Source organism: Schistocerca gregaria, chromosome X (genome assembly GCF_023897955.1).
Source record: "Schistocerca gregaria isolate iqSchGreg1 chromosome X, iqSchGreg1.2, whole genome shotgun sequence".
NCBI classification, from domain to species: domain Eukaryota; kingdom Metazoa; phylum Arthropoda; class Insecta; order Orthoptera; family Acrididae; genus Schistocerca; species Schistocerca gregaria.
Window position 1 is genome coordinate 590,378,375 of NC_064931.1, and position 138,813 is coordinate 590,517,187.

General features: G+C 40.6%; 1 protein-coding gene across 3 annotated transcripts; it reads left to right on the forward strand.

Annotated features, from left to right (window-relative positions):
* The first annotated feature begins 14,396 nt into the window (after window positions 1–14,396).
* Window positions 14,397–117,685, forward strand: LOC126298672 (phosphonopyruvate decarboxylase-like). 3 transcript variants are annotated; one of them, XM_049990102.1, is made up of 9 exons: window positions 14,397–14,520; window positions 45,111–45,239; window positions 47,990–48,137; window positions 48,241–48,371; window positions 61,900–62,059; window positions 62,537–62,699; window positions 71,980–72,196; window positions 93,720–93,917; window positions 117,272–117,685. In XM_049990102.1, exons 2-9 carry the CDS (start codon window positions 45,123–45,125, stop codon window positions 117,449–117,451), a joined length of 1,314 nt encoding a protein of 437 aa, XP_049846059.1. In that variant the 5' UTR covers window positions 14,397–14,520; window positions 45,111–45,122; the 3' UTR covers window positions 117,452–117,685. The 3 variants fall into 3 exon arrangements, with proteins under 3 accessions (XP_049846059.1, XP_049846061.1, XP_049846060.1); XM_049990104.1 differs by having other exon boundaries at window positions 14,463–14,548; XM_049990103.1 differs by having other exon boundaries at window positions 14,469–14,520; window positions 45,094–45,239.
* The last annotated feature ends 21,128 nt before the right edge of the window (window positions 117,686–138,813 follow it).

Consider the following 138,813-nt stretch of genomic DNA (forward strand, 5'->3'; position numbering starts at 1 on the left):
GAAGGCAGTAGTACCGCTTAAAGAAGGTATAAAAGGGAAGTACAATGGTACAGCTGTCATTTGTATTCAGATGATTCATGTGAAAATGTTTCCGGCGTAATTATGGCCGCACAACGGGAAATAACACACTGTGAACGCGGAATGGTAACTGGAGCTATACACATGGGACATTCCATTTCGGAAATCGTTAGGTAATTCACTATTACGAGATCCACAATGTCATGAATGTGCCGAGAATACCAAATTTCGGGTATTACCTCTCACCACGGACAAGACTGTGGCCGACGGCCTTCATTTAACGACAGAGAGCAGTGGCATTGGTGTAGAGTTGTCAGTGTTAACAGACAAGCAACACTGCGTGAAATAACCGCTGAAATCAATGTGGGACGTACAACGAACCAAATTTGGCCTTCATGGGATATGGCAAGAGACGACCGACGCGGGTGCCTTTGCTAACAGCACATCACCTGCAGCGGCTCTCCTGGGTTCGTGACCAACTGGTTTCATCCTAGATGGCTAGAAAACCGTGGCCTGGTCAGATGATTCCCGACTTCAGTTGATAAGAACTGATGGTAGGTTTCGAGTGTGGCACAGACCCCACGAAGCCATGGACCCAAATTGTCAACCAGACACTGGTGCAAGCTGGTGGTGGCTCCATAATGGTGTGGGCTGTGTTTACAAGGAATGGTCTGGGTCCTCTCGTCCAACTGAACCGATCATTGACTGGAAATGGTTATGTTCGGCTACTTGTAAACCTTTTGCAGCCATTCATTGACTTCATGTTCGCAAACAATAGTCTTACCTCACCCGGCCACAGTTGTTCGCGATTGATGTAAAGAACACTCTAGACAATTTGAGCGAATGATTTGGTCACCCAAATCGCCCGACATGAATCCCTTCGAACAAAAAAAAAAAAAAATGGTTCAGATGGCTGTAAACACTATGGGACTTAACATCTGAGGTCATCAGTCCCCTAGACTTAGAACTACTTCAACCTAACTAACCTAAGGACATTACACACATCCGTGCCCGAGACAGGATTCGAACCTGCGACCGAAGCAGGAGTGCGGTTCCGGACTGAAGCCCCTAGAATCGTTCAGCCGCAGCGGCCGGCCCCTTCCAACTTTTGTGGAGCATAATCGAGAGCCCAGTTCGTGCACAAAACTCTGTACCGGCAACACTTTCGCAATTTATGGACTGCTGTAGAGGCAGCATGGCTCAATATTTCTGCCGGAGACTTCCCAACGACTTGAGTCCATGCTACGTCGTGTTGCTGCACTACGCCGACCGAGCAAAACGAGGTCCTACACGATATTAGGAGGTATCTCATGACTTTCGTCACCTCAGGGTATGGTTTATTCGATTTGTTACAACAATTACCTTTGTTTCAGTGAAAGTACACTCACAAAAGTGAAGAAGCCTGTATTGTGCAACCATCAAAACGTGCAACACAACACAGAGTAATGCAACAACCCTCAGAGCCGAAAGTACTGTGACGTGGTCACCGTCGCTGTAGAAACAACTCAGCATAGCGTCGTTGTACGGCTCTTCCATCGCACGTAGTGAATTCTTAAACGAGGCGCATATCGACCAACTTACCATCAGTAAACCTGTCCGAACTGCTGTGTATCACTGTTGACGTGCAACTGACGCTGCCGAAAAACAAACCCGAGACAGGACCGAGCAGAACAGAATGAAACCTTGAGCACAAAGAGTGAAGGGAGCAATACTGTTGTGAACTGTAAGTACCGTGCGCAAATGGAACTCTAGATACAAAGGAATTAAGGACATTAGCTGCCAGTGGGCATTCATTTATATTAATGAAGCAACTTGAAAATTTGTGACGTACTGGGATATGAACCCAGGTCTCCTACTTAATTGGCAGATGTGCTGACCACTACGCCATCCGAACTCAGTGGTCACCGCAACTGCGCAGACTGCGCTAGCATTCCTCAAATCAGACCGAAATTCTCAACTTATATCACATATTACTGATGTTGTGCCCCTGCTCATTAGCCTCATTACCCCCGGAATCTCGCTGATACATGTGGTGTTTGTTCTTTCGTATATGTCCGGCAGAACAGACACCGCAATGCAATTACTCTGTAGCGAGACACCGGAGGCAACGGTTCCTTTATACCAAAATCCCCATAAATTATAGCTGACCTGTCTCTGGTGGAGTTCGGATTCACCTGTAGCCTATAGATTTAAAGCAGTCTTGTACTATTTGTTCACCTTTCCTCTCTTGTTACTTACTGTGTCACCTGGCAACTTAACTGATTAAATGTGAAACGTTCCCTTAGAAAAATTATAAATTACTGTGTTGGTAAACTTATACGTTATTTGATGCAGAGACAGCTGAATAAAACTGAACGTACTCAGAAATTTCTCTCTTTACATATTCTGACCATCAATAAACTGACACACAATATTTCTAGCGCAACGTAATCTGACTTTCAATAATCCCTACAAAAGAATGGCCCTGATTAACAATAACCTATACCTTTCATGAATCACCCACCTCACTAAAAATCTTCGTTACTCGAAATACTGCAATGCAACGAGCGCCAGTACTGCCAGCTAAATAAAAGGCACTACTGAAGGCACTAACTGCTGATAGGCATAGTTAGTAAATGAAAGATTTTGATAGAGAAATGGTTCAAATGGCTCTGAGCACTATGGGACTTAACATCAGAGGTCAGCAGTCCCCTAGAACTTAGAACTACTTAAACCTAACTGCCTGAGGCAGGATTCGAACCTGCGACCGTAGTGATATATATATATATATATATATATATATTATATATATATATATATATATATATATATATATATATATAAAATCAGTTCATGATATCCAGTCTTACAAATTTCCTCTTTCTGATGGACACACGTCCATATCGTCATATCGTCCGCTCTAAAAACTCTGGCATTTCTGTCCCCACATCCATCACTGCTGACGGCTCACCTCCAACTGCGCAACGCTACGTGCTGTTCACATCAAACTGCCCAACAGTACACCAGTACACAAGCAAATATTCCAACAATGAGTCCAACCAGCCACAGACTGCACGCAGCACAGTCACTGATTTTCATACAGAGCGTTACGTGGCGTTACCAACATAAAAACCTAAACATCCTACATTTTTGTGAGGTGAGTGACTCATGAAAGGTATAGGTTATTGTTAGTCAGGGCCATTTTTTTAGGGATTATTGAAAGTCAGACTGCGTTGCGCTAGAAATATTGTATGTCAGTTTATTGATGATCAGATAAGTAAAGAGAAAAATGTCTGAGTATGTTCAGTTTTACTCAGCTGTCTCTGTATCAAATAACGTAGAAGTTTACCAGCACAGTAATTTATAATTTTTCTAAGGGGACGTTTCAAACGGAATGACCGTTCCGTACTTTATACTCTAGTTGCCATCTATTGTTTCCCTTATCGTGTTTTCATTGCATCTTTTTGCAGCCTCTCGAAAACATTTCCAGATATTTTTGTTTACTGCCGTCGTCTCAGGAAATTGCAAATTGCTATGCGACCTCCGACAACCCTACCCATGGTACAGAAGCCTTCAGAGCATGAAGAGTTTGTCGAGGCACTTGAACAGTGCTAATCTTTTATGGATCAACACGATCAGCTCGCATGTTGACCAAGAGCTTGCAGAGTCTTTCAGGTTCAAATCAGTATACTCGAGATAAGTTCGGATTAATTGTAACTCTATCACAAATCAAGCTCCATGAGCAGCCCGTGGACGAAATATAGGCCAGGCATTATGTACAGTACACTGTAAAGTGCACTTTGATATGCACTTGTCAATGATTGACAAGTGCAGACATATATGCAAGAGTAAGTCTTGACGAAAGTAAGATAGCGTGCAAAATTGTTAGAGAAACTAATCAATGTACTTTGTTAACATCCTACAATTTTAGGGGGTCAAAAATATACAGAAATTAATGTACTGGAGATACCAAATCTCTTTCATTGGTGTGGGCAGGATTGAACCAGTTATTGATAACGATAATTCAGGCTGCAGACGTACTGCGGTTGTTTCTGTCTGCGATTCTGCGAGGTCGTAAGGTCGTCTGCTATCGCCAGCTATCCCTAATTCTCACACGCCTGCGTCACGTGTTTCAACTCGAATATACTCGATTCAAAAGTACTTGTAAACAATTGTCTTTAAGCAATGAACAAAAGATACCGTTTCTGCAGACAGTTACTTCATACGAGCATATCATCAGCGTATCTTCACACCCCTAATATTCCTCCCTTCAATTTTTAGTAAACAATTAAATACAAATTTCAAAAACATTGAAAGAGAAGCCATCCTTACGAAAACATAATAAATAGAAAGTGGTGGGTTTAGCTGATCCAGAATTTTATCAAGTGTTCAAAGGAAATTAAGAATGTCACTAAATGATCAAAAACTGAATAGGGTAAATCTAAACTGTTTCTCGTGATACACTTCAGTCTCTGTGATTCTCTCTGCCATTTATACTGTCTGATCGTGCTAAGTCCTGTGATTACTGATCTGACTTCTTCGACAGTGCGCAAAAGGATACCGACTATTTAAAGTATTCGTATTTATTCGTACTTATTATGAATGGGGCGTACAATACTTTTAGGTTAATTGCATTTTCTAGTCTCTGATGTTTGCTTTTCCGAAACAAAATTTTGCTTCTGATAGCCTGTTATATCTTCCGAATGTTTTCTGTAACAGTGAATTTTGTAGCCCGTTAGGATTTTTGAAATAAGTAAATATATAAATGTTCCTTTTACCAGCAGAATCGTTTACGTTTACATGGAGTGGACAAAAATATTGAGAACATAGAAAGGCATATTTGAACGTAAATGAAGATGCTATCCAAGCCTGCAGGCTGCACTGTTGTGCTTGACCATGAACAGAACCTGTCAAATAACCTCAATACGTTGTGTCAGCTGTGGCCACAAAAGTGTTCTGTGTTGTTCTGTGTGCATGAGGTCAGAGCTCTGTGCATTTGAATAACGTCAAATTGTTGATGCTTGTATTGTGGTTGCTTCCATAACCAAGGTAGCCGAAGCGTCTGGTGTCTCAAGGGACGCCGTATCGAGGATTATGACGCATACAGATAAAGCGGACTACATCTGCTAAGTTACAACGCGGACGAAAGTGTGTCGTGTGTGATCGTGAGCAACGGTCACTGAAGAGGATTGTGATGAAAAATAAGAGGACAAAAGTTGCAAAAGTCACTGAATAACTGAATGTCCCACTCGCGAACCTTGTCAGCACAAAGATAATACGAAGGGGGCTCCACAGTCAAAGATTCCAAATCCAGCAATGCAAATGTCCGTAACAGGAAACTGTGGTGCCGAAGCCATAAACCCTGGACTATGGAGCAATGGAAGGATGTTATTTGGTCAGATTAGCCTTGTCTCACACTGTTCCGAGTTTACGCCCCAAGAGTGAAATGAGGCGGAGGTTCGGTGACGATTTGGGCAGCCATATCGTGGTATCCCTGGCCGCCACAGTGACCTCATCTCAATATTATTTAGCATTTGTGATCTACTTCGTAGAGAGGGATGCGTCGTCGCTGTCAACCTCCATCATTTTTACGTGAACTTTCCACTATTCTGCAAGAAGAATGGTACAGGATTCCCTTTAAAACCATACAGAACTTGTATTTATCCATTCCGAAACGACAGGAAGTCTGTTTGAATGCCAGCGTCGTTCTTACAACGTACTAGTCAGGCTAATGTGTTATGTTTTTGGTGCTTCCATATTTTGTCCGCCCCCTGTATACTATGAAATTTACAGAAAAATGCCTCGCATAGAGTACTTTTCATTGTGTCATTTATTACGGTTTCCCCCTACTCCATTCCTAGAAAGAATGATAGCTTACATTTCTCACTAAGAGATTTTATCTTTGCTGTCTGTACTGAAGAAATCAGGATATCAAATAACTTTACACATATTTTGCACAAAATACAAATCCGTGAGGAAATTGAATCAACATTTATCCACAAAACAATAAAATATTCGTTTGCATACAGTATTACAAACAACGATTCAACTTAGCAAAATAGTCAGCTCTTTGACTCATGTTCATTTATTGTGTTGCTTACGTTGCTACTGAAATGAGTGATGATAACTCGAAGGCTGAAATACCGAAATCTCTTTCCTGGACTCTCGCCAAAAAATAAGACGTGTCTGATATGAGGTCTCTCTTACGAAGGAAACTTCTGAGGAATTCAAAGCCAAATTCTTGGCCGTTTTTAGGCTAAGGCCAGATGTAACGCGCTTTGACGCACGCTGACGCGTGATCGAATTTCAAAGTAGTTCAGATGACGAGCGGCAGAGCGCATTCATTTACTTTCTCACAGTCCTTTTCCGTTTAAGGTATCTACCAAGCGGATGTTCAGAGGTGGAGATACACTATTCACACAAAATTGGAAAATCGACCAAGCCTGTGATAATTCGTTATGTATGCTTAGTTATGTCGATGACATTAAAAGATATTCTGATGCTAACACCAAGTTAAGAAAAATTGATTGAAATATCTCAGGTATTTGAAAAGTACGCAGCTTTTCCTCATTGTATCGGTGCTCTCGATGGTAAACATATCAGAATAAAACATTAAGAACATGTAAGTTCCTTCTACTTCGCTCATAAACATTTTCTTTCTCTCTCTGTCTCTAGTACTGTCGGCGTTATGATTTTCGCGCGTGTGTGAAAGACAGCGACTCAGTAATTTTTAGAGATTCCATTCCGTATGGAAAACAGATATACGAAAAAGGTCTTTAATAGTAAACCATGACATGGCAGTTCATTATGAGATGGTATGTGAGGAAGAATTTGCGCAGATGGAAAATTTAATGGGACCCTAGGGTGGAAAGTAGCTGACTTATGAATAAAGACATAAGGAGCGGGTCCAGAATCGGTATGCCAATCCGATAAAGTCGCCTTGAGCATTGAGACAGTCATCTCACCGTCTCGCCAGGTTGAAGACACCTGTTTGGTATAACACCGTGTCCTGCTGTGTGAAGAAGTCCGTAACTGCTTGCTGCATATTCTTGTCCGACAGTAATCGTCGACCCTGTAAGGGACCAAAGGCGTGATAATCACATAGATCAGGGCTATAGGCCGGCTGCTCGAGTCTCTCTCACTCGAGTTGACATAACTTCTGAGATACGATATTTGCGATATGGGGACGTGTGTTTTCGTGTAGCAGCACGAAACTTGACGCACCATTCATCGACTGTGGTTTTCGACAGACATGCTGCCCCATACATATTCTTCATTCTTCGATGAATGTCTACCGGTGTTTGCCGTTCGGCAGCTAAGAAAAGAAAAACAGCACTTTTGTCCTGTTTGGGCGCATTTGGTAATAACTTCGCCGTAGTTCACGTGTCTGCATTTACCGCACGCCCGGTGGAAAGACACGAATGCCACCCTGACCCCTTGCCTCCGTGTCGGCGCTTATATACCCGCATTGGAGTGATGTTAAGTTGCATATACGCTGCAGCAACACCCTCAAACGGGAACTTTTCGACTGCGCCTTATATTGAACCACCGGACAGCTTTAGCGGGTAGATATGTTGAGAGTACCTTTGGCACAGCAAAATGGTTCAAATGGCTCTGAGCACTATGGGACTTAACATCTGTGGTCGTCAGTCCCCTAGAACTTAGAACTACTTAAACCTAACTAACCCAAAGACATCACACACATCCATGCCCAAGACAGGATTCGAACCTGCAACCGTAGCAGTCGCGCGGTTCCGGACTGAGCGCCTAGAACCGCTAGACCACCGCGGCCGGCTTTGGCACAGCATGTAATAATAAGTGCAGATATTAGATCGCCAGTAGATAGTATGGATTGTGCAAACACATTGTAAAAGCGATTATAGTACATCGCAAATATGTCCGAATGAGAGAGAGATTTAAACACGAAGGAACTTTAGAAGGAAATCACATCAAAAATACTACGCACGATAGACAACCCACTTCATCGACGGATAACGTTCGGTCTAGATTAACCAGCTGTTTTGTTAACGAAGGTAGACTTGAACATGCAGATCGTACGATGTGAACGAAAGTGTACTTGTTAATGATGACCGTTGTCTTGTCTATCTCTTTATTTTTTTCTTGCGTCATATACTTCACAGAGATAAGAAACCAGTTCTTTCTAAGCTCGCTGTCTGAAAATTTTATTTCTATTCCGAGTTATATTCAATAATGTTGGTTTTATCTCTACTCCGTCGATTAGTAGCTCGATGTCAATATTCTATACTTCCGTTTAACTCATTTGTCTGAATGTCCAAAAAAGAAAAGTAACTGTAACACACAGAAAATACGTCTGATCCAGAAGGAAATGCGCCGTTAACTGAACAGCACACGGGTGCCATCTATCTTTAACTGCGCTTTAAAGCTCGTTCACATGTTGTGTTTAAGATTTTTTCCGTGGACTCTATGTTAATGCGCATCAACGCAAACGAACGTGCACTCATATGTTCGGTTGTAACTTGCATGTTAGGTGTCTAAACACGCAATTTCATTGCCTCATCTGATCTGAGTTACTGGGACAAACCTCCGGCCGAGTAGCTGAAGATTTTCAAGGTGCAGTAGCAGACGCATTCGCATCAGCTCGTGTCCCTGTATGACCGACACCGAGTGGTATGGTGCTATGTCGATCTACGTCCCGCCGCACGTACTGTGTGATCGGTCAGTGGCTCGTGGAGGAAAAACACAAATTATACCAATAACGTTGCTATCCGGATTCAACATGAAGAAGAGGACAGCAGATAAACAAATACTTGTGGAACAAGAGCTGGGGAGCGACTTCTTTACTCATGCTTCCTCAGTCTAAGGTTTCGAGCAACCTAAAAAAAAATTTCCTTGATATTTTTGTTCGTTTCCGAGATACAGAGTTTCTAAGCTACCGTACTCGCACACGTAACATACGCACATAAAATCCGGTGTAAGGCGAATACAGTGACGTAGCATGGAGAAATATGCTGTAAAATATCTTCGTTATTATCAAAGGGTTCTGGGAACGCTCTGTTGTAGTACCGAAGCACAAGGAAAATTTTTGTGCACATAGTATCTGGTCTAATGTGTAAAATTATATAGTTTTGAGTCATTTCAGTTTCACATAACTAAACCATCAAAATTTTACTGTCCCATAAAGCTCTTTTCATGTGAATGACATTCTCTTCTGCAGCAATGAAAAGAATGGAACCAGCGGAAAATGCTCCTACCGGAGAACAGAAAAGGCGGCCGGCCGCTGTAACCGAGCGGTTCTAGGCGGTTCAGTTCGGTGGTGGTTAGTGTTTAACGTCGCGTCGACAACCAGGTCATTAGAGACGGAGCGCATGCTCGGGTTAGGGAAGGATTGGGAAGGAAATCGGCCGTGCCCTTTCAAAGGAACCATCCCGGCATTTGCCTGAAACGATTTAGGGAAATCACGGAAAACCTAAATCAGGATGGCCGGAGACGGGATTGAACCGTCGTCCTCCCAAATGCGAGTCCAGTGTGCTAACCACTGCGCCACCTCGCTCGGTCGGTTCAGTTCGGAACCGCGCTGCTGCTACGGTCGCAGCTTCGAATCCTGTCTCAGGCATGAATGTGTGTGAAGTCCTTAGGTTAGTTAGGTTTAAGTAGTTCTAAGTCTAGGGGACTGATGACCTCCCATAGTGCTTAGAGCCATTTTTGAAAAAGGCGAATATGCTCCTGTTTAATAAAAGAATCTGACTAAGAAGTGGGGTACCTGCTGCCTCATTCTTTCTTCCTCAGCACCTTTAAAAATTTTCCCAAAATTTTGGCACAGGAAAATATTCGCATTTTTTTAATGTTGAGAGAGAGGGGGACAGTAGCAATGGGAAAGAGACGGGAAAGTAATAAATACTGGCAGACATAGGCAGTGGCTGTAGTATATAAAGTGCGAAGGAGACAATGGCAATGTGAGAGAAAAAGAGGGACACAGTGGCAGTGGTACATAGTTGACAGTGACAGAACAGTGCTAGGAAAAGCGTGAAGGAGCCAATGCCAGTGGGAGAGGAATAAAGAGAAGAAGAAAGTGGAATGGATGAGAGTCAGTGATAATGAGATGCAGAGTCTACGACAGTGAGAGCTAGGGTCAGTGAGAAGATACAGCGGCAGTCGAGGGAATGAATGAGATTGTAGCAGGAATGAATGAGATAGTAGCAGTAAGAGAGAGCAAGAGGGAGACAGTCACTATGAGAGAAGACAGTATTAGTAGGACAGAAAGAAGGAGACTTTATCTGTGAGGCATGAGGCAATGCCAGTTAGAGAGCTACTAAGAGGTAATGGGTATGAGTTGGGCTGAAAGAGTGAGTGAGAATGGGCAAGTGGGAGCGGATGGGTTTGAGTGACTTCCAGCAATGGACTAGATGGTGTGAGCGAGCTACAGGTAGGGGAACTTATGAGAATGAGATGTGAATAGCATGTTAAAAATCGCGAATGTGTAGGCATGCCAAAACTTTTGAGGGAAGTTTTAAAGGTACTGATGTAGGTTGAACGAGGCAGCTGATACCCCATTTTTCAGTCTGAGTCTTTTAATACACAGGAGCATAATCGCATTTACTCCGATAGGAGCGTTTTTCCGCTGGTCTCGCATATAAGCAAACAGCTCTAAAGAGAAAGTTTATTGCGTAGTATCCCCCTGACACACAACTGACATTAGTTTCTGTTCTCTCTTTTTCTTTCTCTTTCTCTCTCTCTCTCTGTCTCTCTCTCTCTCTCTCTCTCTCTCACACACACACACACACACACACACTATCTCTCTCTCTCTCCGTATCCCCTGAATATCGAGTTCTGTAAGGATGGAGTTCAAAATGCCTCTAAGCACTACTGGACTTAACATCTGAGGTCATCAGTCCCCTAGACTTAGAACTACTTAAACCTAAGGACATCACACACATCCATCTCAGAGGCAGGATTCGAACCTGCAGTTCCAGGTTGAAGCGCCCAGAACCTCTCGGTCACAGCGGCCGGCTAAGGATGGAGTATTCGTAGTCTTTTTACAGTTATGTACATGTTGGTGTCGAATTAATACAAAAAATATTGGAAGTGCTTCTGGGATTTTTGAGCGATTCGGGCTGCTCCGAACGGAGGGGAGGAGGGGGGGGGGGGGGTGGAGGCACTCTCAACTTCTCAAATAGGCAACCTGTGTACAGTAGCACGCTAATACGTTGTAATAACTAGATACATGCTTGATACATGCCCCATTTTACTTTAGCATTGTTGACTGTTAGCTTCATTACTCGAAAGCGTAGCCGTCCTCCGTAATGTGAAACAAATCAAAAGTTAAACCAATAGACCATATTCACCTTTTCAGTACCTCAATGGCTACATTTTAGTCATTTACTCTGTTGCCAATTCACCTGACCGCAATGTAGACCTAAACACTCAATTAAACTTAATATCATCACTTGAATAAGTTTTCTATGTAGCAAGTGGAATTATCAAATGCATACTGGTTTAGTTATTGTTTTAAATTACTTTTATTATCTGTTAGACATTTCCGAATACTGAAGAACAAGTCAATGTTTTTTATGGTCATTTGCTTTACTCCTTTCTATACTACGCCAAGAGTTAGTAATGGATACTATACGTCATTTGTAATACGTAAGGAAAGGACAATGAGGAAGACAAAACAGTTCAACTTCTCACGAAAATGTGCAGTATGCTCCATAGAAGAAGTATTCTGCACAAGAAGCAATTCATTAGATAGTACCGGTTCTCAAGGCAAAAGCATGAAACATGGGATAATATCCTGTGGAGGATCGGAAGCAGAATTACCAAACAAGTAAATCGGACATTTCAGCAAAGCGAAATTTGTATAAGTTTTTGGCCTCTATGGGAATACACTCATAGGAATGAACTCTGGCGAACGTGTGAAGTATGTTAGCTTAAATGTAACGCCACTGGAAGAAAAACGGTTCAAATGGCTCTGAGCACTATGGGACTTAACATCTGAGGTCATCAATCCTCTAGAAGTTAGAACTACTTAAACCTAACTAACCTAAGGACATCACACACATCCATGTCCGATGCAGGATTCAAGCCTGCGACTGTAGGAGTCGCGCGGTTGCAGACTGAAGTGCCTAGAACCGCTCGGTCACAGCGGCCGGCGCTCTAGAAGAAAGATTTATAGAAATGTGATAACTACAATTTTTACTTAGCAATCAAGACACAGCAGTGTTTAAAGGCATCAGATTTAACAAAGTGAAAGCTGGTTATTAAGTGTGAGGTTTACCCCAAAGACAACACTGCTAGACGCTGATAATAATAAGAGGTGTGATCTTTTGAATGACAAATTCTCTTTAAGAGTTGAAGAGTCCCACTATCAACATGTTTGAGATGAGCGCCGGTCTAGATTGATTAATGAGAAAAAGCTTCGAAAGGGAGTGTGTGTAGTCTGGGTCTGCTGCTAGTATAAATAGCTCCCTCGGAAAGTTGCGGCGAGAGGGCTAGGGACGTGTACTATATGTTGTTGGCCAATAAATACAATTTGGCCTCTCATTCCCAACGATGCTATTAGCGTTGTTGAACTCATGCGTTTCATATCACATATAATATGTGACTCCCAGTTTCAATCCTTATAAATATTCACAATGTAAAGTCTTCTGAAGTTCATTTTATGAAATGATTTTCCTACGTGCGTAGCGTATGTGAGGTCTCGTACAGCAGAATTGAATGCGCTTTACTTCATCCAAGTTAAGGAGCAGTTCACTTGTTGGAAACCAGAAGAAATGCAGATGATAAACGGGTATTCATTGGACAAATATATTATACTAGAACTGACATGAGATTACATTTTCACGCAATTTGGGTGCATAGATCCTGAGAAATCAGTACCCAGAACAACCACCTAGGACCGTAATAACGGCCTCGATACGCCTGGGCATTCAGTCAAACAAAGCGTGGATGACGTGTACAGGTACAGCTGCCCATGCAGCTTCAACACGATACCACAGTTCATCAAGAGTAGTGACTGGCGTATTGTGACGAGCCAGTTGCTCGGCCACCATTGACCGGACGTTTTCAATTGGTGAGAGATCTGGAGAATGTGCTGGCCAGGGCAGCAGTCGAACATTTTCTGTATCAAGAAAGGTCCGTACAGGACCTGCAACATGCGGTCGTGCATTATCTTGCTGAAATGTAGGGTGATCGAATGAAGGGTAGAGCCACGGCTCGTAATACATCTGAAATGTAACGTCCACTGTTCAAAGTGCCATCAATGCGAACAAGAGGTGACCGAGACGTGTAACCAATGGCACCCCATACCATCACGCTGGGTGATACGCCAGTATGGCGATGAGGAATACACGCTTCCGATGTGCGTTCACCGAGATGTCGCCAAACACGCATGTGACCATCATGATGCTGTAAACAGAACCTGGATTCATCCGAAAAAATGTCGTTTTGTCATTCGAGCACCCAGGTTTGTCGTTGAGTACACCATAGTAGGCGCTCCTGTCTGTGATGCAGCGTCAAGGGTAACCGCAGTCATTGTCTCCGAGCTGATAGTCCATGCTTCTGCAAACGTGATCGAACTGTTCGTGCAGATGGTTGTTGTCTTGCAAACGTCCACATCTGTTGATTCAGGGAACTAGACGTGGCTGCACGATATGTTACAGCCATGGAGGCCGTTGAGATCAAGCACGGCGTTCCGTATTACCCTCCTGAACCCACCAATTTCATATTCTGCTAACAGTCATTGGATATCGACCAACGCGAGCAGCAATGTTGCGATACGATAAACGGCAATCGCGATAGGCTACAATCCGACATTTATCAAAGTCAGAAACGTGATGGTACGCATTTCTCCTCCTTACACGAGGCATCACAACAACGTTTTACCAGGCAACGCCAGTCAACTGCTGTTTGTGTGTAGGAAATCGGTGGGAAACTTTCATCATGTCAGCACGTTGTAGGTGTCGCCACCGGCGCCAATCTTGTCTGAATGCTCTGAAAAGCTAATCATTTGCATATCACAGCATCTTCTTTCTGTCGGTTAAATTTGTAGTCTGTAGCACGTCATCTTCATGGTGTAGCAATTTTAATGGCCAGTAGTGTATATTAAGTAATTCATTTAGCTTAGCTAGTGCTGACGTATCTGAATCAGCTTTAGCTGCAATTCTCGCATCATCAGCAAGATGAATTAGTTAAATTTCTTGAATATGTGATGAAAGCTCATTTACATAAAACAAGAGAAAATGTTGTTCTCTGTGGCACAAAAATGCGGTGAATGCTTGCAAACAGATGGTCGACACCCTCGCATCGCGACATTATGGTGGAGCTGTGCCCTTAGATGGAACACACGTTAGGAGCATTGCGGCTTCTATTTGACGTGTATGATCTTTGGAACGGAAATTACGAAGAGCGGCTGGGGCGCGCTTATCGCGGTGTCAGAGGGTCGCGGCGCACATTCGGGCGCAAAGTAGTCACTCCTGACTGCGCCAGTGGCAGTCCGCTGGCGACCCTCAGAGACGCAGCACGCAGCAGCACACCGCTGAGCAACCAGTAAGCCAACCCACAAGCCCCAGCCTTGGTAACAGTCGCACGTGCCCGCAACTACTAGGAGGCTTCCATGGCATATAATAATCGTGATGATTCCATTTATTAAAACATTCAAGAAACTACTCTTCGATAATAACATTTTTTGCGGCTCAGTTTGGTTGACAAATGGCATGGCTACGTTCGTGGCCTAAAATTTATTTCGTTAGACTATCCGTCAAATGCAGCCTATCTTAAATGAAAATCGATAAGGAATTCCGTTGGAAGATTTGAATTCATGTACACAGTATGACGACCAGTCTCTAAGGTATTCGTCTTATCTCCCCACTCTCTTACCACATTGTCCCAGTCCCAAAATACTGTGGAGAAGCGATAAAGCACATTCTCCGTACCCTGCAGACAGGTGTTCTCTTCTTTACTGTGCAAATTTCGGAGATTCTCGAGGTATAGGCTCAGCTATGCGAGGAACAAGACTTTCCATTCTTTAACAATAATTTGATATTCTTTTTTAAGTGATTAACGAGAAGCAGGATAAAGTTGAACGCTTTTATGCCTACTGAGATAACACGCCGCGTCGTGGCTCAATGTGGCACTCCAAGGATAACTCGCATATGCAGACCCGTCTGCTGATAACCCACAGAGGTCCCACTGATTATTTCTCTTAAGACAAATTACTGACCATCTTCACTGATTTCAGGCACTGCATGCCGGAGTCTTTCGCATATGTAGAGCTTATCTGCCGTCAGCAAACATGGAAAATTAGTTCCACTGAGATTTATCAGGAAACAAATGTTATTTTCGAATATTATTACAGCTAATAGACGAAACAAAAATGTAATTGGAGCACAGGGAGATTTATCAGGAAACAAATGTTATTTTCGAATACCATTACAGCTAATAGACGAAACAAAAATGTAATTGTAGCACAGGGAGATCATATTGTTCAATCAAAAATATTTTTAATGTTTTTCGAAACCAATAGTGCAGCTGAAATTGAGCAAAGAGCACGAAACGCTTTGGACACAAACGGAGCTTGTCCCGATGGGGACGGCAGCGCTTTTTGGCGTATCCGTTTCGTTATTTTTCATTCTAATAACTGCCTACGGTAAAAGAACAACTTCGAAGTGTTCCCCGTTGGTGCACTGATTCTCTTTATTTATTACTGTTATGAGTACTGCACAAGCAGATCGTGTGTAATGTATGTGAGTGTGAGTAATCACGAAGTATCTCTGTGTCTATGAGTGTCTTTCTTTGCTTTTGATCCGTTATGCTCTATTTACGTCGAGAGAGAGAACTGCCAATGTGTGTGTGCGTGTGTGTGTGTGTGTGTGTGTGAGAGAGAGAGAGAGAGAGAGAGTGAGAATTTTTCTGTATGTGCACGAATGTTCTGTATCCTTATTTATGGCTTATTATGTCACTTGAGATATTCGGAATCATTTTCGTTACTCGTGTGAACTGTCGTATGGGATATCATGAACGGTGGGTCAACCATCCGCTCTGAAAGGTGCATTGATATACATAGCCTGCCCTCTCGAACATCTCTAAAGCTATTAATGTTGGTCCATCTATATGTGGCAAACGGATCTCCAGCAACAGGTTCTTACATCCGTTCATCAGAAGACACTGCAGAAGATTTGGAATGTAACACAGGATACTGATATTCAGTCTGGTGACCATTACGTGTCTGTAGCCACATCTTCTCATTTGTATCATCAGATTCTGATAACGAAAATTTGTTCCGCTAGCAGAACCAAAAACAACAATCTTTGTGTCGAGTTCCGCATAATCAGTTAATCTGTAAGCTGTTGTTTGATTGCTCGGTGAATTATGAGATGGGATAATTTTGAAATGCGGGATGTTCTCAAAGCGCAGTTTGAAGCCTGAAGTTAAAAGGAGTTTAGCAAAAATAGGCATTGCCTGCAAGGGGGGCGACTGTTAAAACAAAGTTTTTGAAAACAGCAATAAGCCGCACTTAGTATTCCATATTTACCAATTTCGCTCTACGAATCAACTAGAGCATCATCAGAATATACACGGTAAAAGGTATAAATTGATATAAGACGGAAAACTTACACTGACGTTACGTAAAGAACATTTAAACGGAAGTTACCATACTGGAAATAGAATATGTACTTAACGTAACGTCACTGAAGTTTTTCGTATTATCTGAATTTGTATCTTTTTCAATGTATATTCTGATGATGCTCTTGTTCATTTGAAGAGCATATTTGAAGTCCTGTTAGATTCTAACTGGATGCCAGGAGTTTGAAATCTTTAGCTGAGAATCACCTCAGAACTTTGAAAAAAGACTAATTCGGTCATATTCGTATGTAAAGAAATGGAAAGGGGATGGACCGGTAGAGGTGCAATGTGACTTTAAAATCACGAGAGTTAAGTTGCGTGAAGGATTCTCCGTATCGAAATTAGTTGAAAAACTTGATTGGTTTCGGCGTAAATTAGAGATCATTATCGTTTATCATAGTGCAATTTTCATCGTTTTGTTAAATTTAGTATTTCATGCGTAGTTTTTTTATCAAAAAATTAGAATGTTGCTGTGTTTTTACATTAGTAACTGTGAATTAAATGAGAGAAAGAAACTTTTAATATAGCAGCACCTGTGTTCGCTGCAATAGGGGCTTGATACTTGTCTAAAGCAGTATTTAAAATTTCTGAGTTTAATATCAGACCTGGCAAGAGGCATTTCGAACATTTTGAGATTTGTGATCTCAAGTGTAATAAGAATGTTTTCTTTTCATTATGCGTCAATATTGGGCCTCTCTTCATTTCCTGAGAACGTAGAGAGGTTTTCGATATCAGGGAGCAAGGTAGGAAAATGAAGGCGGATATTAAAGCCCGATCTGACGTACAAAGCTTTAAGATTTAGTGGTATATATGCAACTTGACGCAGAGTTTGTGCCAGCACTAGTAAAAAAACCATCCAACGGTCGTGTCACGTGTGTAACGGAACTACCAGTCTTACTTACTTTCAATAATTATTAAAAAGTGGGGAAGCTAACCCTGTGTCAACGGATAGGAAGTATTACCCGTAGTCTTCGTGTAAGTATCGACACAGAGACATCAGAGCAGTTTCTCGAGAGAGAGAGCCAAACATTACATTGACTATACAATAATTGACTATACCATAATATAAGTACATAAGTAAACTAGAAAATAAAGTTTACTGTTTCTGGCAGTTCTTCAGTAGGTGTACATAACTGTGGAGCTCAGGCAGGGGCTGTTGCACATTTCTTTATTGTATATCAGAAATAATAAATACGTGTATTTGCCCTAAGTCGTTATATTAAGCACGGCGATGTTAAAAATCGTAATTCATGATATTTATGTTCATGTTAACTGCAAAGCAGCAGAGAGTTGCTACTGAAATTAAGTAAATAATTTATCTTGGTTCGGAACCTGACGCTTTCAGTGACTGCACACGAATATGGAGACTTTGCAGTGACCATTACGACTGATTCGTTACGTAAACCTCCACAGGCACCGTTTTTAATGCGTAGCCTACCGCATCCTAGTGATAGAGAGAACAAAAATACACAAAACACAACGTCCCTTCTGAAGCGTTACATGCCATTGCAACATTTCCAGTCTAGCCACCGGAAATATGTTTCCCATCATTCTGGAACGACTATTTTAGGAAGTTCACAGCTAATTATTTCTTATGCGCGTGTTTAAACCTAGGTCACTACACAGTCTTTAGTGAACCAGTATTCGATGGAACTTTAAAAACTCTAAAGGAAATAAAATGTTCCCAAAGCTCCAGGCTCAAGAAGTGGGCTACATTTACTTTTACAACTGTACTTCGCAAAAGTCCATACGATATATAGTGGATGACGATCACATAGTGTACCTGTATCATTAGAACAGACTACAGCTCTACTCTCGAATGGTACGTGCGAAGATTGGCTGGATATACAACTCTCAGTTAGGCCTAATTCGTTGAATTTTACCGTCGAGTCACTACGCGATATGTATTTGCGTCTCCCAATATAGAATACCAGAGACACTCTTATTCTCACTACGCTAAACTTTGGTAGTTCTTCTTTTATACTCTGTTAACTCCATTTGGTGGATGTCCCATGCGAAAAAACAGTAATCAATAACGAGTCGGACGTGAGGATTCTAAGAAGTCTCCACAGTAGATGAGTTACACTGTCGATGATTTCTTTCAAACAACCTTAATTTGACACCAGTATTTCCGGAAAGTACATTTATGTGTTCGCTCCATCTAAAGTCAGTGTTAGAAAAAACGCCTAAATAATTTTACGTTGTGGCCGACTCTAATGTCATTGCACATGGTGAAATTTGACCGTATTTCCGCAGGTTACATTTTTTTTCAGCTGTCGCTCGTTTTATAGTCTGCAAGGCTTCCTGTATTTATATTCTTACGGAATTCGTGACTGGACTAAAGGTTGTCGTACTGTAGCGAAATTGAGGAATCATCTTCACCAACAACAGCAACAACATCAGGAATTAGTCACTTTGAGACTGTTTTGACTTCAGGAACCCTAAAATTGGTATTTCCGTTTTTTCTGTAGTCTTACACTGTAACTATGGAGTAGTTATTACACAATGTTAATGGATATCTATTATTTATTCTTTCAACAAAATTCAGCCATTTTATCTAAGTTCCTTCAATTTCTTTCAGTATGCTCTTTACCATAACCGTTTAGAGCAGAAGGAGATGGGTTTATAACCTGAAACTTGCAGGGGACAAGGCAAACGGTAGACTCAGTTCAGTGAGGCAGTTCAGGCACTATGCTTTCCTACTTACGGAAGGAGTAACTTACTAGACATTAGCCTGAAAAGTTTTCTGAGTATTTTTCGATTGTCTGTGACCGATGCACGGTCACAGTGAAAAAAAACACAAAATCTTCAAAAAAGAGGTAAAGATATTTGCGGATGGTTTGAGCATTAACAGGTGATCAACAAACAAAAATTAATTAAACTGAGGACTACTTTTATTATTGTTGTTTTAGTCTGGAATTTCATAGTTATTGTTTGGTTATACTGTTTTGTTCTCTGAGTTAACAAGTCCTGAATATTTTCTGGCGCTTTCTGTGATACTAAGAGGGCGTGCTGAAAAGTAATCTCTCAGAATTTTTTATGTGAAACCTCATAAAGCTTCTTAAATAAAACAAAGTTGATTAACATTCTACATATTTATTCTTCACGTCTACATATTTATTTCTCAACACAGTCACCCTGGCAACGAACACATTTCTCTTCACGAGAGACCAGTTTGTTGATCCCGTCACTCCAGAGTGTTCAACATTGTTGATCAAGTCACAAACCTCACCTCTACTTGTACCGCTTCATCACTATCAAAGTGAAGTCATAGAAGGTGTTCTTTAAGTTTCGGAATCAGATAAAAATCTGATTTCACACACGTCGAGGTTAGCACCATCATTTCCTTTATTACGAGCACGAACAACCAAACGTCGCCCATTACTAATGTTGATACAATCATCACCGTACATATCCGTCATTCGTCTATGCTGGCACGTTTTTTGCAGTTAGAAACTCGATTACAGCACGTTGTTTCTCACCCACCGACATAGTTACATTATACACCACCAAGTTACATGCTACAATTCAGAGGACTCTAGCGGCAGAAGGAACCAAGTAATAAGATGTCATACCTCAACCGATATTGACAACAGAATAAAAATTTCGGAGGCATTATTTTTCGACACATATATACGGGGTGATTCAGCTGCCCCACCGCACTCGTTTTATGCACTACGCAATGTTATAACTGGCCTTCATAAACCACGAGCTCGTTAAGTGCATCACTTCCTCAGTCGGCCCTCATCGGTCACGATCTTCAGTATGTCGTTCATCGCACTCCCTCCTACAACCGTACAAAAATTTGCGCCTGCCGTAATTATATCCCATATTCGACATTTTGTTCTTCATTGACTGGCCTTTTTACGCCACCGGCCTAGTCGAGCACTCATGATTCGTAAGAGTGACGTTTGTGAAAACTTTACCTAATTTTGCGGATTTTAACAGCATAAAATAAACAATTACATCATTGTACACGTCAGGCCTTCTGATTACGAAACTACAGTGCTCGTAAGTGTTAAGCCTGGATAGAACTGTCAACGTAATTGATTTTAGCGTAATGATTACAAAAGTCATTTATGTTCCATTACTCTCAGATGCACGTTGAAATTAATATCATTAACGAAATAGCCAACTATTTTGGAGGCGTAACAACCCAATCAATTGACCCAAAAAAGATCGGATGTTGGGAATAGTTCGTGTAATCGGAAACTGTTGTACAATGGTTGGAGTGAGTGCCACAAACCACATCCGTTCTGAAAATCCTGGCTGGTGTACTACGAGTGTGGGGCTGGAGGTGGGTTTGAAAGTCTCTTTTGTGCGTTTTTCTTGAATAACTCGAAAACCGTCGCCTCCAACGGAAACGTATCACAATACAAAATTTAACTACATTAAATTTCCCACAAAAAGGTCCCGTTCATTTGTCTGTAGAACTAATAGTTTTCGTGTAGCCAGCGAGATAACATGAAAATCTCAAAATGGCTCTGAGCACTATGGGACTTAACTTCTGCGGTCATCAGTCCCCTAGAACTTAGAACTGCTTAAACCTAACTAACCTAAGGACATCACACACATCCATGCCCGAAGCAGGATTCGTACCTGCGACCGTAGCGGTAGCGTAGTTCCAGACTGAAGCACCTAGAACCGCTCGGCCGGCTGAAAATCTCACGCGTAGTTTATGAAGGAAAGGTATAACATCGTGGGTAGCATAAAATGAGAGCAGTACGGACAGCTGAATCACCTTGTACAATATACAGTATATGCCGGGTGATCAGAAACAGTCTCAAAAATAAAATGAGAGCAGTACGGACAGCTGAATCACCTTGTACAATATACAGTATATGCCGGGTGATCAGAAACAGTCTCAAAAGCTTAAAAGGGTGTTGCAGGAGAAGTTATTCTGAAAAATAATTTTTAAGAAAAAAATTCGATACGTTGCCCCTTTTCCGAGATGTTTAGCATTCAAGTTAGCCAATCAGATGGTCGCACGAACAAGAACTTGCACGCTCTAAGATGCGGTAATGCATAGACATCTGTGGTTGTTCAAATATTCATTACCAGTTAAACTATGTCTTTTCAGAAGTGATAAATTTAAGCTAGGTAAGTAAAAGGTACGTTTGTTCGGTTCGAGGAAACCAAACGAAGACAACGGTTGGCGAAACTTTTTCTGGCAGGCTGCTTGAATTTGAGCACACGACTACCTGATTGGCTAACTTCAATGCTAATTAAATCTGGAATGGCGCAACGTATAGATTTTTTTTCTTAACAATTATTTTCAGCACATCCTCCCCTGCAGCACCCTTCCAAGCCTTTCAGACTGTTTGTGTGTGTGTGTGTGTGTGTGTGTGTGTGTGTGTGTGTGTGTGTGAGTGTGTTCTCCACCTCGCTACGCGCAAACTGTAAAGGACCTTTTTAAATGAAATTTAATGTTGTTAAATTTTGTACTGAAATACCTTTTCCTTAGAGGCCGTAGTTCTTGAGTGATCTTCAAACGCACCCCGACTCATAAAAAATCGCTCCACACACCATGTCCCAGCTGAGTCCGACCTTACACCATTAATGTCTCAGCTGCGTATGGTGTCAGCGCTAACCGACACGTGGCAATTCGAGATTTCAACCAACTTTCAGTAATCTGTGCCCCAGGGTTCGTGGTGACACTGTACCTTTAACCTCTGCCCAGAATTCATCTTTTGTTATCCGTCAATTCTTCAGAGGCAGTCGCACAACGCTATGACCCAATCGAAGTGATGTCCTTCTGGTAGGTCCTGTCTTTACTCTTCTTGACTCACTGTTTTCCTGATTCCAACTTGTCGTCACTCACTCCGCAGTCATCGTACTACATCCAACTGTCTGTGCGTTCTGTCAGTACGATGCTTCCATGTCCTTCATACTAATGATTCGACAGTTCCCAAAGCGCGAAAGATGGCAATAAGCTGCTCGCCCACGTCCTCTGTGTAGAATCTGTTGCGACCTACACCTGAAAAGCTGCAGTAACATTATACAAAAGCAATGCCATCATGTACCGATACCACTCCTCATCTGTAGGTATGACTTTTTATGTACTGAAAATACGCTCAAATAAAGGTGAACCATAGACGTTGGCGTGGTGGGACGGTCGCAACGATACAAACAACAGTACCATGTGCAACCACAAACGGGGAAGGGGGGGGGGGGGAGGGGGGAGCTGTTAAGAGGCCAGACAAACGCATGGTTCCTGAATTCCTGAATATGGACAGAACCCATTTCAGTAATTGCAGGGGAAACAGTCTGGGTGATTGACTTATCTGGCCTTGTAACTTCATCCAAAATGACCGTTCTGTGCTGGTACTGCTAAAGGCTGAAAACGAATGCAAACTACAGCCGTAATTTTCCCGAAGACGTGCAGCTTTACCGTACTATTAAATGATGATGGCATCCTCTTGGACAAAATATTCCGGGGGCAAAATAATCCCCCACTCGGATCTCCTGGTGGTGACTACTCAGGAGAATGTCATCAACAGAAACAAAACTGGCGCTCTGCGGGTCGGGGATTGCCCTACATCGAGCAGATAGGTTAGAACATTTAAAAACTGAAATTGGCATGATGGAGTTAGATATAGTGAGAATTAGTGCAGGTCAGTGGCACGAGGACCAGGACTTTTGGTTGCGTGAATACAGGGTTACAAATACAAAATCAGAATGGGTAATGGTGGGTATGTTTAGTGATGAATAAAAAAATAGGAACGCGGTAAGCTAATATGAACAACATAGTGAACGTATTGTCGGAGCCAAGATAGACACTAAGCCCACACTCACCACGGTAGTACCAACTTATATGCCAGTTAGCTTCGCATAGGGGCTGGGGGACTGGAATTCTATAGTAGGAAAAGAAGGAAAAACAGTAGGTGAGTATGGACTAGGGGAAAAGAACGAAAGAGGAAGCCGCCTGGTAGAATTTTACACAGGGCGTAATTCAAACATTTCTGACATTTGGTTTGAGAATCATGAAAGAAGGTTGTTTACCTGGAAGAGACCTAAAGACACCGGAAAGTTTCAGATTGATTGTATAATGGTAAGACAGAGATTTCGGAAACATATTTTAAACTAGGAGCAGATGTGGACTCTGACCACAATTTATTGGTTGTGAACTGTCGGTTAAAACTGAAGAAATTGTAAAAAGGTAGGGAATTAAGGAGATGTAGCCTGATACATTGAAAGAACGAGAGGTTGTTGAGAGTGCCGGAGGGAGCATTAGGCAAAGAGTAACAGAAACGAGAGAAAGAAGTACAGCAGCAGACGAATGGGTAGCTTTTACAGATGAAATAATGAAGGCATCAGAAGGTCAAATAGATAAAAATATAAGGCTTAATAGAAATCCTTGGATATCATAGGAGATATTAAATTTAGTTAACGAAAGGAGAAAATATAAAAATGCAGCAGATGAAAGAGGTGAAAGGGTGTAGAAAGGTTTAAAAATGGGATTGGTAAACTGTTGCAAAATGACTGTGCATGAATGGCTAAAGGACAAATGTTAAAATACAGAAGCGTATATTACTAGGGGAAAGATAGATACCGCCTATGGGAAAATTAAAGAGGCCTTCGGAGAAAAGAGAAGCAAGATGGAAAACCTACCCTAAGCAAAGGAGGGGAAACTGAAAGCTGGAAGAGTATACTTAGGGGCTATACAAGGGAAGTAAACTTTAAGGACATACAGTAAAAATGTAAGAGGACGCCGGCCGGAGTGGCCGAGCGGTTCTAGGCGCTACAGTCTGGAAACCCCCGACCGCTACGGTCGCAGGTTCGAATCCTGCCTGGGGCATGGAGGTGTGTGGTGTCCTTAGGTTAGTTAGGTTTAAGTAGCTCTAAGTTCTAGTGGACTGATGACCTCAGAAGTTAAGTCTCATAGTGCTCTGAGCTATTTCCTTCTTTTTTTTGTGTAAGAGGTCGTAGATGAAGACGAGATGGGCGATACATTACTGTGAGAAGAATTTGGCAGAGCAGTGAAAGACCTAAATCGAAACAAAGCCCCTCGAGTAGATGACTTTCCGTTAGAACTACTGAAATCCTTGGGAGAACCAGTCGCGACAGAACTATTCCATCTGGTGTGCAAGATGGATGACACAGGCAAAATACCCTCAGACTTCAAGAAGATTGTAATAATTCCAATTCCAAAGAAAGCAGATGCTGTAAAGTGTGAATATAAGTTTAACAAGTAATGTTGCAAAACATGGAATGAATTATCTACAGAAGAATGGAAAAACTGGCAGACACCGACCTTAAAAAAGATCAGTTTGAGTTGCGGAGAAATGTAGGGAGACGTGAGGCAATAGTAACCCTAAGACTTATCTTAGAGGATTGGTTAAGGAAAGGCAAACCCACATTTACAGCATTTGTAGCCGTAGGGAAAGTCTTTGACACTGTTGACAGGAATACACTATGAAATTCTGAAGTTAGCAGGGGTAAAATACACGCAGCGACAGCCTGTTTACAAATTGTATAGAAACCAGACACGACAATTACATGAGTCGAGTAGCATGAAAGGGAGTTGGTTGAGAAAGGAATGAGACAGGGTTGTAAAATGGCTCTGAGCATTGTGGGACTTAACTTCTGAGGTCATCAGTCCCCTAGAACTTAGAACTACTTAAACCTAACTAACCTAAGGACATCACACACACCCATGCCCGAGGCAGGATTCGAACCTGGGACCGTAGCGGTTGTGCGGTTCCAGACTGTGGCGCCTAGAACCGCTCGGCCACTCCGGCCAGCCGACAGGGTTGTAGCCTATCTCCATGTTGTTCAGTCTTATTGAGCAAACAGTAAAGGTAACAAAAGAAAAATTGGAGAAGGAAATAATAAAAACTCTGAGGTTTTCCGATGATATTTCATTCTGTCATAGACAGCAAAAGACTTGGAAGAACAGTTCTATGGAATGGACAGTGTCTTGAAAGCAGGCTATGAAATGGACGCCAACGACCGCAAAACAAGAGTAATGGAGCGTAGTCGAATTAAATGAAGTATTGCTGAAGGAATTAGATTAGAAAATGAGACACTAAAGTAATGATGAAATAACTGATGATGGCCGAAGTATAGAGGATATAAAATGTAGACTGGCAAGAAAAGCGTTTCTGAAGAGGAGAAATTTGTTTCCATCGAATACAGATTTATGTATTAGAAATACTTTTTTGAAGGTATTTATTTGGTGTCTAGTCTTGTGTGGAAGTGAAACACAGACGATAAAAAGCTCAGGCGCGAAGAAGTTAAAAGCTTATGAAATGTAGTGCTACATAAGAATACTGAAGATGCTATCCCCAATGTTATTCAATCTGTATTGAGCAAGCAGTAAAGGAAACAAAAGAAAAATTCGAGGTAGGAATTAAAATCCATGGAGATGAAACAAAAAATTTGAGATTTGTCGATGACATTGTAATTCTGTCAGAGACGGCAAAGGACCTGGAAGAGCAGCTGAACGGAATGGACAGTGTCTTAAAAGGGGGATATAAGATGAACATCAACAAAAGGAAAACGAGGATGATGGAATGTATTCGAATTAAATCGGGTGATCTGAGGGAATTAGGTTAGGAAATGAGACGCTTAAAGTAGTAAATGAGTTTTGCTATATGGGGAGAAAAATAGCTGAAGATGGTCTACTTAGAGAGGATTTAAAATGTAGACTGCCAATGGCAAGGGAAGCGTTTCTCAAGAAGAGAAATTTGTTAACATCGGGTATAGATTTAAGTGTCAGAAAGTCCTTTCTGAAAGTATTTGTGTGGAGTGTAACCATATATGGAAGTGAAACGCGGACGATAAATAGTTTAAACAAGAAGAGAATAGAAGCTTTCGAAATGTGGTGCTACAGAAGAATGCTGAAGATTAGATGGGTAGATTACATTACTAATGAGGAGGTATTGAACACAATTGGGGAGAAGAGAAATTTGTGGCACAACTTGACTAGCCGGGATGGTTCCTTTGAAAGGGCACGGCCGATTTCCTTCCCCATCCTTGCCTCACCCGAGCTTGCGCTCCGTCTCTAATGACCTCGTTGTCGACGGGACGTTAAAAACTAATTTCCTCCCTCCTCCTCCTCCTCCTCCTCCTCCTCCACAATTTGACTAGAAGAAGGGGTCGGTTGGTAGGACATATTCTGAGGAATCAAGGGATCACCAATTTAATATTTGAGGGCAGCGTGGAGCGTAAAAATCGTAGAGGGAGACCAAGAGATGAATACAATAAACAGATTCAGAAGGATGTAGGTTGCAGTAGGTACTGGGAGATGAAGAAGCTTGCACAGGATAGAGTAGCATGGGGAGATGCATCAAACCAGTCTCTGGACTGAAGACCACAACAACAACAGGTTGGTAGATCATAAAACTAATAAGCTGGCACTGAAAGGAACTGAGGAGAAAATAAATTTGTAGCACAACTTGAGTAAAAGTAGGGATCGGTTGATAGAACATGGTTCAAATGGCTCTAAGCACTATGGGACTTAACATCTGAGGTCATCAGTCCCCTGGACTTAGAACTACTTAAATCTAACTAACCTAAGGACATCACACACATCCATGCCCGAAGCAGGATTCGAACCTGCGACCGTAGCAGCAGCACGGTTCCGGACTGAAGCGCCTAGAACCGCTCGGCCACAGCTGCCGGCTGATGATAGAACATGTTCTGAGACATCAAGGGATAACTAGTTTGATGTTGGAGGGAAGCGCGGAGGGTGAAAACTGCAGAGGGAAATCAAGAGGTGAATACAGCAAGAAGATTCAGATAGACGTAGGTTGCAGTAGTTATTCGGAGTTTAAGAGGCTTCTTGTACAGGACAAAGTACCATGGAGATCTGCATCAAATTAGTCTTCGGACTGAGACCACAACAATAAGGATAAATTTAAATCAATGTATCCCATAGGCATGTAAATACAGAGTGTCATTTTAATAGCGTTCGGCCAAGATAAGCATGGTGTAACATTTTCTGTGACTGCAATGTTAAGTTACCTGGGCTGTGCAATCAAGGAATGTATCGAGATACGAACCAGGAACCAACTAATCAACCATGCCGCCTACTGCAACCTTAGCAAAGCTTCATATTCCGCACAGGGTTTATTTATAACACACTACGACACTTTCAGCAAACGTAGGGAACTGACTCCTGGAAACGGTTTGCAATCATGCCTATGTGGGCAGAACACTGAATGCTGCTGCCTTCAAACCACCAGATGGTCAATTCATCATCGCACCTGATGATGGCTACAGGATAGATCGCCGAAATATTGTGTCCTTTGGACACTAACAGCCGACAGTGGACGCGGAAATTATTCTGAGATGCTAAAGTTCTTTCCTCACGTCCTGCGTGAGATGGTGCTCAGATGTGTGAAAAACTGAAATTTTTATAATTTTTTTCGTTTACATTTTAATTAATTAATACTTAAAAGTATTACAGTGCACATTGCTATTCCTAGGGTATTGTAGCTAAGCCTTGTCAGAACATAAGCCGTTTACAAGGCATAGTTAGCATTACTGCACTCAAACTCCACAGAAGTCAGGTATTAAAAATTATTCATGTTCTTCTGTGATATCCATCAATGGAGTGGGAGGAGTTAGCCACGAGTAAATCCTTTAGAACTATTTTAAACTGTGCTTTACTAGTGACTGAACTTTTTATGGTAACTGGGAACCTACTGAAGATGTGTGTTGCTGAGTACTGGACATCTTTCTGGACCAAACTGAGTGATATAATCTCTTAATGAAGGTTGTTCTTATTCCTTGCACTCATTCCGTAAATTGGGATGTTGCTTTGACAAAGTGTTACCAACATGAAGCAATGGAGACTTGGTTGATGACCTATTATAAAATTCTTATGTAAAATGGTAAACAACAGTCTTCTAAAATTATGTACATTTATAAACAAAAGACAGGAGTGCTGTAACGAAGACGAAAAGTTTCGTAAGTCTGGGAATTATTTCATCACGGCTATCATATTATCCCCTTGCATTGTCTCTCCGATATAGAAAAAAATCAATTCTTTCATAATTACTCTTTAGAATCAACTGTTTTTGTATAGAAACACCTGTATGATTTCACTTACTTCGCCATTATATAACCAATAACTTAGTCCCAACCTAGTAAATATTCTTGTGATTTAATCGATTGACTTCATTTACTGTAGGATGTATGCCCCAACAAGTGTGTCCACTTCTACAGCATGAAACTCTTCATCAGTCACTGATCTGAGCTTTACAATAACATTTAATCCTGTGAGGTATGCTAGCGAACACCACATGTACTCTCGCATATGAAAGAACCTGATGGGCTTAAACTACCATATAACGAACTATTAAACTACGTTAATTTATGCAGTTATGCTCTATGGCTATTACTGTACTGGTATGGAATTAAAATCACAAAAAAGTTCAGCTTTTTAAGATTGTCAATGTCGTTGTAGTACTTGTAATTAAGTATATTTATATTCCTCTGGGATTTCAATGTTCCATCTCCAACCTAATGCATGTTGTAACTGAGAACTCCCATCCGTTTAGTTTTGTCGTTCTATAGCTGACAGATGGCGGTTTCTTCAGCTTTGACAGATTCTTTAATCTACGGAAATCGGTACATTTATGGAAACGGATTTTGAGGTACATTCCTTTTGTTCAGTGCAGACATTATTGTTTCGACTGCATGTGACCTTGAATGTACATCACATGTCAAGTTTCCTTGGTAGTCCTTTATATTGCGTTCTAATTTTACCTTTATACAAATTTGATCTTGATTTTGGTATTTCGGAAGATTCTATGTAATTTACGGAATACAGTTCTCCAATGTGGTGTGTTTTATTGCGTTGGAACAGAACAATAAATTCAGGTGTAGGCTTATTCGTAAACCAGAAAATTAAATATCACTGAAGAAACAGCAGCAGTTGTTTGAAATATAAATAAAAGATGCATCATGGAAATCAGTCAGTTTTAAAAGCAAATTCCAGTATTAGATAATAGTAGGAGACTTCAATGCAAAAGTAGAAAAAAGAAAACATTATTCCTTATTGGTAAATTTTTGTTACAACAGCAGTATTGGTCTAGGTATTCAACATTTGCTTCCAGAAGAAATAAGTATAAGATAATCTTGATAAACTTTAAACAGGACTAAAAATGAAACTGAATTAAGAAATTGTATACAGTGCTACGGTCCTAAGCCCATTTAGAATTATGCACGATTATACACTATTAAAATGTTCAGTTACATATGAATGAAACTCATAGGGAGTGCGAAGAAGTTACAGCGAAATGATTGCTGGGAAAATGTGAAGAAATATAAAAGGAAAAGATAGTTGTCAGGACAGATTCAGCATACTGAAAAGTAGAAGGAACACTCGAAGAAACAGATATCAAAGGGCTGACATGAAGATTGGAAAAGTAATTCCACTGTTAAACGCGGAGGAGAGGGCGATGAGTGAATAAAGATCTTTACATGTGGGAGGAACTTTCTGCTAGAGTGATAGAAAAAATTCGAGTCTATTTTAAGGACATAGCAGATCTAATATTAGAGTCAGAGTTCCACAGAACCTTGCTGCACTTACACGATCAAACAAATCTCAGAAAAATCAGAATATGCTACAGGGAATATACCGTATCTACAACAACTAGAGGAAGTTGGTGAAGATTAACTGGGAGCCATGATACTGTGAGAGGAAGTTGACAGAGACCTAAAGATCAGACGCGTACTTCGCTATCGACCAACGGTGGATCGGATTTGTGATGAATGGTTTAAATGGCTCTGAGCACTATGGGACTTAACTTCTCAGGTCATCAGTCCCCTAGAACTTAGATCTACTTAAACCTAACTAACCTAAGGACATCACACACATCTATGGCCGAGGGAGGATTCGAACCTGCAACCGGGGCGATCGCGCGGTTCAAGACTGTAGCGCCTAGAACCGCTTGGCCACTCCGGCCGGCATTTGTGATGAGAATAATGAGGTGGTACCTATGTCTTCGGTCTGTTTGCCTTGCGCAGGTAAAACTTTCAAAAGGATTAGTCGTACTCTGCTGAAACACGATGTGAACATGTTTTTCAATCACCAGCTAAGATTAAGACCCTTTTAACGTCTGTAAAGGATGATCTTGTTTTGCGTAAGGCCAGAGTCTAGCGTGTCCCATGCAGCTTTGGCATGTCACACATTGTTCAGACCGTACAGAACCGGTGTATAGAGGATAAGCATCATAGGCTCACAACAGCAATCACAGAACAGTGCTGTGATAGCAACTATGGCAACAGGTTTAACAAGGAATGTTAAGAAAGGAAGGAAAATATTTTTCTTCGCAAGAGTGACGCGACACAAATTGCACACCACCACTCAGGAATTATCTGAATGGGACGGAAATCGGTAAATGTGATGTACATCTACAGAAAAACAACTATTACAACTACAGAACAACTGGATGATTTATTCAAGAGAAAGAGCTTCAGAAATTAAGCAAGTCAATGGCGCGTTGGTCCACCTCTGGCGAAGATGTGTCTGGAGGCGTCTCGGACAGCTGTGGGATACCGATCTCTGTCGTCCGCCATACGGCTCGACAACCAGAAGTGATGGTTTGGGTTGCCTTCTCTTTTTATACAGGATCCCTTTGGTTGTCATCCGCTGCACCCTTACAGCACAGCGGTATGTAGACCGTATTTTACACCCCGCTTCGTAGACCTTCAAGGCAAGCTATCCTGGGCTTACATTGTAGCAAGATATTGTCGGCCACACACTGCGACCGTTTCTACTGCTTGTCCGCGTGTTTGCCAAAACGTACTTTGTCCAGCAAGATCGCCTGATCTGTACCCAGTTGAGAACGCTTCGAGCATTATGAGCACGGCTCTCCATCTAGCACGGGATTTTGACGATTCAATGTGCCAGTCGGACAGAATTTGGCACGATATCCCTCCGGAGGAGATCCAACAACTCTGTCAATCAATGCCGAACTGAATAACTGCTTGCGTAAGGGCCAGGAGTGGGTCAACGTGTTATTGATTTATTCAGTTTGTGAAGCTTTTTCTCTTGAATAAATCAACGAATTTTCTGGAATTGTTATCCTTCGTTTGTCTGTATATGTACATCACACCTACCATTTTCCCTCTCATTCGGATAATACATTCGTGATGCATTTCTTCTTTTTTGTGTTAGAGTGTATTTCGTTGCCATTTTGGTACTCTGCTTTGACTATTTCAATGTTGAAATCTTTAGCATGTTGTTGTTGTTGTTGTGGTCTTCAGTCCTGAGACTGGTTTGATGCAGCTCTCCATGCTACTCTATACTGTGCAAGCTTCTTCATCTCCCAGTACCTACTGAAACCTACATCCTTCTGAATCTGCTTAGTGTATTCATCTCTTGGTCTCCCTCTACGATTTCTACCCTCCACGCTGCCCTCCAATACTAAATTGGTGATCCCTTGATGCCTCAGAACATGTCCTACCAACCGATCCCTTCTTCTAGTCAAGTTGTGCCACAAACTTCTCTTCTCCCCAATCCTATTCAGTACTTCCTCATTAGTTATGTGTTCTACCCATTTAATCTTCAGCATTCTTCTGTAGCACCACATTTCGAAAGCTTCTATTCTCTTCTTGTCCAGACTATTTATCGTCCATGTTTCACTTCCATACATGGCTACACTCCATACAAATACTTTCAGAAATGACTTCCTGACACTTAATTCTATACTCGATGTTAACAAATTTCTCTTCTTCAGAAACGCTTTCCTTGCCATTGCCAGTCTACATTTTATATCCTCTCTACTTCGACCATCATCAGTTATTTTGCTCCCCAAATAGCAAAACTCATCCACTACTTTAAGTGTCTCATTTCCTAATCTAATTCCTTCAGCATCACCCGACTTAATTCGACTACAGTCCATTATGCTCGTGTTGCTTTTGTTGATGTTCATCTTATATCCTCCTTTCAAGACACTGTCCATTCCGTTCAACTGCTCTTCCAAGTCCTTTGCTGTCTCTGACAGAATTACGATGTCATCGGCGAACCTCAAAGTTTTTATTTCTTCTCCATGGATTTTAATACCTACTCCAAATTTTTCTTTTGTTTCCTTTACTGCTTGCTCAATATACAGATTGAATAACATCGGGGAGAGACTACAACCCTGTCTCACTCCCTTCCCAACCACTGCTTCCCTTTCATGTCCGTCGACTCTTATAACTGCCATCTGGTTTCTGTACAAATTGTAAATAGCCTTTCGATCCCTGTATTTTACCCCTGCCACCTTCAGAATTTGAAAGAGAGTATTCCAGTCAACATTGTCAAAAGCTTTCGCTAAATCTACAAATGCTAGAAACGTAGGTTTGCCCTTCCTTAATCTTTCTTCTAAGATAAGTCATAGGGTCAGTATTGCCTCACGTGTTCCAACATTTCTACGGAAACCAAACTGATCTTCCCCGAGGTCGGCTTCTACTAGTTTTTCCATTCGTCTATAAAGAATTCGTGTTAGTATTTTGCAGCTGTGACTTATTAAACTGATAGTTCGGTAATTTTCATATCCGTCAACACCTGCTTTCTTTGGGATTGGAATTATGATATTCTTCTTGAAGTCTGAGGGTATTTCGCCTGTCTCATACATCTTGCTCACCAGATGGTAGAGTTTTGTCAGGACTGGCTCTCCCGAGGCCGTCAGTAGTTCCAATGGAATGTTGTCTACTCCGGGGGCCTTGTTTCAGGTCTTTCAGTTCTCTGTCAAACTCTACACGCAGTATCGTATCTCCCATTTCATCTTCATCTACATCCTCTTCCAATTCCATAATATTGTCCTCAAGTACATCGCCCTTGTATAGACCCTCTATATACTCCTTCCACCTTTCTGCTTTCTCTTCTTTGCTTAGAACTGGGTTTCCATCTGAGCTCTTGATGTCACTACAAGTGGTTCTCTTATCTCCAAAGGTCTCTTTAATTTTCCTGTAGGCACTATCTATCTTACAACTAGTGAGATGAGCCTCTACATCCTTACATTTGTCCTCTAGCCATCCCTGCTTAGCCATTTTGCACTTCCTGTTGATCTCATTTTTGAGACGTCTGTATTCCTTTTTGCCTGCTTCATTTACTGCATTTTTATATTTTCTCCTTTCATCAATTAAATTCAATATTTCTTCTGTTACCCAAGGATTTCTACTAGCCCTTGTCTTTTTACCTACTTTATCCTCTGCTGCCGTCACTACTTCATCCCTCAAAGCTACCCATTCTTCTTCTACTGTATTTCTCTCCCCCATTCCTGTCAATTGCTCCCTTATGCTCTCCCTGAAACTCTGTACAACCTCTGGTTCTTTTAGTTTATCCATGTCCCATCTCCTTAAATTTCCACCTTTTTGCAGTTTCTTCAGTTTTAATCTACAGGTCATAACCAATAGATTGTGGTCAGAGTCCACATCTGCCCCTGGAAATGTCTTACAATTTAAAACCTGGTTCCTAAATCTCTGTCTTACCATTAAATAATCTATCTGATACCTTTTAGTATCTCCAGGCTTCTTCCATGTATACACCCTTCTTTTATGATTCTTGAACCAAGTGTTACCTATGATTAAGTTGTGCTCTGTGCAAAATTCTACCAGGCGGCTCCCTCTTTCATTTCTTTGCACCAGTCCATATTCACCAATTACGTTTCCTTCTCTTCCTTTTCCTACTACCGAATTCCAGTCACCCAAGACTATTAAATTTTCATCTCCCTTCACTATCTGAATAATTTATTTTATTTGAGCATATATTTCTTCAATTTCTTCGTCATCTGCAGAGCTAGTTGGCATATAAACTTGTACTACTGTAGTAGGTGTGGGCTTCGTATCTATCTTTGCCACAATAATGCGTTCACTATGCTGTTTGTAGTAGCTTACCCGCATTCCTATTTTCCTATTCATTATTAAAGCTACTCCTGCATTACTCCTATTTGATTTTGTGTTTATAACCCTGTAGTCACCTGACCAGAAGTCTTGTTCCTCCTGCCACCGAACTTCACTAATTCCCACTATATCTAACTTTAACCTTTCCATTTCCCTTTTTAAATTTTCTAACCTATCTGCACGATTAAGGGGTCTGACATTCCACGCTCCGATCTGTAGAACGCCAGTTTTCTTTCTCCTGATAACGACATCCTCTTGAGTAGTCCCCGCCCGGAGATCCGAATGGGGGACTATTTTACCTCCGGAATATTTTACCCAAGAGGACGCCATCATCATTTAATCATACAGCAAAGCTGCATGCCCTCGGGAAAGATTACGACCGTAGTTTCCCCTTGCTTTCAGCCGTTCGCAGTACCAGCACAGCAAGGCCGTTTTGGTAATTGTTACAAGGCCAGATCAGTCAATCATCCAGACTGTTGCCCCTTCAACTACTGAAAAGACTGCTGCACCTCTTCAGGAACCACACGTTTGTCTGGCCTCTCAACAGATACCCCTCCGTTGTGGTTGTACCTACGGTACGGCTATCTGTATCGCTGAGGCACGCAAGCCTCCCCACCAACGGCAAGGTCCATGGTTCATGGTGTTCTATTTATTCATTCGTTCAACATAATCGTAAATTTTTATATTTCGCGTATCTGTTATAAAGCACTGTTTTAGTCACATAAATTATTCTTCGAGATGATGCAAAAAATACTTGTTTTCAGACAAGTGAGGGGACTTCCCATAGCTAATACAAAATATTCTTGAAGACTCTCCAATAAGAGATGACGTATTATTGCCTCAAGATAATGCAGACGAAGTTCTACGACTTCTGCACGGGACAAAATGAGATTAAATACGCTTAAAATTTTTTAATGCAAGTTTCTTGTTCAATAGTACTGTGACAACGGAATACAGTGTGGCATTTACTGATATTTGTATTTCGTTAATGCCATCGATAACATCATAACTGCCTTTTGCATCTCCATTTATTTAAGAATTTGTGATCTGGGCTGCTTAGTATCTACAGTAAGTTTCTGTATTTCTGTTAGGATCGTTTGAAGTCTCAATGGTAGAAGTTGGGTTTAGTCCTGAATTTGCATCTTTTAACAAGTCACTCGGTATAGTTAGGTCTTTCTTTAGCTGATTTTGAAATTTAGAAGATTAACATGCATTTTTCCACGTAGATGTTCCGTGCTATATCATCAACCCGTGCCTTCCAAATGGTCTCTTGCATTAATTTACGCAGTGTGTATTTCATAACGGCATTTTACACGCAGCTGTAACCTGGAGTGAGGTTTGTATACCGAAACAAAATGCGTTTATTATATTTATAGTAAGCCCATCAAAATTGAGTAGGAGTCCTTTATTGAAAGGTGTGAAAATGTTTACATAGGCGATGAAACGCGTAAACGGCGAATGCGCTGTTGGTTAACGATTTTAATAATTTATTACGCCCCTTACTTTTTTTACCGTGCAACAAGACGCTGACAAAATTGGAGAATTATAATATATAAGGGACAATACCATCCACCATTCAGTGCACAGAATCTTGTGAAGTACAAAGTTCGTTTTTGTATGTTTGCCAAATGGTTTAATTTAATATTTTTTCTATTTTTTAAGATTATCCTGCTAAGCGTTGCCAATCAAATAAAATTTGATTTATCGCGCTTTTCTTTCTCGGCTACCCTATTATCATTACCACAATATTGTTCACGTGTGGTTTTATGACACGCGCAAAACGTACTAAAGATACAAAAACCAATGAGACGATGCCGAAAGACATTCACATCATCTTCGTGACGACCAACAAATTTCATCGTTCCGGTGTCTTTTCCTAGTTTGCAAGTGAATGTCGTGTAATCGTAACGAACGACAAATGCAGATTCTTGTATGCACTGCAGAGTTTTATATCACCGACTTCTTCCTAGTTCATATACTGAACATTAATCCATTAAAAATCTTATTTTCTAGAACAGTTCTGAAAAAAATAATTACCCACTAATGTTCTCGGAGTTAACAAATATTCGATAGTAATCTTTAATACTAAGTAACTAGGTGTAGTAACAGTAGTTTCGAACAGAAATAACTTACATTTTAAAGCGAATTTCAGTCGTACTGTGTCCGGAAAGACTGAGTGTTCCTTTGGTAGCTCAGAGCGTTCCCCAAACGCGTTAGACACAACTGAAATATCATCGCCACCGATACTGGCCTCCAGGCGTTGCTTATCGCTCAGAACTTGACCCTGGAGCATGAGGCCCATAGCATGGGCGTGAAGGCTACACGGAGGGATCATTGCACGCTGCCAACACACGAGTCCCCAGGGACGTCAACAGTTAGAAACTACGACGCTCACTAATTCATGCTGACAACCGACGTGGGGGAGATAGGATCGAATCCTGCCGGAGGAATAAATGCGTAACGCCAGAATTCTGGTAGCTAGAGGACGACATATTGTGGCACACATTGCTCGAGTATTATAAGTTGCGCCAGAATAGCAGCAGTTTGTATTACAAACCTATCTGCACCGAGTTATGCAGAGGAATGAAATGATACCGTTGATGGCAGTTTGTTCTCCGTAATGTGAGTTGAAGTTCGATTGCTTCTTTGAACCTTCCGTGTAGAGTATGCGGGTATGCTGTGCGTCTCGGCTTCCAGTTTCACCGTCTCCAGATCTCTACATCCACGGCTAGATGCATACTCCACACGCCACTGCAAGATGTGTGCCGGAGGTTACTTCGGGTACCGCTAACATTTTTCCCATTTCCTGTTCCACTCGCGAGAGAAGCACAACTGTCGGCAAGCCTCCACATGAGCCCAAATTTCTCTGATTTTACCCTCATAGTCATTATGGGAGATTTATTCAGGAGGCAAAATCTGGCAGAAACATTGCGCTAAGTGTGTTGATGATACGATCCAATCCTAAATCTGTGTATCCAGCAATATCAGCGATTGCTTCGTTCAAATTTAGCCCACTAGGACTCAGAGATTCCTATGGGGAAATTTTCAGAATCTGCTTTTCTTTAAGTCTTTGACACTGTTCACGAATAATCAGTACTAACATAAAAACGGACAATCCAACAGCTGGCATTTCCTTAATTTCCACAGCTGTCGAAGCCTCGAGCATGAAAATCTCAACCGATCAATTTTTATGGCCTTCAACGGGCCAAGACAGTGAAAGATCTCACACAGTCCCCTTTCCCTGCAGGTTTTCAGAGAGGTCACTTCTTTGGACATATAAAACTACAACGGAAATTTTCCACTCGTCCACTGTACAGGATTTCCCTTGTCTTCCATAGCTACTATAATTTGCTCACACGAGGAGTTCCACTCTGCTGCTAGCAACAGTGATCACATCTTCAGCACTTTACATGGAAAAATCTGGTAAAATCACCACTAGTGGCATCTCCAAAATTAGGCACAGACATTTTCGCTGTTTCATACAAACTTCTCTGTAAGCCTCGTAGCAAATACATTTGCTTTTAATTGGATGACTATGGATGTTCACATAGTCATACACAGAATTCCCTCAAAGGAATTATTATCCTTCATTTTATTCGTCTAACGATTACCAACGACAAATGTATATCTACCATGACATAAAAATCCAATCTTTTAACAGAATGTATGTTTTTGTTGGAGGTGAATAACCTCAGTCCACCACTGTCAAGCTAAATATTGTATTGATGATGTCCTATATTTCATTGGACCAAATTCAGATAATAAAACCACATATGAATATAGAGATCAATATTCGATCACAAGAACAGAAATTTGCCATATGCACACATCAAAAAACGCTTTGTATCACCTCGGTTCCTGGAGTTTCGCAACCTGTACGTAAAATTGGAATAAAGATCAACATAAACATCATTTCCGCCCTTTTTACTGCTCATGAAAACCACACATTGCATGTTGTACCACCATATAGCGAGACCTTCAGAGGTGGTTGTCCAGGCTGCTGTCCACACTGGTACCTCTAATACCCAATACCACGTCTTCTTGGATTGATGCGTACCTGTATTCCTAGTGGCATACTATCCACAAGTTCATCAAGGCACTCCTCAATGGCGATTCGGCGTAGATCCCTCAGAGTGGTTGGTTGGTCACATCGTCCATAAACAGCCATTTTCAATCTATCCCAGGCATGTTCGATAGGGTTCATGTCTGGGGAACATGCTGGCCACTCTAGTCGAGCGATACCGTTATCCTGAAGGAAGTGATTCACAAGATGTGCACGATGGGGGCGCGAATTGTCGTCCATGAAGACGAATGCCTCGCTAATATGCTGCCGGTATGGTTGCACTATCGGTCGGAGGATGGCATTCACGTATCGCGCAGCCGTTACGACACCTTCCATGACCACCAGTGGTGTACGTCGGTTCCATATAATGCCACCCCAAAACAGCAGGGAAACTCCACCTTGCTGCACCCGCTGGACAGTGTGTCTAAGGCGTTCAGCCTGACCAGATTGCTTCCAAACACGTCTCTGACGATTTTCTAGTTGAAAGAATATGCGACACTCTTCGGTGGAGAGAACGTGATGCCAATCCTGAGCGGTCCATTCGGCGTGTTGTTGGGCCCATCTGTACCGCGCTGCATGGTGTCGTGGTTGCAAAGATGGACCTCGCCATGGACGTCGGGAGTCAAGTTGCGCATCATGCAACCTAATACGCACAATTTGAGTCGTAACACGACGTCCTGTGGCTGCACGAAAAGCATTATTCAACATGGTGACGTTGCTGTCACGTTTCCTCCGCGCCATAATCCGTAAGTAACGGTCATCCACTGCAGTAGTAGCCCTTGGACGGCCTGAGTAAGGCATGTCATTCACAGTTCCTCCCTGTATGAATCTCCTCCATGATCCGAACAACATCGCTTTTGTTCACTCCGAGACGACTGGATACTTCCCTTGTTGAGAGCCTTCCTGGCACAAAGTAACAATGCGGACGCGATCAAACCGCGGTATTGACTGTCTAGGCATGGTTGAACTACAGACAACACGAGCCGTGTACCTCCTTCCTGGTGGAATGACTGGAACTGATCTGCTGTCGGACACCCTCCGTCTAATAGGCGCTGCTCATGGGTGGTTGTTTACATCTTTGGGCGGGTTTAGTGACACCTCTGAACAGTCAAAGGGACTGTGTCTGTGATACAGTATCCACAGTAAACGTCTATCTTCAGGAGTTCTAGGAACTGGCGTGATGCAAAACTTTTTTGATGTGTGTATGATGCTCTGAATTTCAGATAGTGGTGGACATTCACAACAAACTCTATTTGTAGGATTGTTCCAGACAGATTAGATCACAATAGGCATTACGTTATTCGTGCAATCCATCAATCACTATTGTTTGAAAGAAGTGCCTACACCTAGAAATACATAAATCATAAAATACTCACTAAATCTTCAGTATAAAGGGTTTGCACAGGGTATTTTATCAGATTACACGAGAAATGATGCGTCAAAACTTGTTAGTCACCATAAATCATTTTATTCTTACATATTCACAAGGGATAAAATATATGACGTTCACATACGAATAAACATAGTTTCAAACCCAAATAACCCGCGTATCCATGTTCTATCGCACTTAACAAACAGTAAATCCACCTTCTCAACAGGTAAAATTAGTTCATGGATTAATTGATATAATGACGCCAGCATTTATCAGTATACAAAACTCTTACGATTGTGTTGCATTTTCGTCTCTCCAACCCAACTACTATATACTACTTATTTACGTTTAGAATCTGAAATAACCCCTATGAATATGAAACTGGATGAAACAAGTGGTCTGAAGGAGACAAAAAGTAGCAAGTATTCTTCCTGAGTTTATCAATCATCATATAAACAAATCTAGGTCTTAGATATTTTTCACAAGGAAAGAAAGTGACTGACCGTGTGTGACCAATGCGTCTCTCCACTCATTTATCTATGATACCATTTGCATATGTATAAAACCATGTATGTTGCAAAATAACTTCAACTTACGCGTCAGCTTACCCCTATGTAAGGCCTTGTTGATACAGTTCACTATTTGCTTGCCGAGCGCGCAGCCGTCGGTGTTTGGTTGGCCATTCGCCAGCCACATGGTCATGTCGAGTACCTTACTTATACGCTGCAAGGACACGTGCACAGAGCTCTCTTTTTGTCCTCTACCTCGAATAAAATAACTTTGTGATTGACAGATTGCAGTGGCGGGAGGGCAGTGGTGCCTGGGTGCAGCCAGCCACACCTGGAGGGTGGAGGTGAATAACACAGGCACTGCAATAGGGTATCGTATTTTCTGTGCGTCTGTGTGTTTTGGTTTGAATGTTTTATTTCTTTTCTCTCTCTCTCTCTCTCTCTCTCTCTCTCTCTCTCTCTCTCTCTCTCTCTCTCTCTCTACCTGACTGTGAAAGAAAACCAGAACGTCGCCTTTACCTGTCCACAGAACACTGAAGACTAAAACCATGTGCTTCATACTAGTAAATTATTTTATAGCCCACAATACCCATCCCATAAATATATGAAAAGGATTCCAGATATCCAGCTTTTTCAGTTGCTCCATATACCGGCGCACAGCCAGGATCATTTAATGACAACAGAAGAAAGCTAATAGTATCAGAAACAATTACAAAAAAAGTGGTTCAAATGGCTCTCAGCACTATGGGACTTAACATCTGAGGTCTTCAGTCCCCTAGACTTAGAACTAATTAAATCTAACTAACTTAAGGACATCACAAACATCCATGCCCGAGGTAGGATTCGAACCTGCGACCATAGCAGCAGCACGGTTCCGGACTGAAGCGCCTAGAACCGCTCGGCTACAATGGCCAGCGATTACAAAAAAAAAGAAGAAGAAACACCCTGAAATGAAAGCCAGTTCAACGCTCGAAAAGGCAAGTTTCGAATCTAGCGCCTTATCATCATTAAAGACAGAGCGTAAGCTTATAAAGGATAAGAATTAAAGAGAAAATTGCTCATGGCCTTTTTTTAAGATCAAATGATGCAGCGAAATCACTTGATACCTAAATTACGATGCCCTGGCAGTGGCAGGAGAGTCCATCATGCCATCATGTTAATCACTACGCTAGAGGGAGACTATGGAGCCGCTTTCAGGACGACAGTTCAAATCAGTGTCCACTCATTCAAATTGAGGTTTTCCGTGATTTTCCTAAATCGCTCCAGACAAATACCGAGAGGATTCTTTTGAAAGGGCACAGGCGATTTCCTTCCCTATCCTTGAAACATTCCGAGCTTGTGCACCGTCTCTACTGGCCTCGAAGTCGACAGGACGTTAAACCCACTTTTGCTCTCTTCCTTCTCTACACCTACTCATTCCGCATTTCAAGCAAAACGCGAAAAATGAACAACGAATATATGAATGTTCATACACAGCCACGATCAAAAGTCCTTCATCACACACACACACACACACACACACACACACACACACACACACACACACACGCACGCGCGCGTTCAATAAAGAGCAAGTCGTGACACGCGATAAAAGGTTTGAATTCTGCACTCGACGCGCGCAAACAATATGGCGAAACAAATGAGCGCGTAACACGCAGCAGCAGTACGAAGAGTTCACTGAATTACAAGCAGGATCGGTAAGGACAACAGAAGGTGAGTGAATACTTCAACATTGCTGCTGTAAAACACCATTGTGAAACGGTTGTCCTCAACAAACAATGAAATAGAAAGAGTAATATAAAACGTGACCTTCCTAGTGAAATCGTGCTACAAACATGAAGCGAATATTAGTTCCAGTGTTTTGTTTGAATACTAACAAGAAAAATATTTCATTTTTAAGAGTGCATCAGTTCTGTTTACTTGTTTAGCTAGCACAAAAATTTGATGGATCATATTTATATCGCGAATACTACAGATAAAAGCATATTGTTAATTACACGCTCGTTTGCGTAGCATTTCCCACCGTCAGGTGACTTGCGGAGTATGGATGTAGATGTAGTTAGGTGTCCAATGTTGATAACCAGAACTAGTTAGGAAATACTACAGGCATTCATGGCATACAGGACACCACCTTCAACGTAAACAATAATAATTACACATTTCCAGCGTTCAGTGAGAATAAATTTCCGTAAAGGAGTCACAAACTTTTTATCTCAATTACGTCTTATGATGCTAAGTTCCGGCCCTCAGCGAATATTATGGAGACCGAATTAAATGTTTGTAAATACGCGATTCATCAGCGATATTATACTAAAGATAATGCTACGGGTTAAGTCATAAATATTACATCATGACTAATAGTGAACGTCCATCAGTACGTAGCGAGATGTCCGAGGTCAGCCTTATCTGTGTTAATGACCCTCGGCTCAGAATGACGCACTGCTTTCTGCTTCTCAGTACATTGCGAGTGTATTCAGAACTATGTCACTGTCAGATATTTTATTTACGTTGTTGCAGTATAATGGTGAATGAAATACTTTCGAAATAATCATGGACTTAAGTACGTACATCCATTACTGCTATAATTAAATTCGTTGTGGATGTGAATTGTGCCTCTTATGAGCAATGCCTTCTGAATCCGTGTTGATTGTCTCATTAAGAAAAATTGTGTCCACCGTATTTCGTGAAACAAGTACCCGAAAGCACAAAATTCTAAATTGGGTAAGTAGCAGTGATGTTGTTGTTGTCCGAAGACTGGTTTGATGCAGATCTTCACGTTACTCTATCATCTCCCGAGCAACAAATGCAATCCACATGCATTCGAAGCTGTTTAATGTAGCCATCCCTTGGTCTTCCTCGACAATTTATTTGCCCCCTCATTTCCCTCCAATACCAAATTGACGATTCGTTGATGCCTCAGAATGTTTTGTATCAAATTAACCCTGCCTTAAGTCAAATTCTGTCACAATAATTTTGTCTCATTTTGATTCACTACCTCCTCGTACCTCCTAATTGCTTACGCTACCTACCTATTTATTCTTCAGCATTCTTCTGTATCGCCACATTTCAAAAGGTTCTATTCTCTTGTGGTCTAAACTGTTTATCGTGCTTGTTTCACTTCCGTACATGTCTACACTTCATTCAAGTATCTTGATAAAATATTTCCTAATGCCTGAATTTATCTTCGTATTAACAAAGAGTGCGTTTTATTGGAAGAACACTCGAATACTTAGAAGATGCAACAGGTCTACTAATGAGACTGCCTACACTATGTTTGTCCGTACTGTGCTAGAGTATTACTGTGCTGTATAGGATCCTTGTCAGATAGAAATGACGGAGGACATCGAAAAAGTTCAAAGAAGTCCAGCTTGTTTTGTATCATAGCGAAATACGAGAGAGATTGTCAGGGATGTGATACACGGATTGGGTTGGTTATCATAAAACAAAGGCGTTCTGCGTTGAGCCGAGATCTTTTCACAAAATTTCATAACCACTCACAATTTAATGTGTTAATTTTGTATATCGCGTTTTGGGGTTACTACCTAATATCACATACATGTCTTCAACAATATAAAGGTTGCGGATTCATCTAACTTATTATTCGTCAGATGGCAGTTTTAGTTCTAGGCGCGCAGTCCGGAACCGTGCAACTGCTATGGTCGCAGGTTCGAATCCTGCCTCGGGCATGGATGTGTGTGATGTCCTTAGGTTAGTTAGGTTTAAGTGGTTCTAAGTTCTAGGGGACTGATGACCACGGCAGTTGAGTCCCATAGTGCTCATAGCCATTTGAACCATTTTTTGGCAGTTTTAGAAGACATGAACTTGAAGATAAGTGTCGAAACGTTTTTAAAAATTAGAACATTAAATCTTGACTGATTACGACGTGCAGTTTATCGTCTTCGAACAAATACTTTCATAGTAACTCAGGTTTTACCCCAAATGGCTTGTTGTTTTATGCAGGTGTAACGACGGTTATCGCTCGGGTTCAAAACCGAAATGTTCTGTGTGGATGCGTAATATCAGCCAATGCGCAGAGTTGTAGCTGAACATGCTATGTGAAATTCATAACTAAACGATTTTAACGCTCTTACTTCAACAGTTTATAAATATATGTGGCTGCAGTACGTTCAAATGGTTCAAATGGCTCTGAGCACTATGGGACTTACCAGCTATGGTCATCAGTCCCCTAGAACTTACAACTACTTAAACCTAACTAACCCAAGGACACCACACAACACCCAGTCATCACGAGGCAGAGAAAATCCCTGACCCCGCCGGGAATCGAACCCCGGAACCCGGGCGTGGGAAGCGAGAACGCTACCGTACGACCACGAGCTGCGGACAGTTGCAGTACGTCCGTGAGATTTTCATGGAACGTTATAGTTAGTCATAGAAATGGTCTTCTCCACTAACCTGCCTCCATTCATCTTTATGAGATCAGAACTTATGCTTAGCGGAAACCATTTCACTGCCGACAGCGAAACTTCACTATGTTAAAGTTATGCTTTTTGTAGAGCATGTTTATAGAGGCCATTTCATCAAGGTGATATCTTACGCCGCTGTAATACACAGATACCATAATTTATGTAAAATTTGAAAACAACTTCCAATTGCCAGAGTAATCTCTGGGTAAACTTCTTTTTAATTTAACTTATCTTGATGAAATTCTGTTTGATCGAAAACAAGTTCCATCATATGCTATGTAATATTAGGTTTCCTGTTGTTTCAGATCTCAACAACAATGAGTGCATTAAGGAAATGTGTGCTCCCCGTGACATCCAAACTCCTGAACCAATTAGAAGTCAGATGTTTCAGTGCGTCATCGGCTTTAAAGACTGATACGACCACTCAGGATTTGGTAAGAAGAGTGAGATAATTGTCCTCTCTAAGCATAGTATGTTGAAATTGATAAAAAATGTAACAGTTGGTTAAGTCCAATCCTAGAAATATTTAGACTAGAAAAACGCATTTTATTCTTCTTGATACAAGATCCTCATATCACAAAATTAATACTGAATCCGTTTCTTAATGTAATATGATGCTCACAACGGAAAATAAAACTCTTTCAAAGAAATATGTGCAATACATTAATCTTAATCAACAATATTTTGCGTAGACCATGTCTGTGTCAGGTACTTTTAATTATTAAATACGATCAAAAACTAGAATGTTAGCAGCTACGTATATACTGATTTTTATTTCGCTGTGTTATCCTTAAGTTTAAAGTCCAGTCCCCATCTTCCAGACATACTTATATTTCAATACACCTTACTCACCTTTTGAAAGATGTTCATACTCATCGCTAGGAAAATCTGAATGTCACTTCATTAATGGCACTGTAAATGTTTTAATATTGTGCACAATCTATCAACAATTACTTAATGCGAAAGGAGGGCAAAAACAACAGAACAGTTATTCACTGGGAAACTTGTGGAATGGCACCAGAAACAGCAGAGATCATACATTAGTATAATTTACCGATAAGAACAACATGTTCACGCTTATTGAATACTTCTAGAAGAAAAACAAATGTAAAATGGATTTCTCTAGGATTAATGAAACTAAAAATGGGGCTCTAATCTAACGAACAGCAAAGACATTGCAGAAGATGTATATGTTACTGTCCCAAACCTCTCTAGAGTTGCTAGTGATTAGGGACTAGTAGGATATAGAGTAGAAAACGTGCAAAACTAGAAAGAAACAGACTCACGGCCGGAAAGTGTATATAATGAGAATTTATTTAAAAATAGAGTACTAAACTAAATTAAATTAAATAACAAGTGCAGCATCTTAAAAAATGAAGATGTTACAGACATTGACGAAAGGGGAAATTATTTAATAAAATTGCTTCTGCAAACAGCGAAAAACGTTGCAGGTACGAAGGCAGCAAAAGAAAGGAACATCTGAAATGGGACAGAGCAGCTATTAAAGCGAAGATCACAGTTTCAAACGAACAATAACAGTAAAATTAGAATAAGCAAAATAAAAACAGAAATATTTGAAAATGTCTTCAGTAGAATGTGAGAAGAAATCATGAAAACGTATTCACAGAAACAACTGAAAACAAAAAGAATGTAGAAAAGGCAAAACAGAAACTCATCTTCAGCGTACACCACTACTGAAAAGTTCTGATGGCAGGCAGCACATTAACTGATAATAGGGTGGCAATTGTACGATAATTCGAAGCTGTTTATTTAGTTCAGGAGATGAATCAGGAGCACAGATACTTCATGATGAAAATAATGACATTCCGGAAGTAATGCCAGCCTTTAGAGATATCAAGAAAAGAGAGATACCTGCAGATGATGATGATTCAGAAGAAACGGTTAAAGCTGGACGAAAACTGAGCAAAAGGAATTTGCTAAATCGTTCACACAATATCTCCAGGGGAAGGCAATTCCCCAAAACCAGAAAATGCTGTAATTATTATATTTCACAAGACATCAGATTGACTAGACATAATACCTGCTATACTATTAGCCTCCCATCCGTAATGTATAGGATAATCACTGCATCTATAACTTACTCCATAGAAAACAAAACATTAGATTTTAATCAGCCAAAGGTAGAAGATGGCTTTAGAAGTGAATATATCACAATGGTCTATACGCAAACCTTGAAGAGAACTATAGAATGGAGAACAAAGTGTGAATGATCACTTTCTTTGGGACTCGTAAATTTTGAGAAAAGCAAGACATTGATTCAGTCTATCTCAAAGCACTGAGGCATTATACGTCAATTTTAGTACTTCCATTACTTTTCACCAAGACAACGAGAAATTTTGAATCGGATGGGGAGTCAGGAAATTAGCTTCCATATTATCGGAAGTATTCTCAGTAGCCCTACAGGAAAAACTGCGAACACCAAGACAATCACATGAAAACAATAATTAAAAGTTGAGTCTTGTTATCAAATATATTATTCTGATCTAAACTGGAGAATCTCCAGACGGAAGCCTGCACAAATTCACGAGAAAGTTATACCTGTGAGGGAGATAGTTGGATTGATTGAGAATATTCTAGTCAGTAGGTAGACTGCTACATATTTGGGCCAGTGAAGTTTCATGAATGTGTATAATTAATGAACACAAGCAATATTTTTGTATTCATTTGTAGCAGTCTTTTGAGACAGATTAATTATCATTCCTATTTTTCAGTATCCAGTATTTATAAGGTAATGAGTATTCATATTTCCTGTATTACTCTAAAAATCAACCTAGACTGTTGCTGATGTGATTTTTCCAATAAACCGGTGGCTCATTTCTTTCTCTAACCTTGATAGAACTGAGCTGGAACGTCTGTAATTTCCCCTTGCAAATGTTTGTGTGGTTGACTCAATATGCACACGGCGAACTGCTCCTGCTATGCTTCCCCATCTCAGTTAGAGGTCCCGCTTTAATAAGATCGATGTCTACGAGAAGCCAAACTCAAACTCCCATCCTCCTCTCCCTGTGACTAACGATCTCGTCGTCGCTTGCAGATCTAAAATCTAACTGAAGCCAGTCTATGTAATTCCCGGTAACTAAACAGCATAGTAAAACGTGTATACAATAACTACAACATATTGCTGTTCAGTTATTTATAATATCGTATGTTTCATTTATTTCAGCAAGTTAACGAGCAAACTAGACGAAATGTTGAAGTAGGACAGTTGACTGAACTAGTACGAGATTTCTTGCATCCTTCAGAGTTCTACGACGCTGTTAGAGGTATTGGCATCGATTTTTTCTGCGGCGTTCCAGATTCACTCCTCAAAGGCAAGTCACAATAAAATGGCAGAAAATCTTAATACTTTCTTAACACATAATAATTGTCTGTCATATCTGCATTTCATTAATTTTTAATGGCTTTACTTGGCAGATTTTTGTGCATTCGTATCGAACCGTGTGGCGCCAGAGAAGCACGTCATTGCAGCAAATGAAGGCAACGCGATTAGCATAGCGTCCGGATACCATCTGGCCACTGGTAAAGCCAGTCTTGTCTACTTACAGGTTTGTAGTGATTCACTCAGTATCATCTTTGTTAACTGAGACTAACAAAACGTAACTTTTTTTTTAAACCATTGGATAGTACATGAAATCCATGATCAATGAAAACACTATCAAGTACGTGTCTGTGCACTGTACAAGCCGTTAAAATAGAAAGTAGACAGGTTTATGGCTATATTGCATAAAAACCTCTACGAACGTCTAAATAGCTCGGTTAAAGGAATAATATCTAAATTGAAAGGCGTGTTAGGAATGAGTGCATGCACTGAGTGTAAGGAGAAGCGCTAGTTCTCAGTGAACACAATAAGCTTAAGTAGGCTTGTCCGCTGGTATCAGTCGAATATACAAAGTGCGAGGTTTAATGTAGTAGCGAAGATTAAATTTTAAGTTCCGTTACATCTTTAGAAAAAACAATAAAAGGTACGCATGTGATGTTGGTACAGCCGAAAACGTGAGCAGAAGATGCGTTTATGACCTGTTCAAACTTTTCTGGTATAGAAATTTCCTGTTCATTCCTGGTAGGTAGAACACAGTTTATGATAACTAACACTGACAGCGACGTGAAGACCAGTTGGCACAACAGGCGGTTCCTGTGGTCGATAGCGGCTAATCGGAAGCAAAGTCCGGAGAGTAGGATAAGTCATCGTAAGCGTGCGCAAAACAGCGGGGAGCGATTTAAATCAGAAACGTAAACATTGGCAAGGTCAGTCACCTTGCTATCAATGGCACGTACCGAAGGCTTCAGAGAATAACGAGGAATTGAGGGACCAAGTATGAGGCCGCGACATTATTCTCTCGTCAGCGTACGGCACTACGTGACATACTTGCGGTGGCGGCGCCCTCCTTGGTAGCGAGCTGGGACTGTGCTACGAAGCCTGATTATCTCTGACTTTTCCTCCAAATCGATACTCAGGGTAGGCGGGAAATCCGAATCGCTGTCGGATACTAGGCCTCTCCCCTCCTTCAATCACCAAATTAGGCCGGAAAGGCCGTGGTCGTCGTGACGAGCCAGAACGGATGTCGGAGGTGATTCTGGAATTGTTTGGTCCTGTCTGAGGGCAGCGGGTGCCTGCCGTGGTCCATATAGAGATAATGGTCCGGCCGCCATGGGTGTTGCATTCCGGCTACGCTCAACCTCTGCCGCCTGCTTGGTGACGGAGTCTCTGGTGTAGGTGGAAGCCGCAAGTGGCTTGTTGGATGAAAGTCGTTCAACCTCTACCGGCTCCTACTGCTAGTCATTGCCGACACTCTGTTACACCTAAAGCGAGAGTGGAGATTATGGTTGTGGCAGACAGGCTGTTGGGCAGGATTTTCCTGACCGTTATTGCGTGAGTCGTGACCGGATGTTTGAGAATGGTGTGGGCGCTACGTCTCGTTGCGGGTGGAACTTGTTTCGATATCTGACGATTTGCTCCTAGCCCGTGGTAAATTCAAACATTCGTCGCCCATTACTGCGAACGAAGACGCTTTGTCTCCACCGTGGGTTCCGGCCCAAAGTGCGCTCCATACGTTGAAGCACTTGCGGTAAAAGACTGTGCCCACGGGTCTACATCTACATCCATACTCAGCAAGCCACCCGACGGTGTGTGGCGGAGGGTACCCTGAGTACCTCTATCGGTTCTCCCTTCTATTCCAGTCTCGTATTGTACGTGGAAAGAAGGATTGTCGGTATGCTTCTGTGTGGGCTCTAATCTCTCTGATTTTATCCTCATGGACTCTTCGCGAGATATACGTAGGAGGGAGCAATATACTGCTTGACTCTTCGGTGAAGGTATGTTCTCGAAACTTTAACAAAAGCCCGTACCGAGCTACTGAGCGTCTCTCCTGCAGAGTCTTCCACTGGAGTTTATCTATCATCTCCGTAACGCTTTCGCAATTACTAAATGATCCTGTAACGAAGCGCGCTGCTCTCCGTTGGATATTCTCTATCTCTTCTATCAACCCTACCTGGTGCGGATCCCACACTGCTGAGCAGTATTCGAGCATTGGGCGAACAAGCGTACTGTAACCTACTTCCTTTGTTGTCGGATTGCATTTCCTTAGGATTCTTCCAATGAATCTCAGTCTGGCATCTGCTTTACCAACGATCAACTTTATATGATCATTCCATTTTAAATCACTCCTAATGAGTACTCCCAGATAATTTATGGAATTAACTGCTTCCAGTTGCTGACCTGCTATTTTGTAGCTAAATGATAAGGGACCTATCGAGAGCTCACTGAGCCGAGCGCATGAGGAATAAAAGGGTGCAGGTTCAGCGTGCGTGTAAAATCTCAGTATGATTAAGTCCATTTACAGGGGTGGACCAGTATCATGCGAGGAGGCCGGGGATTGCTTCCCAGGAGTCGACTGTCACCATCATCTTGCGCCCCTGCATTTAAAGGACGTGACCGTTCAGTCCGCTTCAGAATACGACGCTGGATAGAACAGGGAGTAGTTAGGTGCTCATTATCGTTGCGTTTACAGAAACTCTTCAACGCAGATGCCATGAACTGAGGGTCATTGTCGGAAACCAGGGTGTAACGTGGCCTTTATTGCAAATATGATGGATAGTGTACGGATGGTGGTAGCCATCTGTGCTACATATGGAAACATAGAAGGGGTATTAACAACTAGCAACCACATTGCTCCTTGGGACTGTCTCGCGATATTAGTAAACTTCTGGGTACCATTTACTTTTGTGGCTGTTTTGTCTGATCCGTACCTGAGCGATGCGCTATAAATTGCCAAGGATCAGTAAGTAACAGCTCAGCACAAGCTGTTTTTAACAATTCTGCTGGCGTCGACTTCCTTTATAGTAGCTGCCACCGTTGTGCTATATAATCAACTGGTAATGACAAATCAACTTTATTATCCGATCTACCGAGCACCCTTCGTTCGGTAGTACGGCGATGCGAATTCAGTAGTTAGCGATCTACCGTCCTCGTCATTGGTAGACGTTCATAAATAGAAGCAAACCAAGCGGTAGCTCATAGAAAACTAACTTCCACGTCGTTGTTCAAGATTTCCAGAAAAGTTAGTGCAATCAAATCGTGCTAGATTGAGCACCAACATATAAACGATGTCACTGCTCGTTCTGTAACATCAGCAGGTTTACATACCGCAAAGGGGAGCATCTAGAAAGTGTCTGCCTTGGCCAGCCGGCGACGACAGCCACCGCCACCGTGTTGCATTTTTGTCTTGCCGGTGCCAGTAGCAACAGCAGACTGGCTGCAAAAGCTCATGCTGCTACTGGAAATTAATGGAGTAACGAACGGCGGAATGACAGTTGGAGACAGGTGCCACCGTGTCTCTGGTTAATGTAGACGTATACCGGTCAGTCAGCTCACCACAGTGGTATCCTCAGCGCAGAGTGGTGATGTACAATGGACAGTCGATCCCGTTGCGGGGTCACATCATAGTCCAAGCTGGGTATAAAAATGTATCTCGGCAACTAGCCCTTACGGTAGTAAAATCTTGGATAACAATTTTGCGCTTTTTAGTTTCCAAAGTCAAGACCAAGTGAATCTAGTTTTAACAGTGATTCCATTGAAAGTACTTGATACGTTATGTGCGCGATATAAGCAACTGTTTTAACCTACATTAGATTGTACAACAGGGTTTCAAGCTCACGTATCTTTAAAAAGGCATCATTGCCTAAGTTTTGTACAGCACTTACGGTGCCGTCCAGCCAGTGGGCAACACCCTTGGTACCGATAGTAGTAAAAAAAGCCAAATGGATGAATTATGACGACTTTAAGTTCGCTGTTAATCGTGAAGCTAACATAGGCCAGAGGAACTGTTTGTAAAATTGGGCTAGGGGCATTAATATTCGAAAACAGATCTCATTGATGTCTGTTTTCAATTACATGTAGATGGTAAGACGAAACAGTTTTTAGTGAGTAACATGCCATTCGGCGTGTATCGTTGTAATAGATTAACATTTGGGTTTGCAGCAGCTCCTGTCATTTTGCAATTCAGGCGAGGTATCCTCAGTTGTATTAATTATTTAGAGGACTTATTAATTACCTGGTGCGCGTGGGATAAACACCTGGAACATCTACAGGCGTCGTTTGCGTAGCTTCAAGCCCATGGTATACATTGTCAGCTTCACAAATGTAGTTTATCTCAGCCAAGTGTAAAGTACCTGAGAAAAATGGTTCAAATGGCTCTGAGCACTATGGGACTTAACATCTGAAGTCATCAGTCCCCTAGAACTTAGAACTATTTAAACCTAACTAAAATAAGGACATCACACACATCCATGCCCGAGGCACGATTCGAACCTGTGACCGTAGCAATCGCGTGGTTCCGGACTGAAGCGCCTAGAACCGCTCTGTCACAGCGGCCGGCTAAAGTACTTGAGAGACATATTAAGTAAACAAGGGCTTAGGTCCACATAGAATCATGTGGACACAATAGTGACTTACTGGCTCCCAAGAACCTCAAGGAACTGCAGTCGTCTTTATTCAAAGTTAATTATTATGCGAAATTAATTCCAAACAGACCAAATTTCCTACCTAAATAATCAATTGCATAAAAAAGAGTTAAATTTTTGTGGTCAGAGCATGCCAGGAGGATTTCTGGCATCTTAGAAAGCTGCGTCTTGGTTAGCAATGTTCAACGCATGTTAATGCTTCACGCTAGCCACCTATGCCTCAGGTTCCGGCACTGGTCCAATGCTGCCCCATAGAAACGTCTACGGCATTTGTGTCTAAAGCATTAAATGTGACCCAACGAAATTACTCGCAAGCTATCGTAAACGACGTCAAGAAGTTTCATGTATATCTTTATGGTATGAAGTTTCAACTGATCACTGATCACAAGCCTCTCATTTCGCTATTCGGTCCCCACTCACAATGTGCTGGTAAGACAGTGCCGTGACTGCAACGGTGGGCAAAGTTTCTTAGTAACTATAACTAATAGAGCCGTTATGGCAGTACTCAAATGCGGATGCACTTTCCCACTTGCCTTGCGGCCCAGATACAATTTGACAGGCACCAACCTCTGTGTTTTACCGTGGACACCAATCAGGAACACACCGTTGACGAGTTCCCAATTACAGTACATGATGTAGCAGCAGACAAATGCCGCCATCTGTTACTCAGTAGGGTGTTTTCTGCAGTGCAACTGGGTTGCAGATTCCAAGGAAGCCAATCAGCAACACATCCACACAAATTCCCAATTACAGCCTATGAAGTGGCTGTCATCTGCTACTCTGCAGGGTGGTAGGGCGTTGTATGGTGTGCAGCGGGGCCCACCTCTGTAAATGTACGTAATCCAACCGAAATTTTGCACGTGCGTAGAACCTGCATGCGGTTCGACGTGCTTAACGCAACTAATGCTGTCTTATTATCAGTCACGAACGAATCGATATACAGTGTGCCCAAATTCTGTCCGCGCATATTGCAGCTGGTCCCCATTGGGCAACGGCTTGGCGTCATTTGTACTGCCTCGGTGTTTCATCTGTTGTTGGTTGTATCTCCAAATTGAACTGTTTCTTAGGTCTCAAATATACTTCATCATCAAAGGCAACTATATTGCATTAAATATTTCCATTTCTCTTAACGCGTCATGCATTTTGCAGGAAAAATGAAACTTGAATGAGATTTTCACTCTGCAGCGGAGTGTGCGCTGATATGAAACTTCCTGGCACACTGTTTTCATCTGCCTGGAAGTTTAAAAATGAAACTTGCTTACTAAGCCTTGCAAGTCAGCAGCTCATGCTGCATACGCTTGTTTACGTTGCTTAACACATTGATTAAATTTGAACCTAGTTGCTTCTACGTGGCTTCGGTAAGCATAATAGTCAGTCAGCAAATCACAAACATCACCAAAGCTCAAACTGCAAGAGTCTAAGAGTGGGTGTATTTTTTGCACCACGTGGTAAATTTATTACCAGTAAGCAGTAAAAGCGCACTCTGACGTTCGAAGCCAATTATTTGATTTGCCTTGCAGTGAAGACCAAAACGACATAAACACAACTTCCAGTTCCCGTTTGACTCGTCGAAGCAAGCAGATGGCTGAGGGAAGGCGAAGACGCTGCAGCTGCAAACTGTTGTTGGTTTTGCAGTAGTGCAATTTCTGCTGTTGCTGTTGGACCTCCCACAGCTTTTCTTGCTGTTGCGTTGTTGTTATTGCAGCTGTAATTGCTGCTGCCACAACTTTCGAAATTCAGGGCCCATTCTTCATACTGAATAGTTGCATGGGGAAAAAGTACTCGAAGCCACTTTTCTATCCTAGTCTGCATAGGTAAAACAGAGTTTATGGTCATCTGCACCGAGGGTGACACAGAGACCAGTGGGGATAAAAGCGTTTCCTGTAGAGTGGCGTCGGCAAAGTTCTCGAAGTGAACAGGCAGCCAGAAGCAAACTCCGGAGGATAGCGAAAGTCGACGTAAGCGTGCGCAAAGCAGTCCAGGGAGAGATTGTAGTCGTAAACATAAACACAGTGAAGATCAATCATTCAACTATCAATGGTGCATACCGAAGGCTACAGAGAATAGCAAGCAATTGAGGAACAACTGCAGGGTTGTGGTATTTACTGGAAGCCCCAGCTGTGAATATGGGCCCACGTGACACGCTGGCAGTGGTGGCACCCTCCATAGACCGAGCTGCAATGCCTAAGTATCTCCGACTTTTCTTCTAAATCGATACTTGACTTGGCGGAGAATCCGAATCACTGTTAGATACTAAAGAAAGGAAGCTATTGACCCACCATGTGGGGACTGACCGTCAATAACCATAACAATAGACAAGGTATAGCGCAGTAGACACTGGCCCAAAATCTTGGATTTGTGTAATAAGGATACACAGCATTATGTAATTTTGTCAAACATCAAGAAAAAAGCGTTTTCTTTCGCCACTCACAATGGCCCCCATCCTGACGATCTACAAGAGCTGGGTCTTAAGTGTGTCTGTTGTTTGTAAGTGAATGTAATGGGTGTGTGTATAGTTTGTTGTCACGTTTGTGTTGTGGGACAATCAGAGCATGGAGAGAGGGAATCCTGGTACCCACAGATAATCTAAACCCTCTCTAATAGCACCAAAACGATCGCTGATGTTGATGTGCCCAACCGACTAACCACCATCAACTGTGTCACATGCCATCTCTTCATGAGACGCTTTGGAGAAGTATGATATTTAATCCATGACATTGGCACAAAGTTTGGTGATCAAGAACTTGCCAGACAAATGTTGACGATGAAAATTTCTTCGACCAAGAGGATTCGAACTGGCTACCTCCAAATCGAGAGCCTCCACTCAGGCGTGCGTTAGTGATCACGGCTATGGAACAATGTACATGTTTTACCCATCTCAAGACGTTGTCCAGTTGCTGATTTTGCGTGGCCCGTGTGGTGGTTACAGCAATGCAGTTGGGTAGCACATGCAATAGAAAAATTTTGTAAATTTAGATGAAGATTTAGTATAGAACAAAAACAAAACAAACTCAAAATGTGTATTAAATTATTGGAGTCTTTTAAATAGTAACTTTCAATTTTTGTTCTAGAAATGGAGCACTTAAATGATTAAACAAATAAATAATGCGAACGACCATTATCCTAAGTATCTCTTCAGAGTCCAGCGCCTACAGGCAGCAATATGTGATTCCGAAATGGATTGTTGTCCGGATCGCGCAGTATTCCACTGTCAGATAAAATAATACATACATGGGACAGTACAAAAATATCCATTAAGGATGATAGTTACATGACTAGGGATTGCGCATTCTGAGCAACATATTGGAGGTCGTTTGCACTAGTAAACCGATTACTTTTAAGGCTCAGGACGATCGCAAAATAGACTCCAAGGACATGACACTCACAGTGAAAATGAAAGAGTGAGCGATGCCAGTGGTGACGTAATTAGTGAAGAGGTACGTAGAATAACGGCAAAGGACGCACCACATCATTCTGAAATGTTACCTTCACCTGCATCGCCTGCTGTCGCAAGGATGCTATCGTGGGCTACGGTGATGGTAAGAGCTGCAGGAAGTTTTTAGCAAACAGAACACTGCATGTTGCTCTCAATGGAGAGACGTCTACGGACGTTAAATTAACCTCGAGCATGCCACAGGGGAGTGTTATGGGACCATTGCTTTTCACAATATATATAAATGAACTAGTAGATAGTGTCGGAAGTTCCATGCGGCTTTTCGCGGAAGATTCTATAGTATACAGAGAAGTTGCAACATTAGAAAATTGAAGCGAAATGCAGGAAGATCTGCAGCGGATAGGCACTTGGTGCAGGGAGTGGCAACTGACCCTTAGCATAGACAAATGTAATGTGTTGCGAATACATAGAAAGAAGGATCCTTTATTGTATGATTATATGATAGCGGAACAAACACTGGTAGCAGTTACTTCTGTAAAATATCTGGGAGTATGCGTACGGAACGATTTGAAGTGGAATGATCATATAAAATTAATTGTTGTTAAGGGGGGAACCAGGTTGAGATTCATTGGGAGAGTCCTTAGAAAATGTAGTCCACCAACAAAGGAGGTGGCTTACAAAACACTCGTTCGACCTACACCTGAGAATTGCTCATCAGTGTGGGATCCATACCAGGTCGGGTTGACGGAGGAGATAGAGAAGATCCAAAGAAGAGCGGCGCGTTTCGTCACAGGGTTATTTGGTTAGCGTGATAGAGTTACGGAGATGTTTAGCAAACTCAAGTGGCAGACTCTGCAAGAGAGGCGCTCTGCATCGCGGTGTAGCTTGCCGTCCAGGTTTCGAGAGGGTGCGTTTCTGGATGAGGTATGGAATACATTGCTTCCCCCTACTTGTACCTCCCGAGGAGATCACGAATGTAAAATTAGAGAGATTCGAGAGTGCACGGAGGCTTTCCGGCAGTCGTTCTTCCCGCGAACCATACGCGACTGGAACAGGAAAGGATGGTAATGAAAGTGGCACGTAAAGTGCCTTCCGCAAACACCGTTGGGGGGCTTGCGGAGTATAAATGTAGATGTAGATGTAGAAGCGCAACTAACAGCACCTGCATGCTTACATCAATGTTAAGTAGTAGACAGTATAGTACTTTCTAATATATTTAAAAGTTTTGTATATCTATCAAATAATATGGCTGTGTCACAACGCATCATCCGAATCATTGCGGAAATTACATGGATTTGCTAGAATATACCGGTGGTAATACCGGGTGATCAAAAAGTCAGTATAAATTTGAAAACTTAACAAACCACGGAAAAATGTAGATAGAGAGGTAAAAATTGACACACATGCTTGGAATGACATGGGGTTTTATGCGAACGACCCCATATTGCTAGACGCGTGAAAGATCTCTTGCGCGCATCGTTTGGTGATGATCGTGTGCTCAGCCGCCACTTTCGTCATGCTTTGCCTCCCAGGTTCCCAGACCTCAGTCAATGCGATTATTGGCTTTGGGGTTACCTGAAGTCGCAACTGTATCGTGATCGACCGACACCTCTATGGATGCTGAAAGACAACATCCGACGCCAATGGCTCACCATAACTCCGGAAATGCTTTGCAGTGCTGTTTGCAACATTATTCCTCGACTACAGCTATTGTTGAGGAATGATGGTGGACATATTGAGCATTTCCTGTAAAGACCATCATCTTTGCTTTGTCTTACTTTGTTATGCTAATTATTGCTATTCTGATCAGATGAAGCGCCATCTGTCGAACATTTTTTGAACTTTTTTTTTTTTTTGTTCTAATAAAACCCCATGTCATTCCAAGCATGTGTGTCAATTTGTACCTTCTGTCTACATCATTCCGTGATTTATTCAGTTTTCAAATTCATACTGACTTTTTGATCACCTGGTACTTCCAGTTCCCACTAACAATAGATGTGGTGGCGCCAGAAATCATGGGTAACGCCCGAGACACTAGAGATGCTACGAAGACTGAAAGAATCCCTGCGCATGTCAACTGCGATCAACACTATTTCTAGATGTTTGTGCACTATGGTCAACTCTTGACGCTCCCGGCAAAACTGACGTAGTCGCAAGCAGACCGTCGCTGCTACATAAAAGTAATTAAGCACGTGAAAGAATCTAAAGATCTGACAGTATGGAATAAAGTAAACTAAACGCTTTGCACAAGTCACGTACAATGACAAGTTTCTGTTCGGCTGATGTATTCCCTAACGTGTAAGTCAGGCGACAGTGGAGCTCATGCCAGCATGAAGCTACGCAACAAAATTCTTACATGCAAGCCGAGCTCTCATGAGCACACAGACAAGCAAAGAAATTAAGAATGAAGCATTTATGCAGAGATATAAAAGCTAGCAATTGTTCGTTTCCATTGGCAAAACTTCAATAAAATAATCAGCCTAACGTTTTACGCAGCTGCCAGTACAAATGTTGACTCACTAGGAGCATATTATTGTAACATATAATTTTGTTTTCAGTATCTTTGTGTATTAAAGTTTAGTATTCTAAGATTCGAAAGTACACTGAGGTGAGAAGTCATTGGATAACGATATGAAAATATACAGATGGCGGTAGTATGGCATAAACAAGGTATAAAAGGGCAATGCATTGGGGTAAATGTCATTTGCACTCAGGTAATTCATGTGAAAAGTTTCCGACGTGATTATGGCCGCAAGCCAGGAATTAACAGAACACGGAATGGTAGTTGAAGCTAGACACATGGGACATTCCGTTTCAGAAATCGTTAGAAAATTCAATATTCCGCGATCCACAGTGGCAATAGTGTGCCGAGAATACTAAATTTCAGGTATTACTTGTCACCACGGACAATGCAGTGGCCGACGGCCTTCACTTAACGACCGAGAGCAACGGCGTTTGTATAGAGTTGTCAGTGCTAACAGACAAGAAACACTGCATGAAATAAACACAGAAGTCAATGTGGCTCGTACGACGAAGGCATCCGTTACGACAGTGCGGTGAAATCTGGCGTTAACGGGCTAGAGCAACTGACAATCGACACGAGTGCCTTTGCTAACAGCACATCGTCTGCAGCGCCTCTCCTTGGCTCTTGACCATGTCGGATGGACTCTAGACGATTGGAAAACCGTGTTCTAGTCAGATGAATCCCGATTTCAGTCGGTAAGAGGTGATGGTGGGGTTCGAGTGTGGAGCAGATCCCACGAGGCCATGGATCTAAGTTGTCAAGAAGACATCATGCATGCTGGTGGTGGTTCCATAATGGTGTGGGCTGGTTTACATGGAATGGACGGAGTTCTCTGGTCCACCTGAACCGATCACTGACTGGAAATGGTTATGTTCGACTACCTGGAAACTATTCACAGCCGTTCATGGACTTCATGTTCCCAAACAACGGCAAAAATTTTGTGGATGACAGTGCGCCATGTCGTCAGGCTACAGGTGTTCGCCATTGGTTTGAAGAACATTCTGGACAATTCTGGCGAATGATTTGGCCATCCACATGATCCGAAATGAATCTCGTCGAACATTTATGGGACATAGTCGAGAGTTCACTTCGTGCACAAAATCCTGCACTGGAAATAATACAGAGACAGTATGGCTCAGTATTTCTGCAGGGAACTTTCAATAACTTGTTGAGTCCATGCCACGTGCTGCACTAAGCTGGGCAAAAGGAGTTCCGGCACGATATTTGAGGGTATCCCATGACTTTTGTCACCTCAGTGTATAATTATCTGTAGATTATTTCAGGTCTGAAACAGTCTCTATCACATAACTTCTGGAACTCAATATGTGTAATACAACCTACTTTAGGATGGAAGGGAAAGAGCTCAATAAAATTAGAAGTAAAAATAATTAGAGTTTATCCCAAAAAATGATCGTAACTGTAAAATTACTTAACCAGATGAGTACAACGGGACTAACTAGCACCCTCTACATGTTTCTTTCTAAGCATTTGCTAGCTAAGAACGATAAATATTTTACTGCCGTAGATTCTGATAAAGGAAATGTTCCTCTACTTACGTTACTAAATTCTCATTGCGAGTCACGGTAAACTAGATAATAATGTGATGTACCATTTCACGCTAATGAATAAGCAGACAAATATTTATGGGCGAAGTCCTCTCCCATACGCATACGGGATAGTTAGAAATTCTTAGACAGTTAATTGTACACTATGTGATCAAATGTATCCGGACACCTGGCTGAAAATGAGTTACAAGTTCGTGGCGCCCTCCACTGGTAATGCTGGAATTCAATATGGTATTGGCCCACCCCCAGCCTTTAGGCATATGCTCAATCAGATGATGGAAGGTTTCTTGGGGAATGGCAGCCCATTCTTTAGGAAGTGCTGCACTGAGGAGAGGTATCGATGTCGGTCGGTGAGGCCTGGCACGAAATCGACGTTCCAAGATATCCCGAAGGTGTTCTATAGGGTTCAGGTCAGGACTTTGTGCAGGCCAGTCCATAACAGAGATGTTATTGTCGTGTAACCACTCCGCCACAGGCCGTGCGTTATGAACAGTTGCTCGATCGTGTTCAAAGATGCAGTCGCCATCCCCCAATTGCTCTTTGACAGTGGGAAGCAGGAAGGTGGTTAAAACATCAGTGTAGGCCAGTGCTGTGATAGTGCCTCGCAAAACAACATCTCCATGAAAAACACGATCACACCATAACACCACCGCATCCGAATTTTACTGTTAGCACTGCACACGCTGGCATATGACATTCAGCGGGCATTCGCCGTTCCCACACCCTCCCATCGGATCACCACATTAGGTACCGTGATTCGTCACTCCACACAACGTTTTTCCACTGTTCAATCGTCCAATGTTTGCGCTATTTACACGAAGGGAGGCGTCATTAGGCATTTACCGTCGTGATGTGTGGCTTATGACCAGCTGCTCGACCATGAAACCCAAGTTTTCTCCCTCCCGCCTAACTGTCCTAGTTCTTGCAGTGGATGCTGATGCAGTTTGGAATTCCTCTGTGATGATCTGGATAGATATCTGCCTATTACACATTACGACCCTCTTCAACTGTAGGCGGTCTCTGTCACTCGACAGACGAGGCTGGCCTGTACGCTTTTGTTCTGTACGTGTCTCTTCACGTTTCCACTTCACTATCACATCGGAAACAGTGGACATAGGGATGTTTAGGAGTGTGGAACTCTCGCGTACATGCGTATAACGCAAGCGACACCCAATCACCTGCCACGTTTTAAATCCGTGAGTTCCGAGGAGCGCCCCATTCTGTTCTCTCACGATGTCTAATGACTACTGAGACCGCTCATATGGAATACCTGGCAGTAGGTGGCAGGACAATGCACCTAATATGAAAAACGTATGTTTTTGGTGGTGTCCGGGTACTTTTGATCACATAGTGTATATACTGTATAATCGAATCCTAATATTTGGGATAAGTTCTCAGGAGAATTGCTAGACTGTTATGCCAGACACACAATATTTCGTCAACTGTCAAAATTGTTGCCATCAAGTACACTTATGGACTTCATAAACGGCTGGAAAAGATGAAGAATTAAATCTGCTTCCAGTGCCTTATGAGTATGGTCAGATAATGCATGTCATGTTCTACGGCACTTGTTTCCTACAGCAATACCTTGTAAACTAATAGCACAATACACATCTTGCCTGTTCCAACAGAACTCTGGACTCGGCAATACTGTGAACCCACTAGTATCTCTAGCATCTGGAGAAGTGTATTCCATACCAATGTTGCTGCTTATCGGTTGGCGTGGTGAACCTGGGAAGCGCGATGAGCCACAGCATTTGCTGCAGGGACACATAACACCAAGGATACTAGGTAAGTAGAGACAACCGTAACTTCCTTCTCGACGTAGGACGCGACTTAGAATTTTAGGGTTGTTTAACAGAAAACTTCCCACAGATCTGATGCATTCACACATAACGTAATCGTGGAGATGTTACTCCGTGATGCAGAAAGGGATCTAAGAAAGTCTTCCATAAGGAAAATCCCACACAGTTCTTTAGGAGAAAAGCATTATGCTGGATATTCTCTGGATTAGTCGCAGGTATGTGACAAATACACGAGCACAGCAAAGCATAATTATCAAATGTAATAAATAATTCTGTGAATTCGCTGAAAGTATCTCGTTGCGTATTTGGATACTAGCAGACATATAGTCTTCTGTAAACACGAAATTGTCGATAGAGGTCAAATTTTTATAAATGTTTATTTGGTCATCATCAACTATATAATTAGATAAACATATAGACATCTGTAACAAGAAATTATTTGCTACTTCATCATGTTTTACAGAGGCTGTGGGTATTGAATACACTACACTACCCGATTACATCGAGGGAGCTAAAAGAACTTTGAATAAAGCCAAGCGGTATATGGAAGCGAACAGTTGCCCTTACGCTTTACTCGTCAGGAGGCAGACATTTCTTCCTTGTAAACTACAGATAACGCCATCAAGGTATGTATTTTGTGTGTGCGAGAGCGTACGTGACTGCTTGCATGTTTCTCCAACTGAACCTCGTTTCTAATAACCTCGCTGTGGACAGGTCGTTAACATTAACTCTCAATCACTTTTCTCTTTATAAATACATCACAGGAAAGAATACTTCACAAGCCATTTTAGTGCTACTATCGTATTTATTTATTTATTTTTGATTCGCTAACAAGTGCGTCGTCTTTGCAGTATTAAGTGAACATTGGTATTAGGTGAAATCACACAGTACCGAAAACGTAGCTTTTTATTAATTGCGAAAACTATTTTCCAGAGTGTACTGTCCATGAGTAGGTCTATGTATGTATATCTATTCGTATCCTTCTTAATTCAGGGTACAGCAGGGATGACACTTGCTCATTGGAGATAATAAGACTAAAAATTTCATATCGTAGACCACATATCAGTCGTTGAACTCTGAAATACGTCATCCTAATTGTCGCATAGTCTCACGTTGTGATAATGAATTAAAATTTGTACCCAAGGGTATGAGGCACAGAATCTCCAACATTAGAATAGCACCTTAGAACTGAACGAAATGAGGATAATCCTACCTGTACCCCAGACGTAGGTCATACATTAATCAAATGAAATTATATCTTCCAGGGACATATTAAGTCTCAACTTTATCTATGATAACGAATACAGGTCTGTATACCTTATCATAGATACAGGCCTGTATTCGTTATCATAGATAGATTTGAGATTTTATACAGGGTGTTACAAAAAGGTACGGCCAAACTTTCAGGAAACATTCCTCACACACAAAGAAAGAAAATATGTTATGTGGACATGTGTCCGGAAACGCTTACTTTCCATGTTAGAGCTCATTTTATTACTTCTCTTCAAATCACATTAATCATGGAATGGAAACACACAGCAACAGAACGTACCAGCGTGACTTCAAACACTTTGTTACAGGAAATGTTCAAAATGTCCTCCGTTAGCGAGGATACATGCATCCACCCTCCGTCGCGTGGAATTCCTGATGCGCTGATGCAGCCCTGGAGAATGGCGTATTGTATCACAGCCGTCCACAATACGAGCACGAAGAGTCTCTACATTTGCTACCGGGGTTGCGTAGACAAGAGCTTTCAAATGCCCCCATAAATGAAAGTGAAGAGGGTTGAGGTCAGGAGAGCGTGGAGGCCTTGCAATTGGTCCGCCTCTACCAATCCCTCGGTCACCGAATCTGTTGTTGAGAAGCGTACGAACACTTCGACTGAAATGTGCAGGAGCTCCATCGTGCATGAACCACATGTTCTAGCAGCACAGGTAGAGTATCGCATATGAAATCATGATAACGTGCTCCATTGAGCGTAGGTGGAAGAACATAGGGCCCAATCAAGACATCGCCAACAATGCCTGCCCAAACGTTCACAGAAAATCTGTGTTGATGACGTGATTGCACAATTGCAACATTACCTTCCTTCAATTGGACCAACTGGCGGTGAATCGAGGAAGTACAGTACATACTGACGAAACTAAAATGAGCTCTAACATGGAAATTAAGCGTTTCCGGACACATGTCCACATAACATCTTTTCTTTATTTGTGTGTGAGGAATGTTTCCTGAAAGTTTTGCCGTACCTTCTTGTAGCACCCTGTGTGTCTCTGTAACATATAACTTCATATGATTAATATCTCACATAATGTTTACTGCCTCCCTGAAACCAGTTCCGTTGTTTTTGATAGCCATTCATTTTTCAGTTATATTTCATTTAACAGTAACCAACAATTAACTTTTTGTTTCGAATGCTCACATAACACCTCATGATAACAAGCTTGAACCGGAACTGTCATTAGTGTAACCACCATGATAGATTAATGTTAGAGTCATAACTGACATGCTCCAAAATAACGAAAATTGAGATGGCGACATATTCTCATATAGCTTTATACATAGAACATAATTCACGTAACAGTTATTCACATTTGGCACAAGATCCTTGAGAAAACCAGTGTTAAACTTCATGGTTGGTTTCAAAAGTCTCATTATCCGCGGGATCTTGTGAGTTTTGTTCCGTACCTCATCTTCACAAATCAGCGATTAGCTCACTTGGCGCCATTTTCTTGTGTAGTAGTAAATATTGATGCCAGTGGAGTGTGTTTTCTGTTCTGTTCAGATATTTTGGGGAATATAATTTAATATAGTGGTTGGAATAAAACTGATTTGAAGCACAAATCATGGAAGAAAACGTTTCACCCGTTGGAGAAAGAGGAAGGCCAAGGAAACGTTCACAGCATCCAGAAATGTGGAAAAGTCAGGAAGTCAAATGAATGAGGTTAGAATATCCTGTTTTCTTCATTGTTTTCAAATTAAACTGGTTCTTGTTATTGGCTTGATTTGTTCCTCTACGCAAGAATGTATAGGACCATTCTTTGGAGATTAACAGTGAGGAATCGCAAATTCAATATTTCAAGTCCATTTTTGAAAAATAAACAGAACCTCACAGTTTAGTTTGTTGTATCATTATAGGTACAAATCTTCAGTGCTGCCCCAGTATCCAACATGTCAACACCGTGGAGGAGCATTTAATTGCTGTTCACTTTCTATGAACGATATTAAAAACTTTCATGATTTGTTTTATAAAACACCGGAAAGATATTATCAGAATCAGTTCATATTAAGGTATGTGGAAATTCACAACGTCATCAGACGTAGACCTAGAAAAGACAAATCAAGTCAAAACCAATAGTCGCAGCTGCTTAGAACGACGAAATATTTTATACGAAGCACACAGGAAAATAAAGTTCCAGTTTGCATGTCAACCTTTATAAATGTATTGGGAGTGTCACGATTCAGAATAAATAATATTACTAAACAGTTTCATCAGCAAGGTTTTGTACACGACCGGAGAGGTGGCTTCAGGAGGGCTGCAGAATATGAGAGACTGTGTCATGAAGTTTATCAATAGTCTAAAGTATGTAGAGACACATTACTGTAGAGGACGAACAGAAAGACGGCATCTGCCTGCGAATATGAACTGTAAAATGTTATGGAAAATTTATTCTTCCAACCCCGAAAACATCCCTGTGAAGGTATCTTACTTCAGGTACATCTTTAACACAAAATACAACGTAGGCTTTGGTACACTGAGAACTGATGTGTGTTCTACATGCTTAAGCCTAGTTGAAAAGTTAAAACATGAGAGAGACCCTAACAAGAAAACTCAATTAATTACTGAAAAAAGGGTTCACAAGTTAAAGAATATGGCATTTTTTAACACCCCGAAGGACAAAGATGTTTAACGTTAATTCTTTCATTTGATTGTGAGGAGAATATTCCATTGCCCAAAGTTCCAGATCATTCATGCTATTATAGCAGACAAATTTATGTCCAGTATTTTACCATTGTTAAAGGTCGCAGTAAATCTGAGTTAAACCGTTCCACTGTCACTTCTTATTGTTGGACAGAAAATGAATTCAGTCGAGATTCAAACACTATAGCCTCATGTGTGTTTGATACATTAAACTCCCTAGACACGTCCCATTACAAACAAATTCGATTGGTATGTGATGGGTGTGTTGCTGCACAAAATAAGAATTCTACTTTGGTTGCGATGTGTATGTTTTGGCTTTCCGTAAAGTCTCCGCCACATATTGATGGAAATGAAATGATTTTTTTCAGTCACCGGTCATAGTTACATTCCTCCAGACCGTGTGTTTGGAAATGCAGAAAGGAAAATGAAAACAATGGAAGTAATAGTAGAGCCTGAACAAGTGTATGAGATAATTTCGAGTCAGTCAACATTGAAATTGGTAGCAAGAGACTCTAGTGTTGCCAACTTCAAGAATTGTGTGAAAATTGCATTACGAAATCCAGGATCATGGCATTTTTCAATTTCAAAATGTAAGGTCATCTACATAAAGCGAGGAGTGGGAAATAAAAATTCTTGTGCGTGGTGAACAAACGTACAGAAATGACTCTGGAGTGTTTATATCTGTGTTTAAATCTGGAGTAAAGGCACTTACACATCCCGAACTCATCCATCCAAAGAATTCAATCTCTTTAGAGAAAAGGAGGGATGTTGAAAAACTTCTGACTGCACATTATGGGGAAACTGGAGAGAAATTGAGGAGCTCAAGTTCTATAAGCATGTCATTGATGAGAATACGTCGGATCAAACTGATCATGAGTGTATGTGTGACATGATTCAAGAGGAACTTAATGTTGTGATGAAGACATAGAAGAGTAAGATTATTTTCAGTTTTAGAAGTGAATCTCCTTCAAATCTTCAGTTTTATTTTAGTAGCTTATCTTCTTTTGGTATCTGATAGTTTCTTTCTTCTCAAAGAATGCTTAACAAGTTTGAATTATTTTCCTGATTATAATATTCTACTTTTCTTTGTGATCAATAATTAGTTCTCATGAATGGAAAATTTGTAAATTCCTTTGATCATTAAACTGAAGAAATGTGCACGGTAGACATTTCTTTTATGAAATTGCAATCGGTATTCCAAACTAGAGAATATCTTTTGTAAACTAACAAAGTAAAGTCCATAAAAGATGAATAATTGGTATGTATCACGATTAACATCGGAATGTAATATTATATATACACTGTAGAAGAGAAAGTGGCTTGCACTCGGAACCAAAAAGTGTTGCATATCGAGTCGCAATACGATAGTTTCCGCGAAAGCAACATCGTCCAAACAGCTCAGTACCAAAACTCACAAGATCCAAAATGGATATTGACAAAACTTTCATCTTCCATAGCTCATTAACAAAACTCACATGATCCATAATATAACCTTAAATAATTATAATTTCTCAATAATCAAACATAATCAGAAATGTACATAATGATTTATAGCCACTGTTCTTGCACATACTGATGTCAATATATGGGACATGCGCACGACGCATGTAACACACGTTTTTAGTCATTTGTGAAAATTTATGTTTTTGGAGCATGTGAGTTATGCTTTTATACCATGACAAATTAGTAGAGACGCAGCATTTACGAGACAGTACACAGAATTGTAGAAGCTAGAAACATTTAAAACTTTAAAAAATCACGTACGTTCGGAAATTAAAATCCGTTTCGACATATAAAAAGAGAGATATAAAGAAAGTAAGGGAGAAATATTTAATACAGTACAACGTCGAATAACATTTAGTTTCACTGACAAGATATCGAAGCAGACGAGAGAAGAGTAAGAAGGAAAAGTATTCATCTTCATTTCCCGTAGCTCCGGTTAGTGTTACATGCAGTGAGTAAGGAATGTACACTCCTGGAAATTGAAATAAGAACACCGTGAATTCATTGTCCCAGGAAGGGGAAACTTTATTGACACATTCCTGGGGTCAGATACATCACATGATCACACTGACAGAACCACAGGCACATAGACACAGGCAACAGAGCATGCACAATGTCGGCACTAGTACAGTGTATATCCACCTTTCGCAGCAATGCAGGCTGCTATTCTCCCATGGAGACGATCGTAGAGATGCTAGATGTAGTCCTGTGGAACGGCTTGCCATGCCATTTCCACCTGGCGCCTCAGATAGACCAGCGTTCGTGCTGGACGTGCAGACCGCGTGAGACGACGCTTCATCCAGTCCCAAACATGCTCAATGGGGGACAGATCCGGAGAGCTTGCTGGCCAGGGTAGTTGACTTACACCTTCTAGAGCACGTTGGGTGGCACGGGATACATGCGGACGTGCATTGTCCTGTTGGAACAGCAAGTTCCCTTGCCGGTCTAGGAATGGTAGAACGATGGGTTCGATGACGGTTTGGATGTACCGTGCACTATTCAGTGTCCCCTCGACGATCACCAGAGGTGTACGGCCAGTGTAGGAGATCGCTCCCCACACCATGATGCCGGGTGTTGGCCCTGTGTGCCTCGGTCGTGTGCAGTCCTGATTGTGGCGCTCACCTGCACGGCGCCAAACACGCATACGACCATCATTGGCACCAAGGCAGAAGCGACTCTCATCGCTGAAGACGACACGTCTCCATTCGTCCCTCCATTCACGCCTGTCGCGACACCACTGGAGGCGGGCTGCACGATGTTGGGGCGTGAGCGGAAGACGGCCTAACGGTGTGCGGGACCGTAGCCCAGCTTCATGGAGACGGTTGCGAATGGTCCTCGCCGATACCCCAGGAGCAACAGTGTCCCTAATTTGCTGGGAAGTGGCGGTGCGGTCCCCTACGGCACTGCGTAGGATCCTACGGTCTTGGCGTGCATCCGTGCGTCGCTGCGGTCCGGTCCCAGGTCGACGGGCACGTGCACCTTCCGCCGACCACTGGCGACAACATCGATGTACTGTGGAGACCTCACGCCCCACGTGTTGAGCAATTCGGCGGTATATCCACCCGGCCTCGCGCATGCCCACTATACGCCCTCGCTCAATGTCCGTCAACTGTACATACGGTTCACGTCCACGCTGTCGCGGCATGCTACCAGTGTTAAAGAGTGCGATGGAGCTCCGTATGCCACGGCAAACTGGCTGACACTGACGGCGGCGGTGCACAAATGCTGCGCAGCTAGCGCCATTCGACGGCCAACACCGCGGTTCCTGCTGTGTTCGCTGTGCCGTGCGTGTGATCATTGCTTGTACAGCCCTCTCGCAGTGTCCGGAGCAAGTATGGTGGGTCTGACACACCGGTGTCAATGTGTTCTTTTTTCCATTTCCAGGAGTGTATTTGGACTTCTAAATATTCAAATTTTGGAATTTGTTTGTACTCACATCTTTGTGCTGGCGAACGCCTATATTGGTAACTGTTATAGACCTAGTATGATTTCACTTTATGTGAAACAACAGAATTGTAAATGTACACTTACAATACTTGTTCACGGATACAGAAATTTTGTTCCGTTCGCAACGTGGGGCTGAATTGTTCTGTTGCCACAAATTCACAAGTAAGAATGGAAGATTATTAACATTTGTTACCAGAAAACACTACATAGTCACCAAAGGTCGTTACTGTTTGTCTACCCAACTGTCCATATTTGCTAATACCTGCGGAGAGTGGGATATGAAAACAAACATGAAATTATGTACGGCAGGAGAGTACATGTCGTCTTGATTTATTTCCGATCTTGAATTTTTAAGTACCATTTCTGTGTGCTTCATAGTTTCATCTTCGGCTTTTCTCTATAAATTCTGTACACGACTCGTTGTTGGTATTTCTTAATCACATCACATAGTCAAACAACGCGTTAACGTTTATCTTCCCTATTCTTACTTCTTTGACGTTGGCAGAGCCCTCTGCCTCGCCTAGACGATAGTCATTATATTTGCATCTGCAGGTATACTTTCATTTATAATAACTGTCCTCCACAAGTATTACCAAATATTTTTCTCTGCGTAACACAGATATTTTGGTTATTAATTACTTATATGGGTATCTGAGAATGACATATTTCAAAAATGTAAGGTGCTTGTCACTTTCGTTTTCGACCATATTCTATGCCCTGACGAAGCATCTCAGGGATTGAAACGAATTCTAAACAAGCAGTTTCTTCAAATATTTCTAAAAATATATGCCTTCCAGACTAGGGTCTAGCAATGTATTAACACAGGAACGAAGCTGCGTACGTTATACGGGTCTGTTAGGAAATATTCATTCCCAGAAATTTTCGGTTATTTCACTACAACGACTGTGTTATTCTACAAGACGACGACTGCATGATTGCATTCAATCCTAAAATGATCATTTTGAGCATATACTGTATCGACAAGGGAGATTCCACTATTACAGTAGAACTAGAACGATAATTAGGAAATTTATAAATGGTAAACCCACTTTCGTATAGATTTTTCTTTCCGGTCTGTTGACTCTTGTTTCCAGATGACTTGAGTAACAAATATTAAAAATCATATCGAATACAGGGTGATTCAATAGGTTGCGCATAAACTGAAGGAGCTGATAGAGCAGTCGAAATACAACTTAGGAATAGGGGACATATGGTCTTGGAAGTTATCGTGAGTAGGTGAAAACTTTTGAATGTCAGTGACAATAAGGACTATCAATGCATTTGCACCTTAATTTCAGCGAAAACAGTTAACTGTTTACTCAACAATGGTTTAAATTACAGAATGTGTTCAAAATGGCGATCACTATATTCAATACAGGCGTAACATCCTATTAGAAAATTCTGGTGCACTATACCATGTACACCAGGCATCACACGAGCGCCATCAGACGCTGCAATTATCCTGGCTAGAAATTCTTCTTCGTCGGGAGCTGGCACCAAGTGCATAAGGCTCCTGATATGTCACACACACACACACACACACACACACACACACACACACACACACAAAGAAGGTCAAGAAGCGTGAGATCAGGGGAGAGAGGTGGTCATGCAATTGGATCTGCCCTTCCGAGTCAGCGCCTAGGACAGGGCCAACGAGACATGCGGGCCCTGTAGCGTGCGTCATAGCGCCTAAAAACTACGGTTCTTCGAGTTGCAGCGACTGTTTCCTGCAGGGAGCCACTTACTATTTAAGACCAGATTAATACCTCGTAGCTGGGCATGTAAATACAGTCAAGCTCTCTTTGTGGTAAGGTCTTATGGGACCAAACTGCTGAGGTCATCGGTCCCTAAGCTTATGAACTACTCAGTCTAACTTAAACTTACTTACGCTAAGGATAGGTAGCCCACGATTAGTTCCAGGGGACCACGCGAAACCGAACAGCCAGCCGGATGGAGTCATTTGGATGCGACTGGGATTAGCACATCTCGATCTTGGCCGCTTTCGGCCTTCTAGATACTTCTAGACAATTGATGCGCGCCCGCATCTCGTGGTCGTGCGGTAGCGTTCTCGCTTCCCACGCCCGGGTTCCGGGGTTCCCGAGTTCGATTCCGGGTCAGGGATTTTCTCTGCCTCGTGATGGCTGGGTGTTGTGTGCTGTCCGTAGGTTAGTTAGGTTTAAGTAGTTCTAAGTTCTAGGGGACTGATGACCACAGCTGTTAAGTCCCATAGTGCTCAGAGCCATTTTTGAATTGATGCGCTGCTTTTCATACATGCAGTTTCTCAGTTGGCCTCATGAAACTGAGTGCTCCCTATTCCAGCCCTGACACTCCCTTGAGTTAAACCCGGATCAATCACCTTGCACTGTGACCGATCTGCACGGAGGTGGATTAGATGAAACAGCAACAGTGTTTCCCTCCAAAATTTATTCCAGCAAGGAAATTTTGCTTAATACAACTTAAATGGCCAGAAATAGTTTTCTTTTGTTTCAATGCAACTCGCAGACACCAAAGTTTTTCCTGTATTCTTCCAGGTACTCGATGACAAGGGAAATGGCACTGCAGATTATTGTGGATACAATAATGGATAATTCGATTATTGTAAGCACAACAGGAATGCTTTCCAGAGAACTCTTCGAATATCGAGTTTCGAGAGAACAAGGACACGAAAAGGATTTTTTGACAGTGGGATCCATGGGCCATGCCTCTACAATCGCCCTGGGAATCGCGTTGCAGAAGCCAAGTAGACAGGTAATGCTTTCATTATTTCTTTAAATTTTAATTTAAACACTTCATTTGTTCAAAATTTCGATTTAATTCTTCTTTGGTTCATCCTGCAGGCCTAAGTACAATTTAGAAGCTATGAAAAAATAAAAGATTGTAACGATGATATCTAAAATCTTTTTGTTTGATATATTTCCTTAGTAGGTCATAAAATATTTTTTACTATTACTTCATTGATTTTTTAACAGCAGATCTTGGGTTAATTTCTAGATAGAGAACTATTTACTAGTGTGTAAATGTTAACTCCATTCACGACTATGATGAGTGGAATATGATTCAGTTGTGTTCGCTTTGACGTGCTAACTCAGATATTGTTGAAAGGGACTGTGTTCTTCAAGAATTTAATAGATTTCGTAATTCATCGGATCCAGAGGCCCTATATGCCAAACTGTAATTATTAACGATTATTTGTATGGTAGTAATTTAGGTCTGCTGATGTAATTGAGTGGAACCTATCGCGAGAGGTTTCGCTTCAGTGTGCAGTAATCAGTTGGCTTCCGAAGTGGTTAGTTTAAACATGATGTACCTCTTCCTCAGTAGCCTAATTTTGCTGATAAAATTTTTCATCTGTTATGTGAATAGATGGTACTGAGTAAGAATTTATAATACTTCATTTGGTCTGGTTAAATCACTGATCACTTCGTGAAATATCTGAAAACGGGGTCTTCTGACAGAGAAGTCAGCACATTCACTCACAAAGAAGTGTTACAGAGGGCGATGAACCAATATCCGCCACCCATTCCGCCACAGTGCAGTTCGCCGAAGGCAGAACACTAGACTGTATGGATCGTAAGCTACGAAGAACCATATAACAGCACCAAGTCCGTCACCTACACCATCAGTAAACAAAATCCAGTATGAATCCAGAATCAAATCCTAGGTCCAACTACCGTATGGTGCACAATTTGTGAGTGATGAATACGCAGCTGAGATAAAAACAATAGTAAAGTGTGTTAGCTGTGGGCCGCGTTACGCCACTGTCGTGAGATCTGCGATAGGCGCAGCCTCGATACCAACCGGATATCTCTTGCCTCCGCGAGAAACTTGTTGCTCATGCTCCCCGTCTAGGACACTATTTCCAGTTTTGCATCCTCACGTGGCCAGGATATTAAACAGGGTGCATGCAATGGACAAGATCGATATCTTTTTTACGAAGGCCGCTTCGCATGCAAACTGTACACCTTCTAACAGAAATTTTATTTATTATGCTCGATATAATGATGTCTGGTTGCAGGACAATCACTTCAGGTGTTTTTAATAGACAATGAATACATAACAGATGAGATTGGATCTGCCATTGAACTAAGCAATGTCCATTCAGTAACACAGTATGATCATCAGGTTGCAGCTCGTCGCTCCTATTAACTACAAAATAAAGCGGGCTAATGCATTCTTCATGCTCATTACGGATAAACCACGACACAGTACCGATATATCCAAGCTAAAGTTGCAATATCAGTTGTCAGTACTTATAAGCAATTAGATTACGTGTACTGTTCAACATAGAACAGAGTGCTAAAGTATTTCTGCTCATAGAAAGAGATTTTAGAACTTGACGTCTAGATTACTAAAAAGGAATCAAAAATTTGGAACAGTAAAGGATGGAGAATCAAATATACTGTGGTTCAACAAATGGTTCAAATGGCTCTGAGCACTATGGGACTTAACTTCTGAGGTCATCAGTCCCTTAGAACTTAGAACTACTTAAACCTTATTAACCTAAGGACATCACACACATCCATGCCAGAGGCAGGATTCGAACCTGCGACCGTAGCGGTCGCGCAGTTCCAGACTGAAGCGCCTAGAACCGCTCGGCCACTCCGGCCGGCCTCTACTGTGGTCTTGTTCAAAAAGCTACCCCATCATTCGCCATTAAGTGATTTACGGAAACCACGGAAAATATAAATGACGATGGTCGCATGGGATATGAACTCCTCTCCTCCCGAATATGAGTCCAGTGTCTCATTCATGGCGAAAGTTCATTCGCTCGACTCTGTGTTTGCGACAAAGTTACAGATGGTTAATATGGATTCCGAAGGCACCGATGGTGTAAAACTCAGGATGCTCTATTCGCTTACGAGATCCAGCAGGCTGTAGATAGCGGAGCCGAGTATGACGCTGTGTATACTTCCGGAAAAGCCTTCGATACATTTCTGTACTGTAGGCCAGTGAACAAAATAAGTTCTTACGGAATATCGGAACAGGTATCAGAATGGACTGAATGTTTCCTCGCTAAGAGAACCCATTACGTCGTTCTTTTAGAGGATACACGGTAAGAGCGAAAGTATCGTTTAGTGTACATCATGGGAGTGTGATAGCATCGTTACTGCAAACGGCCTGATAGATAACATTAATAGCTCTCTAGGACTGTTTGCAAACATTGCAGTGGTATCTATATTGGGAGGTCATATGTGTAGGAAGATTTGATAATATGTAGGACACTTGAAGACGGTTAATTCCTAGTGCGAAGTTTGGCAGCGGATCCTCGACATAAATAAGTGTGCTGTTAAGCATATACAAGGCGTGTTTTTTAAGTAAGTACCGTTTTGAAATTAAGAAACGACGTGCTAAGATATATCAATAATTTTATTTTTACGTTAAAGCCTGTACCTTAATCTACGCACTGACGCCATTACAGTCTGATTACTTCCTTGTTTACGTTGTGTACTGAGTGTTTAATATGCCTCCGATAATCGTGAGTCCCGCCGACTGTGAAGTACGGGCTATTATAAGATTTCTTAGTGTTAAAGGTCTAAAAACGATCGATATTCATCATGAGATCTGTGCAGTTTACGGAGGAAACATTATGAGTGATGGAATGGTAAGAAAGTGGGTGAGAGCATTTAAAGATGGCCGCACAAATGTGCATGATGAACAACGGAGTGGGCGTCCTTCGGTCGTTAATGACAGTTTGGTGCAGGAAGTGGACAATGAGGTGAGAGAAAACAGACGCTTTACGATTTCCTCCTTGCGGGATGACTTTCCTAATGTTTCTCGTAGTGTTTTGCATGGCATTGTGTCCGAGCACTTGTATTACCGAAAATTGTGCACACGTTAGGTACCAAAAATGTTGACGGATGTGCACAAAACCAAACGTTTAGACAGTGCATTGACTTTCCTTGAGCGTTACCACAACGACGGTGATGATTTCTTAAGCAAAATTATTACGGGCGATGAAACATGGGTGGCCTACGTCACACCAGAATCAAAGCAACAGTCCATGGAAGTTGAGCAAGGGCATCGTTTTGCCGCAAGACAATGCCCGTCCGCACGTGGTGAATCAGACCGAAGATCTCCTCGCATCTTTTCGATGGGAAACTCAAGATCGTCCTCCATACAGCCCCGGTCTTGCGCCCAGTGACTACCATCTGTTCCTGCACTTGAAGAAACACCTGGGCGGTCGGCGTCTTCAAGACGATGATGAAGTCAACAGTGGTGATGCAGTGGTTAACAAGTCAGGCGGCAGTCTTCTATGAGGAGGGTATTCAAAAACTGGTACAACGTTATGACAAGTGCCTCAATGTTGACGGAAATTATGCAGAAAAGTAGATTAAGGTACAGGCTTTCATGTAAAAATAAAATTATTGAGATATCTTAGCAAGTCTTTTTTTAATTTCAAAACGGCTTTTACTTAAAAAAAAAACACGCCTCGTGAGTAGACGAAACGGTTCGCTGTCGCTCGCTTACACGATCGTACATCAATCACTGGAATTATCAGAACTGTCAAACATCTAGGATTATCTATTTCAAGTGATTTAACGTGGAACAGCCACATAAATCTAGCAGTGGAGAAGAGAAATGTCAGACAGACGTATCGCAAGAATCTGAAGAAAGCGTAATTCAGCAACGAAGATGATAACTGGGAAACCCTCGTTGGAACAGTTCTTGTGTATAGCAAGTATGTCTGAGTCCTTTTCCAACGGGAAACAAACAGAAAATTAAAATAATAGATGTGTGATTAGTTACGGGTTTGTTTGGTAAGAATGACAGTTTCACAGAAATGCTCAACCACCTACAATGGGATACGCCAAAAAAAAAAAAAAAAAAAAAAAAAAAAAAAAACGCAGTTTAACACGTAGAGCCATACTCTAAATCTTCTGAGAGTCAACATTGATAATTAAAAAAATATATTGCTGCCTACAGCTTATACCTCGCGTGAGGATCAAGAGGTCAAAATTAGAGAAATTCTGGCGAATACAGATGGTAACGGCTATACTTCCCCTGTCACATCCACGCATGAGGCAGGAAGGATGAAAATGATTCTTGTACATCATTTATCCCTTCGCTGTGCATCCTGTGGTAACTTGAAGAGCACAAATTTAGATCGTCAAACGGTGAAGGATTTTTTTTCTGTTTGACCAGCAAATAGTTCAGACATGCTGTCGCTGGGTGTCCTGAAATGCGAGTTGTAGACATCATTAGCCTAATGTGTGTCAGATACATCAACTTATGCATCCTTATTTTGCCTTTTAAGTATTATGGAACCTTTTTTGAGTCTGACGCCGATTCTTGGTAACTTGTGATCATCTCCTCCCTCCCAAATGAGGTTCAGTCCAACTGCAACTCGAGACGCTGAATGTGAGTAATGATATCATTGTGTAGTCGTTTTAGTTTGCACGTACACAGGAGCCCCCAGCACTGTTGGTTCTAGCACGCCACTGCTTCAAGCAATGCTCGAGAGGCCTGAGTGCTGTCTGCTCACTGCATTAATGTGCCAGGACCATCATCGATTTCTGTGTAGGCTGGAAGGTTATTAATACATAATATAAACAGTAGAAGTCCCCGAAGTACTTCCTTGTGACCTTATTGTCGTAACAACAGGTAAGCCGCACGGGGTAGCAGCGCGTCTAGGGGGTCTTCTCATGGTCTGAGCGTCTGACCCCGTCGGAGGTTCGAGTCCTCCCTCGGGCATGGTTGTGTGTGTTATCCTTAACGTAAGTTAGATTAAGTAGTGCGTAAGCTTACGGACCGGTGACCTCCGCAGTTTCGTCCCATAAGACCTTACCACAAATTTCCAATTTCCAACAACAGGTAATGCAGACAGTTTTCCCTAAATGCTCTATATTGAGATTTGGGGTCTTGAAATATACAATGCACTTGGGAATCCAACACTGTTTAGCTTGTGAATAAGGATGCCGTGCCAAATATAATAAATACTTTCTTATTAACCAAGATTATAAACCATTTGAATTTGTACACATTGGTCCTAATCTACACGAAGTGATTACTGTCTCGATAGATGGAGTTTCCTGAATACGATTTGTTGCAAACTGCTGTTGTCAAAAATCACCGTTTCTATCTAGAACAGGAGCTTTGCTGTGGGCAATTTGTGTAAAACCCCATGTGATTTTATGTTAGTGTTCGTCTAATATTTTCGCAGGTTCCTGATGTAAAATGCCTGGGACTTTCTAGTTAATTGTAATGTGTAAGTACTTAGTCAAATGAGTCTTCCAGCACGAATGGTTCTGAAAGTGCAGTGACCATTAGTTTTGCCATCTCAGTATATAGACATCGTAAAAATGCAGTCACTTTGGATTCTGCTTTAAAAAAGTAAAGTCGTGTAGCTTTGCTGGCTGAGAGACCCTGAAGGGTAGGCTCAGCCTCCTAATTGGAAGGGTTTTTCCGTCATTCACTCACAATGGGACCTTCCCTACGCGAATGGTGAGAGTTGTGTGTTAAAGTGTATCTGATAAATGTAGGTGTAGTTAGTCTGGTGTCGTGTTTGTGTCGGATGACGATGAGAGAAGAGAAAGAGTGGCATCATATGCCGGCACATAGCATACTCCTCACGATTAGCACCAAGAGACCCTCGAGCTTAATATCCCCATTCGACAGACGGATCACTATCAACGGTGTCATATGCCCTCACTTCAAGAGACACTACGCAGAGGTCTGGAATTTGATTACGGCATTGGCGCAAAATCTAGTGAGCAAGAACCTTGCACCACCAGCCTCCTTCCCCTCTGCCAAAAAGGCAAAGGGAAAGCAACCGACAAGAACTTGGCGTACCCAGGATGTTATCCATCCAAGTTCTGGCCGTGTCCGACGTTGCGTAACTTCGGTGATCTGATGAGAACCAGTGTATTCAACGAGGCAAACCATTGTCTTGTTTTCTGGAGAACCGACAAGATGATATATACAAGCCACAGCGGGAGGTACATAGTTCTATGAGTTTGGTTAATCCTATGTGTTTGTATCTTTCTCCACATTACGCTCTATAGTAAGTTAATTTTTTGATTGTGTAGTGGGTGTGTAATGGACTGCCAGCTGCTTTAGAGGCCCATCGTTTTGAATAGTATCCTTTAGAGTTGATGTTGTTTACAACTCAAACAAAATGTTCAAATGTGTGTGAAATCTTATGGGACTTAACTGCTAAGGTCATCAGTCCCTAAGCTTACACACTACTTAACCTAAATTATCCTAAGGACAAACACACACACCCGTGCCCGAGGGAGGACTCAAACCTCCGCCAGGACCAGCCGCACAGTACAACCCAAACGGCATCGACTATAGCGTCTTGGTAGGCATCTGTATGTCGTGTGTTTCGTCGTTTCATCAGTTCCTGATATTTGGCGTGTCACTTCGTCTACAAGAGTCTGACTTGAAATAGTTTTCAACTGATATTGGTAGTCATTGCGATACTCTTTTAAGAAGCTAACCTATCCATAGTAGTATGTAGTTCTTCTACATCTACATGACTATGCTGCAGTTCACACTTAACGTGCCTAGCAGAGGGTTTTCTGAATCACTTTCAAGCTATTTCTCTATCGTTCCACTCTATAACAGCGCCTGGGGAAAGTGAACACGTAAATCTTTCTGTACGAGCTCTGATTTCACTTATTTTATTATGATGACCATTTCTCCCTATCTACTTGGAAGACAATAAACTATTTTTACATTCAAGTCTCTTATCGTGTCCGTGACGTTCTCCCACCTGTTACGCGATAAAAAAATGAGCTGCCCTTCTTTGGACTTCTTTTTATATCCATAGTCAGTCCTGTCTGGTAAGAATCCCATACCGCACAACAATAGTCTAGCAGAGGACGGACAAGTGTAGTGTGGGTAGTCTCTTTAGTAGGCCTGTTGCATCTTCTAAGTATTCTCCTAATAAAACGCAGTCTTTGGTTTGCCTTCCGCGCAACATTATCTGTGGGACCGTTGCAATTTAAGTTTCTAGTAATTGTAATGCCTAGGTGTTTAGTTACATTGACAGACTTAGATTTACGTGATTTATGGTGTAACCGACATTTAATGGATCTTTCTCGTTCTCGTGGTGATAACTTTCCCGTACTCACAGACAGTTGCCACTTTTCGTACCGCACATATATTGTCTCTAAGTCATTTTGAAATTGGTTTTGATCTTCTGATGAGTTTACTAGACGGTAAATGACAGCATCTTGTGTAAAAAATCTAACAGGGCGGCTCTGATTGTCTCCTAAATCGGATATATAGGGGAACGCCAAATATCGCTTCCGTTTTGCGCGAAGATTTTCCGTCGACTGATATGTACTGTGACCTTTCTGAAAGGAAATCACGTATCTAGTCACACAACTGAAGCAATACTCCATAGGCACTTAATTTGATTAAAAGTCTCTTGTGAAGTACAGTGTCAAAAACCTTCCGGAAATCTAGAAACATGGAATCAGTTGGAGATCCCCTGTTAATAGCATTCATTACTTCGTGAGAATAAAGAGCTATCTGTCTTTTACAAGAAAGATATTTTCTGAATCCGTACAGACTTACCTCCGAGGTAATTCATAATGTTCTAACATAATATATGTTCCAAAATCCTACTGCAAATCGACGTCAGTGATATGTGTCTGTAATTCAACGGATTACTCCTATTTCCTTTCTTGAGTATTGGTGTGAGTTGTGCCGCTTTCCAGTTTTTTTGTATACATCTTTCGTCTTGAGAGCGATTGTATATGACTGCTAAGTATGGGGCTATTGAGCCCGCCCGGCTAGCCGCTTGGTCTATCGCGCTGCTTCCTGAGCGGGAAGGCATTCTGGTCCCCGGCACGAATCCGCCTGGTGGAATTAGTGTGTGCCGGCCAGCCTGTGGCTGGTTTTTAAGGCGGTTTTCCATGTGCCTCGGTCTCATCTGGTATGAGACGTCAAGCGAATTTTTGTCTGCTTTTTTTTTAAATAGATTTATTCTGCATTTGCTTTTGGTGGATTTCGATGATGCGGTGGTCAGTCTCGTTACAGCGAACATTCTGCCACTTATCACCGCATCCCTCATGATGCTCCGTACTTGCTCAGGATTATTTGTTGCTAAGAGGTCAAGCATGTTTTTGCAGCCATTTACACTTCAAGTGGGCTTCTGAACTAACTGCTAAAAAATAAATTTCGGGGAAAGCATTTTAGTACAGTTTCTGACCATGTTTTATACCTACCAGCTGCTTTGAACATGTATTTTCACTAACAACCGAGGGTAGATTGAAGCCACCCCCAACTGCAATTGTATGGGGGGGGGGGGGGGGGGGGGGGGTACCAATTAATATTATACTCAAGTTTTTTTAACTGTTCAGCAACTGAATCATCTCGGTCGGGGTGTCGGTAAAAGGAATCAATTATTAATATATTCCGGTCGACAAGTATAACTCTAACCATACCATCACCTCAACTTTGCTACTTCTAACCAGAACAAACCCGGCGCCACCAGCAGTATTTAAAATATCTTTTCTGACCACAGTTAGATCTTTTGTTAACATTTCGGGTGAATTTATCTCCAGCTTTAGCCAGCTTTGGATACCTGTAACCATTTGAGCTTCAGTGCTTTCTATTAGCGCTTGGAGCTCTGGTTGTTTCCCAACACGGCTACGACAATTTACAGTTGAACCACTGATGGTTGCTATGTCTACCCTCTTCTTCTGCTTGTCATGCACCCATTGAAACTGAGGCCCTTTCTAGTCTTTCCCGACAGCCTCTAACCTTTTTAAAAGAAGAAGAAAAAAAAAACTCCCACTCCACACTGCTCGTGTAGATACTTCATGTGTGTAGTAGACTCCTGAGAGACTAAGCTGAACCCGAAACCCCGCCATGCTATGGCATAAGTCGAAAAATCTGCAATCTACACGGTCGCAGAATCGTCTAAGCGTCTAATTCAGAGTCTTTCACTCGACTCTGAACCAAAGGTCCGCAATTGGTCGTGTCGACGATGCTACAAATGGTGAGCTCTGCCTTCATCTCACAAGCAAAACTTGCACTCTTTACCACTTCAGAAAGCTGCCTGAAAACAGACAGAATCTCTTACGATCCAAAGTGACACACATCATTAGTATCGACATGAGCCAACACCTGCAGTTGGCTGCACTCGGTGCTCTTCGGGGCACCTGCAAGCACTTATTCCACATCTGAATGGACACCTCCCAGTATCCACACATAGTGCTCACTGGATTTCTTCCCCTCCTTAGCAGCCGTATATCTAAGAGGACACATTACGTGTCTGACATTGGAGCTCTCAGTAACTAGTAATGCCACTCTCTGTGGCTGCCCAGATCCTGCGGGCCAGAGACTTCCTCTGGAACGGGTACTCAGCTGCATCTGGCTCAGGGTCTTTCTTTACAGGTGTACTGCTGATAATGTTACACATTTTTTTTACAGGTTTACTGTAGACGGTGTTACATATTTTGTGTTTTAACTGAAGAATTTTTCCAAAATGGTTAACATGACTCTAAGCACTATGAGACTTAGCATCTGAGGTCATCAGTCCCCTAGACTTAGAACTACTTAAACCTAACTAACCTAAGGACATCACACACACCCATGCCCGAGGCAGGATTCGAACCTGCGACTGTAGCAGCCACGTGGTTCCAGACTGAAGTGCCTAGAACCACTCAGCCACAGTGGCCAGCAGGTATTTTTCGCTCATGTTTCAAGTGATATTAATGATATTCTTGAAAGTGTTTTCAGACAGAAGTATTCTGTGATTTTTATGATGTATTGATCTACCACGTGTCAGACAGTATGGTCTTCCTTTAAAAGCTTCTTCCTGGTGTTAACTGGCACAGCTGTCTCAACAGTCAAGATTTTGATAGGAATTAATCATGACAGAGTTGAAGAGAAATTTTCTTCTGCAAGATAAAGTAGTACAAGCAATACTAGAGTGACTGACAGGGACAGGAGGTCCTTAAAGAGGGTTATCATTTCAGATAAGAAGACTGCTGGCACCAAAGCATGATAGAGAGTTTGAAGTTCTTAGGTGTGCATATTAATGAAATTTTAAACTGGAGAATTATATAGCACAGCTTCTAAAAGTTTAGGGTGAGCTACTTTTGCCATAAGAATAATTGCCAACTTTTGGAGACATAGAATTCAGTAAATTAAATTATTTTGCATATTTTCATTCATGGATGTCTTACAGACTGATATTCTCACTTAGGTAAAAATATTCATTGCACAGATAAGTACTTATAATTTTGTGTGGCATTCATACACCTACATCTTGTAGGCATTTGTTCTATTGACGTGTTCCACATCATACCCTCTTTGACAAATATGATCTGTGCAACAAGTAACTAACTAACTGAACCCAGGACCACAGTATACTGTAGGTCAGTGAGTAATATGTAGACAACAATGTTTCATTATTTTATTACTTCTTAAGCATTCTTAAGATGTAACACCATGCAGTAATTTTGTGTTTAGTGTTTCTACATAACTTTCCCATTGAAAATAACTGTCTATCCATACTCATAATAATTTTTTGTGGGAGGCCTTCTGAAGCCTAAAATTTCCAAATTCCATTACTATGCCAGATTCTTCTTTGCTTCTTAAGTGGCTGAAGCTCATTCACACTTCTGTTTGCCATTAACTACCAAACAGTTATGACAAAACCATTTTCCTACCTCTTCTGCTATTACTACTATTTTCTACTGTAGGTTGGGTACATTTTGTTACTTAATAAAAATAATGGTGCTGTCTACAAAATACACAGCATTTTCTGCATATAACTGTAGCAGTAAATCATTTAAAACTACTGATAACAACAAAGAGCCTAGAGGTACTTTATTTAACTTTTCTGACTGTTGAGACTGAAGTTCTGCCATCATGAAAAACTTATTCCCTCTGATACCTGTCTGACAGACAGGAGTTGAACTAGTCATTGGTCATAAACAGGATACCATAACAATATAATTTACTCAGCAAAAGGTTCAGAAACAGCCCACAGTTTGATTCATCACTGTGTATGAGACTAAGGTTCACTTTCTAAAAACAAAGACTGTGGTTTCAGTAGGTTTGATTTTTCTAATGACATGCTGGGTACTGGACAGTATTTTACTTTTATTCAGCAAATCTGATAGTCCTCCATATATTATTCTTATGATATTTTTTGAGAATCTGTGTAATAATAACACTGGTCTGTAATTGGTTACATCATATCCACCATCGTTTTGAAGGAAAAATAAATAAATAAATAAAAATAAAAAATAAGGCTTTTGCTATCAACTTCAAAAACTCTATACAACATTTTGTTTTTCAGTCTGCTAATGCAACTAGTGTCTTTAACTTCTGATGGTGTTCCTCAATGTGGAGAAATAGATTTTCTTCACTCATAGGAACTTAAGAGTTTGAAATGTTATTGTTGGGTTCATTCAAATACACTTCACTACATGGGTGTACAGTTTCGAATAATACAAGTAGTCATAATTCACTTGAAACATATACTCTCTGTTCCTCTGTAAATCTGGAATGAAGTATTTCATTGTGCAGCTCTCCTTACATTGCAGTCTTCATTGTAGGTATTCTGTGGAAATTTCTGTCTGACTTTAACAAACACTTAAACACACTATGGTACTCAATTGGCCAGCTAAACACCCAATCTTAATCTCATAGAAAATGTCTGATGCTAATAATGAGTAGACTAAAGGTATTTTCAGAAATGTTTTGTAGAGAACAACAGAATAGGTTTCAGATCAGAAAATCTTGGTTAGAAGTGTTTCTCCAGTCTACCAAATTGTTGAAAAACATAGAGGCTACATCTATCCCAGTACATACTCCCTTTCAAGTACGATAATTTTTTGATAAAGTTAGCAGAGTTACATTATGGGAAATTTTAGGAAATAATGGTGTACTTCAGCATGTAACGCATATTATTCAAATTACATACAAACACAGCAAAATCAAAGTACAATATGGAATGCCATTTGCAAGAACCTTCTCTCAAAGAGTGAGACAATGGTGTCCTTTACCACACACATTCTCATACACATGTATAAAAACAGATGTATGAATCAGTTGCAGCTCATGCCCATTTTCTTTGGTGGAGTCCAGATAAAAAGGCAATAAACTTCATAAAGGAACCATTTGTAACTGTTGTTATATAACATTCATGTACATCATTTATGTTAGAGGAAAGGAACCTTTCAACAGGCTTCTTTCCCATGATGTACCTCAGTATAATGACAAACTGACTTTTGCATGTAATATGTGTTATTCCAGCTGCCTGCACAGAAAGAAAAGTGGCAGCATTAATGTCTTTAAGCAGTTCTTCAATGTAAATGTGATACTTACAGCCTGAAAGTTCATTTTGTATAATTTGTCACACATATTTACAAGTATAAGTATTACAGCCATCTAATTCATCAACTAACACACTGTCAAGATTTTCATGAAGAGATAATAAATCTAAGAAATTACCACAGTTAGCTGAACCCTTAGTGCTAACTCACAAGTTGTATGAAACATTAAGCACTCAACTACTTGTTTAATATGTGTCTGTCCTTTGTAACTAATTAATCATGTTTCTGAATGGACATTTTATACACTAAATCAATCTGAGAAGCACTGTGAAAGGTGCCAAAAATTTTATATTTACAAGCATCCTCTAAATGTAATACACTTTCCTCGTGTGTGTTAAGGGGTTCTCTTAAATATGAGGGCTGTTCAGAAAGTAAGGTCCAATCAGTTGTGAAATGAAAAACAAATGAAAATCAAAAAAAATTTATTCCCAACAGTTAGCCACACCTTCCAGCTACCTCTCTAAATAGTTGCTACTCCAACTTAGACATTTGTCGTGGTGTTGTACAAACTTTCCAGTACCCTCATCACAGAAAGTAGCTGCCAGAGCTTTCCACCAATTCTCTACACTGGTCTGCCTTTCCTTGTTTGTGCCAAAATGTTCTCTTCATAACTAGTGGTTCATGTGAACAGAGATGACAATGGAGGGAGCCAATTAAGGGCTGTATTGTGGGTGATGAAACACTTCTCATCGAAAAAGCTTCATTACCCCTGCAGAATGCGGATGAAAATTGTCTTGAAAAAAGAAATTCATGACATCTATGTTATATGGGTTGCATAGCTTCAGGTGAAATCTCTCACGAGATCCACATACTTGGCAGGAGACACTGTTGTCTTAGGCATTTCTACTTGATCATTTTGCACTCTGGACAGACAAGGGTGACATGAAGTGAATGACAGATACACTAAAGACACTGCCCAACACATCTGTGCAAAGTTGCATTGGATTTTCACAGTGGTTTCCATTTCATGCCTAATCAGACCTTACTTTATGAATACACCTCATACTTTAAATCCTTAGAGCTGATTGTTGTCCACAATCTTTCACCACCAAATAACATGCAATAGAAACAAACTTTTGTTTCTCTTCACTCACTGTTAAATACAACTATGTACTGCAGAAAGTTATTTTCTTCTTTCCATCAGGTTGAGACATTATGAATCCTTCTGGATGATTTGGGAATGACTGCTTAGTTTCTAGGTACTCTTTCATATACAGAAAATTGTAGAATTTTGTAGCAAGCAATCCGCTTTATTGATTTTAAGATCACTGTAAGAATTCTTGAGTTTCAGCCAAAAAGCTCCAGAGTGCAAAACACTACTGAAAGATGGCCACACATACTATTTGCGACATTTTGCGTTGGCCTACAGGAAGGTGTTTTAAGTGATGTAGATGAAAATTTGGGTTACAGGCTTAAGCCAATTGGCCCCAGGCACTGTGTATAGGTGCAGATGGGTCGAGAGTGGTAAAGTGACAGACAACAGAGCTCGCTCAGGTGCAGGGAATGAGGGGTATGCATAAGCCAGTCCATCGAGTGGGACCATCCAAAGTAGCTCCAAGCTGTGCTATGGACAGGGTTGAGGTGGAGGAAGGGAAACAACTTGATCATGTCACTACAACTGTAGTTTGCTGAGCTGAGGGTATGGAGGCAGTATGGGCCTTGAAGTGCTGGCCCTCGGCTGAATAGGGTGGGGAAAGGAGAAGAGGTCCATCACTGTGGAACGATGGGTTGAGAGGAGGGGTGATGGAGAGTAGCAGCAAGATTTGGCCCCACTACTGGCAGCTTAGAGTAACATTGTGTGTTTCTGTAATGGAACTATGGAAACTGCACCTGATTACTGATAGTTACCCATACTATGCCAAAATCATTTCATACTACTACACCAAAATCATGTCATACTCAAACTGTTTCATATAAAACTGAAAAAAAATATGCAGAATGAAATTATATCACAAAATTCTTCAAGATCTGGCTCACACATGTTCAGTCCTTAGATCCAAAGTGAAATTGTCCTCAAGAATGTGGAAAAAGTAATAAATTTGAAACATATTTTCATTTTGAAGTTAAAAACAAACTACTGGATTGATTTCAAGCAAACTTGTTACATGTACTGCTTAATGTCTGAAAAGAAGTACTGTGAGGGTACGAACCAGCTATCTCCCCTTGCAGTGGGGGTGGCATAGGGTGCAGCCATAGAAAGAGGAGGGAGGTGGAGACGGGCAGTGAAACGGATGAGGAGGAGATAGACAGACAGAGAGAGGAGAGGAGGAGATGAACAGATAGAGGGGAAGGAGGAGATGAACTGAGAGAGGGATGGGAGGAGATGGACAGAGAGTGGGAGAACAGGGGTAGAGAGGCAGGGAGGAGAGACGTACAGATAGAGGAGGTAGGAGGATATTGACAGAGAGAGGTGGGAGGAGGAGGAAGTGTGTGCAATACATGTGGCATACATCTGTGCAGGCAAAACCAATCCTAAAAAGCTAGTTTAATCCCCTGATATTCTGATGTGGTGTACTAACATTATTTTTCACTGTGCTTTTATGGGAATCTTGTGACATATTAACATTATTTTTCACTGTACTTTTATGAGAATCGTGTGATATATTAATATCTCTAGTACCTACCTGTCTGAGCTTCTGATTAAGCTTAATTTCATTCTATTTTGAATCACTGGACACTGAGCCTAAAAAAGAAGAACTTCCATAAGTTTCAGTGCCCCTCCCCCTAAAGATTTGTTATCATCCCAACCAATTTACCCTTCCCTTTGCAACTGAGATCCAGGCCACGTCTTGTGAAGTCTCACCTACAAATACCATCAACAGGAACCAAACCTATGCCTGACAAGGTAGCCACCCAGAGCAGCTGATCTAACTCCTTATTGACCCTCCTGACAGAGATGTTCAATTGGGGCCAATCATACTGCATGAAAGCAGGAACTGAGCCAACATTTGTATGGTTTGTTGCAGATGCTATCATTAACAGGACACACAATATTGTATCCCTGATCCCTATCAATACCGTTTTCTGCTCCTCCCACTTCCACAACATGATCCATCTTTGTAAAAACCTTGCGTAATGATGCTACATCATCTATCACTTGGCTAGGACATTAACTGGACTTGAAAAAACTTGTGACCTTGAACCTGTCACCTAATTTTTCTTCAAGATCTGCCTCACACATGTTCAGTCCTTAGATCCAAAGTGAAATTGTCCTCAAGAATGTGGAAAAAGTAATAAATTTGAAACATACTTTCATTTTGAAGTTAAAAACAAATTTCTAAACTTGTCACAGATTTTTAAATTTATATTCACTAAATGTTTGCATGAAATCATTACAGTTTTGGCTGTTAAAACAAACTGCAATAAATAATGTTTTAACAGCCAGAAACAGAATGATTTCATTTAAAAATTTCACAAATGCTGTGGACCAGTTATCACCAGACTTCTATATTCACAAAAGTACAGAAGAAAATACTTATGCTATTGTAGCCATATATCATCACACAAGTACAGAAGTGGGATTTTATGAAAACTCATGTTATTTGATATTAATAACAGTATACATGTTAACTGGTTCTACTAAAAACTTCAGTTATGTAGGAAAGTTAACCAACAACAAATCCTTTAGGCTCCTTTACAATTGCATTTTATTGGTGACTAAACATTTGATAACTGCTGAAAAGTTATTGGAAATGAGTGTTACTGATTAATGGACCTCTCTGGGTCAAAGTGTGTGAATATAAATCTTTAGGCAGCTTATTCTAATTTCTTTTATTGATTTCATGAACTGAGCTGTTTGTTCAAAATTCCTTGTAGAGGACTCTGCAAGACATTCTTAAATTCAAACCATGAATAATTCATATTACATGCTTTTGGAGTCAGAGAACTTCATCTTGGCTTGATGAGTTGCATTAAAATATGACCCTGTATGAGATTATAGAATGAAAGTAAGTCACATATGTCTTTTTTTAAATTTTGTATCACATATGTCTAACAACATTCCTATAACAAATAAAGATTTGTTCAAATGTTTCAGCAATTCTGTGATGTCTTCCTCTCAGCTGAAATTAGTATGAAATTGTAAACCCAAAATTAGATCTGTATAGCAAAAACATACAATTTCAAGTCACTGACATAATGTACAGCAGACTTGTGAAAACACAACAATGCATTTACAGTTTTTAAAATGTCATTAATATAATATATTGTACTGAACACATAACTGATACACAACTGATATTTTTTAAATAACAAACTATAAAATCCTGTGTGTTTCCTTCTGCTCATATTTTCAGATCCTTCATAAACTCTTCAGCTGAATAGTAAAATTTCTGCACCTGTCTGCCTTATAAGATTTTTCACTGTTTCTAAATTAATGCTTAGCAATTTTTTTTTCCTTTTGCTTCCTTTTAAGTTTTTGTGCCCATATACTGTGGAGTGTGAGCATAATGTTTTAAACGGTGAGCTGGCAGTCTAAAATTATTTTAATTCCTGGTTTGGAGTGATGTTGAGATTGAACTGCTACAAACAAATCAGACTTTTATGTACAAAGATAATCAGTTCATAGTTTTGCAGTGAGGGAACACTTTATATACTTGTATTTTTCAGGAGTGGGTCACATGATTTTCTTCACTTTATATTTTGCATATTTCTAATGATACTTTTTCAACAAACCAATGCTGTTTATTGCCTTGTTACACAGTTTTCTTATTAATGTTTTATTATTAATGTTACTGCACAACCTAGGTTTCGGGTTATAAGCCCATTTTCACTTTCATTACTGATTCCAAAAGATGATAATGCACAGATAAACATGATAGCAATCAAAGATAATCATTTTTAAGATATTGATCCATAGCTGAATGTACAATTATGTCAATGACATAATTGTAACTTTTTAAGATATCTATCCATAGCTTAATGTACAATTACTTCAATGACATAATTGTATATTAAGCTATGGATAGTTATATTTGCCCTGCCATCCTGTTTATCTGTACATTAATATCTTTGGGAATCACTAATGTACTTGAAAATGGGGTTACAACCCAAAACCTAGGTTGTGCAGTAACGTTAATAATAAAATTGTGAAGCAAGGGGAAAAACAGTGCTTGTTTAGTTAATTTACTATGTTTCACCAAGAAACCACAGTTAATTCAATTAAGATACTTTTTTAAGTTTAAATATTCAAGAAATATGCTCCAAGCTGCCCCAAAATATAAGTCCATACTCCATTACCGATTTGAGGTAGCTGTGATAGACTACTTTCCTTATACACATGCTGTCCTTTCCTTTCAAGAACTGATTGTGATATCTTCGTATTGCAGACATACTCAGCTGGAAAAACTTGTTGCAAAAGTTCCTTTCTGGTAAGTGGCACAAACTTTTTATTGTTGTGGAGGAGGGTTTAGCATTCTGGACACATTGCCATGTACACTCCTGGAAATGGAAAAAAGAACACATTGACACCGGTGTGTCAGACCCACCATACTTGCTCCGGACACTGCGAGAGGGCTGTAAAAGCAATGATCACATGCACGGCACAGCGGACACACCAGAAACCGCGGTGTTGGCCGTCAAATGGCGCTAGCTGCGCAGCATTTTTGCACCGCCGCCGTCAGTGTCAGCCAGTTTGCCATGGCATACGGAGCTCCATCGCAGTCTTTAACACTGGTAGCATGCCGCGACAGCGTGGACGTGAACCGTATGTGCAGTTGACGGACTTTGAGCGAGGGCATATAGTGGGCATGCGGGAGGCCGGGTGGACGTACCTCCGAATTGCTCAACACGTGGGGCGTGAGGTCTCCACAGTACATCGATGTTGTCGCCAGTGGTCGGCGGAAGGTGCACGTGCCCGTCGACCTGGGACCGGACCGCAGCGATGCACGGATGCATGCCAAGACCGTAGGATCCTACGCAGTGCCGTAGGGGACCACACCGCCACTTCCCAACGAATTAGGGACACTGTTGCTCCTGGGGTATCGGCGAGGACCATTCGCAACCGTCTCCATGAAGCTGGGCTACGGTCCCGCACACCGTTAGGCCATCTTCCACTCATGCCCCAACATCGTGCAGCCCGCCTCCAGTGGTGTCGCGACAGGCATGAATGGAGGGACGAATGGAGACGTGTCGTCTTCAGCGATGAGAGTCGCTTCTGCCTTGGTGCCAATGATGGTCGTATGCATGTTTGGCGCCGTGCAGGTGAGCGCCACAATCAGGACTGCATACGACCGAGGCACACAGGGCCAACACCCGGCATCATGGTGTGGGGAGCGATCTCCTACACTGGCCGTACACCTCTGGTGATCGTCGAGGGGACACTGAATAGTGCACGGTACATTCAAACCGTCATCGAACCCATCGTTCTACCATTCCTAGACCGGCAAGCGAACTTGCTGTTCCAACAGGACAATGCACGTCCGCATGTATCCCGTGCCACCCAATGTGCTCTAGAAGGTGTAAGTCAACTACCCTGGCCAGCAAGATCTCCGGATCCGTCCCCCATTGAGCATGTTTGGGACTGGATGAAGCCTCGTCTCACGCGGTCTGCACGTCCAGCACGAACGGTGGTCCAACTGAGGTGCCAGGTGGAAATGGCATGGCAAGCCATTCCACAGGACTACATCCAGCATCTCTACAATCGTCTCCATGGGAGAATAGCAGCCTGCATTGCTGCGAAAGGTGGATATACACTGTACTAGTGCCGACATTGTGCATGCTCTGTTGCCTGTGTCTATGTGCCTGTGATTCTGTCAGTGTGATCATGTGATGTATCTGACCCCAGGAATGTGTCAATAAAGTTTCCCCTTCCTGGGACAATGAATTCACGGTATTCTTATTTCAATTTCCAGGAGTGTAGATAGCCATACCGTAGGTGCAACCACAACGGAGTTTCCCCTTCCTGGGACAATGAATTCACGGTGTTCTTATTTCAATTTCCAGGAGTGTATTTCCAGAGGGAGGGGGAGGGACTGAAAGAAAAGCACCGCTTTGTGTCTTACTGTTCCAATACATTTTCACTTGCTCTTGATTGTTGAAATAGTTATTACTATCCCAGATTCTCATTGTAACCCAGTTTTGTCATGTAAGTCATTTCCCTAATTTTCCTTCAGGCTATGTGCTGGAATATGGCTCTCATCAGAATATCAATTAATTAACTCTCAAACCCAAAGAAAGCTATGAATGATGCCCTATTTTCTGTTTCTTCTCTCACAAAATTATAAAAATTAGTTGACAAAATAAGTGGATGTTTATGTAAAAAGAACATGTTTATCGAATGCTCCATTCAGGAATTCCACACTGGAAATTATCTTTGCCATATAATTCTAGGTGATGTATTTTAAGAGTGCAGATGTACTGTCTGTTCCATTATGATGTGTAGTCAGCATACTAATCACTTGTGAAGAGAATCTGCAGGAATGTACACTCAAGCACTCAGCCAAGTCTGAAGCATTAGTGGTTAAGTATTGTATCTTGACAAGCAATTTACAGCACTGAAATGACAAAGAACAGTTATGATTTTTACATCATAGTATAGCACACAAGACTGCAATTATTATAGAACTCATAAACTTTTAGCACAGCTGTTAAGCAGGGATGTGATGTGGGCAGTATGGGCAGTTCAACACCTTCCATATGAAGATAGTATCAAACTTCATGTTACCTATAATTTCCACACCTTCTTCACATGACACCACAGCATGCAGCTCACTAATCCAATATGAACTCAGTAACACAATAGTGTCCTTCATCAGTCCATGGTAATGCAGTATGGTGTCTGATAGAGGCAGCCTGAGAGACAATGTTGTCTTAGATGTGATAGTAATACTAAAGCAGTCATAATCCCACTTTTAGTGGCTTTCCAGACTAATAGTACAGTGTCAGTAATGTAGTTAGTTAGTTCTAGGTTCTGTCCATCATGTAGGCCTACGTAATACATCATGTTGATAAAATATGATGGGTACCATCCATGCACACTTTTCATTTATTTATGCATCTAAAGACATATCTTCCAGAAACTTTATGCTTTTCTGATATGTGTTTCACAATGTGTCACTGTTTTCTGTAAGACACAATTTGATAACAACACAAATGACAATGTCGGTAATTGCATAAGAAGATGGAAGAAAACAGTTTTAGTATTTATTATTATAGGAATAATGCGGAGACATGTTATTAATAACATTTTCTTTGTGACAGAATGTATTGATTTTAATTTTCTGGAAAATTACAATGGTCCTAATAAACAGTTCAAAGTAATTTCAGCATATTGTTGTTTAGAATGTTGAGTGGAACTCAGTACATAATTTACTTGTGTGATATTCAAGACTAGTTTGTGTGCTATGTGCATGAATTTCTTAGTGAATTATTTTAAAGTTTCATCACTTTGATCTAAATTGTACTCTCAATGTTTGTGAAGTGTGTAGTTTGTGGCCACAGAACTTACCTCTTCAGAGTGTTTATAATATTTTGTGAAACTGTATTACAAAAATCTTACCAAAAAATAATACTGTGGCATATTATTTGCACAGTGAAGTGACAAAACTGATATTGAAATCAGAGCTTCAGAAATGTCTTGTGATTTGCTTCCCCAACTAGGAGAATTACTTTTAGGTATTTTATAATGTAATAAATCTGCGGCCCTTATTTTCAAAATATGAGCTGTTTAATTACAGGTCATAATTTCTAAGTCCTTTCTATATAATAACAAAAGAAATTTTACTCTCAATGCTTGTGAAGTGTGCAAATCATACAATATTCCAGAAAATCAATTGACTTATTCAAATTGAACATCAAATCCATTAACACCTTAAATACTTTTTCTGGTTTTTATACCCAAAATACAATGTTTAGAATAAAATTAGAAATCATGACAATATGGCATTAAATTATTACCTTTAGAATAAGCAACAGGACATTGTTAAGGCATTAATCATACAAACCTGAGCAATAATTTTCTTCATCAGGTATACTGCCTAGATGGTGATGGAGCAATGATAATGCATATGGGTGCCCTTGCTACAATAGGACAGACAAGTCCAAAGAATATGAAACACATCATTTTTAATAATGGTGCACATGATTCTGTGGGAGGACAACAAACAGCTGCTAGAAATCCACAATTTGACATAATTAAAATATGCAAAGGAAATGGATATACACAAGTAAGTTGCGTACAAAATTATCATAATATACACAACAATTACTAACTTGCATGTCTGAATTGTAGCATAATTTGGGGAGTAAAGAAGCTTCTTATTTGTTGAAATTACTGTAACGTCAACAAAGAAATATAAAATTCTTTAAGAAGTTTTACTCATCTCACAGTGTTTTCAAATATAGACCTACTCTCAGAAGTTTTATGATTCCCAAAACTGCTTTTACGTCAAACTTCAATTGCAACCTATCTCTTTACACTGGATATATAGCAAGATACAGAGATTAAAGGATAAAATTATCTATACAGTAGTAGATATTTGTGGTGTAATGGATGTTAAATGCCTGAGACTATAGAAGAGATTGTTAATGCCTACACGTAAGTATAAGGATTAATTTCTTATAGCAAAATAATGAATAACGAGATGGGTATTAACCACCAAAAATCAGATTATGTCTTTTAAAAATGCAGTATGGATGAAGGGAACATTTGCTTTCACTTTTCAAAAGCTATCAACAATTAATGTCATTTACATGCCATAAATTTCAGTGATGTGGCAGGTTTTAATTTTATCGAACAGTGTACACATGAGACCTAGGCCATTTTCATTTAAGTGCATATTTCAGTGAAGAATCCTTACATTTTATGAAAGAAGAGAATAAATAAGTTTGTGAATTGAGAGATCATGTCACTAGTATTTCGAAGCTTCAGCAAATGCTCTGTGAGCTATTGTTTAAGTAGTAAAACCATCAAATTTGTGCATTCACCATTTAACACAGTTTCAGTTTTTGTTTGAAAGACTAGAATATCATGTATCAGAGAAGGGCAGATTGTTCCATTCCCCCACAACCTTTCCTGTAAATGTGGAGATCCCACTATCCTATTGCAATGAACCATGCTCATTTTAAAATTATAATCTAGTCTTTCACCATTTTTCAGTTTTGTGCTTTCTTCTGTCTGATTGTGCAATGTAGCCACACAGTGTAATGTATACATTGGCTAAAATATAACAAATCCTTTTTCAGATGCTTGATTATTCCAGTGCCACTTCACTTGTACACAAAATTTTGCAGGTTTTCACTGCATTCTTCAAAATTAACTATCATCTGCAGTTCATCACTTGAAGTAGAGTGTTACTTTTCCTATAGATTACACTTTTTACACTAAGATTCTAATGCATTTCTTTCCTTTTTGAGGAATGGGGAAGAGCGGGTGTATCCCAAGTATTTTAATTTCTCAGTCTGCATGAATAAATAAAGAGCTCCCTATAAAACATAGTTCAACATTGGCTTATGCATTTTTCTACATCACCTCATCTGTTGACTCTCATTTATATTGATGTCATACTGTTCACCCAGTTCTGTATTGTGCAAATATTCTCCTGAAGAGTCTCTCTCTTAATTCTTTTCTGCCATGGTAATTGAATGACCAAAACTCTAATAATTACCAGTGACCTGTGCCTGAATCATTCACATGTATTTTAAATGATAGTGGTGCCCATACAAGACCTTGTGAGAAATGTAATAAGGTTGTCAATTACTTTGGTCTTATTCTCTGGGATCTGTGTTTTTTAAAGAACTTATACCCAGATCACCACTTTTTCACTAACCTCAGCAGTATTTAGTTTATGAATGAGCTAATCTATAAAAGGTTCCTGCCAAATCCAATAAAACACTGTGTAATTAATTTCCTCACCTAATGTGTCTGATATGTGCCAGACTTTTCATAAATATAGCTAAGGGCTCTTCATTATTGTCCATGGTGGCTATAGCTGCTAGCTGGCAATGTGCAAGTCACTGGTTTTATACCTGCCTCCCGCAGTAACAAGGGGATTGTCATCATAGATACAAAGGTAACAGCCACGGCACCTTCGCTAACTATGAAAGCTGTGCTAAAGGAGTAGTCCAAAACAAATTATGTACTCCAACAGCTTCAAGAACCAATGCAGTACAGCTCAATCCTGCTGGAACAAGCACACAGAAGTCTGAAAGCAAGATCAATAATTCAGGGAAACACTCCACTATTCCAAGTAGTTGCAAGAATAATGGAAAAACAAGATCAGTTCAGCCTACAGTGAGAACCGACACACCGAAGAATGGAAAAATGATCTTAACACCAAAACAACCTTCAAGAATGAACCAGGATTTTTTCTACCCCAGAACAGGAAAAGTTGCAGTATAGAACTTTCAACAAATGTGCAGACAACCAACTTCTCTATGATCAGTTCGATAAAACAAACTGTAAGTATAACTAAATCTAGGCTCCCATCAAATTCTTTTCAAGTTATCAATCTAAATATTCAGTCTCTAAGAAATAAATACTTTGAAGTAGAAGTTGCTTTAGATGAGTTTAACATTGAGTGCTTGTGTCTTTCGGAGAATTGGTGTAGGGAATATGAATTAAACATCATTATACATCCTTGTAGACTAGCTAGCTCTTACTCTAGGGAAAATGCCAGAAGTGGTGGTGTCTGTATTTATACAAAAACAGGGATAAAATTCAAAAGGAGATGTGATATTGAAAAGTTAAGTGTAGAAATGCATTTTGAAGCTGCTGCTGTTGAGTTTTATGGTAAGCAAAGGAAAATGATAGTAATGATTGTGTACAGGTCACCATGTGGAGATGTAGACTTTTTTTTTTCAAAACTAGAAATTACGTTAAACATTGGGTACAATGAAAAAGCTACTGTGCTTCTTTGTGGGGATTTTAACATAAATCTTATGTGCAATAATACGGTTAAAGATAAATTTCTGAATCTTTTACAGAGTTTTAACATGTTACCCCACGTAATAGGTCCTACCCGAATAACACACACATCACAGGTCCTCATAGATAATATATTCTCAAACATAGATTCCAATGAAGTGGAGGTAAATATAACACTGACCTTGGTTTATCTGATCACAATGCTCTTGTGCTTACTGTTTCCCCAATGCATGGGAAAAAAACATCTTGCCACACTTATAAAAGAATTTTTTCTAAAGAAAAGTGCACACATTTTGTTAACTGTCTAACCAATGAAAGCTGGACAGATGTGAGATCAGAATCAAGTGCAAATAATGCATATAATACCTTTTCTTCTATATTCATGTCACAATTTGAAATGTGTTTCCCTACGAAGTTAGAGAGGTCCAAGTCTTCAGAACAAAAGCACACAAACCTTGGATTACTACAGGCATTAGGATTTCCAGTGTAACCATGAAAAGACTGAACCAAGAAATTAATACTTGTTCAAATCCACAGTTTGTAGAATATGTAAAAACATACAGAAAAATATACTGACAGGCAATAGCAAAGACAAAGTTGCTATACAATGACAATTTAATCAGTAAATCAGACAACAAACCACAAACTATATAGGACATTGTGACGAATGAAACAACTACCTTGGGAGAAGAGGAAGAAATAATACCCAAAAGCAGTGAAAATTGCAATATAGAAAAGAAGGAAATGGCAAACTACATTAATAATTATATTTTAAATGTACCACATTCACTAAACTTAAACTTCACAAAACAAAAATTAATACATGCTCCAAGGGTTGCCTGCAGAATGAATATTCCTTCAACAAATGAACAGGAAGTAATTAGAGTGATTAGAAGCTTAAAACCAAAAATGGCAGTAGGTGTTGATGACGTACCAGTTTCAATCATAATAAGAACTGCAGTACAGGTTGCAAAACCTTTAGCACATATTGCAAATTTATCCTTTAGTGAAAGTGTGTTTCCTCAGTGACTGAAGCTCTCAAAAGTGAGGCCACTATTTAAAAATGGAGACAGACATTAAATAGAAAACTGCCATCCAATATCACTTCTTCCTGCTTCCTACAAAATATTAGAGAAACTGATGAAATTGAGAGTCACTAGTTACCTAGACAATAATAGAGTTTGGAATAGTAATCATCATGGTTTTCATGCAAAATGAAGCACAGAAACTGCAGCTAATTATTTGCATATCACAGCATCTTCTTCCTGTCGGTTAAATTTTGAATCTGTAGCATGTCATCTTCATGGTGTAGCAATTTTAATGGCCAGTAGTGTATTTCTTGGTTGTAGTCTATCTACAGCTAATTACAATCTACAACCAAGAAATACACTACTGGCCATTGAAATTGCTACACCATGAAGATGACATGCTACAGATTCAAAATTTAACCGACAGGAAGAAGATGCTGTGATATGCAAATAATTAGCTTTTTTCAGAGCATTCACACAATGTTGGTGCTGGTGGCGACACCTACAACGTGCTGACATGAGGAAAGTTTCCAACTGATTTCTCATACACAAACAGCAGTTGACCGGAGTTGCCTAGTGAAACACTGTTGTGATGCCTCGTGTAAGGAGGAGAAATGCATACTATCATGTTTCCGACTTAACGCCATGCTGGATCCCAATGGCCTTGTATCACTATCAGTTGAGATGACAGGCATCTTATCCACATGGCTGTAACAGATCGTACAGCCACGTCTCGATCCCTGAGTCAACAGATGGGGACGTCTGCAAGACAACAACCATCTGCACGAACTGTTCGACGACATTTGCAGCAGCATGGGCTATCAGCTCAGAGACCATGGCTGCGGTTACCCTTGATGCTACATCACAGACAGGAGTGCATGTGATGGTGTACTCAACGACGAGCCTGGGTGCACTAATGGCAAAACGTCAGTTTTTCGGATGAATCCAGGTTCTGTTTACAGCATCATGATAGTCGCATCCATGTTTGGCGACATCACGGTGAATGGACATTGGAAGCATGTATTCATCATCTCCATACTGGCGTATCACCTGGCATGATGGTATGCGGTACCATTGGTTACACGTTTCGGTCAACTCTTGTTTGCATTGACGGCACTTTGAGCAGTGGACGTTACATTTTAGATGTTTTATGACCCATGGCTCTACCCCTCATTCGATCCCTGTGAAACCCCACATTTCAGCAGGATAATGCATGTCCTGTACGGGCCTTTCTGAATACAGAAAATGTTCGACTGCTGCCCTGGCCAGCACATTCTCCAGATCTCTCACCATTTGAAAACATCTGGTCAATGGTGGCCGAGCAACTGGCTCATCACAATATGCCAGTCACTACTCTTAATGAACTGTGGTATCGTGTTGAAGCTGCATGGGCAGCTGTACCTGTACACGCCATCCAAGCTCTGTTTCACCCAATGCCCAGGTGTGTCAAGGCCGTTATTACAGCCAGAGGTGGTTCTTCTTGGTACTGATTTCTCAGGATCTATGCACCCAAATTGCGTAAAAATGTAATCTCATGTCAGTTCTAGTATAATATATTTGTCCAGTGACTACCTGTTTATCATCTGCATTACTTCTTGGTGTAGCAATTTTAATGGCCAGTAGTGTACTGCTAAATCACAGTAAGACTCAGTTTTTGCAGTTTCTAACACACAATACAACTAAACGTAATGTTTTAATTTTACAGAAAGGGCATATGATTAGTGAAACTGAGCAGTTCAAATTTCTAGGCATTCAGATAGATAATAAGCTGTTGTGGAAAGTCCAAGTTCAGGATCTTGTTCAAAGACTTAATACTGTCATTTTTACTACTTGAACGGTATCAGAAGTGAGTGTTTGTTCGACATTGAAATTAGTCTCTTTTGCTTGTTTTCATTCGCTTACGTAATATGGTATTATATTTTGGGGTAACTCTTCCCATTCTAAAAGGATATTTTTGGCAGTTCGGGCAATAAGTGGTGCAAGTTCACGAACCTCTTGTCGACCCCTGTTCATGAGTCTGGGTATTTTGACATTGGCCTCTCAAAATATATATATATATATATATATATATATATATATATATATATATTCCTTAGTGCCATTTCTTGTTAACAATATCAGCTTATTGCCAAGAATAAGGAGCTTTCACTCTGTTAATACTTGGCAGAAATCAAACCTGCATTTGGATCGGACTTCCTTAACTCTTGTGCAGAAAGGTGTGCAGTATACTGCTGCATCCATTTTCAATAAGCTACCACTCAAACTCAAAAATCTTAGTAGTAATCTATGTGCTTTCAAACCAACACTGAAGAATTTCCTCATGTGTCACTGCTTCTATTCTGTCAAGGAGTTCCTTGAAACATTAAGCTGATTTTTATTATATTGTTGATTTTGTTTACTTAAACTTATGGATTGACTTTTTTTGGGTTCATAAACATTTATTTTTATCTGTTATTACTTTTATGTTGTAATATCATGTACTGACATGTTCCATGACCTTGGAGATTTGCTCCATAATTTGGTCCCACGAAACTTGATATGTAAATAAATTTTAAAAAATCATAGAGCCATCAAACAAAAAACTGTGCCCAGTTCTTGCAAAAAAGCACAGCTCACTCCTTCCTACAAGAAGGGTAGTAGAAGTGATCCACAAAACTACTGTCCAATATCCTTGACATCAATTTGTTGTAGAATACAATGATGTAACTTGAACAGAATGACCTCCTCAATGCCAAGCAGCATGGATTGTGAAAACATTAATCATGAAAAACTGAACTTGCACTTTTCTCACATGACATACTGAAAGTTTTCGATTAAGGCAGTCAGGTAGATGCAGTATTTCTCGGTTTCTGAGAAGTATTTCACTCCATAGCATACCTATGCTTATTGTCAAAAGTTCAAAAGTGTGATCATATGTTGTAGTAAGCAAAATTTATGACTGAATTTATGAGTTGTTGGTAGAGAGGATGCAGCATGTTATCTTGGATGGAGAGTCATCATCAGATGTATAAGTAACTTCAGGTGTGGCCCAGGAAAGTACTTGGGGACCCTTGCTGTTCATGAGTATTTTAATGACCTTGCAGACAATATTAATAGTAACCTCAGACTTTTTGCAGATTATGCAGTTATCTATAATGAAACACTATCCGAGAGAAGCTGGACAAATATTCAGTCAGCTCTTTGTGAGATTTCAAAGTGGTGCAAAGCTTTGCAACTTGCTTTAAATGTTCATAAATGTAAAACTGTGCATGTCACAAAATGAAAAAATGTGGTACTCTATGACTGTAATATCAGTGAGTAAACTGTTGGAATTGGCTAACTCATACAAATACCTGGGTGCAACGCCTCATAGTATATGAAATGGAATGATCACATAGGCTCAGTCCTGGGTAAAGCAGGTGGTAGACTTCAGCTTATTGCTAGAATAATGGGGAAGTACAGTCAGTCTACAAAGGAGATTGTTTACACATCACTCATGCTACCAGTTCTAGGATATTGCTCAAGTGTGTGAAACACATACCAAATTGGACTCACAGTGGATATTGAACACATACAAAGAAGGGCAGCTTGAATAGTCACAGATTTTTTTGGTCCATTGGAGGATGTCACTGAAGAAAATGAACTGGTAGACTTTTGAAGATAGACATAAACTATCCTGAAAAAGTCTATTAATGAAGTTTCAAGAACCGGGTTTAAAAGATGATTCTAGGGATGTGCTACACTCCCTTACACATTGCTCACATAGGAATCATGATGATAAAATTAGAATAATTACTGCGTGCACAGAGACATTCAAACAATCACTCTTCCCATGCTACCTACATCAATGGAATGGGGAAAACCCTAACGACTGGTACAGTAGGATTCACCCTCTGCCATGCGCCTCATGATGATTTGCAGAGTATAGATGTAGATGTATTTACAGGGTACAGTCATGGTTCCCATAGGTTTAAACAACTCAGTGCAGTGAGTTGTCTTGCAATTTTTTGTCATAACTGGTAGAGCCTTTTTTGTAGCTTAAAGATGGTTTGTAGATTCTGCTCATTTGTTCTCCAGAACATTATTACATAACTAATTACAGAATGAACATATGCAAAATATGTTGTTCTGGTTCATAAGCTACTACATACAGAATTTATTACTCTAAGCACAAAAACATGCTTAAGTTACCTGAAGTTGCTTCACAAGGGCACTTATATGCTCAGTCCACTTTAACTGTGTGTCAGCATGCATCCATAGAAATGTTTTTCATACACATTGTGTGAGCTCATCTTACACTTTTAAAGAGTTATTTTTGGATTTTCTGCATATGTGGAAGCTAATGTTGTTGGGGTTTTTACATTCAAGGTTAATTTGTTGTTGCCTACCCACCTGCATACATGCAACAGTGCTTCTTCAGCTTTGTCATTTAGTATACTTGGTGAAGCATCACTGATTATAATGTAATGTTACTGTCATCAGCAAAGAATAGTGTTCACTGTGTCTGACACTCTGGGGAAAATCATTGACATACGCTCCAAGGAAGGAAAAAAAGAGAAAAGAAAAAAGAAAAATAAATAAATAAATAAAATGAAAAAACATACACCATGAAAGAATTACCCAAATTGGATGGAAATTAGTGGATGTGACATACATGTACAGACAAACAAATTATCACTGTTTCAGAAAAATTGGATGATTTATTCAAGATAAAGATCCTCACAAACTGAGCAAGTCAGTAATGTGTTGGTCCACCTCTGGCCTTGATGCAAGCAGTTATCTGGTTTGGCACTGATTCATATAGTTGTTGGATGTCCTCTTGAGAAATATCATACCAAATTCTGTCCAATTGGCATGTTAGATTGTCAAAAGAGTGAGCTGGTTGGAGGACCCCACCCATAATGCTCCAAACATTTTCAATTGTGAAGAGATCTGGCAATCTTGTTAGTCAAGATAGAGTTTGGCAAGCATGAAGATAAGCAGCAGAAACTCTCACCATGTGTGAATAGCTATTATCTTGCTGAAATGTAAGCCCAGGAGGGTTTGCCATGAAGAGCAACAAAATGGGCATAGAATAAGATTGACATACTGCTGTGCTGTAAGGGTGCCACAGATGGCAACCAGAGGAATCCTGCTATAAAATGAAATGGCACCCCAGCCCATCACTCCTGGTTGCCAGTCCGTATAGCAGATGACAGTCAGGTTGGTATCCCACTGCTGTTTGGGGTGTCTGCAGACATGTCCTGGTTGGTCATTGGGGACTGGAATTTCACTAACTGGAGTAGAATTGTCTTCAGAGAAGAGTCTCACTTCAAAACAAGCCATGATGACCAGAAAACACATGTCTGGAGATGCCCCAAGCAGCTAGAGGATACCAACCTGACTGTCACCCACCATACAGCCCGGTAACCCAGAGTGATGTTCTGAGGTGTCATTTCTTTTCATAGGTAGTCCCATTTGATTGTCATCTGCAGCACTATTACATCACAGCCATATGTCAATGATATTCTACACCCTGTTTTGTTGCCCTTCATGAAAAACCATCTTGGGGTTACATTTCAGCAGAATAGTGGCTACCCACACATGGCAAGAGTTCCTACTGCTTGTCTTTATTCTTGCCAAACCATACCTTGGCCAGCAAGGTAGCCAGGTCCCTTTCCAAATGAGAACATTTTGAGCACTATGTGCAGGGTTCTCCAACTAGCTTGGGATTTTGATAATCTAAGGTACCAATTGGACAGAATTTTGCCATGTTGAACAACTGCTTGTGTGAGAGACAGAGATGGTCGAATGTCTTATTGTCTTGCTCAGTTTTTGAAGTTCTTTCTTTTGGATAAATAATTCACTTTTTCTGAAACTGCAATTATTCATTTGGCTGTACATGTATATCACATCAATTGATTTCTGCCCCACTCAGATAATTCCTTTTAAGTGTGTATATCAAGAAGAGCATTAGGCCAAGTGCACTTCCTTGGGGAACTTCAGTATTAACATATCTAACTTAGAAAGGTGTTTTATGATATAGTTGGAGTTTGTTTGAGAGATATCTACCCATTGCACTCTGTTTTCCAGGTATGAACAAAATCACTTTTTTGCTATCCACCCTATATCTTGAGAATCCAGTTTATTTAACAGGATTGTGTGGTCTGCTGTATCACAGGCTTTGCTAAAGTCAAGCAAGCCTGTTACATGGTTTTCCTTGTCTAGTGTTTCCATAACAACATTTTTTTTAATGAGCTATAGCTGATTGTGTGCATTTACTACGCCTCAAACCAATGTGTTCTTTACACAGAAGATTGTACTTTGTTAGGTATCTCATGAGTCTAACCTTCATTGTGGTTTCTATTACTTTTGAAATTGATGACAGTAAAGAGATAGGCCTATACATTTCTATATTTTAAGGGCCATCTTTCTTATACAGCAACAGGACCGTCGCATACTCTAGTGTCTCTAGGAAGCAGCCTGTGGCAAATCGTCCATGTACTACAATATGTGCTAAGGGGTCTTTGATACTGTCTATACAGTCTTCAGCAAGCACACATGCACTTCATCTATACTGTGGAGATTTTATTTTTTAGGTTCTGAATAATATTGCTTAGTTCTTCTGCAGTGGTGGGTTTCAGCATCTTTGTGTTTGGAACATATTTCAGTGTTTGTGCAATCTGTATTTTGTTAAACTTCTGTTGTATTACATTGGTGCATAAGTTCATAGCATTTTTGTTTTGAATGTTGGTATTCTAGTTGGTATGAGTATCTTTATCAATTGTCATTTTTTATTTGTAGTTCACTGTTGTTATTTGAATTTACATGTTGTCATTTTGTCATCTGAGGACAGTGAATGGAGCTGTGGACACTAGAAAATGAAGAGCAAAGTGGAGAAATCAGAACATTTCCAACATATTCTTCTGTTTGAATTAAATAGAGGGGTGATAGCAGCAGAGGCAGCCAGAAACATTTGTATCATGTATGGGAATGATGCCATTTGATAGAGCACAGCAAGAAAATGGTTTTCTCATTAAGGAGGATCATTTTGACATTAGTGGCTCTCCACACTCAGGGAGGCCTTCAGGATTTGATGAGAGTGGTTTAAATGCATTAATCCACAATGATCCATGGATGCGTGCTTGAGAACTGACAAACGTGATGAACTGTGATGATTCCACCATTGCGCAACAGTTGCATGCAATGGGGAAGGTTCACAAATTGGATGTATGGGTACTGCATGACTAAGCCAAAGCCACAAAAATCATCAGGTGCCCATATGTACATCTCTACTTGCTCATCATCATTTGGCTCATGAACAACAGACTATTGCTATCCCGTATTGTTATTGGTGACAAGAAATGGTGCCATGAGAAAAAGATAGGGCTGGTTGATGCCAAACAAGGCAGCAACTCCCCACACAAAGACCTGCAGACATCTACAAAAGACAATTTTACACATCTGGTGGAATAGTGACCACGTGGTGTCCTACGAATTGCTTCCCCAAGTTGTTAACATCATTGCTGATATTTATTGCCTACAACTGAGATGTGCTACAGACACAATTAAAGAACGACAATTGGGAAGACTGCGTGAAATGATGCTACTCCACAATTATACCCACCCACATTCTGCTAAACTGGAAAAAAAAAAAAAAACACTGTACAGGAATCAGGTTGGAAAGTCATTCCACACCAATGTTACAGAATTGAACAACCTTCAAGGAACTTTCTTCCAAGATGAAAATGTGCTAAAACATGGCTTGATGAGTTCTTTGCTTCAAAACCACATGTTTTCTACAGTCACAGAATTGAAAAGTTACTCTAGTGTTGCCAGACTGTTGTAGAAGTGAAGGAGAATATGTTATTGATGACTAAAGTCTCTGTCACATGTATCTGTTGTGTTTATTAAACTTATGGAAAAATGCTATGAACTTATGCACCAATTTTATATGAGGGGCATTTGAAAAGTCCGTGCAAAAATAAAAACTACTAACGTGTTTGGGGTAAACCTTTTTTTATTTTTCAACATAGTCGCCTTTTAGACTTATAAACTTTATCCAATGCTCTTAAAATTTGTTGATCCTTTCCAAATAATAGGAATTGTCCAAGTCTGCAAAATAGCTATTAGTTGCTGCAATCACCTCCTCGTTTGAATAAAATCTTCATCCCGCCAGCCATTTATTCAAATTGGGGAACAAAGAGAAGTCCAAGGGAGCCAAGTCTGGAGAATAGGGGGGATGTGAAACGAGTTGGAATCCTATTTCCATTAATTTTGTGACCGCAACTGCTGTGATGTGTGCTGGTGCAGTGTCGTGATGGAAAGGGACATTTTTGGGGTCCAATCGCCAGTGTTTTTCTTGCAGCTCGGTTTTCAAACAGTCCAATAACAATGAATAATATGCACCTGTAATAATTTTGCCCTTTTCTAGATAGTCAATGAGGATTATTCCTTGCAGATCCCAAAAGACAGTCGTCATAACCTTTCCGGCCGAAGGGATGGTCTTCGCCTTTTTTGGCGCAGATTCTCCCATGTTAACCCATTGTTTAGATTGTTGTTTGGTCTCAGGAGTATAGTAAAGTATCCATGTTTCATCCACAGTGATGAAATGACACTTAAAGTCCTGCAGATTCTTCTTGAACAGCTGCAAAAAATCCTTGCAACACTTCACGCAATTCCATTTTTGGTCAAGTGTGAGCAATAGCAGAACCCATCTTGCAGATAGCTTTCGCATGTCCAAATGTTTATGCAAAATTTGATGTACCCATTCATTTGAGATGCCCACAGCACTAGCAATCTCACGCATCTTAACTCTTCTGTCATCCATCACCATATCATGGATTTTATCAATGATTTCTGGAGTCGTAACCTCCACAGGGCATCCGGAACATTCAGCATCACTTGTTCCAATATGGCCACTCCAAAAATTTTGAAACCACTTATAAACTGTTCTAATCGAAGGTGCAGAGTCACTGTAATGTTTATCAAGCTTCTCTTTAGTCTCCTGAGGTGTTTTGTCTTTCATAAAGTAATGTTTAATCACCACACGAAATTCTTTTTTGTCCATTTTTTGACAATCACTCGACTTCATTGATTCACACGAATGCCAAACACAAAGAAATAGACCAATATGGCTGAAACTTGGTGTGTATTCTTTCCAAAGATGCTACTAACTAAACATGACCTCAATATGTGCTGGTGGTTCCATCTCTGGGACTTTGCATGGAATTTTCAAACACCCCTGGTATCTTGGTAGGTATGGTGCTGAAATATTGATTTGCAAAGTTCTTTAGTTTTTTGGAATCATGTATTGTGCTGAAATTGTGTGTTTACCTGCCGTGTAAAAAGAAAAAAAAGAAAGAAAAAAAATAGAAGAAAAGAGTTTCTGGTACTGTGGCCTTTCAGAGGGTGTTTTTTTTTTTTTTTTTTTAAACATCTTAAAATGGTGCTTTAATGCGTTTTTTCGTCAGAGGTACAGTGTACCATCACAAATCAAGCACTGGTCTCCTGTTTTGGTACATTACAGGCTGCTTTTATTTTATTTTCTGTCTTCTATAAATTTTCCATTTTGAGACCTTTTTGCTATTAGTAAAACTTCTCTAGACTAGTGTATGTTTTTGCATGTTATTTTTTTAAATTCAGGCTCATTATTGTTGATTTTTGCTTCCAAGATGCTTGATGGTTACAGAGGATTATCCCATTGGTCTCCCCAGTTGCTCTTGTTTTGTGCTTTAATGGCTCTTAGTGCTTTTGGGAACCCTTCTTCAAATTTGAATTTAAATATCAATATAAACTTTTAAAACTTCCAATCCATATGAGTCTCTGTGTACAGCTTTTTCAATGTTTCACTCTTCATTTTCATGGAAAATTCAACCCTTTTTGGCTCCAAGAAAATACTTCTATATATGAGTATTTTGGTTTTGTTTTTTACAGCCATGTTTAAGAACTGACTAGAATGATCTAAAAGGTCAAAGTTATCTACAACATCACAACTTTCTTTCTCCAAGTCGATTAGTATATGGTCAATGATCGATACTGAATGCTTGGTTACCCCTCTGGCTGTGTTAATCATGGTGATGTTCTATAGCTGTTCAAAATGTTCATGAATATGTTGTAGAACTCATCTAGCTTATATCTCTATGACTCTTAGAGTCCAGTGATGCTAACCACAATGTCATACTACGTGCACCACTTCTTGCATCAATGTTATGGTTATGTTGGTTTTGATCAAATAGAGTTAAACATAATTTCAAATTATTCTGCAGAATATGTAAATTTCTGCAATAGTGATATCTTAAAAAGGGCGATAACACACTAAGCAAAATTCAGATTACATTTTTCATACTCTGTGTTATAAATAGACCTGCTACACTGCTTTGGATTAGATTAGATATACTCTTGGTTCCATAGATCTATTGTCAGGAGATCCTCAAGGATGTAAAATATGTGATAAAATGAGAATAAAAAACATAAAGTTCTGTGTTCTGGACCCAGAAGGATCAGTCGGGCCTGGTCAACTGCTGTGTCATCCTCTGCCAATGGTGTCATTAGATACGGAATGAAGAGGCATGTACACTCCTGGAAATTGAAATAAGAACACCGTGAATTCATGGTCTCAGGAAGGGGAAACTTTATTGACACATTCCTGGGGTCAGATACATCACATGATCACACTGACAGAACCACAGGCACATAGACACAGGCAACAGAGCATGCACAATGTCGGCACTAGTACAGTGTATATCCACCTTTCGCAGCAATGCAGGCTGCTATTCTCCCATGGAGACGATCGTAGAGATGCTGGATGTAGTCCTGTGGAACGGCTTGCCATGCCATTTCCACCTGGCGCCTCAGTTGGACCAGCGTTCGTGCTGGACGTGCAGATCGCGTGGGACGACGCTTCATCCAGTCCCAAACATGCTCAATGGGGGACAGATCCGGAGACATTGCTGGCCAGGATAGTTGACTTACACCTTCTAGAGCACGTTGGGTGGCACGGGATACATGCGGACGTGCATTGTCCTGTTGGAACAGCAAGTTCCTGTGCCGGTCTAGGAATGGTAGAACGATGGGTTCGATGACGATTTGGATGTACCATGCACTATTCAGTGTCCTCTCGACAATCACCAGAGGTGTACGGCCAGTGTAGGAGATCGCTCCCCACACCATGATGCCGGGTGTTGGCCCTGTGTGCCTCGGTCGTATGCAGTCCTGATTGTGGCGCTCACCTGCACGGCGCCAAACACGCATACGACCATCATTGGCACCAAGGCAGAAGCGACTCTCATCGCTGAAGACGACACGTCTCCATTCGTCCCTCCATTCACGCCTGTCGCGACACCACTGGAGGCGGGCTGCACGATGTTGGGGCGTGAGCGGAAGACGGCCTAACGATGTGCGGGACCGTAGCCCAGCTTCATGGAGACGGTTGCGAATGGTCCTCGCCAATACCCCAGGAGCAACAGTGTCCCTAATTTGCTGGGAAGTGGCGGTGCGGTCCCCTACGGCACTGCGTAGGATCCTACGGTCTTAGCGTGCATCCGTGCGTCGCTGCGGTCCGGTCCCAGGTCGACGGGCACGTGCACCTTCCGCCGACCACTGGCGACAACATCGATGTACTGTGGAGACCTCACGCCCCACGTGTTGAGCAATTCGGCGGTATGTCCACCCGGCCTCCCACATGCCCACTATACGCCCTCACTCAAAGTCCGTCAGCTGCACATACGGTTCATGTCTACGCTGTCGCGGCATGCTACCAGTGTTAAAGACTGAGAGGGAGCTCCGTATGCCACGGCAAACTGGCTGACACTGACGGCGGCGGTGCACAAATGCTGCGCAGCTAGCGCCATTCGACGGCCAACACCGCGGTTCCTGGTGTGTCCGCTGTGCCATGCGTGTGATCATTGCTTGTACAGCCCTCTCGCAGTGTCCGGAGCAAGTATGGTGGGTCTGACACACCGGTGACAATGTGTTCTTTTTTCCATTTCCAGGAGTGTATATTGTATCAATACTTGGGATCACACCATCTATCAGCATGCATATAATGTGTCTCCAGCTGGACAACAGGTACTTCAGAATGAAGTGGAGAAGATGCTGCAAGATGACATCATTCATTACAGAGTTTCTTGGTCTTCCCTGTAGTCCTTGTGAAGAAGAAAGATGTCACATGGCATTTCTGTGTCGTTATTGGTGGCTCAACAAAATCGCCAAAAATGATATATGGTCTCAAGGTTGACAAGGCTTACTAGGATAAGATTGCTTTCATATCACCAGATGATCTCTGTGAGTTCAAAGTTATGTTGTCTGGTCCAGGAAATTCTCCAGTCACATCTAGTGCACAAATAAACAATCTTATTTGACATTTTATATGGATGATCTATGCTTGGCAGATGGATAAAACTGTTGTTTTCTCAAAGACATTTTCAGAACGTCTAAACTGCTAGACAACAGTGCAGAAGTGTGTTCATGATATAAGTCTTCATAAAAATAAAATAAAATGTATCTGTGGCACCCAAGAAACAAAAATCTTGGGGTACCTAGTTAAAACATACAGATTTTGTTCTGATCCAGGAAAAGTAAGAGCAATAACTGATTTTCTAGCTTTTTGGCACAGTCATAGCCTAAAACACTATCTCAGAATGTCTTTCTACTACAGATGTTTCTTAAAAGATTTCAGTTTCAAGGCATGATCAACATAAGAACTGCTGTATTGAGATGCCAAATTTTCTTGGAGCAAGGAGCAAGAGAGTTCATTTTTATTGTTAAGGAGCCACTGACATCTTTACCAGTCTCAGCACTTTTTGACAATAATTCCAAGACAGAACTACACACTGATGCTAGTGGTTGTGGAATATGTGCAGTTGTAATTACTCTATGTCTGAGGAAGGGTGTCTTGGAGTTGTTTGGACAATCAGTATATTATTACCGTATTAATATGGCAGGCTTTTTGCTATTGTGAATGACCACTATTTTTTGAGCTGACTGATAAGAATTAAGAATTCATCAAGATGACTGGCAAGGTGGACACTGAAGATTCAGAAATACAGCACTGAAGTAATATACAGATATGGAGAGTGATGCCGAGGATGCCAACTATCTTTCCTTGGATCCACTGGAGCAGCATTATAGCACTGGTGATATCCCAATCACCACTGCACTAATTGAGACTGAAATTGAAAAAAGGGAAGATCAGACATTACTGAACAAAATGGAGGCCGTAGAGGAGGATTAACTTATTGAAGGAGAATTCAGATTAATAGATGGAACATTGTATAAAAGGAATTACGACCCATTGGGACAGAAATTGTTGCTTGGCACTGCAGAACATTTACAGCCAGCCACATTGAAGTATTTTCTATTTTCATGATGCTCTATCCTCAGATCATCAGGGGTTTGTGGATATGACTGACCCAATCAGGAGCAGGTATGATTAGCCAGGTTTCTACAGATCTGCCAGGCATTATGTAAGTCACTATAGGGAATGTCAACAACATAAGCCTATGCCTATGCTCCAAGACACGTGGCATCAATCTCTCCTGCAGTTTCTCCATTACACAAGATTAAAATTGGTTCTTGAGTTGGTTTCTCAAGTCAACAATGGGAATAAATGGATAACAGCATGCACTGATTACTGTACCCTATAGACTGTCACCAAGGCTGTACAAACTGCCACAGTTTTGGAGATTGACTGGTTTTTTGCAGAAGACATAATTTTGAAGCATATAGCACCATGCTTATTGATCTCTGAACATGAAAAATTGTTTCAGTCATGCCTGGCATCAGAAGTTATTTCATGATGCAACATCGTCCACAGGATAACAATTGCCTACCATCCACAGGCAAATGTCCTCCTATAACATTTTAATAAGAGGCTAACAGTCATATCCTTATGTATGTTAATGACATATGAAAGCCTGGGATATAATACTATCTGTTGTGATATTTGAATGCAATACAACAAAGCAAGACACTACAGATTTCATGAGGTTTTTCTAGATCCTTGGTCAAGAGTGTGTAACCGCAACTTCTTTGTATGCTCAATATACATGTTTTCAGTGTAAAGTGATAGTTCTGTGCTCTTGAAACTGCTATTAGATTCCAGATTCTACACAGCAATAGGAGCAGTTGTTCACCTGTATGTTGCACCATAAAGCTAAAGTACTTTAACTGATTCACTCTTTTCCCAAGTTTTGTGATCTTCTTTGCTGAATTATTTTCATTTTCCATGTGTGTCTCATTCGCTAACACCTACCTTAGTCAGATTTCTGTGAAATTCTGTTGATCACTGCACTCTGAAATACTGTGAAAGCAGACTAAATGTTCTCAGACCTCATACTCTATCGAGTCGTCATATATCTGTGAGGTTTGGTGAAATGCTCTGCAGTGGCCAAATAGTAACTGACTGTCATATGGTTAGTGAATAAAAGAAGCTATAGAGCTCAAAATATCTAATATCTTCAACAAAATGGCAGCTTGCAGCTTAGTACATTGTAGAATTCGTTTATTGTGAAGTTATTGTGAGCACGGCAGACATAGGATGAAAAAATTGCTATACAGCTGTGGACTAAGTACCCATGATGTCTCAGCCGGTACCATAGCTACATAAATATGAGCCCAGCAAGCACGTGGCAGTCAATTACCACTTGATGATGGCCACAGCATACTTGGTGGAAAGTTGATGGGTACATAACCATTTGATGACGTTGGAAGCTTGAGAGGATTTTATTCTGTCATATAACCATAAGACCATGCATTAACGAACAGTTAAACACATTTAATATCTTCTGACTTCTTTCACTTTCATAAGAACCATTTTATGTAGGACCTGTGCAAGAAGCAGTAACCTAACTCCTTTTTTCTTGTAAATATTCATTCTGTATTCTTACCTCCTTCCATAACTGAGTGGTCAGTGCAGCTAACTGCCATGTGAGGAGCCAAGGTCCATTTCCTGGTCCTGCCAGGGAATTTTCTTTGGTAGGAGGTGGTACAGGGTGCACTCAGACTCATGACACCAACTGAGGAGCTACTTGACCAAATAGTACCGGTTCCAGGGTCAAGAAACATGGCAATGACTGGGAGAGCAGTGCATTGACCACATGCCTCTTCATTCCGTATCTGATGACACCATTGGCAGAAGATGACACAGCAGTTGGCCAGGCCCGACTGATCCTTCTGGGTCCAGAACACAGGACTTTATGTTTTTTATTTATTATGTATTCTCATTTTATAACATATTTTACATCCTTGAGGATCTCCTGACAATAGATCTATGGAACCAAGAGTATATCTAATCTAATCCAAAGCAATGTAGCAGGTCTATTTATAACACAGAGTATGAAAAATGTAATCTGAATTTTTCTTAGTGTGTTATGGCCCTTTTTAAGATATCACTATTGCAGAAATTTACATATTCTGCAGAATAATTTGAAATTATGTTGAACTCTATTTGATCAAAACCAATATAACCATAACATTGATGCAAGAAGTGGTGCATGTAGTATATCATTGTGGTTAGCGTCACTGGACTCTAAGAGTCCAAAGTTGTGCTGTTTGGACTGTGTCACTCTCCAGCCACTTTAGAGTATATGATGAACAATCTGATTTGACATCTTAAATTAACAATGTGTCTTTAGTATCTCAATAACGTTTTCATTGTTCTGAAAACATTTGAAAAGCTTCTAAGGCACCTGACAAGTCTGTTGAAGTGTGTTCAGACTGCAGGCCTCTGCCTATATCCAAAAAATTAATAAATAAATAAATAATGGCAAAGGAGTCCATTCTGAGCCAGAGAAAATAGTCACAGACTTTGTGACGCTTTGGGAGTTTCATCATATTGGAAGTTTTCTATGAATGTGCTCATACTACTGGCAAATCCATAAAGAACTTCAATACCATGGCACATCCCTTACAAGAACTACTGAACTCTGAACTACTGCAGGGAGACGTGAAATTTGCCAGGAGTGTGGTGCAAGGAAGATTTTTCCTTCTCCTTACAGAAGTGCTAACATCATCTCCATTTTTTGCATTGTATGATGAGAATGATGAGGCAGAACTTCACATCAACACTAGCTGTTATGGGATACGTACTGTTCTGGTGCAAATTCAGAAAGGTGATGCAAAAATGTTCTCATTATCCAGACTGAGATTTTCACTCTGCAGCAGAGTGTGTACTGATACGAAACTTCCTGGAGATTGAAACTGTGTTCCAGATGGAGACTTGAACTCGGGCCCTTTGCCATTCATGGGCAAGTGCCCGTGAAAGGCAAAGGTCCCGAGTTCGAGTCTCAGCCCAGCACACAGTTTTAATCTGCCAGGAAGTTTCATGTTCTCATTATGCTTTGAGAATATTCTCCAAGTATGAGATGAACTACACTACAACTGAGAAAGAGTGCCTTGCAGTAGTTTGGGCCATCAACAAGTTCCAGCCTTATTTATTTGGAAAACCATTCACTGTTGTGATAGACCACCACTCTCTATGCTGGCTGATTACCCTGAAGAGCTTTTCACGTCAATTGGCAAGATGGGCACTAAGGCTTCAGCAGTATGTCATCACAGTAGTATACAAAAGCAGATGAACACAAGGATACTGACTGCCTTTGAAGGAGTCCTATGAAAGAACTCAGCAACATGGATGAAGTTTGTCATCACTACATTAAATAACATTGCTGCTAAACAGAGGGAAAATCTAGCACTGTTGAAAACCACAGATGCCTTGAAAAAGGAGGAACTGACTGAAGGAAAACTCCAATTAATAAAAAAAACATTATATAAGAAGAACTGTGATCCAATGGGGCAGAAATGGTTGCTCATCAACCCAGCTCATCTATGGGCAGCTATCCTGAAGTATTTCCACAATGTTCCAATATCTAATCATTTGGTATTCAAGAAGACTCTAGGCAGAACCAGATGCAGGTATCATTTGCCAGGTCTCCACTGATCTGTTAGGCACTATATGAATCACTCTAAGGAATGCCAACTGTGGAAGTATGTGCTGCAGTTACCTTCATGGCATCTGGTACCAACCCAGCCTGCATCAGTGCCATACCACTGAATTGGAAACAATCTCTCGGGGAGATTCCCAAAATCAACAAACAGGAATCAATAGATAATACTCTGCACTGACTACCTCTCTTGCTGTGTTGTTACCAAATCTGTGCCCACTGCCAAAGCTCTGTAAATTGCAAATTTTCTTTGTGGAACACAACAGTGTGAAGCACAGAGCACCTTGTGTGATGATCTCTGACTGTGGAAAAGATTTCCAGTTGAGGCTGATATTGGAGGTAATTTCACATTGCAGTGTCACCCACAGGATGACAACTGCCTGCCACCCATAGACAAACTGTCTCACAGAACGTTTTAATAAGACATTGGCACATATGTTCTCAATTTACATTGATGTCAGACAGATTGATAGGGGTACAATACTGCCTGTCATGACACTTACACACAACACAGCAAAGCAAGACATATGTTAGTGACCCTGTTTTTCCTGCTCCACAGTTCCATAGTCAAAATGACAATGGATTGACTGTTCCTGTTTCAACCGGATGAAACTCAGAATGACTACATGAAACCCCTCATCACAAGGACCAAAGAATCAAGACAACTGGCTCACATATGAGCCCTGGATGCTGAAGAAAGACCAAGGGTGCTGTGATGACAAGCACCAGCTGGTGAAATATAGCCCAGGAGAGACAGTAAGGATTTTTATGACTGTGCAGGAAGTAGGACTCTCAGGAAAATTAGCGAAGTCCTACTTTAGAACTATCATATCCTTCATGACAAATGAATCTGAGTATTATGACCCTTCATCTAGAAGACAAAAGCACAGAGATATCACCTATGTCTTCTGTATGAAGACCTACTACAGTCCTGAGATGCAGATTGCTGATGGCACCTTCTCGTTCAGAGAAATCTAAGACTCACTCGATGAGCATAACGCTTTGATGGGAGGGGTATCTTCAATGCTCTTCATGGTGAAAAGGATATGACAATATTGCCAGAATGCAAGGCTGTGTCAGTGCTGCCATACAGAGAACCATTGACAACACCTAGATTCAGGGTACTGTAGTCATCTCCAGTGCAAACTTCTGAAACTTCAGGGCACTGTTTCTCCAGGAGAGGTAGCACTGCCATGAGCTGTGATGCATGGAGTGTGGCACAGTGATTAGCACCATTGGCTGGTGTGCTGTGAGTTACCACATCAAACCTGACCACCAGCAGTTATTTCTTATTTAGTATTTGTCATTTCTGGAAGCTTTTCAAAATGTCTTATGTTTGTAATGCTTGTATATTTCTGGAATGTTTGCTTTTTGTGTAAATAGCTGCACTCTCCATCTGGGAGTTCAGTTCTGTTCTGGGTGTACAATAGTGTTAGTAATAAACATGCTTTCAGTACTAAGTATCAAATTTCACTGATAACCCTGCCTTCAGATTTGAGCTCTATTGTGATTTAGACATGACCATATCACCAAAGTATTCCATTCTCTATTCTGTTTCTGTAACCACCATAATGGTTCCTGCTTTCTTTCTTCTTGTGCAGTATTATGTGTGTTCTGTCTTTCATATAGTTGTGCCTACCTGACAGATACAATTTCTGTGCTATAACTTGTTGAGATATCACATTCAACACTTTTTATGATACTCTACCACTGACTGTATTTAATACACTTTTATCCTACCACATGTACCATTCTTCTTCTGTTACATATCCATGCATTATATGCTCATCACATACATCACTGTTTCATTTCTTCAATCCTTTCAGGCACACTGACTATGGTCCATGCCCAAACATAAAGTGTAGCACTCCCCAAGAGTGACAGATATCTCCCGTCAGCAATCTTTTCTCTATACTGGGAAACTTTTATAAATGTCACTCACTGCTGCTTCTTTCCCATGTTTTCTGCCATGCTCTCATTAATTTATTTCTAATTTGCAATCAACATAATCACCTACAATTTTGCAGAACTTCTCTCTGAAGCCAGTACTATATTCCTCTATATCTTACAAATTGATCAATGGCAACAGCTCCAATCTTCTTGTGTTGGAGTGTAAGTCTTAGCAAGACTTCTCCCTATGTGAGGCACAGCACATCTGTCAATGTTACCACCCTCAACCTATGAGCCCAATGTCATAATGTACTGTGATATCTGATTAAATGGCTTTCAAAATCCTTTTTGGCCTATATTTTCAATTCTTTGCAGAAAGTGACATCACCTCATAGGGTACTGTATCTGTCAGTAAAACAGCTTAGATTTTTAACATGAGATAGGTAGTTCTGTTTTCATCTGACATGTCGCCTAAGTACCTACACGTCTTTTATTCTTTGTAAGGTCGCTCACCCAGTCCTGACTATATGATTATTGTCATTGAAAGATACTGTCAATAATTTATTGACCATTCTTTTTAGCAACAACTTTCAGTTTATTTTGCAGACACCATTTATTCAGTATCTCTTTTTTACCCTTTAATATGTTCTTGGCAGTTGTATGACCACACAAGCTGTTACTTCGCATGCTATTGTCTTTTTTTAACATGGGCTTTGTGCCTACCCCACAGCACTTGTTGCCTGGCAGGTAATGATATGTGTACTAAATTCACCCGCACATGCGCCTCTTTTTATAATATGTATGAATTACCATTTAAAGAAGAATTCTTATTTCAGGGTAAAGTGGCAACAAATGAATGTGAATTAGCAGAAGCTGTCCACTGGATTCAAAATATTGAAGGTCCTGCAGTTCTGGAAGTGAAAATCTGCCAAGGCAGCCGAAAGGAGCTGGGAAGGCCAAACAGAACACCTTTACAAAATAAATCTGATTTCATGAATTTCCTAGCATTTTCCTGAGTAACAAATGTAATCCAGCACCGACACTGTGATCTCTGTGTTGCATTAACTCAGTTGTATTAACACTCTGACAGTGACTCAATCACTTATGAAAGAACAATTATTTAAAGTAACGGAGCAGAATTCTTCTTTAAATGTATTGATCCTGCTCTGAATATATATGTTCATTAACTGTTTCACCCAATGTGTTCTGTAAACTGTATTTGTAATAAAAATAATTATTTGTAATCTGAATTGTTTTTTAATTGTTTGAGTTTGAGTGAAATGCTTACATCACTGAAAATTGCAGTGAGGCAGACGAAGATAGAATGAAAGTATTGCCACTTCCAGCCTACCTTTTTCTTTCCTAAAGCCTGTTAATTATTACCTTTCTATGACAGGAAATGTTAGGAAGAAGAATTGAAGATTAAACTAATGTAATTTATTTACTCAGTCAGTCACGCCACATGCACGTATAGCACTTCAATTTTAACTGTTCATTGACTAAAGAGACACCATAAAATTATCAGCGATTAAAAATTACCAATTCTTCTGAAGTATTAAAAGTGCTATGGAAGACAATATCCCCTGCTGATAAGATCCACATTTTTTGCAATCAGTCAAATACTTTTTGTGTGTTTGCTGATAGACTTAATTATATAGTGTGTAGCTAAATTGCCTATCCAGGCTTTGAGGACAGGTTCCTTACACCAAAACAAGAAAATATATTTAGTAATCATGGGATCAAAATGCTAGGAGCACTTGACCATCTTGGACACTGTGAACCACATCTCTTATACTGCAAACTCTTTTGAGTTCAATGTTTCGGGAGGAGGTAGTATGGATCATAAAATGTCCAGTAAATGTAGGCTCTAAAATGTGTAACCTGTCCACAATGTCTGTGAAGCGAACTCAGTTACATCCTGTATAGAAACATTGTAGATCTACAAGTGTAGTAAGAAGTATCTGAATTTCAATTATAGACATGTTTCACGTCTGTAGCCTTTGGGTACACAGCATTTGATTGTTCATATCATAAAAGTTTACTAGGGAAGTTCATAATTAAATGACTTTGTTCTCATTCCAGCAACAGAAAGCACAGAAATAAAAATTAAGCTCAGAAGTGGAGGCAAAATACTCCACAAACACACACACACACACACACACACACACACACACACACACACACACACACACACACACACACACACACACACACCATTTGTCTCCTTGACCCAATTCCAACAATTATCTAATGATGTAAATAAAAACATCTAGTTCACAATGTATAGAAATCATTACTGTTTCATCACTGCATCACTAAAAATGTTTTATTATTATATTTATTTGCTAACACAAATGGTTTTAATACAATTAATTTCATACAATGTAACACTTATTCCAGTTTTCTGTAGTACTATTAGGTCTACAACTTTGCTTCCACCGTTTTTTCTCAAAGTTCGGGGCTTTATTGTGAAAAACTTACAAGAAATTTATGATTCATAGTATTGCCCATCACAGGCCACTACATTCTCCCATCTTTCAGATAGCATACGAATCCCATGGCGGAAGAACTGGGCGTCTTTTGTGGGGATCCATGAATAGATTCAATTTTACACTTGTTCATATGATCGGAAGTGCTGGTCAGCAAGACTGTACAACACTGACCGAAAAAGGTGGTTGTCAGAGAGAGCAATGTTTGGAGAATATAGCGGGAGGGATAGGACTTCTTATTTCAATGTTTCCATGTATATTTTGACAGGTTTTGCAATATGGGGTCGAGCACTGACCTGCTGCAGTATTATCTTTATGTGTCTATTGCTGTATTGTGATCGTTTGTGTTTCACTGCTGGGCTCAAATGCATCAATTGCTTTTGATAATGATGTTGTGTGATTGTCTTCAACTGTTTCAGTAGCTATGAAAATGTTCTGCCTTCCACCACCATGCCAATCTTTGACATCAAAATCACCATTCTTAAGGCGTTGGAAACATTCTCTGCACATTCTTCCACTAATAGTTCCCTCACCACTGGTATTACCCAGTATTTTAAGAGCCACAGCCACAGATTTCTTCATGTTAAAACAGAAAATTAATACTTCTCACAAATGGCGAGAAATGGGTATGTAAGTTGACGTACTTAGTCAAGAATAACCTTACGATGCAATTACAAATCGACTAATATTTTTATGGCATTGTGTTTATAGATGCCTAAGCTTATATTGTATTACACCTATGACCAACCGCCTGAACCCCACTTGCTGCTACTGCCGTCTATTGCAAAATGGTGGAAGCAAAGTTGTTGACCTAATAGTATCAGGTTCTTTCTTTGCATGTGAGTATATCAATCAGAGCTGTCTTGAGAGGTGGATAACAGGAGGAAGCCTGCTGCTAGTCCAGAATATTCCCCTGAACGACTGAACTGGAATTCACCTATTTTATTTTATTTTTTTTCTATTTGTTCGGCTAAAACGTTTCCTATGAGAAACATGTACTGTGTGAAGGAGAATTCCTGGCACCAATTGCCTTTACTTGTGGTCTCTTACAGGTGATACTAGGCATGTTAGTAAAGATGTCTCATAACCTACTGTAATGCTCTCATGATAGCATCAAAGCAATTGCGGGCAGTGGGTCAAATTCAGAAGAAACTACTATTATCTGCTGACTGACACTACTTTTTGACTTGTACTGGAAAAGAGGAAGTTCTGGGTTTCATGTACAATCAGACAAAGTGGCAATTTGAGGTAGATTTTTGCTTATAACTATCACTGGTGTGTTTTGTAGACTGTTGTTCCTTTCATTGTATTACTATTTTTTCCATTCATCCCTGCACTTTTCATTTATCAGTGTAGAAATACCCTATGCATTCAATTTTAGGGTCAATTATGGTTTAACATTCCATTAATGAGGAGCTCATTAGATGTAGGTCACACGCTCAGACTGGGGAAAGATGAGGAAAGAAAACAGTCATTTCCTGGCACTGTCAAATCTTGATTTTGTGACTGGTATGTGAACCACAATGCTCCTGAATGTGAGTCCAGTTTCTTACCACTGAACCACCTTATTTGGTTATTATAAATACTAAATTTGGAGAATACCATCACATCCACCAGCAATTATACCAAAAAGTGATTCAATACACAAAAGGAAACTGTAGTTCTTGCAAAGCCTGCACCACTGGTCAACAGACTAAGTTCATTGATTATCCAGTTCTCTCAGACAGCATGGATTTTCAACTGACCAGTAATGCATATTGTGAATATAGTGCATATTATTTGTAAATTATGCTTCATCAACAAATAAAATGTTGTAGTTTCCACAAGAAACAGAAATGTTTCTTTTCAACCATGCCTAAGAGATAGCGTGGCATTATGCATTGTCCCAGTTGTGATCGCAGCCAGATTCCATACTCTCTTACTAATGTGTGGTGCTAAAGACAAATTATGTGATGTATTGCTCCACAAATTTATACAGAAACATTTATTCGTGTACTCGCGTTAATCCTGAGCACTACTACACTACGCCATCAATCTAAATAAGCTAGTCTCAATTTGACCCACAAGATGGGTTTAAGATTTTGACTACTCCACTATTTAGTTACTGTCAGGAAGACTCCAAAATCTGAAAACTGGACTGAATATGCACGCTGCTAAAAGTTCATACACTACTTCCAACTGGCTTGTAGTAGCTTCTACTGATAATTTGCACCATAATAAAACAGGAATACAGTTCAAAGTCAATAGTGAGAAAGTCACATAAAAACAAAACACTCAAATTTCCATGGAAACAAATGTAATTTGTTGGCTCCAATTAAACCTCACCAAGTATTCTTTTTCCATTGAACACCACTTCCAGTTAGCTTCTGGATCCACAATCTGATGCAGTGCCTCTGCCTACTGAGCGACATGCATGCTCACAAAATCACAACATTCATCTAGAAAACCAGAAAGCACCTATGCAGAATTCTACAGCCACATCTGGGATCACCCTTTCAGAAGCTTATAAGCAACTGGAAAACTACCCTCACTGATCATAGAGAATCACTAACTCTCAGTTTTGTACAAGCAAGACATAAAATATCATCTGCGCCCCACAGGGTCTATGGCTCACTTCTTACCCTTATTACAGCCACAGGCTGAATCAAATTTTACAAGTTTCAAAAACACTTCTTGAAACTTTTTTTAACATTTAGCACTTTTAGACAATCAGCCTCAGTTACAGAATTAAGATATTACCATTGGCCATTTCCTGCACCTGGTAATAAAACATCTCTTGAAGGTTCTGCTACTACCAAGACCCATAGAATTTTTTCCACCATGTGTTGGAAAACACCCTCCTTTATGTAAAAATTTTAAATCAGCCCAGTGGTACCAGGCCACAACCCAGTTAGACCAACCAATCATCTCCAGAATGAGCAAGCAAACATCTTGTATATAATACCAGCAGGTATCGATATCTGCATTTACATAAAAAAATCCATATAAAAGCTGTGTTCACAAAAATTAATAATTTCACTCCTAAATATTTATATTTTATTATTTGCAATAATGTTGAAGTTTTGACACAAAGTTTTGTAAATTCATTTCTATCAGTTTTACTAAATATTGAGCCATAATTGTCTCTGTCAAAGAGTTAAACTCTTAAGAAAACCTATGGATTTTTATCATGTCTCCAAAGAAGAAAACAAAGCCAACATCAAGATTATCAGCTCAGTAAACCTCCATATTTTCATATATGGATATACCCTTCAATTCAACTCACTTCACAATAATGAATAACATCTGGTCTGAGGACAAGTCATTGAATATGCAGCACTGAAGAGGAACATTACGATCTCCTTCACTTAGACACCAGAAATTGGCCCTTGTAGCCACCTCCAAAATAGAGCACACAAATGCAGAGTTGAAACTACCACGTATACATGAATATTCTGCGTGGTTGAATGATATAAGTACCTCCATTAGGAAAAAAAAGAAACAAAGAAAAGAGAAATATTGCCTTTAATTTGTGTTGGTGAGTGAACATCATCTAGCCATCCATTTCATATATCAGTGTTTAAGAGCAGCTTTGCATGGTTGATTTATACACACATGTAATGGTTGCAGGATGGATGTTAGGTCTCCAAGGATAATGACCCAATGAGTTCTCCTCTTTCGTTACTTGTCTCACACTTCCTCAGCTGTATGTATGTCTGCTGAAACTTTCCAGGACTGATGTGTTACATAAATTCAGTGATGCGCCAAGGTGATATTGCCAAACATGCATCGACCAGTCAACCAGAAGGTCATTGCCCATCCAGCCTTTTGTAACTGTTCTTTCCAATATGTCTTTCACTGCTATTTTTGGAATATTTTTCCTTTTAAATGTCACATGAGATGGTAGCTTTCATCAGTCCCCAGTTATGTGCAGCAATGTTCACCTTCGCTTCTCATTGCTGTCAGTTCCTATCATGATGACGGATTCCCCTTTTGACCTGCATTACCAATTTCCAATAATATATATGAATGTGCAAATTTATTATTTAGTGATGTAAATTAAGTACTTTTTTCTCAAAATTGCCTGGAAGCCTGGTAGTTTTCCTCTGGAAGCCTAATACACTTCAATTGAAAAATCTCTATAGCCAGCCCTGGCTAGCTTCGAAGCTGGTGATGTCTAGTTCTTTGTCTGAAGCCAATGTTTTAAGTTGACACATTTCACTAGTCACCGTGCAGTCATATTCTCACTTCTCATCTACATAATTGCATAGCCTTTCTTTGAGGTCCAGATGCTTCACTTTTTGACTGAAAAATGTCCAGCAAGTATTGTTCATTTCTTGACTCTTCATTTATTTTTTTATGCCATTCATAAGAAGTAATGAGAACTTGTAGCCATTATTAACCAGTTACATAAGGATAATAATTCATTTCTAATGTTCCACTGTTGTGTCACAGACTGGGACTGCAACAGTGCTATAGCATAATGGAATCTACTGTTGGAGGCAGAGCAGTACCAACCTTATTGCAATTAATCCACGCACCCCAGTTTTTCATCCTTAAAGTCAGGAAAAAATAAGTGTGGGTTATTTGCTTATATATGGTATATGTTACTATGTCACTCACATAATTTTAAGCAACTTTGAAATTCATTGTCATGAAGTTGCTGTTTGTGCTAAATGGGGGAAGGATGACATGAATTCGAATATCATATTCACAGAATGTTCCTTTGGTCAATTCCACTTGCACATTCAAGGTGCTTCATATCAACATGTGGATTGTGTGTCATCATTTCTAAAACATAGCTGTGTTTCTTTCATGAATTGCTGCTATTTTTTAGCATATTTTAGTCTTCACACTTGAAGTTTCTTTAAATTTTTTAAATAATTTTTACAAAGACAGATCATGAGGGATTGGTATGACCATAGTACCTTTCATTATACAACCACATTGCTGCAGATTGGTGACATTTGTGACAGCTGAAAACAACATCCACTTTATTGGCTGCCATGTGCATAATGAGAATCTGAATAGTTTCATGAATAAGTTGTCTGGGCACAATAGCAGCAGACCATAGACTGAAGGGTTTAAAGTGCATAGGTAAACACACAGGTCGTACTTGAGTTCATTTTTGCTTCCATTCCCCCAAACAAATATAACACTAAATAACGTTGCATAAATACAGTGATGTTATTTCCAACCACAGAGAATGAAATCAGTAAAGCAATTCCAAAATTAAAAAATAATAAGTCAGTAGGCTTAGATGAAGTACCGATGTGTGTACTGAAACAGTGCATAGGGATTATACAAGGTTCCTTAACAAATATAATAAATGAATCCTTCACATCAGGGACATTTCCAGAGCAGTTGAAACAGGCAAGAGTTGTATCTTTGCTTCTGAAAGGTGATGCAGAAGACATAGAAAATTACCAGCCCATTTCCCTGCTGTTAGCATTCTCAAAAATAATAGAAGCAATTATGAAAGACAGATTAATGAATTAGTTGAATAAGTACAATCTTTTAAGTGAATCTCAGTTTGGGTTCTGAAGTGGCAAAAATACGGACTCAACCATAGTAGAATTCACAAAAGTTGTGCTTGATGTTCTTGATAAAGATGAGTGTGTCACAGGCATATTTCTGGATCTTTCTAAGGCGTTTGATACAGTCAACCACAAGATTCTACTAAATAAATTAGAAGCATTAGGAATAAGAGGGGTGGCTAACAACTGGTTTCAGTCATGCCTAACACATAGGGTACAAAGAGTAGAGATAATACATAATTCAAATAGATCTAAACATTTAGTAAAACACTTATCAGAACTAAAATTACATTAATATAGGGGTTCTGCAAGGTAGCATATTAGGACCAATACTGTTCCTTATATACATCAATGACTTTCCCAGTATTGTTACTCATGGTGAAAACATCCTTTTCACTGATGGCAGCAATATTATAGTCACTGAGAAAACAAGAGAACTCCTTGCTGAGAAAGCAAATGAAACTCTCAAGTAAGTTTATGATTGGTCAATAAGCAATAAAGTGACATTGAATATAAAAAAAACTAATGCCATGAATTTCAGTTCGCAGCAGAAAAATGACAATGTTAAATTAAATGTAGATGGCACCTCTATAGACAGTGTAATAAATGCAGAATTTCTAGGAATGAATATTGATTCTCAGTTGAAGTGGTGTGAACACACAGAATGTTACCATCATGTTATGCCCTTAGAATCCTATCATCAGTGTGTAAGATGCAGTGTCTTTTAGTTACATATTATTCATATGTACACTCAGTTCTTAGCTATGGCATTCTTTTTTTGGGAACAAATGCACAAAATATGAACATAATTTTCAAACTCCAGAAAAGAGCCATAAGAATAATAACCAAAAATACTAGTCGAGCTCATTGTAAAGATCTGTTCACAACACTGAGGATTTTAAATGCTCCATGTCAATACATTTACCAGTCAGTTGTACACATCAAGAATAACATTGGTAATTACTGCACAAACAGCTCTGTCCGTGACCCTTCAACAAGAGATAGGTTCAACTTACATTTACCAACAAAAAATAAACATAAAACTCAAAACATCATTTTCTACCAAAGAATAAAACTGTACAATAAATTACCAGAAGAAATTAAAGAAATTGCAAAAACACACTAGACATACTTACCTTCAAGCTATGCATAGCACAATACTAACACCTCTTCCTCTTTCTGAGGTCAACATCTCACTCATTATGGAGGGATGCTGACTCATTTTTTCAGGATAGCAAATGGGAAGTTGCAGTACAGAAAATGGCACTGAGATACCAGTGTGTGTGTGTGTGTGTGTGTGTGTGTGTCTGTGTGTGTGTGTGTGTGTGTGTGTGTGTGTGTGTGTGTGTGTGTGTGTGTGTGTCTGTGTGTGTGTGTGTGTGAGTGTGTAATGAATGAGGTGTTATGAAGCAATGTGTGTATAGTGTGTCCAATGACTGATAGTGAGATATGAGTGAACAATGTGGCATTACACTATTTAATAAGTTATTCACAAAAGAAGTATTGTATACCAGGAGTAAATCTAAGGATTGTTTCAAACTAGAGGTCTGTAAATACACTACTGGCCATTAAAATTGCTACACCACAAAGATGACATGCTACAGATGTGAAATATAACTGACAGGAAGCAGATGCTGTGATATGCAAATGATTAGCTTTTCAGAGCATTCAAACAAGGTTGGCGCCGGGGGCCACACCTACAACATGCTGACATCAGGAAAGTTTCCACTGATTTCTCATACACAAACAGCAGTTGACCAGTTTTGCCTGGTGAAACATTGTTGTGCTGCCTTGTGTAAAGAGGAGAAATGCGTATCATCACGTTTCCAACTTTGATAAAGGTCCGATTATAGCCTATCATGATTGCGGTTCATTGTATCATGACATGGCTGCTCGCGTTGGTTGAGATACAATGACTGTTAGCAGAATATGGAATCAGTGGGTTCAGGAGGGTAATACTGAATGCCGTGCTAGATCCCAACAGCTTCGTATCACTAGCAGTCGAGATGACAGGCATCTTATCCGCATGGCTGTAACAGGCTGGGACAATGTGGTAAGAGAGTGGGGAGATAAGTCGAATACCTTAGAGACTGGTCATCATAGTGTGTACATGAATTCAAATCTTCCAACAGAATTCCTTATCGATTTTCATTTAAGATAGGCCGCATTTGACGGATAGTCTGACGAAATAAATTTTAGGCCACGAAAGTAGTCATGCCATTTGTCAGCCAAACTGAGGTGCAAAAAATGATATTATCAAAGAATAGTTTCTTGAATGTTTTAATAAATGGAAGCATGATGATTATTATATGTCATGGAAGCCTGCTAGTAGTTGCGGGCACGTGAAACTGTTACCTAGGCTGAGGCTTGTGGGTTGGCTTACTGGTTGCTCAGCGGTGTGCTGCTGCATGCTGTGTGTCTGAGGGTCACCAGAGGACTGCCACTGGCGCAGTCAGGAGTGGCTACTTTGCGCCCGAATGTGCGCCGTGACCCTCTGACACCGCAATAAGCATGCCCCAGCCGCTCTTCGTAATTTCCGTTCCAAAGATCATACACGTCAAATAGAAGCTGCAATGCTCCTAACGTGTGTTCCATCTAAGGGCACAGCTCCACCATAATGTCGCGATGCGAGGGTGTCAACCATCTGTTTGAAAGCATTCGCTGGATTTTTGTGCCACAGAGAACAAGATTTTCTCTTGTTTTATATAAGTGAGCTTTGATCACATATTCAAGAAATTTAAGTAATTCATCTTGCCGATGATGCAAGAATTGCAGCTAAAGCTGATTCAGATACGTCAACACTAGCTAAGCTAAATGAATTACCTAATATACATTACTGACCATTAAAATTGCTACACCACGAAGATGATGTGCTACAGATCCGAAATTTAATCGACAGGAAGCAGATGCTGTGATATGCAAATGATTGGCTTTTCAGAGCATTCAGACAAGGTTGGCACTGGTGGCGACACCTATAATGTGCTGACATGAGGAAAGTTTCCACCGATTTCTCATACACAAACAGCAGTTGACCGGCATTGACTGGTGAAACGTTGTTGTGATGCCTCGTGTAAAGAGGAGAAATGCGTACCATCATGTTTCAGACTTTGATAAAGGTCCAATTGTTGCCTATCATGATTGTGGTTCATTGTATCATGACATTGCTGCTCGCGTTGGTTGAGATACAATGACTGTTAGCAGAATATGGAATCAGTGGGTTCAGGAGGGTAATACTGAATGCCATGCTAGATACCAATAGCCTCATATCACTAGAAGTCGAGATGACAGGCATCTTATCCACATGGCTGTAACAGATCATGCAGCCATGTCTCGATCCCTGAGTCAACAGGTGGGGATGTTTGCAAGACAACAACCATCTGCACAAACAGTTCGATGATGTTTGCAGCAGCATGGCCTATCAGCTTGGAGACCATGGCTGCAGTTACCCTTGATGCTGCATCACAGACAGGAGCGCCTGCGATGGTGTACTCAATGATGAACCTGGGTGCACGAATGGCAAAACGTCATTTTTTTGGATGAATCGAGGTTCTGTTTACAGCATCATGATGGTCGCATCCATGTTTGGCGATATCGCAGTGACTGCACATTGGAAGTGTGTATTTGTCATCGCCATATTGGCGTATCACCCGGCATGATGGTTTGGGGTGCCATTGGTTACACGTCTCGGTTACCTCTTGTTCACATTGACGGCACTTTGAACATTTCCGATGTGTTATGACCCCTGGCTCTACCCTTCATTCAATCCCTGCAAAACCCTACATTTCAGCAGGATAATGTACGACTGCATGTTGCAGGTCCTGTACGGGCCTTTCTGGATACAGAAAATGTTCGACTGCTGCCCTGGCCAGCACATTCTCCAGATCCCTCACCAATTGAAAATGTCTGGTCAATGTTGGCTGAGCAACTGGTTTGTCACCATACAAACAGTTACTACTCTTGATGAACTGTGGTATTGTGATGAAGCTGCATGGGCAGCTGTACCTGTACACGCTATCCAAGCTCTGGTTGACTCAATGCCCAGGTGTACCAATGCCGTTATTATGGCCAGAAGTGTTTGTTCTGGGTACTGATTTCTCAGGATCTATGCACCCAAATTGTGTGAAAATGTAATCACATGTCAGTTCTAGTATAATATATTTGTCCAATGAATACCCATTTATCATCTGCATTTCTTTTTGGTGTAGCAATTTTAATGGCCAGTAGTGTATGTGTGTATACGAATTAGCTTATTTTAAATTGATCTAAATTTGTAAATACTTTGACATGTCCTATATCCCTGTAAAAGAAAATCTACAGATGAATAAAGCTACTACTAGTACTACTACATTTGATGCCATAGTGCAGACATTTGTTGGATGTTATCTCCTGAAGGATACAATATCATTAATAACTTTTCAAAAAGGAGATCACATTTAAAACAGGGTTTTGAAGGATGTTATCCTCTTGTGTAAAATGATCTGATAGTACCTTACCAATTCTATAACTAAAACAACATGGGGAGAGGAAGGACTTTAATAAAACTGGAAAACTTGTTTGAGTACATTATGCCTTCAAGGTAGTGTCATAGGTCTTATAAGTGTATAAAAAAGTACATTTTAGATGATACCTGGATAGGAAATCTTGTTGCATAGCTTCTTCCAGCTGTCATATTATTAATGGTAGAGTGATGTCTCCTGAACCCTTACTGAAAGTGACTCAGGAGCTCTCTGGCTTCTAAGCTCCAAACAACATAGTAGTTAATCATATGTTCCAAAATCTTTCCCATGAAGATGGTGAGGGATACACAGCGGTAGCTACTTAGGCTCGTATGACCTTCCCAGGCTTGATGAGGGGAAATGAAACAGTTTCATTTCATGAGAGGGGGAATTATTCTTGAGATGGGGAATTATTCAGATTCAGAATTAAAATCAAACAGATCAACGAGGGTTGTTTTAGTATTTTTGCTGAGGTACCGTATCATGCTATAATGAATGCTGTTGTGATTTGATGACATATCACATACCAGAGACAATGCTGTCTCCGGCTCCCATTTTGGGAAATAGCAGTTGTAAAGTTCATTGGTAGAAATGACATCAAAACCATCCCCGAGGCAGACTCCCGTGCCCCAGGCCACTCTCCTACAGAAAGGCGGTGACATAACTCTCCACAAATAAGGCCACCTCGTGCAGTGCTGCTGGCTGCCTTCTTGGGTTGCAGTCTACAACATCAACAAGAATGTCCTAGGACTCTGTTGAGAAGAGCTGCAGGCCAATGAGCAACACTAGCTGCGTTTGGAGAGCTATCTGGTCAGCAACCACCCCTGATGTAGCAGCCACTATGTGAGATGTTCTACGGACATGCTGACAGAGGGACATGAGTACATCAGCAAATTCTGGCTGCAAGTGCTCTGCTGGCTTGTCTGGCTAGCGGTGATGTGGGGTAAGCAATGCTATACTTGTTGTTAAGAAATGTATAAACTGAAAGAAATGTCTCCTTAATGCTTTTCAGCCTTCGACAGACCCTCACTACAACATTCTGCATCATTTAATCCTGACAACTGCAGAGGCCAAGGCCCCAGCCCTTTATATGAGAGTTTCCCAGAAAGTAATGCACCACTTTTTTTTTCTTCAACAACTCTTTATTAAACATAATGAGAATTACACACATGAAAGAATGGTATTTTCTCTACGCACCCTATTTTTCCACATAATCTCCATGCCATTCTATGGCATCACTCCAGTGTGAAACAAGGATGCGTACGCTCTGTCAGTACCAATCCTTGTCTTGGTGGCAGAGCCAGTGCTTCACTGTGTGAATCACCTCCTCATTTTCCTCAAAATATCTGTATCTTCCACGAATGGGAACTTTAAAGGCCCAAACAAGTGGAAGCCTGAGGGCACTAGCTCAGGACTGTAGGATGGATAGGGTAACACTGTCCTCACCTGTTTTTTGATGTGTTCAGAAGTCCTCCGACTTGTGTGGGGCCAAGCATTATCGTGTTGCGGCAAAACATCTACAGGGTTGCTGTGGGCCAAAGTCGCCAGAAGCACATCCCAAGTTTTGTTAAAGTGTTAACATATGCTTCTGAATTAATGGTACTGCCTCTTGGCATCACATCAATGAGAATCACATCTTCACAGTCTCAGAACATGGTTATTGTGACCTTACAGGTGGAAGCAGTTGCTTTGAATTTTTTCTTCTGTGGGGATTGGGAATGATGCCATTCCACTGACTGTCATTTTGTCTTCTGCTCAAAATGGTGAACCCAGGTTTCATCACCTGTCACAATCCAGGACAAGATGGCCTCTCCCTGAGCTTCAAAATGTTCAACAAATCAAGACAAATGTTTTTTCTGTGTGATTTGTTATCCATTGTTAAAAACCGCAGGACCTATTGTCCCCACACTTTTCAATATCCAACAGTGCAGATAATTGCATCCACACTTCATTTGCTGACTGACAGATGCAGTGCCAGCTACCAAGTTGTAATGCATCTGGCCTCGCAAATGAAAACATTAGCTCACAGCAACATGTCAGGTGTGACAGCTGTGGATGGTCTCACCGACTGCTGCAAATCATGGAGCTTCATCAAACTGCATTCTGATGACCTCATCCTACATGCCCAGTTACTAACTATACTTCTGTCAACAGAAGATGCTCCATAGACTTTGCACAAGATCTGTGAATATTCCTCACAGTTTGTTTCTCTGCAGTGAGAAATTCAATCACAACACATTTATTATAATGTACGTCACCTACAGATGCCATTTTGAAACTGTCCTGCAGCTACACTGTCTGCCAGAAGTGACGGAAACTTGGCGTGCTCACTCAGAACACTCCAAATAATACATATGCAATGTTTTGCATTTGTAGCAATGTTTTTGGCTCAGAAAAAATATGTGGTGCATTACTTTCAGGGCAACTCTCATAAATGACGCCAGCAAGTGGCTGCCAGTGGTAGAGATATCCATGTCTGATACCACAATCGCACGTCTGCACCATCAGTAGACGACATTGTCTGTCTAGCTCTTCTATGAGGTCAACAGCTACAGTCTGCAGTTTGTTGCTACATAGTGAAGTAAGTAACTGTCTTTTGTTGGCCTTTTTTGTTTCTTTTGTTTATGGCCATGTTTAACATTTTAAATGTTCGCATAATAAGTTGCCGTCTCTTTAATCTAATAATAGATTGTCAATGCAACTAGCCGCTATCTCTGTGTAATGTCTTGTCTGTATAGACATGTATGTGTTGTCTTTAAGATCCCTTCACCTTCACACATAAGTCTATACAGTAAAGTAAGGCCCTCCCAGTTCTTGGCTGATCCGTGATAAGACAGGCGAAAAATTTGACTGATGGAGGATTATTAGTATTATCTCTATTTTCATTCGCTCTCTCTCTTCCTCTCCTTTATCTATGTATATCTTTTAATATAAGATTTCATTACGTGATATGGTGATAAAAAGAATCAGCCAAATAGAATCTTTGGTGGAGTCCTTCATCTTGGTAATCAGCGGCTGGCTTGCTGTAAGAGATCTTTACATTTATTATTACTGTTAAACACTGCAGTCAGTCGGGAGAATCAGTCGTTTGGACATGATCAAAAAATGATTCAGAAAAAACTCATTTGTTCATTCACTCCAGAACAAAAAAGTCACAAACTTTATTTATAGAGGAAATCATGTATTAAATCCATTTCCATTACATGTCCAGATCTCCGGTGATTCCACGCCTTAATTATTTTCCTTTTACAATCTCTTTCTCTTCAAAACAAACCGCTAGTGACACAAATGTTAATTGACTAACTTTAGCGAGAAGAAAAGTCAAATATGTATCTCTCAGAAACACATCAATCCCTCAACAGATACTCCAGAACCTGTCCTAGTTACCCCTCTAACAACCATGGAGAATGTTATTTCAAAGAATAAATGCACTAGAAAATACTTTGGCGTCGACAAGTTGTCGCCGCATATATTATGATAAAATCAGATCAGATAACTTTTCCAGACTGAATGAATGTGGATGGTTTGGTTGAAAATGATTAATTGCTGTGTGATAGAGGGTATTTGCTGTGGGGACATTACACATGGTGGGGCATCATGTGTCACATGAACTTGAGGGTGTCATTTGTTAAACCACAGGAGCCTATGGACCTGCAAATTAATGGAAGTTTATCTGGGCTAGAGAGATGCCACTAAGGTAATTCGTCTAGACATGAGTTGCCATTTATTCAGGTCATGTCAACTATATATAGCACATATGGAAGGTTTGACAACAAGGCATAGCAGTGCACAGAATCCTATTGGGCAATGATATGACACAAGGTTTAATACAGACTGTCTCTTATTTGTGTATTGTCGGTGCAGTTTCCCTATTCTTTCTTGTATAATGGCAGATAGACATTATAAAAATGCCAGAAGCACATGTGTTAACCTTATATGATAAGGTGGAAGCCTTTAAATGACAGACAGCCACATTTTTGGAAACCACAGCTGAACAGAAGAAGCTGAATGATGCATTACTAATGTAAGTATCAATATTGGAAGCCATTAGTGGGTAACCACAAACTGATTTGGGAGGGGCATAAGCCTTTTTAAAGATACCCATTCGTTTCATTATCCTGTATCAGTTAACTTGGTAGCTCCCGTTTTTGGGGAAACTACCAAGGACATATATGTTTTTATTAGTTATGTGAATGCTGGTCTGATGAAACTTCCTTAAATATGATTAGGTTACAGTTAGTGGTTGATGCAAATATGTACATTTTGTGTTGTGTATCGACCATAGTCCGACTGCATTCACTGCTAGTACAATGACTTCACCCTGAGGGTTGAGGATACTGCAGGTATCTCTCCTCCAGAAACTATTTACTAATACCACAAGGGCATTGCATGTTATGAATACAATACTGTACACAGTCTGTTGATACACTGCTTGTTACACGCTCCAACAGAGAGCACCAGCCACACTTCTAAGCAGCACATACATCAGGAAATCAGTGACACTGCTATCAAGGAAAAAAAGTATAATCTACACATTATGTTGTTGCAGACATACTTCTGCCTGCAGGATACTTAAGGTGAAGGGGAGCCTTCGGAGATGATATCCAGTTGCTCACCTAGTTCCAGGCTAGGAACTGGCTACACTTGTAGTTCATCAGTCAGAACTCAGTGAGATCTGCCACAACACTCTGCTCTATACTGCACAGTCTACATGCTGCTTCACATTACTGGGGGTGCAGCCCCCATCGACACCACTCTACAGCCCACTCAGAGCAAAACTTCCTTTGGAACTGCTGTCACATCAGTCAGCTTTGTTTCTGTTATGCTCAAGTGATCATGAATGATCTTTCAGCTGTTACTGACACTAACTTATTTATGAATTAGTCCCATGAATAAAGTGCTATTTGCTTCAACCTGAGAATCATCATTTAATTTGGTGTCCATCTCATAAAACAGGATATAAAATTATGTACCATGAGACTTTGAGTAAGGCTCAAACATCTGGTGAGATAACTAATGGACACACCTCAGCACTATCATAAACAAAACAGCACCATATTTTTTTTAGGGAGAAACTCACTGGGTTGTCTCAGAAGCACTGCAAATCAGTGGAGACTTTCTAGCACAGGGTTAGGAAGATTAATGCACAAACTGATGAATTGATGCAGAATGCAGAGACTGACAGAATCACCCTGCATGAGGCATAGAATAGGGCTTTATATGTATTTGTGAGGGGTATTTATGCTGACATACAGACAAGATTCATGATGGAGAACCCAAATGATTTTTTTGCTGCTATTAAGATCACCACACAGCTGGAAGAAATGGACAGAGTGATCATAGTGTTTTCTCCTCAGAATTATAGTGTTATAGGTGCAGCCATATGGGCCACATCAGAAAGCAGTCCTGCCAGGTGCCATGTTACAAGGGTGGAGAAGTATGGCTAAAGGAGTCTGATTGCTGGAGCAAAAATTGGGACTGAAATGTCCGCCACTGGTGCCAGAACCTCTTTTATTGTAGTGTCATCTTTGCCATCAATTTTACTTTGGCAGGCCGCGAGTCGGCTGTTCACAGTGTGTTCAGCTATTTAACTCTGCAGCGTCAAGGCAGCAGGGCTCACTGTGTGGTCTGTCGGTTGCAGTTACAGCACAGTCGGGAGTTTGGCTCTTACTTGGTACATGTGCTCATTAAGCGTGGTATTACTGGAGTGCTGCAGCCAGAGACAGTGGAAGTTTTTAGGTTTCAGCGCAAGGTATGGTATTTGGCTTTTCTTGCCATGCAGTGCATGTTGAGAAGAGCTTGCCAGAGCATCGTCTGACATTAACCATTTGCCTGTGAATATAGTGTGTGTTTGATATAAACAGGTCCAATTGAGTATATATACATATGTTAAGTGTCAACTAATGTTGTCTTGAGTGACGAGTCTGATATGTCAAAGTTATGTCACATGTGGCATGATAACGGGGCTTGGGCTTTCCACCTTAGTCTCCGACCACTTGAGGAAGGATTTGTTGATATATGTAAGGAAACCCAGTGAGCTCCTTATTATTGGGTGATGGTAGATCTAAAATTGTTTTAACCTTGGTGATTAAGTACCAAAATTTGCACCTTAATTAACAAGAAACGAAATACTATGTTGTTTCATAAAGCTACATCAGATTCCATAAAGGTGTAGTTCTGGTGGGCTCTTGTCCATTTTGGGGTCTGGGATTTTCACCTGTCTCAAGATGACTGGGTGTTTGTGTTGTCCTCATCATTTCATCATCATTCATGGAAATGGCATGTTTGGACTGAGCAAAGTTGGGGAATTTGTACGGGCGTTGATAACCATGCAGTTGAGTGCCCCACAAACCAAAACATCATCATCATCTTTGTTTAAAGTAATACTCAGCTGTTGTTATTATGTTTCAGGGAACCATCTTATTTACACATGTATTGCAGTCTTTAAATAAATTCGTGAACATTGAGTTTTTAAAAAAAAAAAAAAAAAAAAAAAAAAATGTCGAGCCTTCCGGTTTAAGTGTTATGTTTTATTCTTTTATGTAATCTGAATGTGAAATTGCAAGTGTGCTGTCATAGTTGATTTATTTTTCAGTTGTGTGGAGCATAGTGAAGTTCCTCCAGTATGGTGGGACGTGGCACTGGGGCTTGATGACTTGGCCATTGCCAGAGGAACTGTGTTTCATTAGAATGGCCTTCTGTCTTGATCTTGTCCTTAAGTTGAGAATTGCTGTTCTCTTTGTTCCTGGCTCTGACAGGTTATTAAGCATTGTAGTTTGTTCCTCAGCCGCCTTGGCGGATGCACCTTTCACTCGAAATATGAATTTAAATCTGTAAAACTGGGTCACACCGTAATTAGTGCCCAGTCAAATTGCTGGAGACTCTGCCTTATTAATTCTGTATTCCCTTATCAGCCATTTGTATCATAGTAGTACCCTGTATGCTGATTGTGAAGTTTAATTTTATAAAGGAGTATTTCATGTGCGTATGTTCTCAGGGAATGTTTAGGTGCCAAGGTGCTGTTTTCTTTATTAATTATTTGTTATTTAGTTAATGCCTACCTGTACAGGCATCAACTAGATTATTCTACAGTCAGAAGTTCTTGTCTTCATTGCCAGAAGTTCAGGTTTTATAAGTTGCCTTATTGTTACTTGTGTGCATTATGTTGTGCATTAATGTTATACCTTGGTGTGAAGTTATATTACAAGAGAGGAGTCATTGTACAAGTTAGTCTTACATGTTCAGAGTTTGGCAGGTTTTGATTTTATTAATTATTTACATCAACAGAAATTTTGTTAATGTTTTATGCATTTGTTATGCAGATTTCAGTAAGGATTTAAGAAAAAAATTTATTGTGCTGGTTAAATTGATCAATTTTATTGTATTTAAATTGTGCAAGCTAATAAACATTGTTTAAACACAAGCTGTGTATGTTTGGTAATTATGGCCCTGCTGCTTCCTGTCGTACTATTGGGTGCAAATTGCACATCCCAAATGGTAGCAGAGCCTTCGCCTCCTTAAAACAGTGGGGGGTTTCCGTACATAGCTTATGTTGTCGACTTTTTTGTGCTATTGATTGTAGCCTCGTATATCTTCATTTGTACTAATTCTGTTGTTTTGCAGCTACCGCGGCCATGGTTCATGCATGTACTGTTCCCAGCATTGCTCATTTATGTAAAGGACATCTCATGTATGAACTCCAAATCAGAGGATTATCTATCAAAGGAGGAGTGTCTGATATTGTCACCTGTGTCTGCGCTGCAGTACAAACATCAATTTCCTTCCCTCCAGAAAATTTTGCTGCTCTTGGTGAGTGCCTTTCCCATGTCTCAGTAGCAGTTCAGGAACTAACACAAACCGTAGAATTTTTAGAATCGTCTCAAGCTACCAGTGTCAGGTGTATAGAGTACAGGCACATTTGGGCCATTACAGTAACTATTTGTTGATATAGCAATCGTTAATCCTTCACTTGCTGGCTGTTGGTATAGAGAGGGGATGTTTTGGGTCTGAACCTGAGGCCATGATACAACCTTTAGTCAGCACCAGGTAGTTTAGCTGATCAATTTGCTCATTTGCCTAACCCGATATTGTTACTTATTAAGGATATTAATGAACTGTCCTTGGATTCTGTGACTGCAGTTCAGCAGCTTTTATGGTTGCTTGTATACCTTCAGGTTCATGCGGATGCCTCACAGGTTCATCACTCCATTTTGCTAGCCTTACTTTATCCAGTAACTAAAGGCAGGTTGTGCATACTTTGGGTGGAAGTCTTTCAGGAACATGGGTCATTAGGACAGCTTAGGCAATATGTGTTAAAGCAAAAACTGTAAGCATGTATTCATGTTAATTTAGAGCAAGAATATTATTGGAAAGTGCAGGTACAGCAGGAAACCTTAGGACAATATTTTCACCAAGTATGCATTGCTGTCGACGTATTAGACATGCGCATCCCGGAAGCACAGAGCATTGACCATCTCATTGAGGGGCTGTGGCTCCAAGACCGTTCGTGTTTTACCTTTGTGAATAAGCCTTCCTCATGGAGTGAGTTGCAAGATTTTGTAGATACAACGGAAGCTCTCACGTTTGCTGACAAACGGCGCATTGCTTTGAGGGATGGTCAGGACAATGTTAGTCAGTCTATGTTTAAACAGAAGCAAACACCAGAGACCTGACATTGTTTTCACTGTGGTCCTGATGACCATTTTGCTCCACAGAGTTCACAGCAACAAGCTTCCCATCCTAATAATTCACATTTAAAGAAGAGGGAGTTGGCTCATTGTAGGAATTGGCTAGTTAATTGTAGGGCTATTGGCTCATTGGCCACCCACTCCCTCCCTTATATTTGTACATGTGTTGGCAACGAACCCGTATGTGCCCTGCTTGATTTAGGCAGTTTGGTTTCTTTCATTGATGAGGACTGGTACCTGGAGTATTGGCACTTGTGTCAATTTTTGATTCCAAGGCCGGTCGCACAAAGATGTAGACTTGCGGATGGCCAAGAGCTGCCTTTGTTAGGCAAGGTGTGTGGCAGTTCAGCGGTGCAGGGCTTTTTGTGGAGCATGGAATTTATTATTGCTAAAAACTTGAGTTTACCAGTCATCCTGGGCTGTGATTTTATGCATCGTACCAAGTTAGTACCTGATTATGCTGGTGGTACCTTCCACTTTCAGTTCTCGCCTGGAGATTGTTTTGGATTCTGTGCTTGCCATAAGAACAGTGGGTTGCATACCATGCAAAGCTGTGAGGGCAACATTGATCTTAATCACTTAGATTATCTGCAGCATAAGTCTATGAGCGACTTGTTGAATCATTATCCAGTATTATATCCATCTTCTGGATACAATTCCTGTGTGCCAGGCACCCTACAGACTTTCTCCTCCTAAGATGAAAATCTTGTGAGCTAAAATTGATGATATGTTGGAGGACAGTGTTATCCATTATTCTACTTCCTCTAATGTTTTGCCAGTCTTCCTGGTGCCTAAAGGGCATGATGGTGATTTTCGAGCTGTCGTTGATTATAGGGCCCTGAATAAGAAAGTCATCCTGGAATCGGTTCCCTTGCCTGACCATCACAATTGTTTCAGTTGGTTTTCTGGAGTGTACTTCTTTACCGTTTTGGAATTAAAATCAGGCAAACTATCAAATTCTGCTGGCTAATGGCTCGAAGGTGGCTACGGCATTCTGTACCGATTCAGTTGAGTTCCTTAAAGCCTTGCCAATGGTGCAGCTGTTCTTCCCCATCTGTTGGATAATGTAGATGATTTGGTTATTGTTAGCAAATCTTTCTCTGAGCATCTTGATCAGGTTTTTTCTTGACTGTGAGGAGCTGGGCTTACGGTCCAGCCAAATAAAATTAACCTGTGTCGGCCTCGTATTT

What these genes read in the sequence shown, in the direction of transcription:
- LOC126298672 (XM_049990102.1), top strand. Translation starts at nt 45,123, where the DNA reads ATGAGTGCATTAAGGAAATGTGTGCTCCCCGTGACATCCAAACTCCTG. An exon ending in CATAACACCAAGGATACTAG is followed by an intron (nt 62,060 to 62,536) that starts GTAAGTAGAGAC and finishes CATGTTTTACAG; the next exon opens with AGGCTGTGGGTATTGAATAC. An exon ending in AAGGAAATGGATATACACAA is followed by an intron (nt 93,918 to 117,271) that starts GTAAGTTGCGTA and finishes TTCTTATTTCAG; the next exon opens with GGTAAAGTGGCAACAAATGA.